At 62.5% G+C, this 129,134-nt stretch overlaps 5 protein-coding genes across 8 annotated transcripts; 2 read left to right on the forward strand and 3 right to left on the reverse strand.

The window, feature by feature from the left end:
- Positions 1-250: 250 nt before the first annotated feature.
- On the reverse strand, positions 251-12,588 carry SUMO3 (small ubiquitin like modifier 3). Its single transcript, XM_055313346.1, has 4 exons — positions 12,442-12,588; positions 6,700-6,828; positions 3,225-3,296; positions 251-1,455 (listed from the first exon to the last, which is right to left on the reverse strand). Exons 1-4 carry the CDS (start codon positions 12,460-12,462, stop codon positions 1,378-1,380), a joined length of 300 nt encoding a protein of 99 aa, XP_055169321.1. The 5' UTR covers positions 12,463-12,588; the 3' UTR covers positions 251-1,377.
- A 12,220-nt stretch (positions 12,589-24,808) lies between these two features.
- Positions 24,809-43,938, reverse strand: PTTG1IP (PTTG1 interacting protein). The gene is made up of 6 exons (XM_055313614.1): positions 43,744-43,938; positions 36,705-36,757; positions 33,479-33,587; positions 29,141-29,315; positions 28,477-28,523; positions 24,809-26,512 (listed from the first exon to the last, which is right to left on the reverse strand). Exons 1-6 carry the CDS (start codon positions 43,856-43,858, stop codon positions 26,466-26,468), a joined length of 546 nt encoding a protein of 181 aa, XP_055169589.1. The 5' UTR covers positions 43,859-43,938; the 3' UTR covers positions 24,809-26,465.
- On the forward strand, positions 43,857-44,564 carry LOC129502071 (translation initiation factor IF-2-like). Its single transcript, XM_055313482.1, has one exon. It carries the CDS (start codon positions 43,857-43,859, stop codon positions 44,562-44,564), a length of 708 nt encoding a protein of 235 aa, XP_055169457.1.
- Positions 44,565-49,345: 4,781 nt separating this feature from the next.
- ITGB2 (integrin subunit beta 2) lies at positions 49,346-74,767 on the reverse strand. Of its 3 annotated transcripts, none has more exons than XM_055313794.1 (17): positions 74,609-74,767; positions 70,984-71,062; positions 64,933-64,993; positions 64,606-64,694; positions 61,952-62,132; positions 60,931-61,101; positions 59,928-60,169; positions 58,585-58,740; positions 58,215-58,310; positions 56,372-56,461; positions 55,221-55,361; positions 53,599-53,786; positions 53,250-53,494; positions 52,415-52,634; positions 52,027-52,232; positions 49,951-50,117; positions 49,346-49,806 (listed from the first exon to the last, which is right to left on the reverse strand). In XM_055313794.1, the coding sequence occupies exons 3-17, from the start codon at positions 64,988-64,990 to the stop codon at positions 49,744-49,746; spliced, it is 2,313 nt and encodes a 770-aa protein (XP_055169769.1). In that variant the 5' UTR covers positions 64,991-64,993; positions 70,984-71,062; positions 74,609-74,767; the 3' UTR covers positions 49,346-49,743. The 3 variants fall into 3 exon arrangements, with proteins under 3 accessions (XP_055169769.1, XP_055169768.1, XP_055169767.1); XM_055313793.1 differs by having other exon boundaries at positions 70,984-71,065; XM_055313792.1 differs by lacking the exon at positions 74,609-74,767 and having other exon boundaries at positions 70,984-71,130.
- Positions 74,768-87,297: 12,530 nt separating this feature from the next.
- SLX9 (SLX9 ribosome biogenesis factor) lies at positions 87,298-121,024 on the forward strand. 2 transcript variants are annotated; one of them, XM_055313667.1, is made up of 6 exons: positions 87,298-87,468; positions 89,676-89,784; positions 105,350-105,418; positions 113,993-114,143; positions 118,415-118,483; positions 119,658-121,024. In XM_055313667.1, exons 1-6 carry the CDS (start codon positions 87,331-87,333, stop codon positions 119,779-119,781), a joined length of 660 nt encoding a protein of 219 aa, XP_055169642.1. In that variant the 5' UTR covers positions 87,298-87,330; the 3' UTR covers positions 119,782-121,024. The 2 variants fall into 2 exon arrangements, with proteins under 2 accessions (XP_055169642.1, XP_055169643.1); XM_055313668.1 differs by having other exon boundaries at positions 118,418-118,483.
- Positions 121,025-129,134: the final 8,110 nt, after the last annotated feature.

Genomic DNA, 129,134 nt, shown 5'->3' on the forward strand with positions numbered 1-129,134 from the left:
GACCCCAGGAGAGGCGAGGTCGTGATGCCCGGTGGGCACAGCCAAGGCCAGGGCACTGCAGCGGATGCGGCCGTGGGCAGGAAACCCAGGCCTGGCACGGGTGGCCTGCGGCATGCAGAGGGTCCAGGGACATACCTACTCCTCCCCACCCGGGCTCAGGATGCCAGTGGCCGCCCCAGTGGCTGGCCCGGACGCGGAACGGGGACGGTCCGCCCCCTCGGCCACACGCAGCGTGTAATCCAAGCCCAGAGACAGAATAGCAAACTATATTTACTGTTTACAGTAGCAAAGGACAACAAATCGTGTACAAATTGGTGAATACACAGAACAGAGCCAGCCGACCTCCCACCCTCGCCCGGACAGCAGAACACAAAGGAAACGCAAAGGCCTTCGGCAAGATTTCAGGCAGGTGAGGGACGCTGTCGCGGTCCGCTCGGGGACTAGGACCGGCGGCAGTGGGCGTGCACGCAGCAGCAGGAGAAGCAGCTGTGTAACTGGTAGAGAACGAAACCCCGTCCTAAAGCGTACACCCCACACCTACTGGGAAAGCAGCGCAGCCCACGTCCACGAGGGCAACGCCAAGTCACCGCTGCAGGGGCTCCACCGCCAACACACTCTGAGGCAGGTCTTCCACGCAAAAACAGCTGCAAACTCAGCAGTGCTGAATCCGGATTTTGTATAGAGGCCTTAACTGCCCAGAGGAGAAACGGGCGGCCACGGCCCCAGGGCCCAGTGAGACGCGTGGGGGTGGCTTCCTTCTCCGTCGGGGCCAAGGGTCTGAAAGACCTGCTTATTTTCCTTTTCACCTTTTAAAAGGCCTTCCAGTATTTTCCCTCTGACTTTACTCTTTCCTGAAATGCAGTATTTACCATTTCAAATACCTGTGCCTGTATGACATCGTGAAAGATTGTTTCCCATCCCCAAACCGGCCCCAAAACTCATCCAACGGAAGCAGCCCCACGCTGTGGTGCCGTGAGGTCTCCACTGGAATAAACAGTGGGGTGGGGGTGGGGGTGGGGGGTCAACACCTGGGGTCAGATCCCCATCTAGACTAAAAGTGGACATTCACACCACACATTTGGGGGCAAAAGTTAGAGGGACGAAAAAACAAAAATGAAAGCAAACGAACCCCAAAACCCTCACCACTCCTTTCCCCCCAACAAAGACAAGTGTGACTGGCCTGACTTCAGCTGTGGGCGCCCTCCCCCCGCAGAGTTCTGAGTTGCCCTTGCAAAACGTCAGAGAGGAAAGCAATTCTGGTGACTGTCCTCGGGTTTGCGCAGACTCCTCTGTGATTGGCATGGTCACGGGTTCACTATTCCACAGCAGGTGCGAGCACGAGGACACGTGGGGACGGTCCCTGCAGAGGCGGCACCCTTAGGGCCAGCCGCTCTCCCGTGCGCCTCCCGTCTGCTGCTGGAACACATCGATGGTGTCCTCGTCCTCCATCTCCAGCTGGCGGGGGTGCGGCGGCGAGAGAGGGAGAGCAGTTAGTTTCCTGGGATCCCAGAAGGCGCGATGCTCACCTGGACGACTCCGAAGGTTCACTGCGCTGTTCCCCGCCCCCCCCCCCCGCCACCCCGGGAACGCCATCCCCACCACACCTGTCCTCAGGTGCACCGTGCCGGGACAGCGCTCGGCTCGGATTTCCAACAAGCCCGTTCACCCACCAAGATGCCCCTCACAGAACTCACAAAAGGATATTCGGAGCCAAGGACTCGGATAGGAAAGCAGCCTCTGGGGCGCCTGCCTGGCTCAGTCTTAAAGAATGAGACTCGTGAGCTCAGGGTCATGAGTTCAAGCCCCACACTAGGTATACAGATGACTTAAAGAATAATAAAACCTTTACAAAGAAAAAATGAGTCTCATTAAAAAACAAGGATCGAAAATTTTTACCAAACTTTACACAGAATCGTGTTCCACTGAGGAGCACGTAACGGATGGCGGGGACTCTTCGTGACAAGTGCAGGGGTCGTGCCCGTGGACTCCAAAGCGAGCCCTGTCACACAAGGAGGATGTGCTAAAGCGAGGGACACGCTGGCTCTGCCCACTGCACCCCTTCCTGCCCTTCACGCCCACGGCAGGGATGGTGCAAACAGCTTTCTCTTTCTGGCACAGGGAGCACACGTCTACCCTGATCTCTGTCCATCCTCTGAACAAAAGAAAGCTTCTCTGCCGATTCAGACTAGAGGCTGGAAGCAGTCCCGGGTCCCAGGGACGTTCTCAGAGGGGACAGGAGTAGGGCTGGGAGGGCAGGGCCCCTCCCCGGCTCAGACACCCTGGGCAGCAGCCAGATGACGGGCAGGAGGGGGAGCCTGGGTGCCCCTCCACCCCCCCAGCCCCCAGGAAACCCCTGCAGCCCAGCGCCCACGTGAGCAGGGTGAGGGTCCCCAGGGCGGCACACACGCCCTCCCCCCGCAGCCCAGAGTCCATGTGAGCTGGGTGAGAGTCACCAGAGCAACACACACAGCCTGCCCCCTCCCCCCTGCAGCCCAGAGCCTGCGTGAGCAGGGTGAGGGTCCCCAGGGTGGCACACCCTGCCTCTTGCTGCGTGGTGCTGTCACGTGAAGTGATCAGACTGATGCTCACAGCTCCGTGCAGGACAGAAACAGGCGTCCCCCCCACTTTACCGACCGAGAAGACGGAGGCTCGAGGGTGGGTGGCTCTGGATCACGAGGCCACCCGGCCGACAACGGCCGCAGCCCCACTGAACTCGGCCTCCTGCTCCAGGCCCGAAGCCCCGTCGCCCCAGCGTGAAGCGCAGCAACGGGGCGGGCGTGTGGTGGGCAGCAAGCAAACACCGCGGGACTGAGGATGACGGCCCGTCCCTTCCGCCCACAGCCCTCGTGCGTAAATCCTGAAGGGCACAAGATCGGGCCAGCGATGTGGCTGCAATCCGGTGTCCAGATCCGAGGGGTGGGCGCCGGGAGGGGCGGCAGGAGCGAGGGACCTGGCCAGGCCTGGTAGTGACCCCGGGCCCCCTGCTCGGCCCCCGGGCCTCCGCCCCACCCCCCAGCACGGAGCAGGATGTCTGACCAAGCGCATTTTTCTCATTTGAAAAACTGAACTCCAACATTTAAAAATGCAATAGCATAATAGTTGAAGACCATGAAGACACGTAAAGCTTCCCACAGGAGCCCCGTGAGCAGCGTTCGAGCAGCGCAGCCGAGGGCAGGGGCCCCGCGCGGACCGCAGGAGCCGCTCGGCAGCGCCGCCTTTCGTACCTGCGCGGGGGTGTCCGTCTCGTTAATCGGCTGCCCGTCAAACCTGAACCTAATCTGTCTCATCGACAAGCCCTGAAAAGAAAGACCGATTATCATTAGAAATCTCCAGGTGACACGTTCATTCCAGAAAATAAAACACGTATCTCAAAATATTAGGATTCTGAACGAACTTTCGACCCACCCCGTTATTAAAACTCGTCGGTGGCCTACGGGCGTCTCCTGCGCGGCCCAGCAGCCAGCCCAGGCCCGGGCCCGCGTCCTGCCCGCCGCACCCTCACCTCCCTCCAGGGACAGGCTCCGTGTGGCCGGCACCACCCCCCAGAACCTCTGGGCGACAAGCCTTCGGGGACCGGCGAGCCCGGGGTCCCAGCACGGCCTGCGAGCGGGAGGCGGCCCGGGCCGCTGGGCCCAGGGAGGCCGCGGCGGAGCGTCTTCCGTCCAGGCCGGGCTGTGAGCCGCGGGTCCCGGGGCAGGCGGACGTGGCCCGGAAGCCGAGCTTCTCCTTTAGACAGCAATGACGGGGCGCCCGGGGGGCTCAGCGGTGGAGCATCTGCCCTGGGCTCAGGGCGTGACCCCGGGGTCCCGGGATCGAGTCCCACATCGGGCTCCCCGCAGGGAGCCTGCTTCTCCCTCTGCCTGTGTCTCTGCCTCTCTCTCCCTGTGTCTCGTGAATAAATAAAATCTTTAAAAAATAAAATAGAAAGCAATCCCGATTTTACTTAAACAGAACAGGCAGCGTTGAGACTGGCATCTCCGCTCCGCTCCCTCCTGAAAAGATACTTAAACATTCAGGCACGAACGACGAGGATGAAGGGAGCAGGACAGGACTGGCCCTGGGGGAGCCGCAGGGCGGTGGGGACGACCCCGAGGTCGGGGCGGGGCAACACGCGGGGCCCCACAGCCCAGGGGCCCACCCATGGCGTCTGTGCCGCACAGATGAGCACCGACCGACCGCGGAGGCCCCTGGAAGCTGACACGATAGGCCCCACCGGACCCCGACTCGGGCCCCCAGCCGCACGGGCCATGCACTGTCCCCACCACAGGGAAGGTTGGCTTGGAGCCCTGGGCTCAGGACACCAGGGACCAGCCTGGACGCCGGCTGCCCGCCGAGCCCCGTTGCCCCGTCCGGCCGCACCCCCAGGGCAGACGGGCCTGGCAGGTCGGCTCCTGGGAAACCTAGTGACTCACAGGCTGCAACACCTGCGACCCCCCAACCCACCCACCCTGGCAGGCCGCCCCCGCGGGGCAGGGCTCTGTGCCTGCAGCTCTTCGCCAGCTTGCTGGGCGTGGTTCTCGGGCGCGAGCACTTCAGCACGGACGTGGGACCGTGAAGACTCGGATGTGTGAACCGTCCAGCCGGTGAGGAGGAAAGGAAGGGTAGGCGCGGAGGACGGGGCACGGAGGCCACACAGGCACCTGCAACCCTCGGGAACACGGAACACAAGAGGTGGGTGCGGGTGGGAGAGAAAAACCCTCGAAGAACGTGTGGAAACGAGAAGTCACGACAGAAGCAAGACTCTCCACGCAACGTGGGAACCAAGGCTGAAGGGCCCTCCCAGAAACAAGCCCAAGAGCAACCGCAAAGCCCGATGCCGGGTGGGCGGAAACGATCCCGAGCGTCAGCTCCAGGAGGGGTGACAGCAGGGTACACGGCATTCCCAACACGGCGCACGGGACGACAGAGGGCCCGGCATCCCAGGACCGCCCGCCGCGGCCACGTGTCCTCAACAAAAACAAGGGGCGCCTGGTCTGTGACCCTTGACCTCGGAGTTGTGAGTTCAAGCCCCAAGACGGGTGCAGAGATGGATGGATGGATGGATGGATCGGAGGAGGAGAGGAAGGAAGGAAAGAAGGGAAGAAAAGAGAAAAGAAAGAAAAAAAGAAAAAAAGAGAAAAAAGTACCAGGAAAGTGACCGGTACAATCATGCGCCTCCAAGCCCCTGAGAGTGAGGTATTGGGGCCCAAGAACAGATCCCGAAAGCTCCCAGAGAAGAGCAAAGTGACCTCACAGGACAGAGAACCAGAATGTCACTGAACGTCCGCACCAACGCTGCAACAAGAAAAGGACGTGAAGGGCCCAAAAGACAAAAACGAATTTCAACCTGGAAATGGTCGTGCAGCCAACAGTGAAGCGCAAAGGTTTGTGATGGGGAAGTCGCCTGCAGCCCCACGCACCCCAAGGACGCTGCAGAGCAAGACGCTGGAAGACACGCTCCGCGAAACAGGACGAAGCCGGACTAACCCAGAAAATACGTAGGATGGCGCCCAGAGAAGTCTCCGGAAAGACTCGGAGGTGGCTCTGCAAGGACAGTCACACCAGAGGTGCGGCGGGATGGCTTGAAGCACGGGGACACGCCCCCCGCACGGTGCGTGGAGATACGAGCAGTGACTTCACAGGACCTCCCAGAAGACCACGCACGACGGCCAGCAGACCAGCTGGGCCCATGAGACACAAGCCAGACACGAGCTGTCGCCGCGAGCCCACTGCACCGCCCAGCGGACGGCGCCTCCCCGGCAGGACCCGCGCGGCCCAGAGCCATGTCCTGCAGGAACCGGGCAGGGATGCGCGCGGAGGGCTCGTCCCAGAGCAGAGTTTCCACCTCCCGTGGGGAAAATCACCTCGGAAGCCAAACACACGGAGACCCAGGAACAGAGACACCCCGGCCCGGGAAGAACGAGGGAGGTGGCTGCAAGGCTGGCAGGCTCAGCCCGGGGGGAGCAGGGGTGGGGGGGACGGGGACTGGGACGCGGCTCACCCACCACATCGACCACAATACAGCGCCAGGCCTGACAAAGCGTCCACGCAGAGGAACAGGGCGCCCCGGAGCCCACGCCCCCACCACACAGAGACATGTGACGGGCCACCGTGCGGGGGACGCGGGTGGCGCGGAGAGGCCTGGTGTGCGAATGAGGACAAAGGACAGCGAGGTTGGAAGCACCGATGCGTGTGAGCCACATGTCTGTCCAGACGCCGATAACGACAACAAGGACCTGCGGGGACCCGGCCACGGCCGCGATGCTCGTGAGCAAGGGGAAGAATCAAGCCCCCCGTGAGCCCCCAAGGCCGTGTCTCAGTCGTGGCCCAGCTGCGGCACGCAGGAGCGGGGAGACCCACGGCTACTGCGCTGCACCTGCAGGGACGGACTGAGCCACCGCGCTCCCAGCAGCCGCCGGAGGGCACGCCCCACGCTCCCCGCTCGGGGAAGAGCCGGCGGCCTGGCCCGTCCGCGGACACAGGGCTGATGCTCTGACGGCAGAAGGAAACGGCCACCACGGATGAGCACGCACACGCAGGCACACACACACATGCACACACCGAGGGACGAGTACACACATGCAGGCACACACACACGCACAGGGACGAGCACACGCACAGGGACGAGCACACACGCAGGCACACGCACACAGGAGCACCCCGCGCACACGCGCCCCCGGGCAGCCCCGTGGCCCGCAGGCCCCCAGGGCACAGGCGCACCTGCCTCTCGCAGTAGGCCTTCATCAGCTTGCTCAGCGGCGTGTGCCTCTTGATCTTGAACTGGACCACGGAGCCGTCCTGCCCGGCCACCTTCAGGTTGATGTGGTCGTTCTCCGTCTTCACCCCCTCCTGCAAGGACACGGACACCGGGTCTCAGCCACCGGCCGCCGCGCTCCAGGCGGCGGGGTGGGAGTCCCAGCGATGACCCCTCCCGACTCCCCCGCAGCCCGGGGTCGCGCACACGAGGGCTTCACGTCCATGCAGAATGAACCCCTCTGGTGGGCGGGCGCGTGCAGGGGCACAGCATACACCTACGGAGGCTTCGGAGGGAAAAACCCACTTAGGGACTCTCGAGAAACCCCAAAGCCCTCCTTGTTAGGAGAGGACGGTGCACACACACGCCCGCAGGCAGGCACACGCCGGGCGAGGATGGGGGGGGCAGGCCCCATGGAGGATGGGCAGGCCAGGGGCGCCTCCCCCCGCCCCCTGCAGCGGTCCCACCCCGGTGGCATCTCTGACACTTGTGATGCTGTCCGAGCCCCAAAACATCGTGACTTGGGCGGCACAGGGCCCGGAAGCACAGCTGGAATGAAGCAAGGAGCTGGGGTTCAGGACGGTGGGCCCCCCGGGGCGCCCGGGTCCCAAAGCCGGATTCTGGGAGGTGCGGGAGGGGCACCCAGGGCGGCTCCTGCGGGCTCGGCCACCTCGCTTAGCTGGCGCCGCCAGGGAAGGCGGGAGGCTGTACTCTGAGCGGACGATCCAGCTGGCCCGAGTCCTTTTGGACATAGAGTGCGCCTGTCCCCGTCACACGTGCCCACCTCTCTGGGCCACGCCCTTGGGGTGGGGAGCCCGTGGGGGGAGCCGACCCGAGAAGCGGCCCCGGGAGGCAGGACCCCAGCAGGACCCCCGCCATGAGACAAGATCGCCCTCCACGGCCGTGCAGGCACCAGCGGGCCCCCCCACCGTGACTCCGCCGTGGGCAACGCGCGGGGACCGGGGCAGCACCCCCTTGCTCCCCGGAGATGAGGTGTCCATACTTGCCGTGCCTTTTTTTCAAATAAAGGCTTCATTTTGTACATTTAGAGAAGTGTACGTTAAGAGAAAACGCGCAGCCATCGGGGCCGGGGGTGCGCACGGCCCTGGGCCAACACCCCGCGCCACACGCCACACTGCCCCTGCCGCCCAGGCCAGCGCCGCTGCAACACCGGCAGTGGGACTCCGAGCCTCCCTGACGTGTCGCCAAGTTTTCCACTATCGTCCTGTTCCTGTTCCAGGATCCAAACCAGGCGACCGCCTTTATATCTACTTAGAGATATTATTTTTTTCCCAACGTTTCTGTGTTAACGTGAACCTAGCGTAAAAGCCACCACTTCACCCCCTTTGGCTGGTCTGAACGTCCTACAACCTTCACCAAGTCCATCTCCAGAACCCCGTTCACCCTGCAGGACTGAACCTCTGTGCCGTTGAACCCAACCACGTCTCCCCAGCACCCCCCCCCATTCCTTGTCTCTGTGATAGTGACTCCTCTACAGATCCCATAAAAGTGGATCACACAGGGATCCCTGGGTGGCTCAGAGGTTCAGCGCCGCCTTCAGCCCAGGGCGTGATCCTGGAGACCCGGGATTGAGTCCCACAGCGGGTTCTCTGCATGGAGCCTGCTTCTCCCTCTGCCTGGGTCTCTTATGAATAAATGAGTAAATCTTAAAAAAAAAAAAAGTGGATCACACAGTATTTGTCCTTTTGGGACTGGCTTATCTCACGCAGCATGACGTCCTCAAGGTTTGACCGTGGCATGGCTGGGGTCAGGGTTCACTGCCCTGCCGGGGCCGAGTACCACGCACGGCGTGGGTGGGCTGTGTCGCCATCTGTCCACGGACACGGGGTGACTTCCACAGTAATGCTGCGGTGAGCCTGGGTGGACAAGTATCTCCTGGAGATCCCACTTTCTGATCTCGGGGGCAAATACCGGGAAGCAGGACTGCAGGTCCATATGCTACTTCTAGTTTTTAGGAACACCGGCACTAACTCTGCGCTGACCGCCCGCTTTGCCTCCCCGCCCAGCGTGAGTGTGTCCGGTGTGGGAAAGCACCACCCCGTGGGTGGGAGCTGGTGTTTTACCGCACTTTGATCTGCGATTCTCTGCTCAGTGGTGGGCGAGCGCGTTCCGTGCGCGTGTGGCCACGTGTGCACCTCCTCTGGAGAGGCGCCCGTTCGAGAGCGTGTCCGGTTGTGAACACAGTTCTTGTTGGCTCGGAGTGTGAGCGGCGCTCTAGGCTCTCTGGGCAGCAGCCCGTGATCAGAGACGGAGTCGCAAACCCCCCTCCCTCTGGGCGGTGGCTGCTGCCCCCGTGATGGAGCCTCGGGCTGCACAAGCTCCAGGTCCGCTGTGCTCTGGTGGCCTGGCCTCTGCTGTCACATCCAGGGTCAGGAAGGCCCGTCCTACGTTGTGTCCTAAGAGCTTCACTGCTCTAGTCTCAACACTTAGGCCCCTGAGCCCCTCTGACTTGCCTCTTGTATACGGTGTAAGGTAAAGGTCCAGCTTCATTCTTCTGCACGTGGGTAGAGACACTATCTGCTTTTTCAACAAAAAGATACGAGTGTGCCAAAACGCACGGATACGGGGCTGGAACGCAGAACGGGCACACGGGGCAGTGGCCACAGGGCAGCGGGAGGCGGCAGGCAAAGACCACCACGAGCCCCTCTCCCTAGGGAAGGACACTGGGAATGGCCTGTCCCGGGCCCCCAGAGGGCAGGAGTAAAGGAAAAGCAACACTGACCACAAATCACTAGGGTCCCCCTGCATCAGCTACCCAGAGGCGGCAAGGGCTGTCCCCAACTGCCCCCCAGGTTTTCCTCCCACCAGCAGGACGGCCTGGGATGCCTGCTGCCCTCCTGTCCAGCTCCCCGAGCTCGGGAGGCGCAGCCTGTGCTCGGCTTCCCCGACGGCTGGCATGTGGCAGGCGGCCCCGCAGTTCAGGGCAAGCGCGCTCAAGACGTCACGCTGCTCCATTTCCTGCAGTTAAGCCTCCGCAAAAGGAAGCCCCCAGAAACCCGCACAGGCACCTGCACAGGCACCCGCACAGGCACCAGTACGTGCCCTGGATGAACAGCAACCCGAGAGAAGAACGGGCACAGGCTGAGCGGAGGAGGGCAGGGCAGCTGCAATCGCATCCGCAGTGAGGACACGGTCCTGGAGCGTGACCTGAGATCGCAGCAAGCCCCGCGCCAGGTCCCGAGGGTCCACCCCACCCCGCTCGACCCCCGTGTGTCCCCAGGGCCCCGAGGCTCCAGGCTCAGTGCCCAGGGGGCACAAGCTCCACTATCACAAGAAACCCATGTCCGAAGTACTCGACTCCGCTGAGTTGCCGCTTGGCAAAATGTAAGCGCCCAAGACGTAGACCCAAAGCTTCAAATACCTGTTTTTAATAAGAGCAGTTAACGTAACGTCAGACCTTGCTAAGAACGGCCTGGCCTGCGAACGGCCTCCGTGAGGAGCACACCCCAGAGGGCCCAGAAAGGAGGGATGAGCTCAAGTCCAGAAGACAGCAGGGGAAGGTGACAGGCGGGGGGCGCACGGGGGGGGGGGGGGGGGGGGGACGGGCAGGGGGCGCACGGGGAGGACGGCGGGGAGGGGACGGGCAGGGGGCGCACGGGGGGACGGCGGGGAGGGGACGGGCAGGGGGCGCACGGGGGGGGGGGGGGACGGCGGGGAGGGGACGGGCAGGGGGCGCACGGGGGAGACGGCGGGGAGGGGACGGGCAGGGGGCGCACGGGGGGGACGGCGGGGAGGGGACGGGCAGGGGGCGCACGGGGGGACGGCGGGGAGGGGACCGGCAGGGGGCGCACGCGGAGGACGGCGGGGGGCGCACGGGGAGGGGACGGGCAGGGGGCGCACGGGGGGGACGGCGGGGAGGGGACGGGCAGGGGGCGCACGGGGGGGACGGCGGGGAGGGGACGGGCAGGGGGCGCACGCGGAGGACGGCGGGGGGCGCACGGGGAGGGGACGGGCAGGGGGCGCACGGGGGGGACGGCGGGGAGGGGACGGGCAGGGGGCGCACGGGGGGGACGGCGGGGAGGGGACGGGCAGGGGGCGCACGGGGGGACGGCGGGGAGGGGACGGGCAGGGGGCGCACGGGGGGGGGACGGCGGGGAGGGGACGGGCAGGGGGCGCACGGGGGAGACGGCGGGGAGGGGACGGGCAGGGGGCGCACGGGGGGGACGGCGGGGAGGGGACGGGCAGGGGGCGCACGGGGGGACGGCGGGGAGGGGACGGGCAGGGGGCGCACGGGGGGGGGACGGCGGGGAGGGGACGGGCAGGGGGCGCACGGGGGAGACGGCGGGGAGGGGACGGGCAGGGGGCGCACGGGGGGGACGGCGGGGAGGGGACGGGCAGGGGGCGCACGGGGGGACGGCGGGGAGGGGACGGGCAGGGGGCGCACGCGGAGGACGGCGGGGGGCGCACGGGGAGGACGGCGGGGAGGGGACGGGCAGGGGGCGCACGCGGAGGACGGCGGGGGGCGCACGGGGAGGACGGCGGGGAGGGGACGGGCAGGGGGCGCACGGGGGGGACGGCGGGGAGGGGACGGGCAGGGGGCGCACGGGGGGGACGGCGGGGGGGGACGGCGGGGGGCGCACGGGGAGGACGGCGGGGAGGGGACGGGCAGGGGGCGCACGGGGGGGACGGCGGGGAGGGGACGGGCAGGGGGCGCACGGGGGGGACGGCGGGGGGGGACGGCGGGGGGCGCACGGGGGGGACGGCGGGGAGGGGACGGGCAGGGGGCGCACGGGGGGGACGGCGGGGGGGGACGGCGGGGGGCGCACGGGGAGGACGGCGGGGAGGGGACGGGCAGGGGGCGCACGGGGGGGACGGCGGGGGGGGACGGCGGGGGGCGCACGGGGGGGACGGCGGGGGGGGACGGGCAGGGGGCGCACGGGGGGGACGGCGGGGAGGGGACGGGCAGGGGGCGCACGGGGGGGACGTGATGGAGAGGCGGACGCACCCTCGGAGAACCGCGACAGCGACGCGACCAATAAGGGAGGGGAGCGCACACGGGAGGCCCGACGGGAAGCTGGGAGCCCCCGCGGCCGCAGCGCAGCGGGACCCGCGGGGAGGACGGCGGGGGCGGGGCGGGGGCTCCGGGGGGGGGGCGGGGGCGGGCAGCAGCGCCGCAAGGGCTCCGCGGAGAGGCGGGGAGCGGCGCGGCGCTGGGAGCCAGGGGTGCTGGGGTGCACGGCGGGGCCGCGGAGAGGACCCGGACCCGGTCGCGGAGGGGGGAGGGGAGCGGGGAAGCGAGCGGGAGGCGGTCGGGGCCCCGGGACGGCGGCCCCGCCCCCGCCCCCCCCCACGGCTGCTTCATAGGCCCGCCCGGCCGGGCTCCCGGGAGGGGCGGGGCGGGGCCTGGGAGGGGCGGGGCCTAGCCGCGGGGCGGGGCCTGGGCGGGACGCGGGGCGGGGCCGGGAGAGGGGCGGGGTCTAGCCGCGGGGCGGGGCCGGGGTGGGACGCGGGGCGGGGCCGGGGCGGGGCGCGCCGCGGGGCGGAGCCGGGCCGGAGGGGGAGGGGAGCGGCGCGCGGGGGGAGGGGCGGGAGGCCCGGGGCGCGGGGCAGCCCCGCAGACGCCGCCTGCGCCCGGCTCCAGCACCCCGAGGTCGCGGAGGGCGCCGGGCGCGGGCCGGGGGCGGCGGGGGCGGCGGGGGCGGCACGGGCGGGGGTGGCCGGGGTCCCGGCCGGCGCCGCGCCCTTACCTTGGGCTTCTCTTCGGACATGGCTGCGCGGCGGCGGGAGCGGCGGGGAGGCGGGCGGCGCGGGAGCGGGCGATCAGGCTCTGGGCCGCCGCTCTCCCGCCGCAACTGCTCGCGGGGCCGCGCTTTGCCCCCGAATCCCTGCGCGCCGGTTGGCTGCCGAGGGGTCACGTGGCGGCCGCGCGTGCACGAGGCGCGTGCCCAGGGCGTCGGGCGCGCGCCCGGCCGGGCCGAGGTTCCCGGGGTCGGGAGTGCGTCACGCGCGGGCCCGACGGCGGGGAGCTGGGGCGCGGGGCGGGGGCGCGGGCGGGGGCGCGGGCGGGGGCGGGGGCGAATGCAGGACCAGGGCGCGCTCAGGGCACCGAAAGGATGAGGAGGGGAAGGGGTTGTTGGCGCTCAGGACCCCGGAGCCCGGGGGCCGCCCATGGGGGGCCAGCGACAAGGACGAGCGATCCTGCCCCTCCCCGTGTCCTGGCCCTGGCCCTGCTCCCTCCCCTGCTCTGCGCGGCCAAACCCAGGGGCACCCACTCGTTTCCCAGGTGAGGGGCATCGTTCAGAGGAAAAGGAAGCTGGAGACCCGTGTGCTGGACCAGCCGGTGGTCGCGGTGGTCACCGGGGACCTGGGAAGGCAGCCCCGCTACGGATGAGGTGCCGCTGGCCCTGGGGGAGCCACGTGTCCAGTTGGAGGACCCGCGGGGGGAGGAAGGTGCTCCAAGGCCGCCCACCTACCCGCTGGGGGGCCTGTGCTGGTTTAGCAAGGTGCCCCGGGACCTCCCAGGCCTGGCCCTTCCCCGGAGCTCCAGGTGGACAGAGGCCTGGGGAAGGCCTTCCCCCTGGGGCCACTGGTCTCAGGGTGGTGCCAGCTTCACCCCGAGCCGGTTCCCCGTGTCCCCTGGCCAGTCCCGATCGTGGCCTGAGGCTGGCAAGCAGAAGCCGTGCACCTGCCGGGGGGCCGCTGTGGGCGCACGAGGCTGTGCTGTGACCGCCTTCCTGATGTTTCTGGAATACACGCTACGCAGCAGAAACTAAGCACACAGAGAGTCTGAGTAAGACTGTTAATTACATATTAGGTCTCTAAGAGAACGTCATGGACGTGTAACCAGTCGTCCAGGGGGCAGGGTCCTGCCGAGGAGCACGAGGCTCGAACAATCATTCTCCCAGTCTGCAAACGAGATGCTGGACAACCTGTAAAGCCACAGCTTTTCTGAAACCATCAGGGAGCCGGGCCGGCTGCACCCCGTGTTTATGTCCCGAACCCCCCCCCCACCGGCCTGCTTCCACTGAGGCTGAGTCCCCGCACAGCTGCCCTCCTCCGCGCCAGTGCCTGACGCCCCTCCTGCGGTTTGGGAAGATGTTGAAGGTGTCCCTGGAGAGGACACGGATCCCTGTAAAAGTCCCACCCAGACCCAAGGACATGAGGCCTGCATAATGGTGGGACTGGACCAGGGCAACAGAGTCCCAACCCCCCCCCCACGCACACACACGTGTGTACACTCACACACCCCGCGCCAGGACAGCCAGCACCAAGGAACACGCTGAGTGCTCTGTGACCAGTCCCAGGGAGAGACGTCGCCAAGCTAGGGGTGCACAGGGGAGCCCGAGAGCCGAAGGTGGGGCAGGAACATGGAGAAGCTGCCTCCGGCAGACCATCTTCCAGCCTCAGCACGTGATGCCAGAGGAATGTGTGTCAGCGGACGCGAGAGAAGCCACAACCACAGAACCCGGAGCCCCGACGCAGCCCCTCCGCCGGCAGCCACGCAGGAGGACTGCCCTTTGCCGGAGAGGAATGCCGGGACCTCCGCGTCTGCCGTCCTCCAGATGACATCTGTCTTTCAGGAAACAATTACAAGGACACACACAAAAAGAGGGGAAAAAAACCCGCAATCAAGACAGGAAGATCAAAACCAGAATCAGACAGGACCTGGAAGCTAGATTGTCTGGCAGGATTCGTGTTCAGGCTCCTGCGGGGAAGGTCAGCGACACGAAGGGAGGGGCTGGGAGCAAGGGCCCCGGGAAGCGCCCGCCCGCAGACACGCGGAGGAAGCATGCCTTCCATGGCTCGTTCCACGGCCCGTGGACACAGGAGGGAATCTGGACTTCCCACTAAGTCCAGGAATCTGCCGAGTAGAACAAAGAGGAGAAACGCGAGGGAGCCGGGGAAACGGAGCCAACAGAAGCCCTGCCACCAACCCTCTCCGAGGGTCTAAGGCACCGTTGGAGCGATAGAGGACAGAAGGGGCAGGACAAACGTTTGCTAAGGGCCTTCTGCGAATAAGACATCACAGCCCAGATCCAGGCTCAGAAAACCCACCCAGGGTTTCCACATCTACGAGGCGCCAGGGCACAGCCTGGTGGAAGCTGGTGCAAACCACACCTGACATCCGCAGGCCGGCCGGGCCCAGCCGCCGGGGAGCCAGAACCAGAAGGACCTCACGTGTTGCAGGACCGGTGAGCCCGAGGACAGCGAGGACGGTGAAGGGACGGACCCCCGCAGGACTTGTGCTCACGTGCCTAGGCCCTAGGCCCTAGACACGCACCTTCCCGAACCGAAGCCGAGGCGCCAGGCGCGGGCGAGGTGGGGCAGGCAGCTGTCGAGGCCCCGGGAGTCTGTGGGCGCGGGCCGCAAGGGGAGCCCGGACTTCAAGACGTTCAAGGATTCCTCCTCTTGCGCCTGTCAGCTCAGGCCTGGGGACGACCCAGCGTGGCGGGGCTCACCACCTGCAGAACCTTCGAGGGAGATCCTGTCCCCCCAGCTGGGGAAGAAGACCCTGCACCCCGAGGCACGGGGTCGAGTGCCAGGGCCCGGCTCTGGTTGTCTGCTTCTTTGCTCACCCCGTCCTCTCCCAGAGCCCCCCGTCAGGGGGCTGCACCCAGCAGCAGGAAGGCCAGTGAGGCCTCATGGGAACCCCATCTTTCTGGCCCCACAAACCGGGGCACGGGGACCTGTGGTCCAGAGAGTGGGCGGCGCGGCGGCTGCGCGTCCCCCCTGCTGAGCCCCCGGGGCAGCCACTGGCAAAAGCTCCCCGGAGAGCCCACCTTTGTACCTGAGGACCTGCAGAAGGGGCCCCCGGGGGCTTGCGAGCGTGTGTCACCCGCAGGCCGCGGGGGGCTGGGGCCGCGTCCCCTCACTGTGCGGACGGACGCACCAGCAGTCCCAGGCCCGCACCGAGCAGGGTGTGTGCAGGCGGACCCAGCGCGCCCCACCCGGGGTCTCCGCAGCGTGTCTGTCCCTGCCCGCGGACACCAGCACCCAGACTCCACGGCTTCTCGGGCCAAGGGACTCCGAGCTGCAGCGGCCACAGCAGTCCGACAGGGAAACAAAGTGAAGTGAGTCCCCGTGCCTGCTTCTCACTTCGCGGGAATCCCCCCTCCTCAAAGGGCAGAATGAGGGAGGCGAGCGAGCACCAGAACAGACCCACGGGGGCGCCTGGGGGGCTCAGGGCGTGGTCCCGGGTCTTGGGATGGGGTCCCGCATCAGGGCCCCGCTCAGTGGGAGTCGCTGCTCCCCCTCCCTCACCCCTCCCCCATCGCATGTGCGTGGGCTCACGTGCTCGCGTGCTCCCTTTCTCTCTCACATAAATACATAAAGTATTAAAAAGAGGGGGGCAGGGAGAAGCCCCGGGAGCTGCACCACCCGCCCCGCTAACGGGACGGTAACCAGAGACAGCACACCTCTAGGAGCGCGGCTGGGACGCGTGCACCAGCCAGGGCGTGGAAGACGGGGGTCCCCCGGCGCCGTGAACTGAAGTGTGACCCCCCAGGAGTCACAGGTGGAAGCCCGAGCACCGACACCTCAGAGCGTGGCCTTATGTGGAGACAGGGCCTTTGACGAGGTGATAGGTGAAAAGGCGCGGGTGCCCGGGGGCTCCGGGGGGTGAGTTCCCTACTCTTCCTTTCAGCTCAGGTCATGACCTCGGGGTCGGGAGATCGAGCCGTCAGGCTCCGTGCTCAGCACAGGCCGCTTGTCCCTCTCTCTCTGCTCCTCTAATGAATACATGAAATCTTCAAAAAATAAAAAGGATGGGTGGGCCCTACCCCAGGGTGAGAGGGGTCCTCCAAGAAGAGGACACGTGCCCGTCTCCCTGACCCGCCCTGCCCCGTCCTGGGGGCCGTCGGCCGCCAGCACCCGGAGCAGCGCACGTCTGACGTTCAGATCACCCGGGGGGGGGGGGGTGGCAGCCGAAGCACACGGATGCGCCCACGAGCCTTGGCGTCGGGTGCCCCAAGCCCCGCTGTGGGCCACCCGACACCCATTAGGCGGCGATGCCGAGGGCAGTGAGGCTCGGTGGCCGTGGCCCTGGCCCCACACAGGCTGCGCCCGGGTCTCCCAGTCCTGGCGGCAAACGGCCTCACGGTGGGGACTTGCCCACTGTTACTGGAGGTGACGGTGACATCAGCCTGAGCTCACAAGGCCTGATGGGGACAGAAGGCTGGATGCTTCGTCAGCGCCTGTGTGGCCCAGGGCAGGCGCCGAACCCTTCCCCCCTTGGGGCCGTGCCAGCAGGTGCCCTCCCGGGGGGCTGGCCGCCCGGGGCGTGTGGGAAGGTCCCCCAGAGGGACGGTCACTGCGCAGTGCCCTGAGCGCCGTGGACGCTGGGCTGCCACACTTGGGGGCCTCTTTGGATTGCGGGGGTGACCCGGTCCACATGTGGGCGTGCTGCTCTGACCCACACACGGGGTCACCCTTAGGCCGCCACTCCTGGGCGGGGCCCGGAGCGCACGGAAGCTGGAGCTGCCTGCCCGGGGCGCCCTGTAACCCCGCGGACCTCGGGGTTTGGGAAGCGTGTGCGCCTTCGGGCAGGTCCCCGGAGGAGAACCACACGGAGACCATCCCCCGGGGGTAAGGCTTCGCCCTCTCCCCTTGAAACGCGGCTCCTCGCTTGCTAGCAGGCACTGGGGGCTCCCGCCCTGCCTCCCAGCCCAGGCAGGGGTCACGTCCCTCCGGCTGTCAGATGCCTGGGGCATTGTGGTCGATGCACTGGCACGGAGCTCTAACCTCGGGTGCTCCCCGAGTCACTCCACGGCCCACCCACGGGAAACACGGTCCTGGGGAGGAGCGCAGGAGCACAGACCCCAAGAGGACCACTCTTCCCCCCACCCTCTCTGAGATTTCCTGGGGGAGCCTTTGCCTCTCCCCACCAGCCAGCCCGGCAGAAGCACAGTCGGGAGCTGCCTGCTGGATGTGAGGCTAACCCCACCGTCACAAAGCCAACCGGCTGTTGGCAGGCCCGCGGGACAGCGAAGGGCAGCCCTGCTGGGCTCAGGGTGTGGCCAGTGCCACCCGCCGGCCTGGCCCCTGCACCTCTAGGTCCAGCTGTCCAGCAGCTCATCATCACGGCAACATCTGCCCAGAAGCTGTGCTGGGGGAAAGGGGGGCCACAGCTCACGCCCACGCACGGACCTCCCTTGAGAGGCTGGACCAGGGGACCCAAGCAGGTGACATGGCTGTGGGCATCCACTGCATCCAGCTGGTGCTGATGTCATTCTAGAGGCATGGCCAGGTCGCTTGCCCAAAGCCCAGTGGTTCTCACTGGAGTGGTTGGTCCTCAAACCCTCAGCTGGGCCACAGGGCCCCGTGTGTCCACCCTGGGGCACTGCCCACTGTCCCTCGCTGCCCAGTTGGCAGGTCGTGCCAGTGCCAGGAGAAGCACCTCAGGACGGCCACCCCCTGGACGCTCACACCCAGGTCCCTGCTCATGGGCTCCGGCCCAGCCCCACTCCGGAGCTCCTTTTCTCTGGTGTGCTGCCCTAGAAATGGGACGGGAGAGAGAGTGGCTGCCACACTGGTTCTGTGGGAGACCCGAGGTGGCCATCCTGACAGGCCTCGTCCTCTCCCCCGCCCACTCCTCCCCAGTACATCCCTACTTGCCTGGACGCCTGGAATTCCCCAGCCAGGTTCTTTGTCTCTGTTCCCAGCCAGGCCTGGAAGTCCTGCAGACGCTCCACCTGCTTGCAGTGCCCAACACAAGCACCAGGCCACGCGCCCCAGCCCGAGCAGGTTCCATGGTGGTGACTGGGGGGTGAGGGTCACAGGCAGAGCCGTTACCTCCCACCAGGCTCCTGTGGGCAGATGGTGGCAGGCCCCGCGATGGAGGGGTGCTCATGCCCAGGCCTGTCCCCACACCAGGCAGCACACACACCCCCCTCCCCTCTGCTAGGGATCTTGGGGCACATCTGAAGGGTGGATGCACATCTCCAGAAGAAGCGAGTCCAAGGGGGGCATCTCCGGGACTCCTCACTGAGCCCTGCTGAGAGACTGGGGAGCCACCTGGAAAAACACACAACTGGATTCGTATTTCACACCTACGCCAGTGAAAATTTCAGAGAGATAAAAAAACTTAGATGAAAAATCAAAATTGAAAAGGCACTAGGGGCGCCTGGGTGGCTCCAACACTTAAGATTCCGACTCTCAATTGCAGCCCAGACCTTGATCTCAGAGTTGCGACCTCAAGCCCCTCACTGGGCTCCACACTGGGCATGGAGACCACTTTTTTTTAAGGGCCCTGGAAAAAACAGGCAATGTATGTTCATAATTTCGGAATGAAGAAAGGCCAAATAGAACCACCCAAAGAGCCATAAGGGAAGACTGGTGTTTGATAAATAAAAATACAGAATTTCTTCATGATAAAAGCATTTGTGAAATGAATGGATAGAGGGGTGCAGGTGGGTTGATGGATGCACGGGTGGGTGAATAGGTAACTGAGTGAGTGGGTGGATGAGTAGACGGAGGGATGAGTGCATGGATGGGCAGACTGGATAGTGGATCGACAGGTGGGTGGATGAGTAGATGAATGAATGGATGGGAGGTAGTAGGGGTACACGGGTACATGGCAGTGGGTGGGTGGATGAGTAGGTGGGTGAGTAGATGGGTATGTGGGTGGTTGAGTGGGTGCATGGATGGAGGGATGGATGAGTGGGTGAACTGGATGGGTGAGTGGTCGGACAGATGGATGATGGATAGACAGATGAATGGATGGGTGGGGGTGGGTAGGTGGAGGATGACAAGTGGACCGCTGGATGGCTGGGAGACGATGGAGGACGGGATAGAGAGAGCCTCCCGGTCCCACTTCTCTAGTCAAACCCTGAGGCCGGGATCCCTGGGTGGCCCAGCGGTTTGGCGCCTGCCTTTGGCCCAGGGCGCGATCCTGGAGACCCGGGATCGAATCCCACGTCGGGCTCCCAGTGCATGGAGCCTGCTTCTCCCTCTGCCTGTGTCTCTGCCTCTGTCTCTCTCTCTGTGTGTGACTATCATAAATAAATTTTAAAAAAATAAAAAAATAATAAAGAGTTTAAAAAAAAAAAAAACCCTGAGGCCCTAGGTGGCCAAAAGAACAGGACAGTAGCTCTGAGTCAGGGGACAGACTGCAGCACAGGACGGGTCTTCAGGTAGGTGGCCAGGGAAAGCACGCACACCGGAATGCAGGGCGGGAATGGGGGCGGGAGCTGAGGGAGCACAGCAGGGCTGAGGCGAGCGGGCTTTGGCCTGTTACAGGCACCAAGGGGGCCCGTGCGCCGACGGCGGGTGGGGGAGATCCCAAGAGCTCCAGCCTTGTTCTAAGTGTGGTGGGCGCCGTGGGAGGTTGGGGTGGGTCCCCCACCAGGTCCGCGGAGCAGAGAGCAGAGGTGTCCCTCAGGCCAGGGTGGCTCGGGGGCTGCAGGGAGAGCAGAGGCGTGGATGGGGGCCGGGGACGCCGCCGCACTCCGCACGCTGCAGGGCCGGCTGTGGCGACGGGCCGCGGACACGGGGCCGGGCACCGTGCGGCGGCGCAGGGAGGCAGAGCTGGGGTCCCAGCCCCGGAAGGCCGCCGGCTCTGATCGCCAGCTCCCGGGGCACCGCGCCCTCGGGACACAGGAGGACCCTCTGAAACAGCCTGTCCTAATTTTGGTGCCTGGCCCCCTGAACTCGGGGCCTCCCCATCCCAGCCCTGTGGCTGGCTCCTCAGCGGCCGGCCCAGGCTTCCCAGCTGCGTCCGGGAGGCCGGGCCGGGGGCACCCCGGGAACCTTCCTGGGGGACGGGCCGGGTCTCCTGAGCAAGTCACCCAAGCTCACACTCCCCACACTCCCCCGTGTCTGGGTTCCCGAGGAGCCGTGATCGGGGGTAAAGGGCCCACCCCGAGGGCAAGCCCCCCCCAGCCTGGGCCCTGCACACCACCCCGCCCGTCAGCCCCCTATGCTGAGCAGGTTAGCTCTTCTTTATGCCGGGTTAACGACTCTTTTTTTTTTTTTTTTTTTAAGATTTTATTTATTTACTCACGAGAGACCCACAGAGAGAGGCAGAGACACCGGCAGAGGGAGAAGCAGGGTCCCTGCGGGAATCTGGATGCAGGACTCGGTCCCAGGACCCCGGGGTCACGCCCCGAGCCGAAGGCAGACGCTCCACCGCTGGGCACAAGGTTTAACTATTCTTTACACCGACTTAACCACACCTCATGCCTCGGTAACGACTCCTTATGCCGAGTCACCCGCTCCTCCGGCCAGGTGCCCTGGGCCCCCTGCCCCCGGGCTGCAACCCCACGGGCAGCCCCCCTTCCCCCCCCCCGCCGCCCTCTAAGACCGTCTGAGTCACTAGCCGTGGCCCTCAGGCTTCTGTACAGCAGCTGGAAACAGGAGAAGCGGCAGTGCAGTTATTGGGGCTCCGGGGTCGGCAATCAGGAGGCCCATGGAACGCCCCAGGCTCTGCCCTCAGTGAGATCCTCATGACCTCATTTCGCCAAATGTGGATCATTTATAACAAGAGTAACAACGACTTATAAAATTGAGAATGCAGGTTCCATGGGGGGGGGGGCCTGGAGACCCAGGGAGGACTCTGAAACTAGGGGCGGAGCACCCACGGTGCAGGCGGGCGGGGCGGGGGCGCGGTGGGGGGCAGGCCCCCAGGGCGCGGCAGGGACGGGCTCACGAGGGGACCCCGATCCTGATCCCGGGCGGGCAGGTAAACAATTTCCTCTTGGAAAAATTCAATGAAAAAAAAAAAAAGGAAAAATTCAATGAACATGCCTCCAGCCTGGCCAGCACCTCAACCTCACCCCACGTGACTGCAAACCCCTCTGCGAGGCCCACTCCCCGAGAAAATTCATTTTATTTCGTGGACTCATTGCCAGTGCCCGTGAGCTTAGGGAACTAAAATGTGTGAAATGACTGAAGAATGCAGTACTCTGGGGCGCCCGAGGGGGCTCCGTCGGTGACGCATCTGCCTTGGGTTCAGGTCATGATCTTGGGATCCTGGGATCGAGTCCCACGTCGGGCTCCTGCCTCTCCCTCTCCCCCCCCACTCAAATCTTTAAAAAAGAAGTGATTTGTCTGTAGTGAGGAACTGCTGTTGGCATTCAGGGTTAAAACGAGACACCTGCTCCGAGGCTGGGTGAGACATTCCTTAGCACTGGGGAGAAGAAAACCCACCAAATCCAGTAGGTGTGGCCGAGCTGGCACCCCTGGCGCGCTTCCGTGGGGTCGGCATCTCCTCCTTGAGGCGGGAGCCCCACGAGAGCTCCTCAGCAGCTTTCTGGGGGAAGTGGGATGGACTCGGCCCCCCTGCACGCAGCCCCCGACCCTGGCCGGGCCAGAGGTGGCCCCTGGGGAGGGAGGAGCGTGCTCCCAGGCCCGGGCGGTGACTGGCTCCTGCCAGTGGCATCGGTAGGGGTGACACTGTCACGGCCCCGCGGGGCGGGCTGCAGGATGGAGGCTCCGAGAGCCCAGGGGACGCACAGCCACCAGACCCTGGGGAGGAAGGCGCTGCCAGCTGGGAAACGTCTCCGGGCTTTGAGCCCCAGACACGCGGCAATCCACCCAATGGAGCAGCTGGGGGCGACCAGAAGTCCACGCAGCTCGGGCCACTTCTACCCTCGGGGAGACCCTGTGGACTCAAAGGCCATCTGGGGGACGGCGTCCCCAGCGGAAGGCATGGGACTGGGGGTGAGGGGCAGCAGCCAACCCGTGCCCTCACCGTCCTGGGGGTCTGTGCTCCTGCCCCGTTGGGTTTGGCCAGACACCATGTACCAGGGTAACCCGTAAGGTCTCCACCCCACAAGCATGTGGCTGCCACCAGCCCCCTGGCTCCTCGAAGTGGACACGTGGCCAAGGTCGGCTGTCCAGCGACAGCAGTGACCATGAGACCTGCTGGTTGTCCAGGTGGAGCACCCGGGGCCGCCACCGAGTCAGCCAAGGACGGACAGGGGATGTGGTCCCAGGGTCTGTGACCCACAACCACACAGGACCGAGAGCAGAAAGGGGGATGCGGGGGTGGGAGGGGGCAGGGAACCTCGGACCACCTGTAGCAGCAGGACCGGGGCTTGTCCCGCCTCTGGAATCGTGACAGCCACCCCCCTACGGGAACCCCAACACGTGGCCTCCCTGGCCTCGTGCCTGCGCCTCCTGCCTCTGTGTCCCCAGGCGGGCTCACCCTGCAGCCGCGTCGGGCTCTGTGCCCGGCCCCAGCGCACCACGCACCAGCACGCAGGGCCCGCCGCCTCCGCCGAGGGGCCCAAGAGCCGTGCACTCAGTAACCTGCTTCCACGAGGCCCTGGCGACCCCCCGCGGGGCCGCTTACCTGCACGCGGTTGGCACAGCGTCCCCGGTGGCTGCGCACAGGGAGTCCTCTGTCTGGAGGGTGATCCCGCGGATCCTACTGTTCAATAACCATCACAGACACTCTGATCCGCGATTCTACTTCTAGAAACGGACTCAGCTCACACCAAGCAGCACGGACAGACGTGAGTGGAAGCAGCCGCGCCTCCCAGCAGGACGGTGGGACGAGGGCCCCGAGGCCCCGGGGAGGGGGAAGGCAGTGGTGGTGGCCACGTGCACAGATCCGGGTGCCGGGGGAGCAGACCAGGAGCCACACGGACGGGCTCTGGAAGGACACCAAGAACGAGCTGGTGCGACGCGGCCACTGACGACCCAGCTGGTCCCGTGCCTGCTAAACCCCAACGAGGGGATCTTTTGTCAAGAGCAGACGTCGTAACGGAAGGACTTCATTCACCAACCCCGTCCTTTCAAAGCACCAGTCCTGCCGTCATCAGACTGAACTTCAAGCAGTCCAAGGCAAGTTCCCTTGAGTTTCCCACGATCGGATCCCCAAGGACGCCCCACGACTGCCCCTGGACCTCTCACTCCCCTGCTCTCGACTTCCCAGAGGAAGAGCCCAGAGCCCGTCCCCGGCCTGTAACCTGGAAGTGCCCGAGTGCACCGGCCTGGGTCACACGGGGCAGGCTCACGCTTCCCATGGGGACCATGGCACCATGGCAACGACAGGCGGATTATCTGCCCAACGTGGATGGACTTCAGACTTTGCAGCACAGAGGGAGTCCCGGAGATCCCACGACTGTGGTGACGGTGACATGGGCTCAGCTGGAGCTCAGAGGACAGGCGCTGCCCAGCAGCCCGGGGGTGGGGGTCTGCCGAAGGTTACAGCCCAGGACACGAAGCTAAAGGCTTCATGAACGGCTTTCTCTGTTTTTTGGTATCTGATTCCAGGTAATCAGAAGGACAGCAGGGCTGGGAGATGGGGTGCAGAAAACCAGCCCGAGTCCCCGGCTGGGCAGCAACTGCTGGGGCTGGGGGAGGGCCGGACAACGTGAGGACACGGCATAGTTGCCCCCTCGGCCCCGGTACTGAAGCCGGGATTGCTCACATCTGGACGTGTCAGAAAGGCCACGCACAGGTGCCTGGCTGGCTCCAGCGGTTGAACATCCGACTCTTGGCTTCAGCAAGCCTCACGGCGGGCTCCGTGCTGGGCAAGTCTGCTTTGGATTCTCTCTCTCTGCCCCCGCCCATGCCCCATGCATGCACACTCTCTCTAGAATAAATAAATCTTTTTCTTTTTCCTTTTTTTAAGATCTTATTTATTCACGATTTTTTGAATTTATTTTTATTTATTACGAGAGACAGTGGCTGAGACACGGGCTGAGGGAGAAGAAGGCTCCATGCAGGGAGCCCGATGTGGGACTCGATCCTGGGACCCCAGGATCATGGCCTGAGCCAAAGGCAGATGCTCAACCACTGAGCCACCAAGGGATCCCTAATCTTTTTTTATTTTATTTATTTATTTTAAATTTATTTTATTTTATTTATTTATGATAGGCACAGTGAGAGAGAGAGAGAGAGAGGGAGAGAGAGAGAGAGAGAGAGGCAGAGACACAGGGAGAGGGAGAAGCAGGCTCCATGCACCGGGAGCCTGACGTGGGATTCGATCTGGGGTCTCCAGGATCGCGCCCTGGGCCAAAGGCAGGCGCCAAACCGCGGCGCCACCCAGGGATCCCTCTTAATCTTTTTTAAAAAAAGTCTCTGTAGAAAGTCTATGTGCCGCTCCCCAGCTAACACCACCACCACCACCACCACCACCACAGAGAAAGGAGATGTGAGCACACAAAGTGTATTCAACAAAGTGTGTATTAAACCATTTTCTGAAAACTGGTTAAAATTAAGGCACTCTGAGCTTCACGGTTTCCTTGAGGTTATAATATATCAGCTGCTCTTAGGGCTATATCAGAAAAAAGCGTGGGGACCGAGACAGCCCTCCAGGTCCCTGGCGTGGGCTCAGTACCCCAGAAGGGATCAGATACACAGTGTGGAGGTCGGGAGCTCAGCAACCTACACTCAAGGCAGGAGTGATCTTACACGGTGGGACTGTATGGATGCAAAGGCCGCTAAAGCCTGTTACAAAGTTCCTCAGGAATAAACGGTAGAAAGACAACCGCGCGGCTGGCGTCCGAGAGCAGGAAGGCTGCACAGTACTTTAAACTGCTATCAAATGCCCGAGAAGTCAGAAAGATAACGGGAGTCTGTGGAGGTCGGGCTCTAGCCCGCGGGACCGCAGGGCAGCACGCCCGGCGCGGTGCAGGCGGAGTTCCGATCACCTGGGCCTGCGCGGGGACTTCACTGGACGCTTCGGGCAGCGGGCGAAAGCAGCACACGTCGTGTTCTCGTGTGCCTGTCGACCCACGTACCCAAAGCTAAACGTCTTCCTAATCCATGCAGGGCAGCAGCCGGGTCTATCCTCAGGTCTGAGGAAGGCTGTTCACGGTCACGTCCCGGTCTGCGGCCGTGCCCGACACCAAGCGCTTGGTCCTAGATCTTGATGGGAGAAACGGAACCGCCACAGACGGCACCACAGGCTGTGCCTGGAGGCCCCGGCCACCCCCGGGAGCTGCCTCTGCTGGAGCTCTCACAACACCCCTACGGGGCACAGTCCCAGGACCATCATCAGTGTGTCTGCGCAGCCCGTGGGAGTCCCTCCCGCCACCCTGGACACCCTGGCTCCCCCGTGGACGGAGCCCTGCAGAGGGGCCCGCAGCATGTGGTCCCACCCCCTTAGGGGACAACCCATGGTCCCTAGGTGACCAGAGCGCAGGCAGCCTGACGTGCACCTCTGCACACAGCACCAGACACCTGCCACCAGCAGGGCAGAGGGTGAGCACGGCCCGCGGCCACCCCATGGCACCACCAGCTGCCGCCCCGGAGAGGCGGCCTTAAAGCGTCACGTGGTACCCAGTCTGCACCGCGAAACAAGCTTGAGGTTCTGGTACAGATACAAATTAAAATCTACAAACTATCCAATATGTGGTCTGAATTTTGACAGAGTGTTTTGGTGAAGTATTTTAGGTGGAGGAGTAAAACCTAAGACTTATTTAAGACGAAACAGAACATAGGCCCGAGGCCTCAGTGCTGCTCCAAGTGGCTGGGGTCGGGGAGCGCACCCCGAGTCAGCACGCAGAGGAGCCGAGGGACAGGTGCGCCCCAGACTGAGCAGCAGGCCGCCGGGACGGAAGGCAGGGCAGGCGACCCCGTCCGCAGGGGGCTGGCCCACCGGGAGGAGTGCGTTCTGAACGTGTGCCTTTCCTCCTGAGACTAACAACAGAACCCACACCAACCCCCGCCCCCCGACAGGCTCCGTGTCTCGAGTGACTAAGTGCAGAGAGAAAGAAGGGCAGAAGCTCGCAGGTGTGTGGGCAGCCGCGCTGTGCCCCAGCGGGGACAGGAGGGTCGGCCGGGGCTCCGCTGACCCGCAACACGTCCCGCACCGGCGTGCTCAGTTGTTCTCAAACCTGGCATATGGGTTTTCTTCTTTAAACAAACCTGCAACGAGAGAGTCCTGGTCATAAGTGCGCTCAGACGACAACAAAGATGATGCACGAACACGGGACAGCTAAGTTCCCCGTGAAGAGAAACGGCTGTCCTGAGCAGGTTCGAGCACCACGCGTCACCGTTTTCAAAGTCACGTCACGTCACGAAGCCTTATACTGTTGACTCGGAACGAGGTGACCGTCGATCTCACCGTCCAGGGTTCAGATGCAACTAACACGATGGACGTGGTCGTGAAATCCTCGCTGCTAAACACCCAAAGACAAGTCGTCTCTGCAGAAACACACACTCCCTCCCCTCTCTAGAAACCTGGACCACACCCCAAGCCCTCCTGCAGCCACTGCAACAGATCTACTTGCCGCAGCGTCTGGGGGAGCGGGGTGCTGCTCCGCCTGAGGGGAGGAAGCCCGCGGTGATGCTGGTAAAGGGCACGCAGATGCCAAATGCCAGACACGCAGTCATGTTGGAAAAAGACAAAGCAGAACAGCTCCTAGTCCTAGCTCTAGTCCAAGGGGGAGAAAGTTCTGTGCTTCGGAAATCAAACGCCTGCTGAAACCCGGAGAAGGCTCCACGCGCACTGGCATCCCGTGTGTTAGCCGGCGTGTGCCCCTCCCCTGCCCGCACGGGCCCTGCGAGTCCTTCCACCTGCTGCGCCTTTCCAAAGCCCAGTCCGCTCTCGGGTCTCTATGTAAACAGGCACCAGTTCGCTTTCTCAGCGCAGTTAGGGCCCAACCGAACCATCATCAGAACGGGAGGAAGACGTGGCCTTGGTGCAGTTAGGGACAGCAGCCCTGCCCCGGGAGCCGCGGCCTGACCCCCAGGCCCCGCACACGCCGGCGAGGGGGACGACTGTCAGGCTACTTGTGCTTGGCAGTAAATGGACTTTGGTGAGTGCGCGCGTGCACACGGCTCGTCTTGTATTTACGTTAATGTTGCTCAGGTGCCCACACACTCCTGCCACCCTTTTCAATCTTGTGGAAAACCAGGGCGCCCCCACTGAGGGGCGCGGATCCTTGGGGGGCACCACACCAAGACGGCCGGGTGGGGAATTTCACCCACATGGAGTGTGTCACCACCTGCCCTGGGAATACCACGTGACACCAGGCTGAGCGCCGAGGGCAGCAAGAGGGACAGGCCAGGCTGGCCAGGGGAGCAGCAGCACCGGAGGGGGGGGGGCAGCACACAAGAGGCAGCTCTCTAGGCTGCCGGACATCGCTCCTTGGCACGAGGACCTGACCGAGGCGGCCTGCGTGGGTGCGGGCAGCAGCTAGCCAGCAGCCCTGCCAGGGAACTGAGCCTTCGGGACTCACGGTTTTACTGGTCAGGGTCGTAAACACCACTGAACGTGGTGTCCCCTCTTCAGAGAACTGCTAAGTGACCACCTTGTTGGAAAGGACTTTGCAATTTTCCTCATCACGTAGCCTTCAGCCCAGACGCCCGGTCCAACCAGCAAGCAGCACGCGCTCCTCAGGTCGGAGGTCAGGGAAGCACCGGGCCCTGGGCTGGAGGCACCGCGGCGGTCCTCGGTGAAGGCCCAGTGAGGCCACTTCTCCCAACCCCCACCCCCAGCTCAACACAGCAGACTGAATACTCTGTCATGTCACGCACCCCCCACCTCCCCCAACAAAACACAACACAGCACGTGGACAGGATGGGGAGCTGTGTGAAGTCCTTCAAAAGGGGCGCAGCCCACACACCCCAGCAGGGACAGGCTGGGGCCGAGGTCCACCCCGTGAGCACGCGGTACTCAGGAGGCCTGGCTGACAGAAAAATACACCAAGGCTTCATCTTTCACAACACTCGCAGCTCAGTTCATTCCAGTCCCCGCGGAGGGGAGCCGGAGGAGAGCCAGAGCGCGGGAGGGAGCGCGGGAGGGCAGCAGGGCCCAGGGCCTGCGCTCACATCGCGTGGGGCGGCATCAGCCCAACCACACGGAGCGGACACCCCCCGATGCTTACCGTATTTCTTTCTGATTTCGTCATGTCTTGACTTCATCTCTGCTCTCCTAAAAAGCAAAGAGATCTCGTTTAGCATCTGAATGTGACGTGATGTTGAGAGACGCACCCTTGGCTTCCTTCAGCAGAGAGGCTGGGGACAGGCGCGGCCACTCGGCCGGCAGGGGACGGCCAGCTCTTCTGCAGCCGCTGCGGCGTCCTCCTACCTATTCAAATGTCCAGTATTGTGATTTCTTAAAATATTTTTCATATGAAGAAAACATACCGATCAACGAGAATCTCACACCAGGTTCTGAGGAAGGTCAGGAACGTGCACGTTAGGTTTTATTTGGGGGCAATGGCTCTGCAGGGACCTCTCTGAACCACAGCCCACCTCCCTCAGGCGGGCCCAGTGACCCTCCGCTGCACCTGCCACCAAGGCCTGGCCTGTGGCAACAGACGTGCTCCCCAAAGTGCTCCGTAAGCAGGAGGGGACAGTGTCTCGGCGTGCTGGCCAAGGAGGCCTGCCCCAGGCAGCAACGAACCCCTGCGTGCTGCTCACTCCTGCCCCCAAGCTCGGCACAGGACGGTCCGTCCTAAGCTGGAGACAGCTCGTGCCCCGGTCACTGTCCCGGGCTCGGTGGCCAGATGCCCGGGGACCCCCCCACCCCCAGGAACGGGACCTCACCGCTCCTCCTGCCGGATCCTGCGCTCCTCGCGCTCCCGCGCCGCCTTCTCCTCACTTTTATCGGGCTTCCGGCTCTTCTTCCTCCGGCAGCAGCAGCAGCAGCAGCACACGGCCACGGCCAGGAGCACGGCTCCCCCCACCACCGACAGGGTGATGATCAGCGCCTCAAAGTTCACTGCAAGTGCACCGGGCGTCGGGGAGTCAGGACAGGGAGCGGAGACCCCAAAGCAGCACCCCCTGGGGGCAGAGAGCAGCCCCAGAACCACAGAACCAGCCCCCCCGGTCTGCTCTCAGCACGTGTGTGTGTCTGTGTGTGTGTGAGAGACAGAGACAGTGAGACAGAGAGACACTTGGAACTTGGAATTTTTCAATCAACCACCAGGGTCCCAGCGCCAGGGCAGCTGTCCTCACCTCCTGCCGCTGAGAAGAGGCTGCAGGCCTGAGGACAGGAAGGAGAATCCCCCGCGGGGCACGTACACTGACGGAACACATCCTTAGACTCTCTGTGGGACCCCCGGAAACAGAGGCACGGCCTGGTGCGGCGCTTCCGATCCTCAAGCCAGGCCCACAGCCCTACACCGCTGGCCCCCACACACGGTCTGGGCCTCGCGTGTCCGCTAACACGTGCAGTCTGTTCCCACAAATACAGGGCGGTACAAAGTGCACCGCCTCGTCCTGAGGACTCTCTTACTAACGCTTCCCTTTCTCGGGCCCGCTTGGCCGCAGGAGCACGGCACCCAGCACACGCGGGCACACAAACACGGGCTGTTCCAATGCCCTGTCGCCAGTGGGCCCTCCATCCACGGCAATTTCCGGGGAATCAAAAGTCACATGCAGATTTTTGAGTGTGTGGGGAGTCAGCACCCCTGACCCTATGCTGTCCCAGGGTCACCTGCATTTCCTGCCCCCCCCCCCCAGGACCACTGCTGACCCCAGCAGGCAGACAGCGACTACGCAGCTGCAATGCAGCTGGCCAGGCTGCGAAAGATTTTAAGATTTTCTGTCAAAACCCAACTCCTAGGACAAATCAAGTAGTTGAAACAAGTTTTACGATTCTCTCCAACTTCCCTGAAGGATTTATAAGCCCAACTGTGGATATTTTCCTATTTAACATGAACCAGAGCCAACCAAACAGCTCTGATGCTGCGTTTGCCAACGTGTCTGTTCATCCCGTTAAGACAACCACCGCGGAGGCTTCGACAGCGAGATCTGCCCCGGGCGGCGGGATCGGAGTCTGCTCCGTCTCCCGGGTCTCCGCGTTGTGGCTGGGGTGGGCCTCCCAGCTGGGGACACGGACACCACTGCTGAGGGGGACACTCCACAAGGGCCGGCCACGAGCCTCACACACTCAAGTGTATTCGCCTACTCCGCCAATCAGATACGGCTACGTCTGGTGAAACGACTTCCTAGCTGTCATCATGTGCTCTTTCCTCCTTCCACCTATTCTGGAAGAGCCCACACAGCAAGCGGTAATGGCCGTAACACAATCAGGGAAGACCTTCCTTCACGAGCAGATACAGCACGTTTTGACTACAGAACTTTATTTTTTTTTTTTAAAGATTTTATTTACTCATGAGAGAGAGAGAGGCAGAGACCCAGGCAGAGGGAGAAGCAGGCTCCATGCAGGGAGCCCGATGTGGGACTTGATCCCAGGACCCCGGGGTCACGCCCTGAGCCAAAGGCAGCCGCTGAACCACTGAGCCCCCCAGGCGACCCTGACTACAGAACTTTAAAACAATCACTTCCTTTCTTTCCCCTTTCCCTTCCCCTTTCTTTTCCCTTCCCTTTCCTTCCCCTTTCTTTCCTTCCTTCCTTTCCTTTCCTTTTCTTTCTCTCTCTTTTTCTCCTTCCTTCCTTCCTTCCTTCCTTCCTTCCTTCCTTCCTTCCTTCCTTCCTTCTTAGATTTTATTTACTCATGAGAGACACAGAGACACAGGTAGAAGGAGAAGCAGGCTCCCCGCAAAGAGCCCAATACGGAACTCAATCCCGGATCCCAGGATCACACCCTAAGCCAAAGGCAGATGCCTGACCGCTGACACCCAGGCGTCCCTATTTTGAGAGAGAGAGGTAGAGACACAGGCAGAGGGAGAAGCAGGCTCCATGCAGGGAGCCCAACGTGGGACTCGATCCCGGGTCTCCAGGATCAGGCCCTGGGCCAAAGGCGGCGCTAAACCACTGAGCCACTAGGCTGCCCTATTTTTTTTTTTTTAATATTTTATTTATGGGGCGCTGAGGTGGCTCAGTGGTCAAGCATCTGCCTTTGGTTCAGGTCATGGTCTCAGGGTCCAGGGATCCAGACCCACATTGGGTTCCCCACAGGGAGCCTGCTTCTGCTTCTGTGTCTCTCATGAATAATTAAATAAATCTTAAAAAACAAGAAAAAGACTTTACTTATTTATTTTACAAAGAAAGCATGCACACAAGAAGGGAGATCAGCAGAGAAAGGGAGAAGCAGGCTCCCTGCAGGGAGCCCAATGTGGGACTTGAACCCAGGACCCCGGGGGTTACGACCTGAACCGAAGGCAGACACTCAACCAACTGAGCCACCCGGGCACCCAATAGTCAACTTTAAAAACCAATCACATCAGCAAGACAGCTGGCTTGGAAATAGGCTCCCCCCCCCCCCGCCCGCCCACAAAACAGCTCTCTGACTAGCTGCTAAAACAAGCTATAAAATACAGAAATCCCGATCACAACGGGAAGTCGCTGCGGGCTGCCCTCCCCGCGAGCCTCCCATGAAAGAACTATGTCAGGGTGACCTGAGTGGGGCAGGGACACCTGCCTATGCATGATAGGGCGACCTCCTGAAGACCTCAAGTTTCTCCAAATGAGCATGATTGCAGGTCATTACAGTGAAAACCCCAGAACAGTTTTGCCCAAAACTGGGTAAGAAGATTCTGAAGTTCTGTGAGATCAAAGAGCGCCCTGCACGCATGAGGTCTGGGATTAGAGTCACGTGCCACCCTGATGTCTGGGGGGCTCCCACGGAGAAGGTCCCCGGCCCGACACGTCCGCCCAGCCCTCCGGGTGCACACCCGCAGCCCCGCTGCTCAGGACACCACCCGTGCCTTCTCCAGGAAGCAGGGGCAGCATGCCTCCCACCGCCCCACTGCCCCCGGCCCCCAGGCTGTGGGTCTCACTGGCCCACGTCAGGTGTTCAGCCAGCCTCCTGGCCCAAAGGCAGGGACTTCATTTCACAGGAGAATTATCAAAAATGCCCCCACTTGAAGGGTGTTTAGCATCATCAGCCAGAGAAATGCCAATTCAAACCACAATGAGATTCCACTTCACACACTCGATGAACTAAAATGAAGACGACTGATCGTCCCAAGTGTTGGCAGGGACGTGGGGCAAGGGGAGCACCACCACCCCCTGGCCCGCTGGGAGGTGCGTAACTGGCACAGCCGCTCTGTGCAGGGACTCAGGGCCCGTGCTCCTCAGTGCACGACCACGGGAGGGAGTGTGGGCAGCGGTGCACACGAGCACAGCTGCGGCAGCACCAGCACGCCCGGGCATCCACCAGCAGCACAACACATGAACAGCTGCAGGGCACTGAGCAGGGCACTAAGTGGCTGCGACAAGGGCCACGGGAGTCTCAGCCACACGACCAAAGGACTCGGAGAGACCAGCGCGTGACTCCCCCACAGGGAAGGGCCGCAGGCAGCACACTCACTACGGGGAGCAGAGGTCAGTCCAGGGACTGCCCACAGGGTCCTCCATGGTCAGGCTGCGAGTCTGAGGGGAGATGACCTGCCTGCCCGTGGAAGGCTTCACTCAACTCCCTGAACTGTGTACATACACGTGTGTGTCTCTGCTAAACACTACCGTCCACACAGAGAGGAAGAATTAACGTGTACGCTTAGCAGAAGCTGAAGCTCAGGATGCCCCGGGCTCCCCGGTCAGGGCGCTCTCTGGGGGGTCTCACAAGGGTTAACCCCCCAGAGAGCCTGCCCGTGACACCAACCACACGCAGAGGGGGGACACATGACGAGAGGCGGGCCCAACCACGCTGAGCGGCAGTCCCAGCGCACAGATGCCGCCACACACCATGTGCCGACCCGCCCGGCAAACAGTCCCCGAACAAACCCCCCCGCCCCGTGCCCTCCGCCGCCGTCGTGGGCCATGGAAACCCAGGGCAGGGCTGAGGTGGACGGGCTTGCACACGGGCCTCCGGCCCCCCGGGGACCTCCAGCTGCCCCCCCAGAAAGCACACACTCTCACTGGCTTCCTGACTTCCTGCAGCGAACATGCGTTCTGACAGCTTGTGTCCACTGAGCACAAGCAGATTCTCCAGGACAGCATTGCTTTTGCAAGAACTCCATGAAAACGAAGACTCACCCCAGCAAACGCCCCAGCGGGCGGAGCTCAGCTTACAGAGGGAGCTGGGTGGCAGGATCCTGCTCACCGGGTAGTCCAAGCACGCCTTATTTGTGTGGCACCAAAGACACTGAAAGAGATAAAAGTTTGACAAACATGAGAAATGCAACGTATGCCCCGAAGAATCAAACTGTCCAGGACACGCACCCCCAACACACCTCTGCTCCCCCAGGTGACTGGCAGGCCTCGGCCCCTAGCCCCCATCAGCTCTACCTGGCCTGGCCCACCAGGGCCGAGGTTCCTCCAACCCTCCTGCACCAGGCACCCTGCCCAGCCTCTTGGCCTTCATGCAGGTCCCGAGAGCTGCCAGGTGGCTCCCTGCCTGGAGTCTCTGCACAGCTATTCCTCCTGCCCGGAACATTCTTGTCTCAGCTCCCCGACGAGGCCCACCCTGAGCCGCCTCCCCACCCACACCCTGCCTCCCTGGTCCCCTCCCCTCAGAAGCACCCAGACTCGCTCAGCTGGGGTGCCCCCTCCCATTCGTCTGCAGGAGGGCAGGCACTTGTGTGCTTCACGGAAGGATCCTTGGCAGGGGGCCGGAGATGGGCCCACGGGGGGAGCGCAGGAAGTACCGGTCAGCGGACTTCTGCAACCTTGGAAAACACTGTGGCCTCTCCAACCGCGCGGGCTCTGCCGTCGTACACACCCTGCACTGGGGTGCGCCTGGGTGGGTGAAGCGTCCGCTCTAGGTTCAGGTCAAGATCCCGGGGCCTTGGGACCTGCCAGCATCCAGTGCTCTGCTCTAGGGAGTCTGTGTCCCCTCCCTCTGCCCCTCCCTCCTGCTTGTGTTCCCACACTCTCTCCCTCAAGGGCATAAATAAAATCTTTAAGGAAAAACAAAGCACATCTAAGGCTCAGAAGCAGCCGCCCAGAAGCTCAGAGCTGGAGTGCACCTCACAGATGCTGTCTGGGGTCCCTAAAAACAGGAGGGGCAATGCAGGCGCAGAGACAGCACCACCCCAGTGCTTGGCCGATGCCGGGTGGCCCAGGCCGGAGCCACACTCCACAACCCGAGGCGAGCTGTATCTAGACCTCACGGGCCAGCCGGTCGGGCCTTTGCTCAGCACTTTGAATCCTGAATGTCGCCATCCTGCAGGCTCGCCCAGGGCGCCCGTATGCAAGACGCTCCGAGCACGCAGGGAACATGGTAACCCTCTTGGTCCTGGCTGTCTGAGAGCATCCTGCGCAGCAGCGGCTTGGTCCTGGCTGAACCATTTTCGGTAAATCCTCCATTTTCAAGTAATGCAAGTCTCAAATGTCTGTTTCCCATTTTTATAACCATTTTACCAAAAGCCACAGGAGCTCCCTGGGAGGCCAAGTTCTCTGCTGTGGTGGCATCACAGGGTTCTATTTGCTCTTTAGATTAACGAAGTGACACACACGTGGTGAGTGACTTAGGTGGCACCTAAGGGGGACCAGCGCGCCCTCCGCCTCCCTTCTGGCCCCTTGGCCCCGGACTGTCCTTCCAGAAACTGGCGTGCGCCCAAGGATCCATGTGGGCGGGTCTGCGACAGCCCTGGCTTGGGGGGGGGTGCTGTGTCCTGGACTCCACAGGTCAGGTGGAAGGCCCATCTGCTGGGAGCCCCCTGTGATGGGGGCCGTCCCTCGGTCCTGCGCCGCACAATCTCCTCCAACAGAGGGAAGGGTTGGACTGGACGCAGCAAAAGCGCCCCCGCAGGGAAGCGGGTGAGGCAAACACTGGGCGGCTCTCCAGCCAGGCCAGGATGACTCCCCGTAGCCACACCCTGCCCCCTGGCAGCCGAGCCAAGAAAACACCCCTGAGGGGCCGAGGCCACTGAACAAGCCTAGCGTCATCAACAGTGAGGGCTGAGGCTGCAGTAACTACCTCCCTGGGTTTATAACCAGCCAAGGTGGGGGTCCCCTGAGTCCCACGACCCCACAGGCCTCAAACTATGACACCGCCCCGCAGCCAGCAAATTCTTTTGAAAATGTGACCATCTTAGAGCAGAAATTGTCTGATGAGGTCTCTCCTGACCCGTCCCAGAGTGAAACTCACCGCTGGGGAAGGGAAACAGGGCAATGCGCTAAGATACCCTCGTAAAACCCGACTGGAGGGAGGGGAGACAGCTTTGCCCCTGGCCCCCAGGCGAAGGCCGCCCATCTCTCCCAGCCCCCCCTCCCCACATGGCCCTCAGGGCTCTAACGCTGAGCACACAGTGCTGCGCTGAAAGGAGCCAGAGAACCGAAGGCCTGGGGCTCTTGAGTCCCACTGCTCAGGAAGCTGGTGCCGCCCAGGAGGGCAGAAGGATCCTAACAAAGTGGTACGGTTGCCCCAAGACCCTAGTGGGCTCTACACGGTGGGTGTCTTTCGCCAGCGTTCCTACTTGCCCTGATGGTCAGCTGCACACGTGCCTGCGTGTCAGAACCCAGCTGGCCCCCCTGGAGGTGATCACACCACGCGCACCAGGCCTGCTCCAGAACAGGGACAACCCATGAGCGTCCTGGGTCCAAGTGTCCCCTGTAACTCTGGGGAGCTAGTCTAGACCAGGTCCTGTGTGATCCGATGGCTGCGTGTGTCTCCTCGCCCTCACCCTTCCCTGTTCCCAGGCGGAGAGCCAAAGGGGAAGCATCTACCCCAAGCCTGGAGAACTCGGGACACGCAGTCTGAAGACTTTGGTTCAAGGTTCATGGACAGCCCTCACTCCTCTTGGCAGCAGATGAGGCCTCTCCACACTCAGGACACCCCCTGTCACGTCCCCGGGGCCCATCGGCAAAACAAAGTACAGCCCCTGTCCCCACCAGGGCTCTGCATTCCAATGACACCACCATGAAAAGCCCTGGTCAAGAGCTAACAGTTGCACACCAGATACTCAATGAGCCCCCAGCCCAGCGCTCCTCCTGTCCCCCTCGCCCTCCACAACCCCTCACCTGACCCCAAGCCCACCAGCCTCGGTGAGGCCTGATGCTTCCCACGCAGCTCACACACGCTCCCAGCCAGGGGGCCTAGCGCATGTTTCATAACCCTCGATACCCGTTTCAGGAGGTAAAGAAAGCATGTCAGTGATGCACAGGCGGGACGTGCAGTTTTCCTGAGATGGTTTAATACGCCCAAGAAACACTAAAATGATGTTCCGTACGCATCACACAAGACACCTCCACGGACCCCCAGGCGCAGAGCCCTTCACACACGAGACCCCGGGGCTGAGGAAGGGGGTGTGCTACTTACAGAGACGTTTCGCAGGCACTCCTCACAGGTTCTGTTTGTGTTCTGAGAGCAAGCTGCGGGGAAGAACACACACACCGGTGAGAGTCAGGCAATGTGCACGTGCACTCGGGGGCAGGGGGCCCGGGCGCCACTCCCAGCCTCGGAGACCCACAGCCAGCACCCAGAGTTCAAGGGACATCAGCAAGAGCTACTGAGCCTTGCTGCCAGCAGGGCCCCAGGGAGGACAGACAGGACAGACCTTTACACCTGCAAAGGTGTAAAGGTCCGTGCATGAAAACAGGCCCTGGCACACGGAGGGAGGGCCTTCAGCGAAGAGGAGACGAGCACCCGGCCGTGTCCCACGGACCCCAGCCGGCCTAGGCCCACTGGCTTGTCAGCACACATAGCAGTGCCAGGCCCAAGAGACAAAGGTCAGGCCTCAGCCCCACCGGCCCCCCCACCCTGACGTGACGTGAGTGCGGGGAAGGCTCCCTGAATCAGCTGACGCCAACAACCCCACAGGGCACCCCGCGGCTCTGGCCCCTCCTCACAGCACAAGGAGCTCAAACTCCGCACAGCTAAGAGCTCTGGAACTCAAGCTAGTCAGAAGTAAAGAACTAGAGTATGACTACAGCATTCCCATCCCCTATCAAGCTGCTAGTACCACACCCCACTGCTAAAACACACACACTGAAAAGAGCTCTGTGTGCAAGCTCGTGAGTCACCAGGAATTGCAACCTCACGTCATCACGAGATGCCGCTGTACTCCCACCAGGATGACTAAAGTTAAAAAGGCTGACACCACCAAGTGCTGGTGAAGAGGGAGCAGTGGGGAACTCCCACAAAGCGTTGGTGGGAGAGCAGGACAGTTCCAACGGCGAAAAGATCTGGCGTTTGCTCATAAAACCAACCCCTGCTCCCCCGTGAGTCAGCAACCCCACTCGACTATGTTACTCAAGAAAAGCAGAACGTACGCCTCCAGGGAGGCTTATGTAGAAATGTTTACAGCATTTTTTTTTTAAGATTTTATGTATTTGAGAGCGCGAGAGAGAGCACACAAGTGAGCAGCGTGGGGGGAGGCAGAGGGAGAAGCAGGCCTCTTGCAGAACGGGGGAGCTCGATCCCAGCACCCCGGGACCACGACCTAAGCTGAAGGGAGACGCTTCACCCACGGAGCCGAGGTGCCACCAGCGACTTTATAACAACAGCAAACAACTGGAAAGAACCCAGATGCCCAGGCACAGGAGGATGGGCAGACCAGTGGAGCTGCACAGCGGAACAGTACTCAGCCAGCAGACGTACCCCGTACACACGAAACATGGATTATCTTAGAAACGTCACACAGGCCCACAGATATCTGACACGAAAGGCCATCCTGTCGGCTCCCTGGACAGGCCGCTCTGGAGCAGGGCATCCTCTACATCGGGAAAAGGCCAGGCACCTGAACCTTCCAGAGACAGGTGCATCCAGGAGCCTGATGGGGGCCAGGGCGCACAGGTGTGACTCACCACCAGCACACTTAAGACTCCTGCACTTCATCGCACTCAAACCTTCCTGCACAAGAGAAAGGAGGACGAACGTTAACCTCCGGCCCACGACACGTGCCAGGAGGTCCCAGGCAGCGGACCTCACAGAGCTCAGCGGGGGGGAAAGGGGAAGATCCCTAGCGCCACGGAGGGACCGCAAAACTCCATGCAGTGTGAAAATCCCGAGTGCGCGTGCCTACTGCTCAGTTCGGCCTCCTCCCCCGTGTGAGGGCAGGGGCACCCACCGCGGCCGCCGAGCAGGACCAGCACAGTGACCCACAGCACATCTGCCTCTCCGCGCACCCTATACAGCCCTGCCTGACTCAGGGTGAGCCGGGCCCGCTGGCCCCAGCTTGCTCCCCAGCACCCCAACAGCACTCCTCCCAGAGCCTCTGGCAGGTGCCGCTCCCTCAAGGACTCCTCCTGCAGCAACAGCCCTACCTTAGCTCCAGGAGGGTAAACAAAGTGGATGACCCGCCATCACCTTGATTTCTGCCGGTACCTCACCAGCCCAGGTCCTGGCATCCACCAAAGGGCCCAGAGGACGACACCCGGAGCACAGGGACCTTAGTGTGCAGACACCGTCCCCGCGGAGAGGAGCCAGGGCTCAGGGAGGAACACCTGATCGCAGAACTGGGACAGAGGAAGGACAGGACCGGCCTGGGACAGACTGCTGTGCCATGGTGGCACAGATGTAGGGGGTCAATGACTGAAGGATCCAGAAGCCAGCTTGAAGGGGCAGGGGTCCTCCTTGCCAAACAGGGACAATGACAAATCAAGGTGGCTGACAACAATGGCCGCTAACGTCTCGAACGGTCCAGGATGTCCCATGGACAGGGAAGGCCGACTGGCCAAGGCGAAGCAGCGGGTTGAAAACCTGCCATTTGCAGTCATCTTGGTAAATCTGGACGCTGAGGCCACAGTGTGTACCCGTGAGGTGACAGGCCCTTGCGGCCTCCAAGCGCCCCGCGGTTGAATTACTTATGAAGACAAGATGATACCTTAGAAGTGACCGAGGTATCGCCTCGATAAGGACAGGACGAGGGAACGAAATGACAGCAAGTGGCCTCTGGGGGTGCAGGGTGAAGGACCCAGCCACAGGGGATTGAATCCTGGCCAAACGGGAGTCCAAGTAGAGGCCAGCAGACAGGACCAACGGAGGGCCTTCTACAATGCCGTCCTCTGAGACCGAGGAGGCGAGGGGAGCTTGGGAGACCTCCTGGCCAGATGCCCCTCGTGTCCAGGAGGGGGAAGGGACAGGACGGCCCTGGGGCAACTGGTGGACCGTGTCTGTAAGCCCCGGGCCCTATCACGGAGTTCAGGGATCATGGCGATGCCGGCTGTCCCGGTTGTCCCCACCGAGCATGCCCCTGGCGCCCCCAGGCCTCGGGAGGGCCGCCCGGCTGCTGCGGGGGAAGGGCCGGCCAGCTCCCCGCGGGGCTGGTTAAAAGGGCAGCGAGCACACGGGGCGCCGCAAAGCAAACCCGGAAACGCTGAGAACACAAAGGCGTTTGGAAGTTAACTAAACTGTTTATTCCTTCAACTTTTCTGCAGCTTTGACGTTTTTCTGAACAAAGAGTTAGGCAGGAAGCCGCTGTGAAAATCTGCAGGACTGCTGACACACCCACTCTTAAGTCCTTCTGGAAAGATTCTACAAGAAAAGTCCTACTTCTCATCAGTCTTGACTGAGCAGCCACAGGGGGCAGGGGAGGCTAGAGGAACTCTGTCATGGGGACTTTTCATGTTTGACAGTTGGCTTTGTGTGAACTCAGCTCCCGGACACACGATCCGACCCCACCCCATGGCCTCTGGACCAGCGAGCAGGGGTCGGTGGCGACCACCCTGCTCCTCCCCGCCCTGGCCGGGCAGAGGGCTCTGTGTCCAGCGCTCCAGGACGCGGGCGCCGGGGAGAGGCCGCCCACTATCCCCCTCGGATCACCTGACCGTCCTGCACGGCTGGCCAGGCAAACACGTTCACCGCGTGCTAGGGCTTCAGAGGCCCACCTCTCTGGTCACGGGACGTGGAAAACCAGGCGCCGACAGCCAGCGAGAAGCAGGCGCTGCCCTTGTTTCCTAAGTTGAGCGCTAAGACCCAACGCCCCGGCTCCGCGAGACCTGGGCCTGAAGATCCTCCACCCAGAGTCCACTCCCCAACGATCAGAAAACGTCACACATCATTCACTTTGCAAATTAAACAAAAAGACCAAAGCAAGAAAACAAAAGTTCACTGTGTTGAGATACACTGGCCCAAGGCCCCACATCGCACTGGAGCTGCAGGGGAGCCTGTTAAGTACAGAGGACACACACCCTCGTCGTGAAGAAATGGTTCATAAAAATAAAAAAAACGAGTGAGGACATTCCCACACGTGCGTCACACCACAGGCCAGGGGCCGGGGCCGGCAGACCAAGCCCCTCCTTGGACACTGCATCTGCTCCACTGGGTGACAGACGCACAGGAAGCACCCACATCACAAGCTCCCACGAGAAATAAGGGTAAAAAGTTCACGCAGACAAAAAGCCCCACGTGTCTTCCTAGCTCAGTAGGAACAAGAGAGCTTGAGGGTGGCACGGCTCTTCCCCAACCGAGGATGGCTTACATCCCAAGAAACCCACTGTAAGTGGAAGATGTTCTAACAAAAATACACCTGGCCGATCTTCGACGTGCTGAGCACACGCAGGGGGCGGCGGGCGGGCGAAGCCCTCAGGCAGGGCCTACCCCGTGAGAGTCGAGCAGCTCATGTGATGACCGAATGCCCGCCGTGACCAACGGGACGGCCGTGACCAATGGGACAACCGTGACCGCACAGCGCTGGCCTGGCAAAGACCCACATCTGAAGTGCCAAGCACTGCTCCTACTGTGTGCACATCACTTCTGTGCCACCACGACATTAGAACGTCCCAGGTCGGACCCGTGTAGGCGGGGGCTGTCTGTGCATACAAATAACGGGTACCGTGTATGGGTTGGCTGTAACACCCTTACAACCGGGTTAGAAAGCCCTGGTCTCGGGATCCCTGGGTGGCGCAGCGGTTTGGCGCCTGCCTTTGGCCCAGGGCGCGATCCTGGAGACCCGGGATCGAATCCCACATCGGGCTCCCTGTGTGGAGCCTGCTTCTCCCTCTGCCTATGTCTCTGCCCCTCTCTCTATCATAAATAAATAAAAAATAAATAAAATAAATTAAAAAAAAAAAAGAAAGCCCTGGTCTCACCAGCAGACGGGCAGGACAGGAATGGCAAGTCCCCTCCAAATCCAGCACCCGTCCTAAGGAGCAGTGAGGGTGGGCTCCCCACCCCGCCCACCTGCAGAGGCCACAACGGAGCTCTTCTGCATCCCCCGGGCCACTGGTGCTCGGGGTCATCTCCCCTCCACTATGACAGACACTTGCAGGTGTTTCAGGAGCTCAGCGTTCGCCCCGGTAGACAGAGTCGGGAAGACTGTCCTCACCATGCGAGCAGGCATCACCCAATCCACAGGGGCCCCAAGAGAACAAAAAAGGCAGAGAAGCAGGGCAGCCCTGGTGGCGCAGCGGTTTAGCGCCGCCTGCAGCCTGGGGTGTGATCCTGGGGACCCGGGATCGAGTCCCACGTCAGGCTCCCTGCATGGAGCCTGCTTCTTCCTCCGCCTGTGTCTCTGCCTCTCTCTTCATAAATAAATAAATAAATCTTAAAAAAAAAAAAAAAAAAAAGGCAGAGGAGCAGAGAACTGACTCTGCTGAGGCCGGGCCACTGTCTTCTCCTGCCTTGGGCACTGGTGCACCTGGTTCCCACAGCTCCACCTGCAGACGCAGGTCGTGGGGCTTCCCAGCCCCCACCATCACGCCCGCCAGCCCTTCGTGATCCGTCTCTACAGCCACAGACACCCTGCCGGTGGTTTCTCTTAAGAACGCTAATGCCCTGGCAAGGCTGTGAACGGCAGTCCTGCTCCTCCAGCACAAGCAGCAAATGCCTTGGAAGGGGGGCCTCGGGGCTCTCACAGTCCCCCCGACCCTGAGGAAGGGCAACAGGGGACCGGCTGGCAAGCACCCACCCAGCACACCACTCCCCCATGAGGAGGTGCTGCTGACAGGGGAAACAAGAGCACCCCGCCACCCACCGAGGACCTGGGGTGTATCCCAACCAGACAGGTGATCCCTAGGAGCCGAGGCTGGTGATGGGCAGCTGCCCCCTGAGCTGACGGCGAGCGAACACCGTGCGGCTGAAGGCGCTGTGGCATACGGAACCGCAGCTCTGGTCTAAGCCCCTATGGAAAACACGAAGTCACCAGGGCCACCCCCGGTCACCTGACGGAGGGGGGGCAGTATAACAGGCAGAGCGGTCACACAGGTCGCTGCCGGCGCCCCCTGACACGCGCACTGCAGTCACGCACACGCCCGCTGGCCGTGGAGAAAGACTTCCCGCAGCTTATCCACCTACTCGGGTACACGATCCCCCTCCACGTTCACGCTTATGGCTCAGTCTAGACCAAAAGTTCCCTACGCACTGCCATCCCGCTGCACATAAAAACGTCCAGGTAGCTGCCTGGACAAGGTCGCGTGTACGTGTGAAGTGGACTGGCACGACAGTCCCCTGAGCAAACACTCTGTAAGTCACAGAAGAAAGGTGCTCTGCTGTGCTCAACGGAGCGACAAGGCCTAGGCTGCCGGGAGGGAAGGAAAACCCTGGCCCCGAGGGGGTCCTGCTCATAAAGCCCCGGGCGGAGGTCAGGGGGCCTGCCTGTGGCGATCTCGCCGGGCTCCAGACACGCCGGCCGGCACGACAGTCCTGCAACAGGCCAACGGCGACACTGCCCAGCTTCTCGGACTCCCCCGGGGCCCAGAGGCCGAGGACCCGGGTCCCCCTCCACTGGCCCTCGGGAGGCGGCGCTCCAGCAGCGCTCCAGCAGCACTCCGTCTCTGGAACTTTCTGAAACGTCAGCCTGGGCCCAGGTGACCCGCCTCGCGTGTGGGCACTCTCTTGGCCAGGCCGGCAGGGACTCTGCCTGCTGACCTCCGGGCCCAGGACCGCGCAGCACCGGGCGGGCTGAGAACAGGTGGGAGGACCCGGGGCGCACAGGCCTGGGGCGCGCTCAGGGCAGCCGCGGAATCCACCACGGCCCCAGCTTTCCTGCCTCCCCCGAGGCTTGCCCCGACCGAGGTCCGCTCCTGCAGTGCACAGGCGCCTGCTACCCGCCGGCTCTGGGGCTCCAGCAGGCAGCGGGCTCCGCTTCCAGCTCGGAACCGAGCACCGCGGGCTCCCCGGAGAGGCTCAGCCGGGACGACCCCGCAGGCCCGCACACCGCCGCCCGCTCCGCCGAGACGAGGGCCCGGCTGCCCCTTCCCAAGGGGCCCGGGGCGTGGGCGGGGGCGTGGGCCGGGCGGAGGCCCCGGGGCGCGGGGGCGGCCCCGCCACCTCCCCGGCTCCGACCGGGACCCAGAGCCCCCGCTCCGGACCCCGCGACCCCTTCACCGCCCCGCCCGCGACCCCGCCCGCGACCCCTTCACCGCCCCGCCCCCCGCCCCTCCCCCCGCGCCGTCTCTAACCGCCCCGGGGCCCTCACCCGCGCCGGGCGGCTCCGGAGTCGCGGCCGCCGACAGCAGCAGCAGGAACAAGGCGACGGCGCCGCGGGGCAGCTCCCAGCGCGGCCCGAGCCCGCGGGCGCCGCCGAACGCCATGGCGGCCGAGCCCTCGGGGCGGACGTCGGCCGGACGCGGTCCCCTCCGCCGAGCTCCGCGGCCTCCCCGCCCCCGGAAGAGCCGCGCGCCGGAAGTGGGCGGGGCGAGCGGCAGGCCGACTGCGCAGCCGCGGGTCCCGGTTCGCCCCGCCCCCCCCGCCCCCGGCCGCTGGCCCCACCCCCCCGCCTCCCGGCGCGACGAGGGCGCGGCTCAGTGCGCGTGCGCGGGGGGCAGGGGGCGGGCTGCGGGCGGCGCTCACGGCGGCTCGGTGCGCCTGCGCGGCGGCGGGGGCGCGTCCTGCCTGGGGCGCGGGGCGCGGGGCGCTGGGCGCGGGGACCCCGAGCGTAGGGCGCTGAGCGGGTCGGGCGGGGTGCCCCGGGGCCGGGTGGCGGTGCCGCCGCCGGAGAACGGCTCGCAGTGCAGCGGCCACCGGAGTCGGAGAGGCCGGGCGGGGGGGGCTCGCCCCGAGGGCTCGCAGGGGCGCCCCGGGGTCCGCGGCTCCGAGCGCGCCGGGAGGCTGCTGGGGGAACCCAAGCCCGTGCCAGTCGCCCCCAGGCTTTCTCACTTCTCACCGGGCTCGTTTTATTTGCGGTCCGCGGTGCCATCAGAGTCTGCCGCCACCCGGAGCACATCCCTCTGGGCAGGTTCAGGCGTCACTCCCAGAAAGGCCACGCGGAAAAGGGGCAGAGCTGCTCCCGGCGGGTAGCCCCGGTCTGATCGCTGTCCTGGGAGAGCTCATCTGCAGCTCAGCTGAGGCCTGGGAACGCTGGAGGGCCTGGACCTTGGACAGCCTCGGAGGGATCTGTAGGGGCCCCCAGAGGAGCCAGGGGGGGCCAGGGGGGACCAGGGGGGACCAGAGGGCCTCAGTGGGGGAGGGAGGGAGGGAGGGAGGGAGGGGGACAGAGGCCACGGTTGGGTCAAGGGCTGCTACAGACCCTGCCCGGATGTGTGGGATGGCTCCGTGGGAGCTGCAAGGGGCTGTTAGCCGCCTGGGTTCGGAGCTGGTCCTGGTCCCTGGTCCCAGGGATTTGCTCTGGCCTGAGACGCAGATGGGGGGAGCCCTCAGGAACAGGCGGGAAGGGCTCTAGTGGCCCCTGCTCCCGTCCTTTGACAAGACAGAAAACGTTTTCAGGGTCACACAGCCAGTGAGATGCAGGGCCAGACTTGGAGCCAGGGCTTCACCAGAGTCTCAGCTCCCCTCCATCCCACGGGGACGTGGTGGGAAGGTTTCTTGAGAATCATTTAAAAGTTAGTGGGACTGTGTCGCAAAAACAGGAAATGGACCTGGAGTGACGCTGGTTCATATTTGTTTCCCTCCGGGGAAGGGGGAGAGAATCAAGCTGGCTCCAGGCTCAGCGCAGAGCCCAACGTGGGGCTCAGTCTCACCATCAAGAGTCAGATGCTGGGATCCCTGGGTGGCGCAGCGGTTTGGCGCCTGCCTTTGGCCCAGGGCGCGATCCTGGAGACCCGGGATCGAATCCCACGTCGGGCTCCCAGTGCATGGAGCCTGCTTCTCTCTCTGCCTCTCTCTCTCTCTCTGCGACTATCATAAATTAAAAAAAAAAAAAAGAGTCAGATGCTTGGGTACCTGGGGGGCTCAGCGGTGGAGCATCTACCTTCGGCTCAGGGGTTGACCCCCCCCCAGGTCCTGGGATCGAGTCCCGCATCGGGTTCCCTGCATGGGGCCTGCTTCTCCCCCTGCCTCTCTTTCTCTCTCTCTCTCTCTCTCTCTCTCTCTCTCTCTCTCTGTCTCTCATGAGTAAATAAATAAAATGCCTAAAAAAAATAAATCCCTTTTTCCACTGAAGACGTCCCAAAAATTCTTTCTTGGCCGTCGGCTCCAGACCTCACTCACCAACATTCCAGGCGGGATATACGATATAATAAGACATAGATGCTTGGTCTTCCTGATTCTGGCTCAAAGCTCCTAAGACCCTTGGACTTTCCTGAGTCCAAGTAAGAGTGATCCAAGTATCCTTTGTTATTTACAGCAGCCCCCCTTCGAGTGCCTCTGAGTTTCTGTTTGAGGGGTGACGTTTGGAAAGCTCCTCGGCTTGGGTGCTGGTGGCCGGGGAAACCAACCCTGTGAGAGGAGAGGAGCTGGAGGTCGCGTCAATCACCAGTGAGTTCAACAGTCTGCGTGATGGGGCGTCCCTGAAAGCCCAAAGCGACGGGTTCAGGGAGCTCCTGGGGGCGGGGGGAGACATAGAGGTGTGGGTGATGTGGGGCACAGAGGGCCAGGAAATGCAGGGAAAGTAAAATGTCCTTGTAACCTGCCTCCCCCACCCCCCTCCCGGTTGACAAGCACTTGAGGTGAGCCGGGTGCAGGTTCCTCCCGGGGGCTCCCAACTGTCCTCAATGCCTCAATGCCTCACCGGAGGGGAAGACACCCCGAGCCTGCCTGACAGCCAGGCCTCGGGCTGTCCTGAGTCTTGAGCCTATGAAAGTCCTTCTGGGAACTTCCCTTTGTCTTTACTTCCCCCAAAGGCCTCAGGCCTAAATTGCTCCTCCCAATCCCAGGGACCCAGGCTTCCTGCCCACAGGTCCTGTCCCTGTGCTTTACTGAAACCACCTGTTTGCACCAAAGACGTCTCAAGAATTCTTTCTTGGCCGTCGGCTCAGGTCCCAAGACTCCAAACGGCCCCTGGGGGCGAGCGGGCCCCTGGCACGAAGCTCTGCACCCCTTCCCCAACCTCGCCCTCCTCATCTCTGTTCCTTCGGGTCCTTTGTAATCAGCGGGCAGCTGCCAGGTGGCTGCTCTCCTGAGTCCGCGGGCCGCTCCCGCGCGTCAGCTGAATCTCGGATGGGCAGCTCGTTATCAGAAGCACAGGCGACAGCCTGGCATGGCAACTGGCATCTGAAGGAGGAGCCCCCGTGGGACCGAGCCCCTAAGCTGTGGGACCCGCCACCACCTCCAGATTGGGTTGAATTTGCGGGACGCACGGTCGCGTCCTCAGAGAACCGAGGTAACCGCTTGGTGGCCCACCACCCGCCTTGGCCCAGGCGTCTCGCATTCCCGGGACTGAGGACCTTCGGGGTTAAGGCCGGGACACCCCGGGCAAACCGGCGGAATTGGTGTTTACAAAAAAATGAAGAAACCTGTAGGATCGCTATAAGAGAGAAAAGAGCCCAAGCACGCTCTTCACGGGACACAGGGAAGGAAGGGCTCTGGAGCGCGGACAGTGTTCACGGGGCCGCGTGCTCCTTACATCCTGTGAAAGGACTAAGGTGACAGCCACGCGGACAGACGGGGGGAGTCACAGTTGTGCAGCGAAGGAACGCGGGAGCAGGAGCACGCGATCCCCTCGGCTGGGGGCCCGGAGCAGGGGCCCCAGGGGGACGGGCCGCAGTCGGGCTCCGGGTCCCGCGAGGGTCGCGGACAGTCACGCCGACTTGGAAATCTGATCGGGCTCCCCTCGTGTATGAGCCTTTACAGAGGTTTGCTCGCATTGCCGGTCGCTGGGCCTGGCTGTGGACGCACGCCCAGGTCACCCTGACACCCCCCGGCCCCCCTTTAGAGAGTGCAGAGGCCCCGGCTGGAGGCTCGAGACGGAGCGGGGACAGGGCCGTGGGGGAGAACCCCAGCCCTGTGCAGGAGAAGGAAACAGTTACCTCCCCCCCAAGCGTGTGTAGACGGCCGTGTAGGGAAGGGGCCCTGGGGCAGGAGAGCCCGTCGGTGGAAAGATGCCAGACTTCCCTGGGACGTGACCGGGTGTCTGCAGGGCCTTGGGGTCCAGAGTAGGGACCTGGGGTCACAGGCCATGTGCAAGACGGGCTCACCTCACACGGGGGCGTTCCTGGGGGGGTCACAGCTGACGGGGCAGCGTCACCAACGTTGGTGCGGCAGGAGTTGTGGGGTGATTCCAGTTTGCTCAGTTGGGTTTCAACATCCTGGGTGGAGAAAATACAGCCTGGGGCTCCCGGGGGCTCTGTCGGTGACGCATCTGCCTTCTGCTCGGGTGGTGATCTCCGGGTCCTGGGATCGAGTCCCGCATCTCCCCTGCCCCTCCCCTGCTCATGTGCACCCTCCTCTCTCTCTCTCTCTCTCTCTCTCTGTCTCTCTCTCAAATTGATAAAATCATCAACAAAGGCTGCCTCGGGTGGGATGAGGTCACAGGGAGGCCTCCGGGCACAAAGGAGCAGGGGAGGCCGATGCCCACGCCCCGGGGTGGGCCAGGCGCTTCCTCCCGCGGAAGGAACGGCCAGCGGCGTGGACTCGGAGCAGCAGCGGCCGGTCCTCGGGTTTCTGTCTGGAACCTTTGCTCTACGTCCTGCATCACACACTTCCCGAGCCCGGCACACGCTTGTAGTCGGGTCCCGGCTGCGTGGGGACTTCTGCGTGTCTGCTCCGCCTGGCTCCGCCGGGACCGGCTGCGGCACCGCCCCGTCAGTGCTTTTGGAATGAGCAGCTGGGTTGCTTCGTTTGTTTAAATATTTTGTTTATTTATTTTGGGGGAGGGTAGCGTGCTCGGAGGAGGGGAGGAGAGGGAGGGAGAAAGGATGTGAAGCAGACTCTGATGAGCGTGGAGCCCCACCTGGGGCTCGATCCCACAACCCCGAGGTCATGACCTGAGCCGAAACCCAGAGTTGGATGCTTAACCCGCGGAGCCAGCCAGGGGGCCCGCTGAGTTAAGCTGGGATCTTAATAAAGAATTTTATACGTAGAAAACTTTTTTTTTTTTAAAGGAAATAGCAGGGCAGCCTGGGTGGCTCAGTGGCTTAGTGCCACCTGCAGCCCAGGGTGTGACCCCGGGGTCCCGGGATCCAGTCCCGTGTCAGGCTCCCTGCAGGGAGCCTGCTTCTCCCTCTGCCCGTGTCTCTGCCTCTCTCTGTGTCTTTCTTTTTTTTTTTTCTCTGCGAGTCTTTCATGAATAAATAAAATCTAAAAAAAAAAAAAAGGAAATAGCATCTGCGTACACATCATCTGAAAGCACGTTTCTGTGGTGACTGCAGATCCACACGTCGGCTGCCCTGCGTCTGTGCCCCCCCTGTGCACCCCCTGCCGCTCCTGGACCCGGAGATCCGGAGCTGAGACACGGCCCGAGCACTGGTGAGGCTGCACAGGACAGGAACGTGGCCCTGCCCCGGGGGACCGCGGGCCCTCCCCAGCCTGCCGGGCTCCCCCTGGCCCCGGCCCACACCGAGCCCACGGCCCCGGGCCTGCTGCGGGCACTCATGTGTCCTGGTCGTCACCGCCGGGCGCCAACGTGGACCGGAACGCCTAGGGCGGGCTGTCACCCAGCTCACCGGCGACAAACTAACTTTAGAACCCTGCCAGATGCCCGTCCCCGCGCTCCGCAGACGGCCCCTTCGGGGACGCTGCCTCGCGTGACTTCTGAAAGCTGCTTAGGACGAGGGGCAGGGATGGGGGCAGGGAGCGCTGTGGACGTCGGGCCAACAGGGCAGGAAGGACAAACGCAAGAGGAGGCGCTCGTGCCCCAGCCCGCGGTCCGCAGGGACCCTCGAGGGAGCAGAGACAGCCGCCACTGAAATTTTATTAATTTATTTGATACACGTCATGGGGGAAACAATATAACCAATGGGATGTGATTTAGTACCCCGAAAAGTTCAAATATAAATAAATTTGTGCCACTTCAATGAGATTGCCACTCTAAGTTTTATAGAAAAACGCGCCTACCCTCGTAAGACCCAAGCAGCCCCTCCAGGTCTCGCCCACGAGGTGGGACACGCCCGCAGCGGGAGGCTGTCCCTCTGACGGGCCGTGTCGCCACCTGACCGTATCTATTACTTGAGCACATGTATTAATCCGTTGGTGGGTGACATCGAGGAGCGCGGTAAGCCCCGTCCCTGGAGGAGCCTGACGGGGAGACGTGGTTCGGGGGCTTCCACCCGACGCTCAGCCAGCGCCGTCTCCGCCGAGCGCCCTAACTCTCAGCAAACTTGGGGTTCATGACTGTGGTGGTGGCGCTCTTGAAAAGGGGGTTGTCCTGGTGGGAAAGGCAGTGCGGCTCGTCAGCGGGGGGAGAAGCATCCAGGAGCAGGGGTGGCCTTCCCGGGGGCCCGAGGATGAACGACGGGGGCAAACGGCCGGACAGTCCCCCCCCCGCCCTCCCCCGGGGACAGCCACTCACGTTGTTCCACTGGGACCTGAGCTTCTCCTTCTCGAATCGCTTGAACTCGCGGAGGTCACTCAGGTGGGTCAGAGCCTTCCAGATGGCCAGCAGGAGGATGCCGATGAGCACAACTCCCGTCACGGTGCCGCCCACGATGGGGGCGATTTGGGGGCCCCCCACACACTCTGGAGCGAGGAGGAAGCACACACAAGAGTGTCAGGCTGCCCCCCACCCCACCCCCGCTCACCTGGCCCCAGGTGTGCTCTGCCCCAGGTCACGGCCCAGCGCCCAGGTGCACAGGGCTGTCCCACCTCTGTGCTCACCATCCGGGCAACGGGGCCGTGGGGGAGCCCCCAGCCCAGCCAGGGAGGGCCGGACCCGGTGAGGCATAGAGGCCCCTGGTTCACGTGGAGAGCAACGGGCGCCCCAGATGCCGGGAGCCGCGGCACAGCCAGGACCAGCCCCGAGCCTCCCGATGCGGCTGCCACAGCTGGGACGGCAGCGGCCCGCTCACCAGAGCTCCTGGGCACGGAGGTAACCCTCGGTAGGACGGGGTGCCCGACGCCCCAACATCACCTTGGGCCCAGTTTGGGGATGACGACCCACCAGTGACGCCCGAGTGGGGTCCTCATGCCCCCGCCTCCTCCTCCTCCTTCAGGGCCGTGGGCAGCGATGTGCCACCCCTCAGCCCCTGACCGGGGGACAGGGCCCTCACTCACCTGCCCCTGGACACCTGCCCCTGCCTCCTTGCCCCTACCCCCGTCCCTGCCTCCCCGCCCCTGCCCCCTGTCCTTGCCCCTCTGCCCCTGCCCCTGCCCCACTGCCCCCTGTCCCTGCCTCCCCACCCCTGCCTCCTGCCCCTGCCCCCTGCCGCTGCCCTCCGGCACCTGCCCCCCTGCCCCCTGTCCCTGCCTCCCTGCCCCTGCCTCCTGCCCCTGCCCCCTGCACCTGCCCTCCTGCACCTGCCCCCCTGCACCTAGACACCCTGTCCCCCTGCACCCCTGCACCCCTAGCCTTGGACCCCCTGCCCCTGCCCTCTGCCCCTGACCTCCTGCCCCTTGACCCCCTGCCCCTGAGCCCCCACCCCTGCCCCCTGCCCCTGGACTCCCTGCCCCTAACTCCCTGCCCCTGACCCCCTGTCCCTGCCCTCTGTCCCTGCCACCCCCGCCCCTGCCTCCGGCCCCTGCCCCCTTGACCCTGCCCTCCTGCATCTGCCTCTTGTCCCTATCTCCCTGACCCTGCCCTCCTACACCTGCCCCCCTGCACCTAAACACCCTGCCCCCTGCCCTCAGACACCCTGCCCCTGAACCCCTGCCCCTGACGCCCTGCCCCTGGACACCTGCCCCTGGACCCCCTGACCCTAACCCCCTGCCCCTGGACACCCCGCTTCTGGACACCCTGTCCCTGACTCCCTGCCCCTGGACATTCCATCATCCTGGCCTTTCTGGAGGACCTTTGTGCCCTACAGAGGTTGAGCGACGTGGCCAAGGCTGCACAAACTCAGACGTAATCCCAAGCTGCCATCGAAGGAGCCCCACAAAGGCCACCTCCCCCCCAAACCCCTGCCCCCTGCCAGGCCACGATCTGCAGCCCCAGACACAGGCTGTGAGCTCCAGGCCACACAGGGCCTGAGACCCCCGGCTTCCCGGTTCCCCCGTGGGGAGGGGAGCTGGGAGCAGGTCCCAGGGCTGCAGGGCCAGGGGACGGCTTGCCTGCACCTGGTGCCCTCCCCCGGGGGCTGGGCCTCCTGGGCTGCCAGGCCCTCGGCTCTCTGAGCGGGAAAGGGGAGTGCTGAGAGTCTGTGTGCCCTGCGTGCCCCTGGGTGCTGCTTGTCCAGAGCCCCGAAACCCATCCCACCATGCATCCGTGCCCCCGAAGCCCCCGAAGCCCCAGTCCCCGGGTGTGTCACTGTCACCGACCCAGCATTCTCCTCAACACCGACTGACCCCACACAGCACCTGCCGGGGCCCGTGGGTCTCCCCTGGTCCTCCTGGTCCCATCCCGGGGTTCCATCCAAGGGCAGGCTGCGCCCGCGCCACCCCACGCCCCCGCCACGTCGCGCATCGATCTCCACGCCTGCGTCCCCGGGCTCACCCCGGCTGTCGTCCACGTGGATTTCATAGCTGTCCCAGCCGGCCCGCTGCCGCAGCGTGTAGGTGATCCAGCAGCCCTCCAGATCCCGCTCCTTGCACCTGCGCCCCTTCTCCGGGGGTTTGCTCAGCAAGCCCACGTTCCCACACTCCATGCTGCAGTTCCTCCCCGAGGGGCCCTGCTTGAACTTCAGGCACTGGGCGCAGGTGCTGCGGAGGGGCCGGTGCGGGGTGAGCACACGGGGACAGGCCTGCCGGGGACAGGCGGGGACAGGCCTGCCAGGCCAGGGGGGTCCATGGGGGGGCCGGGGCTCCGTGGCGAGGGCCATGAGGGGGGCAGAGGGGAGGTGCTCCTGGAGGAGGCGCGGGGGCAGGCGGGCGCAGGCACTCACATGTACCGGCCACAGGGCGACGGGCAGCCCAGGCAGTCCCCGCACAGCGGCGGCTGGTAGCCCCCGTCACACTCGCACACGTTACAGCGACAGCGGCCGCGCCCGTTGCACTCGATGCCCTCCGTGCTCAGGCAGCCCTGGGTGGACTTCACGCACTGGCACGCCGAGCCCTCGTAGTCCGACTCGCACTTGCACTTGCCGCAGTTGCAGGAGCCCCGAACTGCGGGCGACGGGCACGCTCAGCACCGCCCTCCGCCCGCGCCCAGTGCCACCGCTCTCCCCCGTCCGGCTGTCCACCTGACCCGTCTCCCTATCTGCCTGTCCCCGTCTCCCTGTCCCCCTGTCCACTTGTCCCCCATCCCCCTGTCTGCCTGTCCACATGACCCCTGTCCCCCTCCCCGCCTGACCTCCTACCGCCATCCGCCTGTGCACCTGTCCACCTGTCCCCTTGTCTGCCTAACCCCATCTCCCTGTCCCCCTGTCCCCCTGTCTGCCTGACCCCCTACCCCCATCTGCCTGTGCACCTGTGCACCTGTCCCCTTGTCTGCCTGACCCCCCTGTCTCCCTGTCCCCCTGTCCCCCGTCCGCCTGACCCCCTACCCCCATCTGCCTGTCCACCTGTCCCCCTGTCTGCCTGACCCCCCATCTCCCTGTTCGCCTGTCCCCCTGTCTCCCTGTCCCCCTATCTGCCTGACCCCTATCCCCACCCTTCTGTGTACCTGTCCACCTGTCCACCTGTCCCCCTGTCCGCCTGACCCCTATCTCCCTGTCCCCCTGTATGCCTGTCCATCTGCCCATCCTCACTCACCCGTCCCTCTGGCCACACCACGCTCACCTTTACCCCCGCACACCTGCCCGTCATAGCGCTCGCAGTTGACATTGTCACACTCGCAGTAGCGCCCGAAGATCTTCTTGTTGGGAACGTCGCTCCTGTGGCACACGCACTGCCCGCAGAGGCAGTCCCCCAGCCCCGAGCAGATGAGAGAGCTGTTGTCCCTCCGACAGCTGCCCTCCAGCTCCTGGCTGCTGCGGCCGTGCGTCAGGCACTCGCAGTTCTTCCCGATGTAGCCAGCCTCACACCTGCGGCGGGAGCAGCCAGGCTCAGGTTCCCACGGTGACGTGGGCTGGCTGCCCCTCTGTCCGGCTCCCCTGGCCGCGCGGCGCACCTGCCTGCACCACCTCACCTGCAGATGCCACACTCCAGGGAGCCCTTGCCGCTGCAGAGGCCGTGGTCCTGGCCCATGTCCCGGCACCGGCACTCACACTGGGGGATGACGTGCACGGTCACCGTGTCCGTGAAGCCCAGTGCCCGGATGATAAACGACTGCTCCTGGATGCACTCCGTGGCTGTGACCTTCACCTGGAAGGTGATCTGTCATGGAGAAGAGCCGGGCTCAGGCGAGGCTGGGCAGCAGGGCACCCTGCTCCCCTCTCCTGGCCCTGCGGCCTGGACCTGGGGGTTTGTCCAGGAGCCTGCCCTGGGCCCCGGGGGGGTGGGGCGTGGACGGAAGCATGGGGATGGGGAGAACACCAGACCCTGGGCATTAATCCGGGACCTGATGTGGGAACAGAGAGGAGGACGTCTGGACCCCCAGTTTGGGGCACAGGAGGTGGGGGTGGCAGGCCCTCCTGTGGGTGTGTGCTCCCCACACCCATCATCTCTGGCTCAGCCTTACGCTGGGGGCGGGGCGGGGGGGCCGCGTCAGGAATATTTTTAACAACCGTATGTCAGAAAGGAGATTTAGGGGCTGCTCCTTGCATGTGGTTCGTGAAGATGCCAGAAACACAGAGATTTCAACAAATTGCTACAGAGGACATTCGGGTAGGACAGAAATATTGGGAAAAACGTGGAGGACGCAGGGACCCCTGGGTGGCTCAGCGGTTTGGCACCGCCTTCAGCCCAGGGTGTGATCCTGGAGACCCTGTATCGAGTCCCACGTGGGGCTCCCTGCATGGAGCCTGCTTCTCCCTCTGCCTGTGTCTCTGCCTCTCTCTCGCTCTCTGTCTCTCATGAATAAATAAAATCTTAAAAAAAAAAAGTGGAGGACACAACCAGCCAGTCGTGAGACTGAATAAACTCCCGTGTGGGTCGCCCAGCGCGAGGGAGAGCTGTTTCAGTAAGAATTTACACGCAACATTTAGCAAGGAACATATTTGAAGGAATTCCAAGGTCGTATTTAAAAGTGCCACGCAAAGAACTAGTATTTTGCTGAATATTAGTTCACAGCCGTGAAAGGGAAAAATTTAATTTTTATGGTTATAATAAAATCAAAGTACGAAGGGGATAACTCCGCGCCTATGTCTCATCATCTGCGTGGGCCATGCTCTCATATGTTTGCCAAAAGAACAAAACGGGTGCGTGGCTGGCTCCGTCCGCGGAGCATCCGACTCTTGATCTCAGGGTCATGAGTTCCAGCCCCACCCTGGGTGTGGGGCCTACTTAAAAATAGATAAATAAAATAAAACACTTCTTAAAAAAGAAACAAAAAACCCCAAACACAAAAATCAGGAAACGAGACCAAAGCAGTTCTGCGGAGGGCTGGGAAGGACTCCCTTCCTCGTGGGGACGCGGCCCCAGCACCGCCTCCAGGGGGCGCCGCCTCCCCCTCGGCGCTCCGTCTACACCGCGGGAGCCAGCCCCGCACCTGCTTGGCTCCTGACGCCTGACCCACAACCTCACAGAGGCCGCGGCTGGCCGCCTTGGACGGAGTGGAAGACCGGGGCCTGGATGGGCGGCCGACGCTGGCCCCTGGCCCCGGCCCGTCCCCAGGAGAGAACCTTCTGGAAGGTCGGGACAGGGTCTCACCGGGACGTTGATCTGGACACCGTCGCAGTCCCCTCTGGGCTGGTCCACCTGCGACACCCCGTTACTGCAGAAGGAGTCATAGGTGACCTTGATGGTGCTGGGGGCCAGGCTGTGGTCCAGGAAGACCCTGGAGGACAGTTTCTGCGGGCAGAGCGGCTCGGGTCAGGGCCTTCCTCCCGCCGTCCCCGCCCCTCCCGGCTGCCCCGGGGTGCCGGCCTCCCTCCCCCGGCCACCCGCCACGCAGAGTGGGGAGCCGGCAGGTCCTGTGCCCCCTGCGGGTGGCGGCACGGCCCCTGGGACAGGCCAGCGAAGGGACCGACGGGAGCCCGATCGTCCCACCCGCCACCACACGCCCAGTGCCTGGAGTGGGCCAGGGGCTGGAGAAACTGTGTGCGGGGATGAGAGAGGGACAGAGACAGAGAGGGAGAGACAGAGACAGAGAGGGAAAGACAGAGAGACAGAGACAGAGGGAGAGAGGGAGGGAGAGGTAGAGAGATAGAGAGGGAGAGAGCCAGAGGCAGAGCAAGAGAGGGAGAGACAGAGACAGAGGGAGAAAGGGAGGGAGAGATAGGGAGAGAGACAGAGGCAGAGAGAGGGAGAGACAGAGACAGAGAGACAGAGAGGGAGAGACAGAGAGGGAGAGACAGAGACAGAGGAAGAGACGGAGGGAGAGATAGAGAGGGAGAGATAAACAGAGGGAGAGACAGAGAGAGAGGGAGACACCAAGGCAGAGACCAAGACAGAAGGGGCGTGACCAAGTCACCAAGAGACCAAGTCTCTATTTAGACCAAGAGACCAAGTCAGAGGCGAACGGGCGTGCCAGTGTCGTGGCCGTGACAACAGACACCCAGGAGGGCCTGCCTCGGGGGTCTGGGGTGCACAGGACACCCTCCACGGGGCTCTAGGTGAATCCGAGGGCACCGGCCCGTCTCGGGCGCTCTCCGCGGTGCACGGGAGGCTGGTGCTCCTGCTCCGCGGGCGGCAGAGGTGAGCGTTGGGTGCGGCCCAGGCCCCGCCGCCCCAGGGGAGTGGCTGTCCTGCGGGGAGAGCCAGGCCCCGTGCGCAGGAGGCACACCAGAGAGCGGGGCCCCTCTCCGCAGACCAGCCCCTGTTGACCTGCGGGGGGACCCCGGCCGAGCCCCAGCACTCACGTTGTAGGCGTTCTTGATGAGCTGGACCACGTTGCTGGAATCGTCCGACAGCTCCCCGACCGCTGACTTGGGGATGACCTCGGTGAGCTTCTGTTGGGCGAGGAGACCAGACCCGTCTCAGCTGGCACCCGGGCCGCCACCGAAGCCGCAGCGTCCGCCGCTTCCCTAACAGCCCAGGGGGTTTCCTTCTTGCTCGGGAACCGGCCCAGGCCGCCCCGTGGCAGGTATCTCAGGGCCGCGTGTGGTCAGCGACTCAGGACTTCCTGCCGCACAGGCTCCTCCTCAGGCGACCCCAAGCCGCGGGCGCCCCTGGCCGTGAGCTGGGGGCTGGGGGGCGACATGCCTGGCCACCAGCATCCCCAGCATGTGGCTACGTCAGGTCCAGCCAAGGGCCCAGAGCCATAAGATGGGCCGATGCCGTCGGGGAGGGATGAGTTTTGAGCATTTTAATGTGCTGGTGTGACTTAATGTTCAGGACGGCTGCGTCAGGCAGGCAGGGGACAACTGGCTGGCGGGCGGCCAGTCCCACGGCCCCGTGTGTGGGCAGCCTGCGGCCAGCCTCCAGGACACCTTGGTGCCCCCGCGTTCCCCTCACTCGGTCTTTCACAGGACTGATGGCTGGGTCACTTCTCTGCCCCAAAGCGCCCCCCATGACTCCCCAGATGGAGTCCAGGTACCTCCACGGGGCCCCTAGGGACCGTCACAGCCCAGCTGCCAAGCCCCGTGGCCTCCACCGCCCTCTCCCCTCCACCCCGGGCGACGGACCACCATGGCTCTGGGAAGCTGGGCTCTTCTCCGCCCTGCCCCTCCGACCTGCTCTCCCCACCATGTGGGGACCCCAAGGATGGTCCCGCAAATGCTCTCCTTGCAGGCTCTGGGTCATCTCGATGCCCCTCACACAGGAGCCCCAGGAAGGAGGCTCAGGAAGGGCAGGGATCCGCCGAGGGAAGGTCCCTCTAGTGCGGGTTTAGGGTTCAAGGCTCCTGCTTCAGCTTCCCCTGCAGCAGTGCACTGTCCCGGGGACCCGCTGCGCCCCGGAGCACAGCTGCCAACCCTGACCTGCCCATGCTCGCAGCCAGAGCAGGTGGTGGCACTGGGTCATCAGCCCTGCACGGAGCCACCGGCCCCTGGTTCGGCAAGCTACCCACCCCCCCCCCCCGCTGGGGCCCCTCCCCTGTGCCTCCTGCAGGGTCCTGTCCTCTTTTGGAGTCTGGAAAACAGGGAGCAGGAGCCGCCCCGGGCATTGGCACCTGCAGAGCACCCCCCCTGCACCCCCCCCCAAGCGGCAGCAGGCCCCCCACGACGGAAAGCAGGACTGCGGGGGGGCCAGCAGGTGCCCCTGCAGCCTTCCGGGCCGGAGAGGCCGCCCCGCTCCACCCCAGCCCCGCTCACGAGGCAGTGCCCCACGGGGCAGGAAGCACGGCCGAAGCCGGGAGGATCCCCGCGCCCTGGGGGAAGGAACAGGAACAGCGATTCCGTGAAGTCAGGGCACACTCGGTTCCCGAAGCCGAGAAGGAAGCGCGGTCAGCGAGGGCGCGGGCTCCTGCGGGCAGGCGGGGCGCCTCGGGCGCTTGGCTGCGGGCACCTGACGCCCATGGAGAGCCTGGGTCCCCACGCGCGGGCCCGCAGGCCGAGAGCGGGGTGTGCGGGGCTTGGCCGCGTCGTCGCGCTCGGGGGAACACGGAGGCTAGCCACGGCTCCCCCGCGGGGACGTCCTTCCTCCTTCCCGTCAGAGCCCCCACCCGTGCCCGCCTCCGGAGCTTGGCCCATGTCCACCCCGCGGGTACGCGGCCACCGACCTGCCTGCGGCCCACCCAGCCGCTGGCACCCCGGCTCCACCCACCTCATAGGTCGTCACCATTCTCTTGGTCACCGCGAAGATGGGCTGGATGTTGCTTTCGGCCAGTTTGTGTGCCAGCTGGCCCACCGACGGGTAGTCCTGGGGGGGAGAGGCCCGGTCAGACGGCCGGGGTCAGGGACGGAGCCCAGGGCTGCTCCACCAGGGCCGCGGCGGTGGGCCACAGGCGGAGGCGAGCTCCTGTGCCAGGCGCTGACCCCTCCAGGCCCGAGGACACTGCCTGCCCCTGGACGGAGGGCCCCGGCCCCTGGGCTCCCTGGGCTGCCACCTCCCTGCTCCCCTGGGGCAGAGCCCCGGCCACCCCTCCCGGGGACCGCATGGTCTGCTCCCTCCCAGGATGCGGGGCACCACGCACAAATTCATTGCTCCTCTTGTACATGTTGTCCTCCAGGTGGCAGCGGCCGTCATTGGGGGTCAGGATGGCACCCAGCTTCCCGTCGCCTGCAAAGTGGAAGCCGTCGTCCGTGGCGAACACCAGCAGCCGAGTGACGTTGCGCCAGCCGATTTGCTCCTGAGAAGACGCCAGGTTAGGGGCCTTGGCGGGCAGGGCCTGGGGGGCCGCCCCAAGGCCCGGGCCATCCCCGTGCCCCTGGCTCCTCCAGGACCCTGGCCGGGACGCGGGGTCCACGCCGGGGCTGCTCGAGGGCCGCCCATGCACACGGGCCGGATGCTGGGGGCTTGAGATGAAGCGTAGACCCTCTGTGGCCATTTGGGCCAGGGACTGATCCTAAGGAAACGTCCCTGGGAACGGAAGGAGCCGACTCACAGGCATGGCCACTGCCATGTGGAAACCCGGAAGGCACAAAAGATGAGAGAAACCGAGGGGCTCGCAAGGGGACACGGGTGACCAGGGGACGCTAGCGACACGTGTGCCGTGGACAGAGAGGCGGTACGATGTGCCCGGGGACCCGCACATGCTGGGGGATTGGAACCTGGTCTCTGAAGGTTTAAAACACGGTGCCATAAAAAAATGAAAATAAATAATAATATAAAAAGGGGGGGCACCTGTGGGGCTCAGTCGGTTGAGCATCTGACTCTTGGCGTCAGCTCAGGTCGCGATCTCGGGGTCATGGGATGGAGCCCCCCATAGGGACCATGTTCTGCTTGAGATTCTCTCTCTACCTCTGAGCTCTCTCCCTCTCTCTCTACAATAAATAAATAAATCTTAAAAAACAAAAAACCTGGGCAGCCCGGGGGGCTCAGCAGTTTAGCACCGCCTTTGGCCCAGGGCGTGACCCCGGGGTCCCGGGATCGAGTCCCGCATCGGGCTCCCTGCATGGAGCCTGCTTCTCCCTCTGCCTGGGTCTCTGCCTCTCTCTGTATCTCTCAGGAATAAATAAATACAATCTTTAAAAAAAAAACAAAAACAAAAACCCAGGCTGTTGTCTGTAGCCTGACAGGCCATCAACGCAGCGGGTGGAGGGGACCCGCCAGCACCGCCAGGCCAGCGAGAGGGCAGGGGGCAGGCACAGGGACGCTCCCTGCCCTGGGGGCCCAGCGGTGGGGGGACGCCGTCCGGGAGCTGCGGGGGGTCACACCACTCGGTCGGCCCCCCCTAGGCTGTTCACATAGGTTGAGGCACCTCAGGGTTTGCCCGGTGCCGGCGGGGGGGGGGGGCCTGAGTGGCAGGCCCCACGGGGGGCAGGGGGCGGGGCGGAGCGGGCCAGCTCAGGGCCCCAGGGCCGGGGGGGACCTCACCGGGCACGCGGCGACCTGCATCATGGCATCCAGCCCGCCCTCGGGCGCGTCCAGGTTCCCCGAGATCAGCTGCTTCCCGACCTCCCTCTGGAACTGGTTGGAGTTGTTCGTGAGCTTCAGCACGTGTCTGAAGGCGAACGGCGCCTGGCACTCCTTCTCCTTGTTGGGGCACGGGTTCTTCAGCTTCTCGGGGTGCGTGTTGACGAAGGGGAGCACCGTCTTGTCCACAAAAGACCCGAAGCCTGAGGGGGGGCGGGATGAGCACGGGGGCGGGGGCACACGGCGACAAGCCTCGGTTTCCCTGCCGCCCACCGGGGCGGGTGTGGGGTCCGCACGCGCCCACGTGCATGAGTGTGACGGCACACATGTGTGTGTGAGCACGCACGTGTGCACATGCAGCGTGGGCCTGGGCGTGCGGCCCTGCACACGGACACAGCGGCCGGGCAGACACAGGGAGGAAAGGCAGGTGTCCCCTTGGCCTCACGCGCGGGCGCCGGGATGTGCGGGGGGGGGGGTGCGGAATGCGCCCGTGGGTGTCAGCGCCAAGGCCCCGCCGGCACTCGGGCCGTGCAGGTTTGCTGCACTTCGGGCAGACACCGTGCAGGTCACACACTGCGGGGGGGAGGGGCGGTTCTCTAATTTTTAATAAAGAGCAACGTACGGCTTTGTGTTTGAGACACGCTGGAAGGAGAAGGACGGAGCAGGGAGGAAGCGGAGGGCTGCATGGCAGTGTCGGGGGGTGGTGGCTGGGGAGGCTGGGGTGGCCTAGAGGGGCTGGGGGGGTTGGGGGTGGATGAGGGGTGGCTGGAGGTGGCCCAGGGGTGGCTGGGGGATGACCCAGTGGTGGCCGGGGGTGACCCAGGGGTGGCTGGCAGTGGCTGGGGGTGGCCAGGTATGGCTGGGGGGTGACCCAGGCAGCACCCCCCACCCCACCGCCCTGCCCTTCGTGGCTCTGGGAGGGGCATGAGCGGCAGGCCCGCCTGGGACCCAAGGGTCGCCTCACCAATGCGGCCGGACTCGGTGATTTCGTTGAGCGCCCGCAGCAGGTCGCCCCCCAGCTTCTTGACGTTGATGAGGTCGTCCAGCATGGAGTAGGACAGATCCATCAGGTAGTACAGGTCGATGGGGTAGCCCTTGGCCCGCCGGAAGGTCACGTTGAAGGCAGCTGCCTGACCTGCGGGCAGACGGGGCGAGTGTGAAGGCGTCTCCCGGGCCCCGACCTGCCCTCTGCGGGCCCCGAGGTCTCATCACCGTCCCCTCCTCCGAGGCCTATGGACACGACACCGGGCTCCCGGCTAGACTCGAACTTCTAGGAGAACCTTCCGGACCTACTCATCCCACCGAGTCCTCGTTCAAGGAGCACTGTTGCCATGCACGGGCACCTGGCTGCCCGGACCAGCCCTGCTCCATCCCCGGCACCCCCCAGCCGGACGCAGGCCCCTGTCCCAGCCTCAGCGTAGCAGGTGCTCAGCAAACACGTGACGGGAGGGTGAACGATGGAGGGAGGGGGTCTGGTCGTCTCTCCGTCTGTGCCGCCTGCCGGGCTGCACCAGGGGGGCAGTGCTCACCCAGCCCCGCCCTGGCCCGTCCGCCCCGTGGTCCTGGTCCTCCCACCAGGCCCGCCTCCCCCAAGGACTCCTCCCGGAGCACTGGCGGGGCTCTGCTGTCAAGTCAGTCTGAGCAGCAATGACTCCGACGTCGCTCAGGCTCCCTGGCTACAGGACTCATCAGGGCTTTTACTCTGCCAAGAGCCCCTGACGGGGATAGAAGAGTTCCTCCTCCCCTTTGGAAAGGACACAGAGCCGAAGCACAGAGCCGCCGATGGTGGGCGTGGGGGGTCCTCCCGCAGGCGGAGGGCAGGGGCCATGCTCCCTTGGCTGAGTGTCCAACAGTCTCTAGGTCTCCGGGGCTCGCCTGCCTTGCTGCCCAACCCGGCCACCAGACGCCTGGACCATCACCCAGCCCTGGCGCCCAGAGCCACCAACATGCTGGTGCCCCCTGACCCCGGCCGAGGCCAAGCCTACCTGGTCTCAGGTAGAGCGTCACTTTCTGCGGGGACAGCTGCTGCCGGCCGCCCTTCTTGTCCTCCTGGATCTCGGCCAGGCTCTGAGGGTCCATGATGTCGTCAGCCGCACATCCTTTCAGCAGCAGCTGCTCTCGGGTGTCACAGCGAATGGAGTCGGGCTCCCCTAGCCCAGTGAAGTTCTGGGGGGCGGGGGGGGTCAGGGGTCAAGAGGAGGGCAGAGGCAGGGTGGGGGCCGCACTGTGGGTGCTGCACAAGAGGTCGCTTGAGGAGGCGGCTCCTCCTCCATTGCACCTGGGATTGGAGACAGGTGTCCGGGTGCGGAGGGTTGGGGGTGGGAGGCCGGGCAGCTGGGTGGGAGGAGGACACCTGCCCTCTGACGGCCTCTCCCTGAGGCTGTGGGTCACCCCAGATGATGGAAGGACCAAGGTGTCCAGGCCCCAGCTGCCCTTGGGGTCGCTCAGCAGCTCCAGGCCCTGCCGGGGCACCTGGCCAGGAGTGGCCGGGGTGGCCGGGGCTTTAGTAGCAGAGGCGCCCTCCTGAGAGGAGGCAGGTGCCGCCCCGGGGGCTCCAGCACACAGGCCGGCCACTGGGCCAAGCCCCAGGCTGTTGGGAGAGGCGTGCGTGGTCCTGGATCAGGGCAGCGTCCTCATAGAGGCCCCTGGGCTCTGAGAGGACGGGGTGGGAGCAGGGGCCCCGTTCTGTGGGTCCTGACGCCAGGCCAAGGAAGGGCACGCTCAGGGACCCAGACACGTCTCTCTGCCCCCTTTCTCAGGGGGGCCCAGGAAGGGGCAGGGGGCCATGCCGGATGCTGGTTAGGTGCGGCCCACCGCGGCGCCCGGAGGGTGGGCACTTTCCGAGCCGCCAGTCTCCCTCGGGACCTCTGTCACTGCTCGCAGGACCCGAGGGACAAAGCGAGCCCCCCGGGAACAAAGGCCTACGCTGCAGTCCGCATTCGCGTGGAAGCTAACGAGCCTCACCCTATTTCCAAGGAATCTAACGAGCTCTGTCGCAGGGAATGGGGAACTCCAACCTGCCGGGGACGTTTCACCCCCGGAGCTGCGGCCACACCGTGTCCAAGGGGGGAGACCACACCCGGCACCCCACTTCCCTGTAGGCGCTTGTGGCCGGGGCGTGGGTCGGCCGCTCCGAAGCCCCTGCCGCGTCGGGCAGGGACGGAGAAAAGGAGGAAACGTGTTGCGGGGGCCGGAGCCCGGCTTCTCCTGAAAGGGAGGCAGGAGCCTGCGGAGAACCGCCAGATTCCCCGGCGGGGGCGAGGACGATTCTGGGCCTGGGGCATGTCACTACTCGATGGGATGAGCACTGGGTCTTATATCATATGTTGGCAAATTAAATTTAAATTTAAAAAATGTAAAAAAAAGAAAAGAAAAGAAAAAAAGTGCTCAGAAAATCGACGCGGAGGTGTGCCTGCTGGACGCTCTGATGGGACAGAGACGGGGGAGGTGGATGAAGTCCTCCTTACACCAGGAGCCACAGGGGAGTGCACGCGCTGGACGCCCCCACGGTGCAGCCCTCGCCGGACTGGTTGGGGTGCCCCCCCGCCCCCGGGCGCTAACGTCAGGGGGTGTAAGCTTCACAGGAAGTAGGCCTCCTGGCCATGTGCATCACCCCACAAGTCACGTATTAACCGCAAAGAGCTAATGGTGACATCGCGGTGGAGGCGACGCCCCTCGGCTGGGGGGCTCTCACCAGCATCACCAGTGTGGGGACAGAGGCACGTCGTGAGCCCCGTGCGGGGCACCTGCCCAAACACACTCCCTGGACCCAGGGAGAGCGAGCGCCGGGCCTCCTAGCGGCCGCTGCTCTGAGACCCTCGGAAGTGCCAGGCGGGGGGGGGGTGCGTGACCCAAAGCTGAGGGGCTCCCGGTTCCGGGGAACTGAAGGGCCAGGACACCTGCTGCCGTGTGTGATCCTGGGTCATCGCACAGCCCGGGGCAAGCGCGATCGAGGGCATCATGGGCGCAGCTGGGAACGTTTGCGTAGGGCGTGCAGACGTGAGCAGGTGCCGTGGCCACGGTCCAGTCCCGGGAGGAGCGTGTGGTGGGTGTGGGGGGGAGGTGCTCTGAGCTTAAGACAGATGCTTGAAGTAACGAGGGACAAAGGGGCTTCAGGTCTGCCGTCTACCCTCAGTGCGCGCATGCGTCTCCGGCCCGTCCTGCAGCGTCAGAACCTCAGGGACCCCCAGGACGGGAGGGCATGGTCGGGACAGGGGCGCAGGGGGAGTGGGCCGCGGGCAGGGCCTGGGGCTTCTCTCCAGGAGGTGGATGGGCCCAGGACAGGAGGGTCGCGCCGCCACGTGAGAAGCACAAAGGTCCCGTGCCGAGCCTCCCACACCTCGTCCCTGTGCTCTCACTTCCTGACAACCTCCTCACGTCCTATGGTCCCTGCTCAGGGCTCCTGCCTGGGCAGGGGGCACATGGCCGGGGTGGCCCCAGGCTGCCCTGGGGTGGGGCCGAGTCTGTCTGTCTATCCGTCTCTCAGCCCCCAGGCTGCTCGTGCCTCCCCGGAAACAGAGTGGTGGCCCCCCTGGTGCCCAGCTCCAGAGGCAAAGGGAGGGCGCGGGGACAGGAACGGGGACGGGAACGCGGGACGGGCAGGACGGTGCGAGGACCCTGGGGGGGGGGGGGCTCTTACCAGCTTCTGGCACCAGGCGCAGCCGGGCCCCGACTCCACACAGTCCCGGCACGTGCTCACTTTGTACTTGGTGCACTCCTGGCAGAACGCTGGCGGCAGGAGGAGGCGGCTCCGTGAGAGGTGGCCCGACGCGGGCCGACCCCACGCGGCGCTGCCGATGGATGGGGGCAGGGAAGCCCCACACACGGGGTGGTGGAGAAGGAGGGTCCCCAGGAGGCCCGGGTCGGGGCGGAGCTGCCCTGGGGGGCAGGACAGGGGGCAGGTCTGCTCTCCCCGCCCCGGGACGTGGTGGGCTGTGTCGTGCGGAGCTGCCCGCGAGGGACTCACCGGCCCAGAGGAAGAGCAGCCCCTCCAGGGTGAGCAGCAGGGAGCTGTGGCGCAGCATGTCCTGGGGAGGGAGGGGGGCTCAGGGACCGCCTTGGACCCTGGGCTGGCCGCCGGCAGGTGCAGAGCTGGGAGGCCCGGCCGCGCTGCGTGGGTGCAGGACACGCCCCCCACGGCCTTGCCGCAGGAGAGGAGGCCCGAGGGGTTAGGGCCCTGCCGGGGACCCCGGGGCCCCTGCCCAGCACACGCACAGCACGCGCACAGCACACGTAGGGTGCGCACGCTCTGGGTCAGGGCTGCGGCCGTCCCACGCCTGGGTCCCCAGTGAACCGGGCACGAGGACCGGAGCGCCTCCCGGGTGCCAGGCCTGAGCCGGCCGCCCGCTCAGACGCCCCCGCAGGAGCGAGCCAGCGCGCACAGCCCGTGTCGGCCTCGCCCAGGCCACAGCTCCAGGCCACCGTCACGTTATCTGGACACACCTGCTGTCCGTAGACACCTAGCACCTGAGGCAGGGCGTGGACCGGGCACGGTCACTCCTGGAGGCTGGGCGCTGGGGAGGCTGAGGCCTGGCGTTCAGGGCCTTGCTCTGGTTCCTCAGGGCAGACAGGGGCCCTCTGACCCACGGCACGCGGGGCTCGGGTTGCATGGGCAGCACCACCCCTGCTGGGGCCCCGGCCCCGCCCTCGGAACACGGGCCTCTGTGCCCCCGGGGGCCCTGGGAGAACCAGCCTGCAGCCTGGGGCTCCTGCGCCTGGAAGCCCCGCGCGGCCTCACTCTCCGTCTCTTTGGAGGTGACCCTGCTCCCTGGGCCCCACCAAGATCATAATCAGGACCCAGAAATGTCAAAACAGAACCCTCCATCCTTCCCGTTTGGGGTCAAAAGCAGAAGCCACATGGTGCCGTGGCTTCCTGGGTCAGAGCCGTGCCGGATGGGCCGGGGAGGCAGTTTGGGTGCAGTCCAGGCCCCGCACGTTTATTAGCCAAAGCCCCTTGTCGCCCGCTGTGGGCACGTGGGGCTCAGGCTAGGCCGGCTCCAGCCTTCCCCGCTGCATCCGGGCCCCTCCGAGGTTCCGCAGCCGATTGCTCACACTGCCTCGGGTGTGCCCACCAACCTGGTGCTGCCCCAGGCACCCTGGGCCCCCGGAGCTCCAGCAGGGCGAGCGGCTACCCCAGCCCCGCCTGGCTCTCCGGCGGCCACAGACCGGGCCCCCAGACAGTCACAGCAGCAGGCACGGAAGCTCCTCGGGCCGTCACGTGAGAGCCGAGGCCCAAGCCATGGCCAGGTGCGGGCCTGGGTGCCAAGGCCCCCACGAGAGGGGACAGCCGCGGTCACGGCGACACCGCCCAGGCCGAGATGGCCTGGCCCTGACCCTGGGTGGCTGGGCGGGGGCTGGTGGCGGCCTGTCCCCAAGCGCTCCTCGCCCCTGGAGCCCCCCAGCCCCGCGGGGGCAGGATGCCCGGACACACGGGGGCTCTGGGAGCTCAGAGGGAGGCCGGCCTCAGGGGGCGGGGGTCGCCATGTATAGGCCGCGGGAGACCCCGCCATGGGGGCCTCCCCTGGGTGGAGTCCTGCAACCCAGCCCCTCCAGCAGCACGGGGACTGCCCGCCAAGCCTGGGTCCCTCTGGGCGCAGCAGGGTGCATAGGCCTACCCGCTCCAGTGGTGGCCCGGCTTGGAGCACCGCAGCACCTGTCCCCGTGGGCACTGGACTTGGAAGGACCCTGGCACAAGAGCAGGAGGGCACGTGGGGCCCAGGCGGAGCTGAGCGAGGAGGAGGAGGAAGAGGAGCGAGGGCCACGGGTGCAGCCGGTGCCGCTCAGGCCCTCCTGCCGCCCTGCCACCGAGGTGGGGCACCCCACTCTACCAGCCCTTCCACCTTGTCTCCCCGGAGAGAAGGGTGGGCCCCTCACGGGGACCCGGGTGCTTGAGAAACCCAGGGTCCTCCCGGCCGAGAGGACTTTGCGACACAGCCACCCTTGCATGACCCTGCCTGCCAGGAGGATCCTGGCGCAACCTGAGTGTGACCGCGGGAAGTCGCGGGTCTGGGAGTCTCCTGTGGGGTGGCTTCCTGGAGCCCCGAGACCTGGGCCTGGTGCTCCTCTGCCCCTGGCCCGAGCAGCACCCGCAGCGTGAATGCGGAGGACCAAGGCCACCTTCGGGAGGATCAGCTCTTCACGGCCAGGCTCGGAGAGCCCAGCGAGTCACCCCCCGTCCCGCACCACACACACCATATTTGGTGAAAGACAAGAAAAAGAGGAAACCTTAGCAAGAAAACACTTTGGGCGGCCTGCAGAGTCAGGATGGCAAGGGTGTCACATCAGGCTTCCTGTCACCGATGAAGAGATGCTGATCAAAGGAACCCCTGAGGACCCGCTGGACGATCCCGCAGGAGCTCACAACTGCGGTAGCGCGAACGCTTCCCGGGAGGCCAGAAGCCACCTTAGCTTCCCATAGTGTGACCTCCAGGGTCCTGTGGCTTCAGCTACGAAAATCCCTTTAGGAATTTGATTTCTCTGGGGGCCCCTGAGGGGCTCAGTAGTTGAGCATCTGCCTTGGGCTCAGATCGTGACCCCGGGGTCCCGGGATCGAGTCCTGCACCAGGCTCCCTGCATGGAGCCTGCTTCTCCCTCTGCCTGGGTCTCTGCCTCTCTCTCTCTCTCTCTCTCTCTCTCTCTCATGGATAAATAAGTAAAATCTTTAAAAAAGAAAAAGAAAACAAAAGAAATTTCCTTTCTCTCTACTCTCCCAACGCTCCCACAATCCCCAGCAGCTCTTCCTGCCCACGGTCCCATCCCTGGGCTTTCATAAAACCACCTTTTTGCACCAAAGATGCCTCAAGAATTCTTTCTTCACCGTTGGCTCCCGACCCACCTTACAACAAAAGTCGGAGGTTTTGCAAAAGTGCAACCCCTGAGCTAGGCCACTGGAGAGCCCCACTGGAGACCCACTGTGCCTCCAGGCCGCTGGGTCTGAGAACCAGTCCATGCAGCTGACGGGGGCTCCCCGCATCGGGTGCCGGGGGTGGGGTGGGGGCGGGAGGTGCTGCCGGGAAAATTCACAGGTGGGAGGAGGTGGGGGTGGTGGGTGATGTGATGCACACCGGGTGTGACCTGCAACTGATGAATCACCGAATTTCAGAACCCCTGGAACAAACACAAAAGGGAGGCAGGGGACCCCCCACACACACCTGCATTCACCCCAGGAGCTTGGGGGATTCAAACGTGTTTGACGGAGAAAATAAGCAAATGTCTGCGACGGCTCTCAAACAGGCACCAGTCAGCCTCTTTGCACCAAAAGAGAGAACGTGGAGATGGGGTCACTTCTGTTTCCCACACGAGCCCCCAGACCTGGACAGAAGCCGCGGTCAGAGCAGGAGCTCAGAGGCCGCAGACGGGCCCAGAGGCCGGAGGAGGCGCTTGCCCCTGCAGCCCCCCAGCCCCGTGGGGGCAGGATGCCTGGACACACGGGGGCTCTGGGAGCTTGGCAGGAGGCTGGACAAGCCTCGGGGGGGGGGCTGCCATGCACAGGCCGCATGCGGCACGCGTGCCCTCAGGGCGCCAGCCCCACCACCGCGCCACTGTGGGAAGTCCAGGAGCAGAGGCCTCCCGAGGGCCGCAGCATCTGGCCACAGGAAAACGGTGACACGTCCTCCCACGTACTCATTAGAAGATGTGAAAGCTCTGCTGCTGGGCACGACTCAGGTCAGGGGGTCCACGGGGTACTTGCAGACAGCATCCTCGGCCCCGCGCTCAGCGGCCTCACAGGGTGTGAAGCCCACTGCCCTGTGTGCTCCCCTGAGACGAGGACGGAGGGGACCCCGCGGGCGCAGGGCCCGGTGCGGGAGGTGGGGACGCACCTGCGGGGCGCGTCGTGAGGCGGAAGATGAAACGGAAGCTAAAGCTGACACAGCAGAACCTGTCTCCCTGGCAGCAGCGGACGAGCCGTGTCGAAGGCCCAGCCGCTCTGTGGGACAGGTCACGACGGCAGCGGCGGGGAGCAGGCCGCGTGCCCGTGGGCGAGTCAGAGGCCCTGAGCGGGTGGCGCAGCAGCCTTGGAAGGCGACGGGCGGGTGGGGGGGCTCCCCAGGAAGGGGCCCCTTCCCACCAGAGGCCCACGCGCGCTCCGTGTGGGGAACAGCGTGGTGGAAGGACCGGGAGGATGTGCACCTGCAGGTCGGGAGAGCTTCTGAGCATAAAAAGGAAGGGAGAAAATATCACCAAGAAGCCACTGAGAATTGGTCCAAAAGAACACCTTCCGGGCGCCAGAGACGGCGTTTCAGGAGCCCATCCGGCGCAAGAGGGTGATGGTGGCCTCGTGGCCGAGGGTCCCGGAGTGGGAAACCGGGAGGTGGCACCCTGAGGAGGCAGTGGGTGCACGGGGTCCGGGGTACCAAGGGCCCCTGGGCCCAGATGTCGAGGCTCCGGTCCAGCATCAGCTGGAAAATGTGTCTCCCATGGGAGCACCTGCTCCGCCGTGGGTCCCACACAGTGGAGAGAGGGTGAGAGCGACCCACCGACCCCGGGACCCCCCTTCCTATCTGGGTTGCCCCCCTGGGGGTCCCGCCGAGGCCGGGTCTGCTGGCTGCCCGCTCCCCGAGCCCCAGAAGTGGTGCCGAACTACACGTGCGATTGTGGAGTCACTTGGTGCTTGAACCACCGGTCAGGCCCCGTCCCCCCAAGAGCACGCAGTCCCCCAGGGAGCGGGCTGCAGACGAGGCCCGGGCTGCGCTCAGCGCTCCTGGCCCCGGGACAGCTCAGCGGCACCCAGAGTTGACACCGGGCCTCCCCACGGTGGAGCAGGGAGCAATCCCGGAGGGCGGGGGGCGGAGGCCCAGCCTCCCCGAGATGCCCCCTCGGACCCCGCCCCGGCCTCTGCGCAGCCAGCTCCCCACCCGCTCGCGGATGCACTTGCCAGCTCCCCAGCGCGGTGACAGCCGGCAGAGTGGTCCCCGGTCACCTGGACGTCAGGCGTGCACACAGAGGCCTCGCGCCTGCACAGGATGTGGGACCGAGCCCAGGGCCCGGCCACTGCCGCCAGAACCTTCCTTGAGGACGTGGGGCAAGGGGGCCGCTCCTCCCTGCCCCCTCGGGGTCCCAGGCGTCCTCAAAGGAGCAGTGCTTCGGGCCCCAGTGGGTGTGCAGGGCTGGCTCCCAGCCCTGGGTGCGGGTAGGACAGGGCGCCAGGGGGAGGCGACCCTGGGGGACTGCGGGTGAGGTGCCGCCGGCTGGAATCCAGGCAGACCCAGGGTCCAGGCCCCCCGCTCCCCGGAGCCTAGGTGGGACACTGAGTCACACACCAGACACCTGCCCCTGAAACTCAGCTCCCAGGTGACACCTCCCCAGCCCCAGCTCACGACCCTCTGAAAGTCCAAGAGAAGAGGTGGACCCCGCTGGGAGAATGCACTCGCACGCCTACACAACCCCCACAACACTCACATGTGCACACGCGCAACACACGCTCGCGCACCCCAAATGCCGGTACGTACCTCACACACTCACAAACCTACACATCCCACATACTCAAATCTTCACGTAAACACACCTTTACATATTTGCACACATGTTCACATGCTCACACACAACACACACACGCACAGACTCCGTGGGAGGCTGGACCACTGCTGCCAACTTTGGAGGCCTCTTCGAGCAGGAAGAGAGGCAGGCTGGGGCCCCAGACTCCCCGCACAGCCCCGGTTCCACCTGCTGCGGCTCCTCTGGGGGTCTCGCCTGCCCCCAGCCGCCCTCTGGCTCACATCAGGGGCTCGCCAGGGACCTCAGGCCCAGCGGTCGAGGCTGAAGGTCTGGCCCGTCCTCCTGCCATGCTACCTCCTGCCCCTCATGACGGATGTTCCCAGTGTCCCGTGTGGCTCTGCCCGCGGTGGGCACAGCGCTCACCCCCCACCGGATCTCAGGAAGGGGGGCCTGGCATGGACCGGCCCCAGGCAGGTACCAGGGACCAGGCTACAGGGTCCTCTCCAGGGCTGGGCCGCTCCCCGGGGAAACCATTCCCCTCCAGGAGAAGAAGCTGGACACAGAGGAGCCCCTGTACACTCACCCCACTGATGCTGGTGACCTCGGTGGGTGTCCGGGCTGGGCAGGGAAGGGGCGACCGCTCCGCTCTTCACCAGGCTGGGCTGCTGCACGGTTGAGAAACAGGCCGGTGAGCCCTACTGGTGAGGGCACGGTGCTTCCTGTTCTGAAGAAGCTGCTCCAAAGCTGCTTCAGAGGAAGTAGTTACATGTGGCTGATTGCACACCACAAGTGTCCCGTCAGACCCCAGCCCTGCACTCTGCATTGGCTCCCGCCTTCGGGTGTCCAGGGAGGGCCACACAAGCAGACGAGGGGCTTGCCATTCGTCACACACCTTCGGCGAGCAGAACAGCACGAGGGAGGGATGAGCAGTGTGGCCCAGGTACTATGGTGGGCGCAAGGATTCACCCCCATGGGCGGAGGTGGCCGTGCCCTGCAGCACGGAGGACCACGGACTTGCACCCTGGGACAGGGGCCCGGCCTGCAGACTGCACACGCAGGAGAGGCAGGTGCCTCCATCAGGGGCCGGGAATTAGGATTTTGGTCACGGAGATGAAAAGCATGACAGGAACTGAGGAGCAGAATGGTGAGCAGGGCAGGAGCAGCCCCAGCACAGAGGTCGGAAGAGGCAAGACAGGTGCAGATGCATGATGCCCACACCCATCAGCCCGCCGGGCCTGGGAGCAAGACCTGTGCACAAGGAGGAGCAGACACCCGGTGCCAGGAGAAGCTGCAGGTCCCACAGAGGGGCTGGGGCAGCAGGCCACATGCCCTCGGGACGCTCCTGATGCCCTTGCAGGACAGAGCAGATAGCATGAGAGGGTGCCGCGAGGTGCGGGGGATTCAGGTGGGGGACGGGGATGGACAGAGGAGGCAGGATTGGTCAGGTCCACACAGAAACAAAACCGGGCATCTCCAGATGAACCAGGACGCAGACCCCTAGGTCCCTGCACTGTGCGCGAAGGATGCTCTCCAGCAGGAGGCAGGCAGACACACGGGCAGACGCACACATCCAACGGGGACACGAGGGTGCGTGACACAGAGGTGAGCAAGGATGTAAGCAGAAATGACCAAGCCTATGTAACTGTAGGTTTTAAAAATAGAGGTAAAAATATGAAGAATCTGAAACAAAAATAACAGGAGACCAGGGGAGCACACTGCTGTTCCTGACGCTCGTCAATGGACATTTTAAGAGGAGGTATTTGATATTATATGTAAGAACAGAGAGTCTTCTTAAGAATTTAAATAGGATATATGCATCTAAAAAAAAAGAAAATTTGACAAATCTTGTTTTAAAAAAAGGAAGAAGAAAAAAATAAGAATAAAAAAGGAAGAAGAAATAGAATGAATAAGAAAGGATTGTAAATTAAAAACATACAATAAGATATCAGGAATGATCGTATTTCTAAAGATTTTATTTATTTATGAGAAAGAGAGAGAGAGGGGGCACGAGTTGGGGCACGGGCAGGGGAGAGGGAGAGAGAACCCCAAGCAGACTCCCCCACTGAGTGCTGAGCCTGATGCAGGGCTCGATCTCATGACCCCAAGACCATGACCTGAGCCGAACACAAGAGTCAGACACTTAACCGACTGAACCACCCAGGTGCCCCAGGAATGATTTCAAATGTTCTAGAATATTCCAGAAGTTCAGGAATCACAACACCTAGGAGTGGGTTGCCATCTCCCTCTTCAAATAAACGATTCTCACATTGAGTTTTAAAAATAAAGAGACAGGACAAGATCCTTCGTGGGATCTTGCTCTCTTCATGGGAATCTGTTCATTACGGAATGATTCCAGAGAATAACGAAGAAAGGTAGACTGAGACTGTCCCCAAGTCACCCCCACTGGCGGCTCATGAGATAAAGCAGTGACTGTCACCGGCCCCGACACCACAGAGACAGATACCGCTTACTGTGCACATGCCTTTTATGGAGCTGTCTGGGTGAAACAGTATAAATTTAGACACTGATAAATTAAGTACAGCAATTGCTACTGCCGAACCCAACTCAGACCAAGACTTTAGATCTAACTAACAGGTTGTAGGAAGAACAGGGGACAGAGGGACCTGTTAATGACACCACAGGGATGCAAGCGCCAAGACCCCAAACTGCGAGAGATAGAAGAGGGAGGGAGAAGACATGGCCCAGGAACCCGCAGATTAAAGGATTTGGGAGAAAAATCAACCGATCACGATGCATGGATCTGCTATATTAAGAAATTACTGCTGGGGCGCCTGGGGATTCCCTCTCCCTCTGCCCCTCCACCCCCTGTGCTCGCTCACTCCCCCTCAAACAAATAAACAAATCTTTTTTTTAAATTACTGTTAATTTTTGTAGGCGTGATAAAGATTTTGTGATTATATGAAAGCGTTGTCGCCTTTGAGAGTGACGCGTTGAAGTATCTACAGATGACGTGATATGATGCGCTGGGTGTGCTGCCAAACGATGAGGAATGGGGTCGGCTGATGGAGGAAGGGTGGTGAAATAAAGGAGATGTTCACCTTCTCATGCACGGGGTGTGGGCTCCCAGGGGAGCCCTATCTTAACATCTACCCGAGGTCAAAATGACTCAGCAAAAGCTCAAAGCATGGACTCTACTTCTGCCCGGAGCACACACTGTACGTCTGCTTTGTTAAAAAAAAAAAAAAAAAAAAAAAAAAAACAGAAAGGAGCATTCCAAGTATAAAGGTAAGAAAAACAAAAAGCCCTCCCTGACTCCCATAAGATTAAAGTCACACAGCCTCGCCCACACCAAGAACATAAGATAAAGTCTGTGGCTTTCTGGAATGTCCTTCGTCGCCATGGTCGGTAATTCTATGAGAAACCATACGTAACTCTGCGCCGACCACCCCTTCCCCAAGCACAGTCTTCCCTGTGAGCTCTGCGGAGCCCGGGCAGTTGGCCTCATGGGGCTCCAGTAAAAACTCCCTTCTTTTCTCTTTCTTGGTTTTATTTTTTATTTTTTTTAATTTATTTATTTATGATAGTCAGAGAGAGAGAGAGAGAGAGAGGCAGAGACACAGGCAGAGGGAGAAGCAGGCTCCATGCACCGGGAGCCCGACGTGGGATTCGATCCCAGGTCTCCAGGATCACGCCCTGGGCCAAAGGCAGGCGCCAAACCGCTGCGCCACCCAGGTATCCCTCTTTCATAGTTTTAAAACATTTTTCTCATTTTGGGACAACAGTGGGTGAGAGCATAAATAAAACAAGAGCGGCCGGGAGCTGAAGATTGGTGAAGCAAATATTGAGGACGTATGGACCCACGGAACTGTTCTCTCCACGTTCGTGGCTGTGTACGATTTTCCGTAGCATAAAAGGTTTTTTGTTTTGTTTTGTTTTGTTTTTTTGTTTTTTTTCACTGCAAAGAGAAGTGTAAAGTTGCTTAAGGGGGATACTTTCAGTTTTACATGATGAGAAAGTTTTGGAAATTGTCTGCACACAATGTGGAAGTGACGTCTGAACCGGGCACTTAAAAATGGGAAGGGTGGTCAGAGTTAAATTGATGTTGTGTGGGTTTTTTGTTTGTTTGTTTGTTTGTTTACCACAATTAAAAAGAAAAAAGGGCAAAAAAAAAAAAAAGCTACCTGTTAGATAAACTGTTAAAATAGAGGACTAGAAGACAAACGTAGTATGTGCTGGGAAATACTCACAATTATGTAGAAATGATGATATCGAAAGGTCTGATTCAAGGAGCACCGGGCGGTTTAGTCAGTGACGCCTTCGACTCCTGATTTCAGCTCAGGTCATGATCTCAGGGAGCCTACAGAAGAGTCTCTCTCTCCCTCAGCCCCTCGTCCTCCTCTTCCTCCCTAAAAAAAAAAAAAAAAATGTAGAACTCAAGGCAAAAAACGCGTTAAATGCTTAAGGAACGATGGAGGTCAGAGAATTCATAATCCACCAGGAAAGCTGAGCTGTCGCAGATCTTTCTGTGCTGCACAAAACAGCTGCAAAAATACGTAGAACAAAAACTGACAGCCCCGTTAGCAGGTGGCCCCGGCCACCGTGGTCTCCACGGTGCTTCTCTCAGATGCGAACAGAAACGCCAGTGAGGCCTGTAGAGAATCTGAGGAATGTGACCCCTTCTCTCCAACCCACGAACGAACGGATCATCTATTAAGCCACCAGGGAAATCTCGACATGTTCTAAAGTACAAACGTCCTAAGGAGGCCAAATCCATGGGCACAGTAGGAGAAAAGGAGCTGCTAACCAAAGGGTGACGTTAAGGAAATACCCGGAGTCCCGAGAAACTGGCAGCAAACCGAATGCAGAGTCGGGAGACGCGCTGTGGGACGTTCACACGGTGGGATGAAAACCAGCAATTTAAGTGTTTTCTGCGGATCCGTGTGTATCTGCAAGTCACCTCCCAATGTCGACGCTGAGGTTCTCGAGCGCAGGGCTTGCAGAAGGACGTGTGGTGTGATAGCACGCGGTCCACGCGATGCAGGAGACAGCCATGCGCTCATGAGTCCCCAGCTCAGGACAGTGGTCACCTCTGAAGGCACAGGGGACAGAGGACTCCTCGGAGGGGAGCACAGAGGTCTTTAACTTTAAAATTTTAAGGGTGAAACATTCTGGGCAAAGTAAAAGGCAAAATGTTAAGATCGGACGGATGAGGATGGCGGGTATGTGGGTGTTGGTGATGCTGGTCTTCACACTTTCCTGTAGTCTTGAGCTATTTTATTTTAAAAAAGGAACAACAGGGAGTGACTACGAATGAGCAAGAGGACTGTGTGAGGTCATGGAAATGTGCTAAAGCTGGGCTGTGGTGAGGATTTCACAACTCTGTAAATTTGCTAAAATCATTCGATGCTGTACTTAAAATCCGTGAGTATTGGCATGTAAATTCTACCTTAATGAACTCGTAAGAAATGAAACAAAATGGAGACCATTTGGCAGGAAAAAGGAGCCACCAGCAGCTTCGAGCCCCTGCTGAGGCCAAGCAAGCACACTCCACTCCATCTCTACCAGATCCCAACTACAGATATCACACAGAGTGAAATAGAGCAATTTTCTGAAAGATCAGGGTGAGAAGTCAAAACCTGATGAAAGGTTGATATGGGGGGAATGTTCTGTTCCCCCCCAAGACCCCAGGCTTAGTTCAAGGTAGCCAGCACCCCAGATGAGCATGGTGCATGTGGCCAAGAGAAGCCCCCGCTTTCTGGACGTTGGGCTGGGAAGGGATGACCTGATGGGTGGAGACAAGGAGTGCTGGCAAAATCCTCGGTCAGGATGCCAGCTGATAAATTAAGATTTTATTTATTCATTCATTCATTCATTCATTCATTCATGAGAGACACACAGAGAGAGGCAGAGACCCAGGCAGAGGGAGAAGCAGGCTCCCTTTGGGGACCCCGATGTGGGACTTGATCCCAGGACTGCAGGGTCATGACCTGGGCCAAAGGCAGATGCTCCACTGCTGAGCCACCCAGGCATCCCCAGCTGATAAATTAAAATGCAGCGCTAAAAACACTTATGCGACCTGAAAGATCAAAACAAAAAACAACAGGGGAGGGAAATGAAAATGGAAAACAGAGAACAAACAAAACTTTAAACAACAGACCTAAATCCAACCATTTCAAATAATTACATTAGTTGTAAATGGTCTAAACCCGCTGGTTGCGAGGCAAATGTCTTCAGGTGACAAAATAGACCCGCAGACTGAAGTCCCACCGGACACATCCTGTAGCCTCGTGGAATTAAAACCAGGAAATAAGCAGCAGAGAGGCCTAGAGAAAGCTCCGGAGAGACACACTTCTGAATAATCCGTGGGTCAAATGGAGGCCTCCAGGCAAATCAGAAAATGTTGAAGGGGTGGGTTGAAGTGCTGCGAATCACATCTCCAGGAAGCCGAAGGTACAGCAGCGCCCTGAGCGGAGTCCGTGGCGTCACACGCGCGTACTAGAACGTCAGCACCAAGAGTGAGTCCCAAGCCTTATGCCAAGTGGAGGAAGCCCGGGGGCCGCACGAAAGCCAGCGGTGCGGAGACGGGGGCCGCCAGGAAGGCAGACACCCCAACCAAGTGAGAGAGCACTTGGCACAGGTGCAGGTTTGGAGGGGCCATGAGGTAAGGGGCGCTACGGGCACCACGCGTTTACCGGGGCACCGGGCACGTCCGTTCTTCCTCGCAGCACACCCCGACCGCCAGCGCCATGCGACGCTGGCGAACCACTTAAGTAGATTGCGAACAGGGAGACGGCTAGAGAGCCCACGGTGCACCCCACCTCCGAGGCCGTGGAACCAGGGCTCGGTGCCGCCGACTCGGGTGACAGACTGGGGTGCGCACCGAGGGGCTGTCCATTCGGAGGTGAGGGTGTGACGCAGAGGATAGGACGGTCCGAGCAGCGGCGCCTCCGGGGGCAGTGCCCATGAGGGAGGACGCTTGGGCTTTGAGAAAAGATGACAGAACAGAATTCTGAGGACAGCCTTTCCCTATAAGGTGGCCAATAGCTTCCATTTGCAGCCGCTTTCACCTAAGCGTCCAGGAGATCAGCTGCACGTCGTCGGGCGGTCAGTGAGGCCTTGGCACCTGGCCCGGCAGTTAGTGCCCTCTGCAAGGCCAGGGCCCAGCTCGGGGACCGGCATGCCACGGTGATGCAAGGCGGAATGAGAAGGGCTCCCCCAAAGTGTTCAGGGCACAGGGGTGGGGGGCTGGCGCCAGCCAAGGCTGCAGAAAGGAGGAAGAGATGTGGGAGGCAGGCTGTTTCCATGCCCTGGCTGCCCCGAGTGCTGGCCTGGGCACGCCCAGCGCCCCTTCCCTCCCAGCCGCATCCCCACAGTACACGGCGCCGAGAGGATTACGGGGGACTCCGTTGTGAGATTTTGAAGATGATAATTTTTTAAATTTTATTTATTTATTCATGAGACACACACACACACACACACAGAGAGAGAGAGAGAGAGAGAGAGAGAGAGAGAGAGAGAGAGGCAGAAACACAGGCAGAGGGAGAAGCAGGCTCCATGCAGGGAGCCCGACGTGGGACTCGAGCCCGGGGCTCCAGGATCAGGCCCTGGGCTGAAGGCGGCGCTAAACTGCTGGGCCACCCGGGCTGCCCCATGATAAAATATTTTAATGATGGAGAAAATGAGGCTCCTTTCATAGAGAATCCCAGGCAGGGCTTCGGTATCTTGGCCGATGCTGGGGAAAGGTTGGAGAGTCAGGCACGCAGCCCACGACGCTGTGTGGGTATGATGAGCAGGGCATGACCCCTGGGGGCCCACTCATCAGAGGAGGCACTGAAGAAACAACCACTCAGCACTCAAAAGGCAGAGCACGGGGGCGCCGGGGGCGGCTCAGACAGTGGAGTGTCTGACGCTTGGTTTCCACTCAGGTCGTGATCTCAGGGTCATGGGATCCACCCCCAAGTCAGGCTCTGTGCTCAGCCAGGAGTGGGCTTGGGGGTCTCTCTCCCCCCGCCCCTCTCCCTACTTGAGTCCACACACTGCGTGCACGCTCTCTCTCTCAAATAAGTACATATATCTTTAAAAAAAAAAAAGGCAGAAAACAAGCTTGACCCTTGAAAGGATGCTGTGATGTGATGGCACTTAGGTCAACAGCAAGGCTGTGACAGCACTTTCCCGGCTCACACCCTCCTATCTTGCATTCCTTTGCCAACTTCCTTCTGCCCCAACTCTTTGTCTTTTCCTGACCCTTCCCCCATCTTTGCTTTTATTTTCTTTTCGATTTTTTTTTTCCTACCAGTAACTTCCTTTTGTGATGTTGATTCAGCTGTGGCTCCCTTTGTGGGGGAGGAAGGGAGCGCAGGAGCTGGCAGAGGCAGCTGCAGAGGCAGGAGGCAAGCACTACTGGGGGGTGGGCAGGTGGCGGAACAGAGCAGAAAACAGTGGCTGCCCTGGTAAGTGCTCCAAACAGTTGTCTCACCGGATCCCCCACAGATCCATACAAACAGGCAGAAAGTCACCGTGCCAGGGCAATGGACAGCTCTACTGTCAGCCAGGCCACATGGGTGTCAGGGCTGCCAGGTGAGCATAGAAAGTGGGGAAGATATTGGAGAGGTTGGGGCCATTTCTAGCCACCTACTCTCCTGGATGCTGGCCTGGGTATCCTCATCCCCACCTACATGTCAAGCAGAGGGCCTTGTCTCCTAGTCTTCCTCTTTCTGGCTTCCTCCCTCCAGCTCCTCTAAAGGAAGGACACCCCGAGGAGGAGGCTGGGGTGGGGGCTGACTGACAGCCTGAGCAGAGACCGCCCAGCCCTCATCAGAACACAAAGATTAGCCAACGGGCTTGACCATGTGCAGGATCACACTGAGACCCTGTTAGAGGGCAGAAGACTTGGCTCTGGATTCAGAGGAGATTGAGCCAGAAAAAGTTAAGCAATGATCAACTCTGGGGGAAAACCAGAAGTTGTACAAGGAAGAAACGATAATTATAGAATGTCCACTTGGCTCAGTCGTGCACATTTACATGATCAGAATAACAACAGCCCTGAGCCCAGATTAGAAATGAAGCTGTTCGGGGCACCTGGGTGGCTTAGTTGGTTGAGCATCTGACTCCTGATCTCAGCTCAGGTCTTGATCTCACGGTCATAAGTTCAAGCCGCATGTTGGGCTTCACGGTGGACATGGAGCCTACTTAAAAAAAAAAAAAAACAACATAATTTAAAAATGAAACTGTTTATAGTTCTACAGAGATGTGAGGGATGGGCGGGGGTGTGAGAAGCTAACATCCTCATTACCACAAATGGAAGGTCATCATGCCTTCCCTGCCCCCTGGAATCTAATTTCTCCTTTCAGTATGAAAACCAGGTTGAAAAAAAAAAAGAAAGAAAAGAAAAGAAAACCAGGTTGACCTGTGGGGTGCCAGCAGGTCAGGGAGTCACCCAACCCTAACCCAGGTCCCAGGTCCCAGGTCCCTTCCTCTCCTTATCAAACTGCCATTTCCTGTTCAATTTGTCATTTCTACCAATGCCAAATAGAGCCACTTGTGGACATCGTTAGGGATGTGTGCCCACTGAAAGTCTGCGCTGCCTTCGTTGACACAACTTTGTACCTTCCAACCCTGGATTAAAGGACTCTGTTTCCATGATTGCTCCAGAGGCCTGGTTTGGGGGCAAGACTGCTGAGCCTGGTTTGGGGGCATGACTGCTGAGCTTGTGCTTGGGGTCCCACAGATCGGCCCACTGCTGGTGGTAGTTGCCTCTACACACTCGATCCCTTTCCTTCCCTGGGCCCTGGTTTCCCCCGCCGTCCTTCCATTGTGAGGACAAATGAAGACCTATGAAAGGGTCCCGCAGAGGGCTTGGCACACACAGCAGGTGCTCAATAAATGTAAAGTTGCAAACCATAAAAAAAGGTGATGGAGACAAGGTCCCAGAGATCATGGAGCTTTCAACAAAACTACTGCAGATTTTTTTGTTTTTTTTTTAATTTTTTTTTTAATTTATGATAGTCACAGAGAGAGGGGGGGGGCAGAGACATAGGCAGAGGGAGAAACAGGCTCCATGCACCGGGAGCCCGATGTGGGATTCGATCCCGGGTCTCCAGGATCGCGCCCTGGGCCAAAGGCAGGCACCAAACCGCTGCGCCACCCAGGGATCCCAGATTTTTTTTTTTTTTGTTTTGTTTTAAGGGAGTATCTATTCCTAGATTTGTAGAGAAATTTCTTTTTGGGCACCTGGTAGCTCAGTTGGTTAAGCATCCGACTCTTGACTTCAGCTCAGGTCATGATCTCAGGGTCGTGAGATCGAGCCCCACGTCAGGCTCCGTGCTCACTGTAGGGTCTGCTTGAGATTCTCTCTCCCTCTCCCGCTGATCCTCCCCCCTCCTCCCTCTCTAAGAAAATAAAAAGAACTCTCTTCTCGTTGAGTTTTCTGCTTCCACCCTTCAACTTTTGGACCTGGGGGAACAATGTACTTTTTCTGCATTTGTTTCTTTGCATGGAATGGACAGTAATGAAGTTCTCAGCCCAACACTTTCTTCTCTCCCGTCCCGGAAGCACGGTGCCAGTGAGGGCCCAGCTTCCCCGAATGCTGACAGCACGAGGGAAGGAGGACGCAGGGGAGGCATGGCATCTGAGGCCTTCGGGCATCGGTGCGGGTGGCGGCACCTGCCCAGCCCATCCCCAGAAGACGGTGGGTTTCAGGGCAGGTTGACATTTGGGAGGCATGTGTAAGGAGCTTTCTGACCCCTCTTCCCACCAGGAGCCATCCCTGGGAAGCTCTACAGAAAGCCCACTTTCATTTTCCTCCGCCAGCCGGGAGCCCTCGCTTCCGCCAAATCTGCCTGCCTGCCCCATGCCCGGGGCCCATCTGTGTCGTCTCATCCGCAGGGCCATCCGAAGCCCTCCGCCCCCCGCCCTGCCTGGGCATTCCCTGTCATGCAGGGTCCACCCAAACGCCGCTCCCAGGGCTCTCCCTGCTGTGTCTGTGCTTAGTAAGGGGCCATCCTTTCTTGTGGCCCTGGGGGGGGGGCACTCAATACACAAACCTGTCATGTCAGCTCCGTGGAGGGGAAGGACAAGGACCGGGCTGCTCCCTCCTGGCTTCTGCCCCCGCCCCTCCCCCTCTGCCAGTGAGGACGCTGAGCACTGGCCTACATAGGAGGGTGTGAGGCTCTGGGCCAATGGGGACCAGAACAGCGCCTGGCACAGAGTGCACCCAGGGCAGGCTCTGCAGGTCACGGGTCACGGGGCTGCTGCTGCGGAAACTGCTGGGCTCTGCCCCTGGGGCACCGGCAGCCACAGAGCAGCCGTAGGCAAATGAGCTTCGCGCTCCCCACGGCGAGCGGGCTCCGGAGCAGCAGATCTGGGGGCAGGACCGCGTGGGAGAGGAGGAAGGGTTAGGAGGAAGGGCGGCGCACCTGGAAATCCCGGCTGAGCGCTCGGCCGGGTGCCTGCGAGGAATGCGGACCCGCTGGTCCCGGCGGGCCCCCTGGATCCCGTCCCCGAGGCGGTGTAGGGCTGGAGCAAGGGCTTCACACACCCGGGGGGTCTGATCCTCAGCAGGGGCCAGAGCCCAGGCCCCACTGAGCCTGCACCAAGGCGGCACACAGTGCTGGGGAGGAGCTGGGGACATCGGAGCCCAGGACAGAACCGGGATCACCTGAGGCTGAAGGTGACCCTAGGGGCCTTTTCTCTCTCTTGAAAAACTTCTCTCTTGGCCTCTCGCACCAGTTTCAAGACTCTCTTTCCTCTTCAGAGGAGACTGAGGCATCTCACTGGGCTCCCCAGTTTCCCCCAGGCCCCAGAGGTGGGCGTCCCTGTGTCTACCCACCTGAGTCCACATCGCCCTTGCCAGCCAGCTCGCAGTCTCCCGTGAGCTGCTCCAACCCTGTCCACCTGCTTCCTGCCCCCACTCCCTCACCCGGCCTCGGTTCTGGGCCGCAGTTGAGAGCTGGCCTCTCGGTGCAGAGGGACCTATCCAGAAAGATCTCACCCTCCTTCACCTGGGAAGGCCTTGCAGGCCGGGAGGCGGTCTTCTCTGTCTCCTCCTCGTCCTCTCTCAAGGAATAGCGGCACCTCTCCAGCACGGGGCAGCAGAGGAGCAGGGCAGGGCAGCAGTGGCGGCCCACAGCCTGGGCTCTGGGAAGCCTGGACTGCAGTCCCGCCCGCCCGCTGCACAGGTGGCTACACGGCTGTAGCCCAGTTCCTGAAAGGTGGGGGTGAAGGGTCCTCCTCTCAGGACGCTGAGCTGAAAACCCTGAAGCTCTCAACACAGCCTGCAAAGACGGAGGTGGGGCAGGGGTCTGGGCGAAGTGCCCAGGGCCCAGCCCACCAGGGCTGGTGAGTGTGACAGCACAGGGGTGGGAGAGGGGGGAAGATCCCATTCTGCGGGCAAAGCACCCTGGAGCTGGTTAAGCTGGGGTGACTAAGGTGGAGCGAGGGATGGAACATGTGCCCTGATCTGGGTGTGACCCCATCCGCATGAGGAATTGTGGGGGGGTCGGAAGAGGTTACACGGGTAGGTGGGGGGCTGGGCTGAGCCCCTGGTATGTGGTGCTGGGTGGGCACCAGGGAGACCTCACCCTTCTTACACCTGAGCAACATGAAAATTCCTAATTAAAAAAGCTGCAAGACCCAGTTTGGGGGGGTCGGGGGAAGGCGCTGAGAGGAACTGGCCGTCCATTGCCAGGCACCTCTGCGCAAGGGGAACAGAGGGATTTTAACGGTTTAAAGTAGTTTTCTCTATTTTCCAAATGGTTTACGACAGCCACGTATTATTTGTAATCAGAAAAGGATGCTAACCGGGGCCCCTGGGTGGCTCAGGGGTGGAGCGTCTGCCTTAGGGCGGGCTGTGATCCTGGGGTCCAGGGTCCAGTGGGCACCGGGCCCCCTGCAGGGAGCCTGCTTCTCCCTCTGCCTGGGTCTCTGCTCTCTTTCTCTCTGTGTCTCATGAATAAATAAATAAAATCTTTTTTAAAGAAAGGATGTTACCTAAAAGTTAATCTGACCGTGTATCAAACGTCAGAAGCGGCTCTCTGCCTGGCTGGGGGTGGGCTGGAGGGAGAGGCAAGAATCAAAGCTGGAAGTCTGGGGCCTGGGCTGTGGGGCCGCCCTGGGGGGCAGCCCGCGGCCCCACCGGGCACCTGCCGCAGCGCTTCCCCCGCACCCCCCCCCCGCCATCGCTTCCTCCAGTCGCCCCGGCATCCCGCAGTGGGTCGGGCACATTATGTTCACCCCAAAAGTCTCCAAATTTGGGAACTCTGCAGCCACTGATCGGTGGCCCCCAAGCTTCCTGCCCCATTCCTGGCGCGGACACTCGTGGACACACCACCTGTGGTTGCCCCGTGCCCAAGCGCACAGATTGGGGACCCGCCGCAAGGTCTGGGGTGTGCGCTCGAGGTCTGCCCGCGGAGATGTTCAGACGATAGATGGCCCCGCAGGGACTCAGACCCGCTGTAACCCCGCAAGTTCCTGGAGCAAAGCCCCGGGTCTCGGGGTGGAGGCGGCACGAAGCCAGCTCTGCACTCTCGGCCCAGCCCACCCTCCGGGGCCGTGTCTGGAGGGATCACAGGGAGGCACTGCGCCCAGGTGCCCAGGTGCCCAGGCGTGTACGCAGCACAGGTGACCCCATCCCCGCCGGCAGCTCGCCTGCTATGCCCTCTGGGTCGCGGGGAAGGCTCTGGGCATGGCCGCGGCGCCCCCCGCTGATAAACCAGGCTAAGGAGCACCGGCCTCCACACCTGCCTCAGTCTCCCAGCTTGTAGCCAGTGGGGCAGGTCTCAGCGCATGCCCCCCCCCCCACGAGGCAGGGCCTTCCCAGAGTCGCTGGAGGTGGAGGACAGCCTCCCCTCCCTCGCCCTCCAGCACCTGGGCCGGGCAGGATGGGCTGGGGTCCCGCTTGGGATGCCGCCCCTGCCGCCCCCACACCCCGACCCCGCATTTGAGGCCTACCTTTCTGGGGCCCCTGGAGTCTACTGTGCCTGCAGCCTCAAGAACCCCAAGGTGCCAACCCCTGTGGAGAGATGGGGAGACAGGTCCGGGTCAACCCCAAGCCCTGCCGTCTACCTGGGGGTGCGCGCACCGGCCTTCCTTCCCGGAGTGAGGCCCCGGGGAGTGAACCTGGACTCAGGCCAGGACTTGTGCAGGAAGAGGGGCCTAGATGGGCGGAGGACACGTTCCCAGGGCTGAGGGGCGCGGGGGTTGGGCGCTGCACCTGGGAAGCTGGTGGCCACCCCCCAACCCGTGGCCACCCTGGGAAGGAGGTCCTGACACCTGGCACTTGGCGAGGGCAGGGTTAGGGCACTGGCTGGGGGCACACAGGGTGGGGAGTCCAAATCCTAGGACCTGTGGGCGGCACCAGAGCTGCAGGGCGCTGCCCCCCTGACGGGAATCCGTGGGCAGGTGCTGGCACACGCAGTGTGGAAAGGTCAGTGGCCCCAGGCGCTTCACGACAAAGCCCCTCGCGGAGGGCCCGGGGGACAGGGAGGGGCCGCGGGGCAGCGGGCACCAGGCACCACCTGGAGGCCATCCCTCCCCGGCTGCGAGGGACCCCAGGCCTCGACGCACACAGGTGCACAGACGGCTTGTGCGCCCAGCGCAGGGGCAGGAGGCCTCCAGGGTCCCGGCGCAGGGGGAGCAGATTCTCCCGCAGCCCCGCTCCCAGCCCGGAGGCCCAGGGTGGGACCACGGCGGGCCGCGAGCGCCCTCGGGCGACGAAGGAATGAGCCAGAGAGAAAGCAAAGAATCCGGGTCCTGCAGGGAGGGGATCAGTGGAGACTTGGCGGTGGAGTGCTGGGAGGCGCCGAGCAGCTGGGGCGGGACCTCCCGAGGAGGGCAGGGCCTGGGCAGCCCCTCCAGGGCTCTCCTCCAGGGAGCTGGGGGGCGGGTAAGCAGAGAGGGACTCCAGGGGTCCCCGGGTGCAGCTAGAGGGCACGGAGCCCAGAGAGGGGGCCAGAGCAGGAGCCCCCGGGTTGGGGGGGAGTTTGGGGGGGAGAGATTAGGGGCCTGCCGGGTTGGCAGGGAGAGGGGGAGCCAGCAAAAAACGACACCTCGGGTTTCCGCTTGGGCAGCCACCTGGGTAAGGCGGTGGAACAGGTTGGGATCAGAACCAAGAATTCAGTTTTGCGGTTTTCACTACATTTTCAGGTGGAGATGGAGAGATCCAGCTGCAGATGGAAATGTCAGGATAACAGGGTAGGGCATGGAAGCATGGACGGGAGGAGGTCACTCAGGGGGACCAGGGGACAGATGGACAGGAGAGACCCCAGGACTTTCAAACCTCCTAGCTGGTCCCTTTTGTTGGACGCTGTTTTCCCTTTTTTTTTTTTTAAGATTTTATTTATTTATTTATTTATTTATTTATTTATTTATTTATTTATTTATTTATAAAGTGGGGGCAGAGACACAGGCAGAGGGAGAAGCAGGCTCAACGCAGGGGGCCCAATGTGGGACTCGATCCCAGGTCTCCAGGATCACGTCCTGGGCTGAAGGCAGATGCTTAACCGCCAAGCCTCCCAGGGGCCCTGAACACAGGTTGTTATAGCAGGGATTATGGATGATTTTTCCTTTGTAAATATTTTTGTCATTCAGGTTATTTTTATTTTTTTTAGGATTTTGTTTATTTATTCATGAGAGACACACACACACACACAGAGAGAGAGAGGCAGAGACACAGGCAGAGGGGTAAGCAGGCTCCATGCAGGGAGCCCGACGTGGGACTCGATCCCGGGTCTCCAGGGTCACGCCCTGGGTTGCAGGTGGTGCTAAACCTCTGAGCCCCCCGGGGGCTGCCACTGTTTTCCCCTTTACTGAGCAAACCTGTGCTGCCCGGAAGAGGCAAAGAGCAAGCCCTGAAGCTGGCGGGGCCCAGCAGGCCTGGAGCCCACCTGGTGGGGCTCCCGCCGGGCAGGAGGTTGTAGCCCCAGCAAGCCGCTCTCCTTTGACCACCTGGTCTGGCAGGTGCTGGCCCAGGCCCACGTTGGCCCCCGGCAGCCCTTACGGAGCAGGGGGGCGGGGGGGTGTCAAGCCTCAGATGGGCTGCTGGGAGGTCTCCCAGGGACATTTGTCTGTGCCTTCAGCCCCGATGTTCGCTGTGACGTCACCCGTGTCGGATCCGGCCCAGGTCTCCGCGGTGCCTTCTTCACCTGCAAGCGGCCTCGCTCCCTGCTGGCACGTTGTGGCCCGGGACAAGCCGGCTCCTGCGCAGCCTGGGGAAGACGCCCGCGCACACCTGCTGTCTACCTGGTACCCTGCGTGGCCTCGCCTTTTCTAGAATGTCATGCGCTCAGTAAGGCCTCGAATGTGTAGGTGGACATGCATCCCAGCCTGCTCTGTGGCCTCGGGCAAATCACGGATGCCATCACCTCGGCCCCGTGGCTGTGGTCATCGGTGTCGCGTCCACTGGCCAGCACCTGTGTCCCCCCGGCAGGTGCCACCCCGCTTTGCGGGCGGCTGGCGAGTCCCCCCCCCCATTCCTCTTGGCGGGTGGGCTTCCACGGGCTCCGGGGGGCTGAGTCCCAGGGCCGGGGTGCAGGGGAGGGGGCCCGGGCACAGACGGCCGCGGCCCGCCCGCCTCCGCGGTCACGGGAGTCCGTGGAGCAGCGGACGCGTGTGGTCGGTCCTCGGAAGCGGGGCACTGCGGGGCCGGCGGCGAGCCAGTGCCCAACACACCCGCACCCCAACGTGCAGGACCCGTCCCCCCCCCCACGCCCACCCCCCGCAGGTGGCCCGACCGGCCGCCTGCAGCGCCGCGGTCTCCGACACCTGCCGGGGGCGGGGCCGCGCGTCCTGGCCCCGCCCCCTCCCGCCCGGGCGCCTGCGCGGCGGGCGGCGCGGGGGGAGCGCGGATCCCAGCCGCCCGGCCCCTGTTTGTTTCCGCCCGGCCCCTGTTTCCGCCCGGCCGCCGGCGCGCACGACCAGCTTCCGGCCGGCGGTGGGACGCACGCCGCGCGGCTTCCGGCGGGGCTCGCCGAGCATGGGGAAGGTGAGGGGGCTGCGCGCCCGCGTGCACCAGGCGGCGGTGAGGCCCGCGGGGCAGGCGGCGTCGGGACCCGCGCCCCCGGATCCGGAGGCGGCCCCGGCTCGGGAGGCGGCCGGCGGGCTCGGCGCGAAGGTGAGCGGCGGGGCGGCGGGCGGGCGGCCCGGGGTCGGAGTGTGTGTCTGTGTCCCCGGGACGCCCCGGGGCCGCGCTCAGCCTGCTGCTGCTCTCGGGGTCCCTGGGGCGGCGGCGGGCGCCTCAGCCGTCCTCGGGGACCGGCCCCGCCGTGCGTGTGGCCCCGGGGCTGACCCTCGGCTGACCCTCGGGCTGCGACCCCGGCTGCGACCCCCGGCTGTTCCCCGGGCTGTGACCCTCGGCTGACCCCCCGAGCTGTGACCCCCCGGCTGACCCCTGGGCTGTGACCCCCGGCTGACCCCCCGGGCTGTGTCCCTCGGCTGACCCCCCCCCCCGGGCTGCAACCCCCGGCTGACCCCTGGGCTGTGACCCCCGGCTGACCCCCCCCCCCGGGCTGCAACCCCCGGCTGACCCCTGGGCTGTGACCCTTGGCTGACCCCTGGGCTGTGTCCCTCGGCTGACCCCCCGGGCTGTGTCCCTCGGCTGACCCCCGGGCTGTGACCCTCGGCTGACCCCTGGGCTGTGACCCTTGGCTGACCCCCAGCTGACCCGGGGCTGTGACCCCCGGGCTGCAACCCTCGGGCTGTGACCCTTGGGCTGTGACCCTCCGCTGACCCCCCGGGCTGCGACCCCCCGGGCTGCGACCACGGGCTGACACCCACCCCACCCCACCCCCCTGCCCCTGTGCCTCCTTCGGGCTGCAAACCCCTGCTGCGACCCTTGCACTGACCCCTGGGCTGCCTGAGGGCATTGATGCTGCCCCCGTGGCCAGGCACAGGCGCGGGGCCGCGGACAGGACAGCACTCCACACCACGGCTGCGCCCCCAGTCTTCATAACTTCCCAACCGCCCTCTCTCTGTTTGCCGCGGAGAAGTCCAAGTTCGGTCCGAGTTCCGTTATCAGGGACGTGCAGGGTGAGGAAGGAGCTCGGTGCGCTGGCTCTGCTAAGAGCTCTGGCAGTAGTGGCTCGTTTGGCGCGTACACGTCTACCGGCGTCGTTAGTGTATCCGGAGTCGTGCAGCCGTCACTACAGACTTCAGACCCTGCCTATCACCCCAGAAAGAGACCCCGGCCTGTAGGGCGCGGCCCCCAGTCGTCCTGGCCCTTCAGGACCTCTGCCTGCGGGGGAAGCTGGGCCAGCGGGGAGAACCACTTTGTCGGCCTTCCCGCCTGCGGTGGGGGTGGAGGAGGAAGTTCCATGGACGGACCACCGGGGTCTGGTCACGTGATGACATCGCAGTCCTCGAGGGACACCAGTGGCGCAGCATCAACCCCTCATGTGTGAGGGTCCAGAAATGTGAAGCTGTAAAGCACCACCGTGGACGGTGTCCGAATGGGCACGTGACGCGAAGTGAGGACTGGCTGTGTGCACGCACCCGGGGGCAGCGCTGCCCCTCACCCCCTGCGGCTCCTCCTTGGGAGGGCTCCGCTGGGGTGGCCTTCGCTGCGTGGTCCTCGCAGCCGCCTCCCAGGCTCCAGCACTGGCCCCTGTGATTTTCCTCGTGTGTCTTGTTTATCTTGTTTACGGACTTTCCCTCCCACCCTGGGAGCTCCTGAGGAGCGTGGGCTTCTCGTTGAGGTGCCCTGTGCGGGCTCTGGGTGCAGGCCAGCCCCTCACCTGGGCCCTCAGGCTAGTTCCCGCTCGCCCCAGTCCTGGAGCTTGGACCTGGAATGAGCCAGGTGGGCCTGGGGGCCTGGGAGGTGGGCTCTGGCTCAGCACAGTGTGATCGGCAGTGACGGGGGCGGGGGGGGGGGTTGAAGTCTCCCTGTGGGGTGAGCGCAGGTCGGAAGCCTGGGGAGGGATTGCTGAGGTCCAGCAGTGGTCGTGAAACAGAGAGTGCTGTGGGAAGGATGAGATGGCGCGGGGTCGGGAGGAAACCTGGTTCCTGTCACAGTGCGCCGGGGGCTGACCTCTCAGCTCACGATCGCTGCCGATCCCGTCTGCTCTGAGATGGTCCCCGCGCCAGGAACGAAGCCCGTCCGGTGTTCTGAGGCAGGCGGGAAGTAGTGCCTTAGGTTCCCAGCTGCGAGCTCCCAGTGGGCTCAACCCGGGGGGCGGGGGGGGGCGAGGGTTACCTCCCCCAGGCTCTCCGGGAGGAGCTGGCCTGCTCACCTGGACGCCCCGCCAAGGGCTCCCCCGCCCCGGGACCGGCCTGGCCTTGTGCTCTGGAGCCGCAGGGAAGTCTTCCGTCTTCTTTCCTTCTTAGGAATGGGCTTTCGTGAACAGTGATGTTTTTGCCGGGACCAAGATAGACCCCAGTGCCTTGGTGCAGAAGCTGGACCCAGACACGAGGAGCGTTGCTTCCGTCAGGAGAGGTGAGAACGTGCGGCCAAGGGCCGGGTGTTTACAGCTCTGGCACCAGGCTGGTCTAACACACTCGTGCGTGCCAGGCAAGCTGCAAGTTAGCCTGTACGTTCCTGAAAGGCTTTTTTATTAATGGAAAAGTTTTAAGGTGCGTTCAAGTACAACGGTGTGAGGATACCCTACGTACCCGTCACCCTCTTTCGACACATACGGGGTTATTTTGACACAAACAGCGTTTTACTCATAAATTCTTTTAATATATATTTCCAGGGGCGCCTGGGGGGCTCCGTCTGTTAAGCGTCTGCCTGCGGCTCGGGTCATGATCTCAGGGTCCTGGCATCAAGTGCCGCGTTGGGCTCCCTGCTCAGCGGGGCGTCTGCTTCTCCCTCTCCATGGCTCCGCCTGCCTGTCTCTCTGTCAAATAAATAAAATCTTAATGTGTATTTTGAGGGATCTTAAAATATAAACGTGCAATACTGCTGTTACACGTGAACCTATTAGTGTTTCCTTGTCAGGTAAGTGCTGCAGAGCGCTCACATTGTGGCTTCCAACGGCAGACGAGAAGGCCATCCTAAGGGGGAAACCTAGCGGAGTAGGGCCTGTGTGCGCAGGTGCCTCCGGGTGCTGATTTCTCATCTTCACGGCCGTGAGACGTCCCGTGGCGAGGAGAGGGACCCGTGGCGGTCAGTTTCGGGATTTTCTGCTGTTAGTCAGCTAAGGGCAGCGCGGGGAGGGCTGCCTTCCGCATCTGTCGATCCCATTTGCCTCCGGCTCAGGGGAATCCTCACGGCGGCCAAAGCGGCACGTTCCGAGGTGGCTTGTTCTTGTCCCTCACAGACCCTCCTGCTGACTGTGTCTCAAGACGAATGCCGCCTAGCAGGTGGCAGCTCGGGCTGCGTCCCGCCCTGGTGTGAGCCCTGTGCTCCTGCGTACCTGGGGCCAGGGCAGGCCTGTACCTGAGGCCGCGGGCACGTAGACTCTCCGCGTGTTCAGCGTCCTCTTCTGGTCTGTCTACACATTGGGACGGTTTTTATCGCTTTTCCTAGACGTGGGTGAGCGCAGTGTGTATTGTTCAGGTTAGCCCTTCTGGGGTGTTTACACGGCCCAGGAAGTTACTCCTCCAGGTTGCCGACAGATGCTGTCTTCCCGCGGTGTGGGTGGGCCGCCAGCGGGAGATGGGCCCCCTGGGCTGGTGCTCTCGCCTTCTCGTCCTTCTGAGTGAGCGGCACGTTTGTGGGCGCTCAGCCTGCAGTGACGGCCCACCCACACCCGTTGCCTGATGCTGAGCGCTGGGCTCTTGCCACCTCCATCCAGGGGCCTGGTGGACGTAGCTGCAGAGCGCGTGGCTCTTGTTTCTGGGCCGCTGACAAAGCTCTCTCAGGAGGAGCCGTGACTGCTGAAGGGCAGGCGCACACCTGAGTAGGTGGGCTCTCCACGGGCGCCGGGCCCACTGCCTGCAGTGGGGTCTCCATGAGGGGCTGGCTCCAGTGAGGGCCCAGGGCAGGGTGGGAGAAGCCGTCTGTGCCGCAGTGTCCCCGACAGCTTGGAGGGACAGAGGGGACAGGGCCTTAGTGTTTGGTTCTGGGTCCTGCACTGGAGCCCTGGTGCTACACACCGTTGGCTGCTGGATTTTGGAGCATCTGGTTACCTGCATCTGCTGGGCAGGCGTGCCACGTGGCCGCCTGGAAGCTGTCTCGGGCCCCTTTAGCATTCGGTAGCACTCCCATGTCTGTGAGGGGCTGGCGTCCTTTGTCCCCCTTCACAGAGGACGCGGCACAGGACGAGGTGAAGTGGCAGTAGAGGGGCCCAGTTGGCTGATGTAGGACAGCAGGGCCTCCCTCTGGCACCGCTCCCTGCAGGGCATGGTCACAGTCCTCCCACGCCCCTCCCCTCCCCACCTCCCCTGTGCAGAGAAAGCAGCTGAGGCTGTGTGCCCACCTTAGGGTGGTCCCCAGCCAGCTCCAGCGTCACTGGGACCCCGTCCCGACCTGCCTGACCTTGTTTCCACCACCCTCCTGTGTCTGTGACGCCGCCACATCAGGGTACTGGCCAGTAGCCTCACGGGTCCTGCTTGGCTGCTAGAGGAGCACAGAAGCGCCTCCATCTTTTCCCATCTCCTCTTGACGATCCTGGACCCCAGCCCTGTCCTCTCGGTTCTTCGGTTCTTTGCTATGCATGACCCAGTCCTTCCTGATCTGATTGGGTCCTAGCAGCCGCTGCAGTCCTGTGGGAGTCCCCATGGTCACCACAGATCTGGGACCTTGTGCTCATATCTCTGCTCAGTGGGCGAAACTCAGTTACCTCTTGGCTTTGTACGGAGTCTGAGGGCTCTTTAGAAGATTCTGGACCACCACAGAAAGCATGGACACTCAGAAAAAGCAGGACGTTACTTCCCAGCAAAGGGAACATTAGAAGTCTAGGTGGTGTAAGCCTGAAAACCACAGGGGTTGGGGCGGAGGGGAGGCGGAAGGAAGGGAGGTGCTTGGCTTTCTGTCCGGGACGGGCAGTCAGGTGTGCTCACAAGGAGACACGAGGAGCTCAGGAGAACAGTGTGCTATGCTCTCAGGTCCTCGAGACAGGAGCAAGCACACGGGGCCACGGGGCCACGGGGCGGGAGCACCAGGGAGGTTAGCAGGCCGAGCACGGGGATTGGCTAGCCCGGAGCAGGGCGTCTCCCCAGCCAGGAAGGTGTATTTTTAGGACGTCAGGATACCATCACACGCAGAAAACTAAACTGCTTACAGAAGGAGAGGGCCTGGCGACGGGCTGTTAGCTCTGTGGTCTTGCAGTCAGCAGAGCTCAGAAGGCCTCGGGTGCAGGTTTGGGTCCCGGGGACCCTCAAGTGGGCGTAGCCTGGGGCCGAGCTGCCGACGGGTAGGAGTGTGCGCTCGGGAGCCCACGAGCTGCAGTCCAGGCAGGGCACTGGCTCTGCTCTGGGCCGTGTTCCTCGTCTGGGAAAGGGCGGTAATGACGCTGCTCGCCTCCTAGGTTTGGCCTGTTTTGGTGAAGACGGGTTCGCAGACGGGATGTGTTTGACATGGTGCTTGATTCTAGCCCAGCTGATGCTGCGGAAGCCACGGCCCCTCCCCTGCTCGCTGGAGGTGCCCAGACAGCTCAGGCGGCCGTGCTTCAGCCTCCCCCTGCACCTCGTCTCCTTCTTTGCCCGCAGCTCTTCCATCTTGGCCTGCGTCACCTTGTCTCCCAACTGGCCAGGGCCCTGGAGCCTACAGGGAGATGACAGATGAGCTGGGGCTGGTGGCCTGGGGCAGGCGCAGGGCCTGTGGAAGGTGGCATCTGCTGCCCGGCCACCTGCTGGGCCGTGAGAGCGAGCGTGCCTGTCAGCCTGCATTAGCGCAGACGTGTCCCTCCTGGAGTCCTTGCCCTGGGATGAGTCACAGAAGGAACTGTGCCACGGGTATGGTCTGGAGGAGGCCGAGCCCGCGGGGGGAGCCCTGGCCTGGTTGTGGGGCCATCCCCTGGCCCATTGTACATCCCCACCCTGTGTACCTGTGCGGCTCCCCTTCCCCAGCATGTGTGCACATGCTCCTCCCGCGTGCGGCCCTGTGCTCACCCACGGGGCCCGTTTGACCCTGTGGGTGCTTTGCAGGTGCCATCTTTCCTGAGTTTGTGCAGTGAGCCTTTGGGAGCCCTGCCAGCCTAGGAGCCAGGTCTGTCCCTCCTTGGGCCCACCTTCTGATCCCAGGCAGGGACACTGAGCTCCCAGCGAGGTGCTCTGGGGGGCTTCATCTCCCACCCTGGGGGCAGGAGGCTGTGGTGTGGAGCCGAAGGTCACCCCCAGTTCCTGCGGCAGATGGCGCCACCAGCAGCGGCAGCAGAACTCAGCTTTGCCGAGGGTCAGGCTCTGTGGGCTCATGGACCTGTGTGTGAAGGGGCTTTGAAGCTCCTCTGCACCTGCCTTTGGGGGCACCCGGGGGTCCAGGGTGAGCATCGGGCTCCTGTACCCTTCCCCTGCACAGGACACCGCTCTGCTGTTTTTTTTTTTTTTTTTTTTAAGATTTACTTATTTATTTATTCAGAGAGAGCGAAAGACCCAGGCAGAGGGGTAAGCAGGCTCCATGCAGGGAGCCCGACGTGGGACTCGATCCCGGGTCTCCAGGATCACACCCCGGGCTGCAGGCGGCGCTAAACCGCTGCGCCACCGGGGCTGCCCCGCTCTGCTGGTTCTCTTTCTACTTCTGTATTCCTCTGTCTGGAAAGTTGCAGAAAACCAGCTCCGTTGTTCTCACATGGGAGGCGGGCTGTTGGGCCAGTGCTCAGCCCTGTGGCCTGGGCTGGGCAGTGCTGGCCCGGGACCTGAGCCAGCGAGGCCGGCACGCGAGGACAGGCCTGGTTAGGGAATGTGGGAGGGAGGCAGGGAAGCACGTGGGGCGGCCGCATGCTGGTGGTGCGGAGGCTGCTGACAGGTGCTCTGGGGGCCGAGTGGACTGGGCCAGCCTCCGGGCTGAGCCTTGGGCCTGCCCTCTGGGGCTCCGGGCTCCGGGCTCCGGGCTGCAGGCCTGTGACCTTTGCTCCCGCCCGAGCAGGTGCAGGCCTGGAGAGTGCTCGGCAGAGGGCGGCAGAGCTGCGTCTCCCGTGAGGCCGCCGGGGCTTGGAGAGGCTGGCCCTGCCTGGGGAGCCGAGCTCCTGCGCACGACGCGGGGCCTTGGGGGATTTTGTAAAGCTCCCCCTTCAAAGACTTTTCGTACTAATTCCTCCAGCCCTGAAGCAGGGGCGGGACAAAGTCCCCCGGCAGGTTTTCCCTCCTTGTCCCCACGCCACCCTGAATGTGAGAGGAGCGAGGAGAGGGGATTGTTGCTCTCCGGACCAGCCCAGGCAAGAGCGCGGCGGCCTTGCTGGTAGTGGTCTGGGGACCGCCTGGCCGAGGGGCGGTGTGAGCCCCGTGGCTTCTGGTCCTCCTGAAGACCGTTGCAAGGGGTCCCCGAGGTCTGCAGCGGGCGGGGCCATTGTCAGGTTCGGGAGCCAGAGAGCCTTCCTGTGTCCTTGCTGCCGCGTGTGGCGCCCGCGTCTCCTGTGACTGCTGGCTGCTGGCTGTGGGCTCCTCTGCTCTCACCAGGGTATTGGTTCCTTGCTGTGGGTGTCGGCCCCGGGGGGGAGCGGCCCTGCCCTGCCCCTGGGAGGGGCACCCACTGCCTCTGGGGGCGTCCTGACTTGCGGGCCCTAAGTCTGCGCCCCTGACCAGGTGGAGGATGGGAAGGCAGGGTCTTCTGCTCTGGGCCTGCTGGCAGCTGCCGGGCCGCTGTGCTGGAATGCGGATGGCATCTGGCCCTGCGGTCACGCGGTGCCGGGGCAGGAAGCAGCCCGCCATCGGGCTGCTGGTGCCTTGGTCTGCCTCCAGCCCGTTGGTTGTTAACAACAGGAAGCAGGGAAGGGCAAGGTCAAGGGCGCAGCCCAGAGGAGCCCTGCTTGGGTGGTTTTGAGAGGGTATGGGTGTGAGGCTGCGGGGCATGGGGCCTGCTTCCCGCCCCTCTGTCATCCGGGCTTTGGGGGGAGGAACGTGGGAGTGCTTGGTCCTGTGCATGGATCCCCTTCCTCCCCAGTGTGGGACAAGCCAAAGTCACTTCATCTCCAGGACCTTCTTCCAGTTTCTAGACGGGCTCATTGCGGGAGGTAAAGCACGGGAAGACCTGGCTGAAGCCCACGGCCCTGCGGCAGCCATGTGAGGACTTGTGTGCACAGCGTGTGCTGAGGCAGATGCGCTGAGGATGTGGCCTGAGGTGCCAAGGGGCCGGGAGCACCCGGCATCCCCGAGGCTGCAGCTTGCCTCCGGCCCTCGAGCCCGCGGGAGTCTCTGCCCATCCCGGCAGCCCCGAGGGCAGTGAGGGGGCTCACTCTGTGCTGGAGGAGGGCTGCTGGCTTTTAGGTGTCTGTGTGGGCTTGGGACCCAGATGCCAGCAGAGCTACACAGCCCACCTGGGGGTGGGGAGGAGATGGGACACGCCAGCACGCCGGGCTCCTGGAGGTGGTGTGAGCCCCAGCAGGGTGGAGGCCCCACAGGTCGTGATTCACCAGGTCCAGGGCCTCAGGGACAGTCACAGCGCCTTTGAGCAATGGACCCCTCCTCCTCCCATCAGGGGTCCCTGGCTTGGCTCAGGGTACACCCAGGTGAGTCATCCTCTGGAGACTGGAGGGAGACCATCAGGGGAGCTGGGCAGTCACCTCGCAGGACTAAGGCCCAGGGTCGTGCCTGTCTGTGGGGAAGGACGAGGATGGGACAGGGAGGACCATGCCCCACTCTACAGGCCGGCCGCTGGGGTGCCACGCTGCAGGGCCGTGGTGTGCCTGTTGGCCGAGGCCCCAGGTCGAGGTCTGGATCGGGCTCAAACCCTGGGGGTGCTCGAGCCTGCCTGTGCTCCTGGACAGCTCTGGGCGTCCGTCCCACCCTGACCTGCGCCCAGGCCGCCTCCTGGGCCAGTGGGCAGTGCTGGTGTGAGGAGGCGTCCGTGGCCGGGTGTGCCTTTCACCCCCCCGGGACCTGGGAGGCCAGCTCTTCTCAGGAAGCAGTGAGTGGCTGTCCCATTAGCCTGTTCCTGTGAGGGACGTGCCGTGGGGACACTGGAGCGGCTCCCGGGCCAGCCTGCCCAGGAGCGTTTCCGCGCGGCTCCTGCTGCTGGTGGGGGCTGCCTTCAGCCCGCCAGCCATCTGTACGCTGCTGCATTTGTCCCAGGAGGTGACCTCTGCTGTCTCGGGGGGCAGTCAGGAGCCCGCCTGTTTGGCCATGTCCTGCCCATCGTTTCCTCGTTGGCGGCCTGAGGCTTTCTGTGGTTGGCCCCCTCATGTGCAGGAGGGTTGCTGGGGGCCCTGGGCGTGCATCCTTGCAGAGCTCTGACTGCAGAGCGTGGCCCGAGCAGGTGACGGGGCAGCTCCTGGTGACCCCGTCCTCCGTCCTAGAGCGTGTGGTGCTGGCACACCGGCAGCACGGCCAGCTGCGTGTCCGTCAGACTGAGGTCACTTGTTGGATTTACCTGTCCTAGAAGGGGTTTAGCGTGCATGGTGGGGGAACACATGGCCTCCAGAGGGGCCATGCCAGGGGCCAGCATCTTGCCGCAGCAGACCCCTCCATGCATGGGGTGGGGGGTGTTGCACATCGGTGGGAGGGAGCAGATCTGGGCTTGCTCTGGAAGCTGGGGTTGGGGGGGGGGGGCGGGGGCCGGACTGGCAGAAGCACCTCACTGTTTTGCTCGAGGTCCTGGCCCCCTGAAGCGGAGCTGGTGCGTGAGTGGGCGCCTGAGGCCTCAGCCCAGCATGACTGGCTGAGCCCTGGCAGAGGCATGGAAGTTCGAGACTGGCCTCCCCCTAAAACCACTTTTGTGAAAGGTAACACTTCACAGTGGAGAAGGGTGTGCATCCAGAAAAGACAGCGCCTCCTTCCCCCCCAGAGACCGCTGCGCCTGTGTCCCCGTGTGGGATTCTGGGTCCGTGACCCTCTGCACCCACACACTGACAGGTGAGCGCTCACGCCGCCTGCCCTTCTCGTGAGCCGGCCTCACAGCCCTTGGTGCCTGGGGCTGCACCCCATGCTGGCCCCGTCTGGGGGTCCGACTGGGATAGCCCTGGGTGCCTCCTGCAGGGCTCACGGTGCACTGGCCCGCCTCTCTGCAGCCTGGAGGAGACGCGGCGGGCGGGGGGGTGGGGGGGTGGGGGGCTGCGCTGGCACAGAGCTCCTCCGGCCGTGGAGCTGGGCCTGGTTGTGGCGGGCCGGAGGGTGGGGGGGGCTCCGTCATCACCTGATACTCCCCGAGCGTCTCTGCTCCTCTCTACCTCTCCAGAACCTTCCTTCTACGGGGGGATGCTGTCTTCACAGTGCTGTCCCCCGGCATCGTTCTTCGGACCCCGTGGGGCTGTGTGGCCACTGGGGGTCACTCCCGCGTGAGAGGTACTGCTCTGTGGCGCGGCTGTCGCACGTGCTGCAGGAGGTGCGGTGGGGAGATGCTCTCCGAGTGCGGGTGCTGTTTCTAAACCTGGCTCCCTGGACCTGGCGGCAAGGAGCTATTTCAGGTTCTCGACACATTTCTGCTGCTCGTGGAGCCTGGCAGCAGCACCCCGCCGGGCCGCCTGCTGCCGCTCGTGTCACCGGTGCCCGAGAGGAGGTCTGTGCGTGGCCTCTGCTCGCCCGCGCGGCCCACCTTATGGGGGCTTCGTGCCCAGGCGCCTGGCAGCCGCTGCCCGCTGCCTGTCTGCCAAAGCCTACCTCAGGGTGCTCAGGCGGAGTCCGGGAGGTTGGGGCCCTCCTGCGCGCCCCCTGCCCTTGCCCGTGACTTCCCCGCTCGCTGTGCACGCTCGGTGCTGGCCGCGCTCGGGGAGGCTGTGTGGGGCCTGTCTGGCCAGGAGTCTTGAGCAGGGCCTGTCCTGGCCCTGTGGGATCATCCCGGGTGCCAGAAGGTTGTGGGGAGGGGCGAGGAGGGGAGTACACCTCGCCCAGGGTCCCCTTGGCTTGGGGGAGGCTGTCCTTGGCTTGCGTGTCCCAGGGTGGGGGTGCCGCCTGATGGCCCTGTTGGGGGCCTGGCTGTGACGCGGCTGTAGAGGTGGTGTCTGAGACAAGGGAGCCTGAGACGGTGGGCTGTTGGCCTCTGTCGTCGGAACGTGTCTGTGCTGCTCGCTGTCCCTCTGGCCCCCTCTGGAGGGTTCCCCCACCTGGTCTCCTGACAGCGGCCTGCGGAAGGCCGTGGACATGGGCCAGGTTGGCGCAGGTAGGATGGGGCGCCGAGGGGGAGCAGGCGGGGTCCTGCAAGGACGGGGGCCCAGGCACTGGAGGACAGTCTGCCTCGAGGGGAGCACAGCAGGTTGGCAGAGCCCCCCCGGAGCCCCTGGGTACTGCCCGTGGGTGCTGCTCCTCGTTCCTCCCGTCAGTCTGTTGGCCGGCAGGGCCACCTCGGAGGAGGACAGCTCTGAGGCCGCAGAACCGAAGCCGCTGGTGGCCCTGTCGGCCTTCCGCTCTGAAAGCCGCGCCGATGGCCGCCTCACCATGGTCTTTGTGTTAGAAGTTGGCCCTAAGGCTTTTGAATCGATGTGCGCTACAATTTGGGGTGTCTGGGAGTTCCATCCTGGGAGAGGTTTTCATCAACCAAAGGGTGCTTTAGCAGTAAAACTTGGGTGTGTTTTTGAGAATATGTTGATGTGGTCTCTTCGGTTAATAATCTTGTCACTTTTCTTCCCAGACGCTGTCTCAAGTTAGGGAAATTAGTCCCTAGTTTTTTTACATCTTTGCTTTAAAAAAGAATTTTTTTTTTTAATGGTTTCTGTCTAGAAAACAGGGAGAATGAAGGGAACAAAATGTAGCTGCACCGTCTGCAGGTGACTGCCTTCTCAGGCTTGCCGTGGTGGGGGCCAGGCCCTCCTTGTTCAGGCTGCATCTCCGGCCACTGGGTGCCGGGCCCGTCCTGTCCCTCCTGGGGAGGCTACGGCACTCGCTCACCCTGGCTGGGAGGGATAGCTGCTCTCCTCGGGCTGGTGTCAGGCCACTGCCCACTGTTCCAGCTTGGGGACTGCATGCGGGGACTCTGGTGCAGCCCCCCCCCCCCCCCCGCAGGCTTCTGTGTTTCCCCCGTCTGCCACGTGGCTGGCCCTGGCCCCTCGCTTCCCTGAGTGCTGGGCACGGTTGGCCATCAGCACACGCTGACCTCGCTCCTCTGCAAGGCTGCTGGGGTTGGTGTATGATGGCAGCCACGCTGCAGAGCACGTCCTGGTCCTGTCCACCCGTGTTGGTGGATGCTAGTACATCCCTCTGTAGATAGAAACGTAGCAGCGGAACTGCTGACTCAGATATGCAGACGTTTAAAAAGTCCGTGGATGGTTTTAGGAGCTAGATGGTCCCTTGGCCCCTGGTTTGCATCACAAGTCCCCACGTGTGGCCCAGGGTATTGGTACATGCCTCTGACTGGGGACCGAGGATGAGAAGCCCATAAAACAACAGCAGGCCCCGCCCACCGGACTGCTGAAGACGCGGCCCCTGGGGAGCTCCTGCTCCGGGTGCGAGTCTGCCTCTGCCTGTGGTCCGACTGGCCGCTGTACGCTTGGGTCTCTGCCGATGTCGGGTGAACGGGGGGCTGGCCTGTAAACCGTGCCCTTCCTCAGCAGCTGTTAGCCCTGTTTCTCTGTAAGCAGCCCAGTGCTGCTCCTTCCCGTTCTTTTATTTATTTATTTATTTGTTTATTTATTTATTTATTTATTTATTTATTTATTTATTTCCTTCCCGTTCTTTTATGCGGTTTCTCTTTCCTGTTGATTCAGAAAAGCTGTTTAGGAAGCCGCCTGCTTCGCTCCCTGTTGGTGTCCCCATCAGTGACGCCTTTTGAGTTTCTTCCCGTAACTTTTTCACTCCAGAAGTTCTTGACCTGAACGTAGCCAAATTGATACTTCCTTCGTGTTTGGTGACTCATTCGTGTTTTTCTGTTGTACTTTTATGGTTTTGTTGCTTATACATTTCACACATTGGGACCTTATTTTGATGCTAAAGGGACGAGAAGGATTCCCTCTTTATTTCCCCCAAATCTGTGTCTTGGTTGCACTTACTGAGAAGTTGTGATGCAAGTGTCTGTGTCTGGGGCTGCCTTTGCCCAAGGTTTCAGTCACGCCATCCTGCTCCTGAAGCGGCTCTGAAACCTGCGCTGCCTCCTCCTGTTACCTGTGCCTGTTTTTTTGCACAGTTTTGTTGTGACACAACAGGTTCTTGACATTTACTGGAAAGCTAACTACGTATTGATTTTTCTTCAGGTCCATGAGCACATCCGTCCTGCCCAGCAGCAGACCGCATGGGAGGTGGGCTGCTGGGGCGCAGGCCGTCTTGGGTTGCAATCCAAGGGTCTCCCCTGGACCCTCACAGACACGTCCCATGGCGACTCTCCCCTTACCCAGATGAGAAGGTTGCTGTGTGCCTGCTGCTAGAGATCGAGCTCGGTGTCCTGCTGTAGGAAGCTGTGTCTCTTGTCAGAGCACCTGGTACCTGAGTTTGTGCCCATCCTTCCCCGGGCTGCCCGAGCCATTTTGGTCTATAGCTGAGGTTACTGCCCAGGGCTGTGGAGGTGCCTTAGGCCCAGTGGAGGGTGGGGACTGGAGGGGGCCCTGAAGGTGGGTGGGTGGGGCACAGGCACAGCGTGTGGGAGGCCACCCGTCTTCCCGTGCTCAGCATGGTCAGTGGGTTGTTTTTAGGTTCTGGAGACTTTCTCTGAACCCTATGGGAGAACACACGCTCACTGGGTCACATAGGGTAGGCCAGACCTGCCCTAGAGTTGACATGCCCTGAGCTGGGGTTGGGCACTCCGGCTGGGATGACCCACCCCAGAGTGTGCAGTCACGTTGTCACTTGTCGGAGATGCTGCTGGACACCTCTCCTTTCCCTCCCCTAGGGTGGTGGGACTGTAGTGTAGACTCTAGGGGATCTGGATGTGAGGCACACCCAGGACAGTGACCCTGGCAGGGACTGCGGCCCAGGTTTGCCTGCCATGCTTACACACCTCCCACCTGCGACCAGAGAGCCCAGCGTAATCCCAGCCACCCCCGTTTCTCCAAGGCTGGTGTTCTGCTGTCCCGGGTCACATAGAGCTGACTGCATGGAGAAGGTGACTGGAGATTTGATTTGCTCACTCTCTTGTAAGAACTGGGACAGTGCACGGTGACTCCACACATGGGTCTGTCGGCCTTGGCATGGGAGATGCTCGTTGTGCTCTCTTTGCACGGTTCTGGGCAGGGTCTCCTTCTGGGCCTCAGTGGTTCCCTTTGTGAAATGGCCCAGCTGTCTACAGGGTGTCAGGAGGAATAGGATGTGTGGGACCAGCACTCTGTAACCACAGTGACCATGAGAGGGAAGCCAACAAGGTGGGGTGGGAGTAATCGAGAGCCAGAGCAGAATTCGAGGGATGCTCTGGGGCTGGATCTGGGGTGGTGGTTCCTGGGTAAGATGTGAACTAGTACCCCCTGGTTGCTGGCCCCTGTGGCGGAGGCCCCACTGGCCTGCTGTTGTGTAGAAACGAGTCAGGCCATGCTGCGGGGCAGTGGTTGGCCTGTCCAGGGCTGGGCCCAGGGAGAGGGGCGATGTGGGGTCATGGTCAGGTCTTGGCACCAGGACTGGACAGACCACCACTGTGGCCCTCTGAGCATGTCCTGATCCATCTCAGCCCATGGTCATGGGGTGCATCCCCTTTCACAGGTGTCTGCTACGACACCGAGGGTGCTGTGGTGAACAGGTGCCAGCCCGGCCAGGGGCCTGGGGGCGGGAGCCAGAGCAGCTGCTAGGCATGTGAGGGTGCCTCCGAGCTGAGCTGTAAGCGAGCAGGTCAGAGGACACAGCTGGAGGCACTCGGGCTTCCTTACTCTCCCCTCTCCCCTGTGTGTGTGTGTGTGTGTGTGAAAAACTCCAGGAAGGAGGCCGCCCCGGGCCAGGCCCCCTCTCCCCTGCCAGGATCTGCGGATCTCTTTCTGCGGCCCTGAGATGGCCTCCAAGGATGCCTCTGCTCCGGGTCTGACCATCCAGGGACAGTGAGGGGCACCTGGGCGACTGCCTTGCCACGCCGAGCCTCAGCCTCAGGCTCTGGCTGCCCAGACCCCGACACCCCCACTACCACCTCTGTGAAGCCTGTCCTCTGGCCCACTGCCCAGCACGCCCCTCCTGCCCTCTTGTCTGTCTCGTTCGAGACTGTAGCCTCTGTGCATAGTTAGGACTTTGCCCCGCCCTTGGGGGTTTGGGCTTTTGGAACCCTCCAGATGCCCTGGGGGCCCGCGGCAGGACACAGGTGAGCAGGGCTTGTGGCGCCCATCCCCATCCTAGCCGCCTGGCGCCTGTGGGGCCTTCTTGCCGGTGCTTCCAGGAGCTCCTAGGGCCTCACTCTCCAGCCGCCAGCTGTGTACAGGGACATCAGGTTTGGTTCCCGTGTCCCCTGTGCTGCGTGGCCAGGCTCCTGGGCAGAGGCCCTGGGGTGGGGTCGGGGCACAGGCATCCCTGGGCTCGTGCTCAGCCTGTTTTTTGTTCAGGTGCAGCAGGGCTGGGAGTCCGTCGGTCTTTCCTGCTCATAGACTCGTTTTTGTTTTGAACTTATTTCAAAATTACAGGAAGTTGTAGGAGTGTTGAGAAAGCATCTCCCAGGACCTTTGAGAGAGCAAGCTGCCTCACGTCCCGGTGTCCGATGCTTCCCTGGGGGGCCACCCTCCTGCTTCAGCCCGTTGGGCGTGCGGGTCAGCTCTGCTCCTGTCACTGGCCTCGCTGCCCAGGCCCGCAGGCGGCACTGTTGTCACCCCATGTATGACTTGACACGGCCCTGCGACCCGTGGACTGTCGCCCCCACCCACAGAGGCCCCTGACGCCTGCACAAGCCCGCAGAGATGCCCTCCCTGCCCTGCATCAGGCCGCACTCCCTGGTGGCGGCGGGGGGCGGGGGTGCAGCAGGAGGAGCAGCGGTGCCTGGGTCCCCCAGAGCAGCCCCGGGCACCTTCTCACACCCGCCCCCATCCTGAGTGGCTGAGGCTGACTGGGAGTCCCAACACCTCCGCTTTCCGGTGGGGCCGGGAGAAAAGTAGGTCAGCCCCAGTGTGCCTGGAAGTTTCAGCACAAGGCCGCGGCGCCAGGCCTCACTCCCGCCGAGGGGATTCAGTCCTCGCGGAGCACCGGCTCTCACGGGCTCTCACGCACGCTCGGAGCTGGAAAGTCCTGCCTGACAGGCGCGCCGCTGCCTCTTGCTGGAAACCATCCGCCCTGGGTTGCTCCGGCATTGGGGGTCAGGGGGTGTCGGGGCCGCCGGCAGGGGTGGGTGTGAGGTGGAGCTGGAGGGAGGTGCGCACCAGAGCCTGCCTGTGCCCCAGCCCGGCCGAGGCCGTAGAGCCCACCGGAGGCCCGGAGGCCGTCTGCTGGCCTGGCGCCCCCCGACCCCCGGTCGGCCTTCCTGCGTTCCTGCGGCTGTGATGTGAGGCAGGCAGCGGGCACCCCGGAGCCTCACACCGTGCTGGAGCCCCGTCCTGCCCGGCCGCAGGGTGGGTGCACGGTGGGCTCGGATCCCAGCTTGCACCTGATGCCAGAGTCACTCTGTGCCCTTCACCCTAGAACACAGAGGCTCCGAAGCCCCGAACCCACGAGAGCTCCCCACCGCCCTCACAGAGGCAGGCTGGCCCAGCGCCACCGGAGGCCACCGAGCATCCTTGGAGCTGGACGCAGGCCGCTGGGCTCGCCCAGCAGGGAGGCAGAGCCCTGGGACGTCTGGCACCGCACCCCCCTCGGGCCTGGGCCCTGGGCCGGCCCGTGTGAGATTTCTCAGCGTTGGAGAGGCTGCATCCGGGCCGTGGCTCTGGGTTTACCTGTGGTGTGTGTGTCCCCCTGGGACCAAGGTCCCAGGGGAGCTGGAGCAGCTTCGGAGGGCCCAGCTCGGGGCCCCGCGCCATGGAGGCCCGCCGCGCTCAGCTGCCCTGCTTCTCTCCGGGCCGGTCCATGGCGGGTCCCCTGACCCCGGGGGCGGGTATGGCCCCTCCGACACAAACGTGCCCAGTGCTCGTAAAGGTCCACAGGCTCCTCCAGGTGGTTAGCGAACGAGTGTGACCCTGTGCCCCTGCCTCCGCGGGCAGTGAGGACACCGCCTCAGCACCTGGTAACTGCCGTCCACGCGGGCACTTGGCAGGCGGGGCTGGTGGCCTGGTGCCCGGCTGGTGGTGCAGGTGCAGGGCCTCCCTGCTCCTGAGGAGTTGGGTGCGGGCGGGCAGCCCGGGCGGCCGGAACGAGCACCACACCCGGGCAGCCCAGGCAGTGGGCAGCTGAGGTCAGGGTGCTGCTGGGGTTGGCTCCCCCGTGGCCTCTCTCCCGGCTGTGTAGACAGCCGTCGTCCCCGTGTCCTCACTCGTCGTCCCCGCACATCTGTGTTCTGATCTCTTCTCAGGGGGACACCAGTCTTGTTGGATCGGGGCCACCCTGGTGACGTCGTTAACAGCCTTGTGTTCAAACACAGGTGCACGTGGAGGTTCTGGCGATGACTTGAGTGTATGCGTTTGGGGACCAGCTTAACCCGTAGAGGGGATGTGCAGGCACCCGGGGTGAGGGCAGGCCCCCCAGTGAGGGCAGCTGAGGGGAGCGGGAGGTTGGCGGGAGGGCAGCCGGCAGCCTGCGTTCTGGTGAGGGAGGTGTCCTAGGAACAGAGGGCGTGTTCTGCTGGGCGGGCGAGGCCGGGGACACGCTGAGGACACCTTCCACGCTGGCCTCCAGAGAAGCTCCGTGTGAAGAGAAGTGGACTTTTCTTGCTACCCGAGGGGAATCAGCGACAAGGTCTGGGACCATCTCTTGCTTAGATTGTGCCGAGAAATTACAGACGGGGTGACCGGGAGCCTCTGCTCTGGGGGCCGGGTCCCCGGAGCCACCGGGCTTCTCTGCCCAGCCGGAGAGCACCTGCTTCCTCCTTGTGAGCTGTGTGGCCTCTCTAGCTGCCTGGTCACCTGCATCCCGTCCAGAGGTCCTCCTGGCGCAGCCCCGCAGGAAGCGCTCAGGGATCCGTCCTGACATGGGGCCGCCGCCTGGCCTGGGGGCCCAGTTCCGGGTCCTCCCTGTGGGAACGGAGCACCGCACTCACCCCTGTGTGTCTCTGTCCTCAGGTGCGGAGGCGAGGACTGTTTTGCCAAAGAAGGAGAAACTGAAGCTGCGGCGTGAGAGGTGGCTGCAAAGTAAGTTTGTCCCCATGCCCCCCGCCCCGCACGGCAGCGCCCTGACTCCCTCCTCCCCAAGCACATGGCTCTGGGCTCCTGGTGCTCCGGGCTGGCTCATCAGCACGCAGATGACTGCTGTCCCGAGGGTTTTACAGGACATCCGTCCCAGGGCGTGGGCCCGCCACCTTCCTGTGAGATTGTGCCTTGCAGACCTTTCTCCGGCCGAGGCAGCCCGGGGTGCTCTGGGTGTGACGGGGCATCTGGCCCTTCCTTCCCAGGGCCTGTCTGAGGGGCTTCGTCACGCGGCTCTAGCAGACGCCTCCCCGTGCTGGGTGCCTCGCTCCCACCAAGTGTCTTTGGAAAAGAGAGTTATTTTTCATGATCCTGAATATTCACTGATGGTTTTCTAAGCGTTTTCTTAGGAGGCTTGCTTTGCAGTTTTTTCTTGCTGTTCTCATTTTATTTTATTTTTGTTTTGTTTTTTTAAGATTTTATTTATTTATTCACGAGAGACACAGACACACACACACACAGGCAGAGGGAGAAGCAGGCTCCCTGTGGGGAACCCGATGCGGGACTCGATCCTGGGTCTCCAGGATCACACCCTTGGCTGAAGGCAGGTGCTCCACCGCTGAGTCACCTGGGGATCCCCTGCTGTTCTCATTTTAGTATGATTCTGCTGACTTTTTTTTTGTTCATTTATTTATGTTTTTGAATTTTTGATTTTGCTGATTTTTAAAATTAATTTGTAGTATCCCTGTATGTCCTCTCCTGGTTATTAATTAGTTTTTTTCTTGAAGGTTTTATTTATTTATTTATTTATTTATTTATTTATTTATTTATATTTATTTATTTTATGGTAGTCACACACACACACACACACACAGAGACATAGGCAGAGACATAGGCGGAGAGAGAAGCAGGCTCCATGCACCGGGAGCCTGACGTGGGATTTGATCCGGAGTCTCCAGATCTCGCCCTGGGCCAAAGGCAGGCGCCAAACCGCTGCGCCACCCAGGGATCCCTCCTTGAAGGTTTTAAAGAAAACCTATGTTTTTTATCTTCTAGAGAAATCTGTCAACTTCTTCCAACAATTATTTTATATTTTGTCACTTTATGGGCTGTTTGTTACAGAAGTGACTCATTTGTGCATTTTCTTTCCCACAGTCCCCGCATGGGGTTGTGCGGAGTATTCTCTGTCAATCTAGACTCGGAGCAGACAGACTGGCCGTGGGCCCTGCGTGCCTCTGCCCTCCAGCGTGCCGTGATATTGGAAACTCTCTCCATGCTGCTCGGTCTTTTGTTGTCACTCCTCGAGCCGGGCATGGCCACTTCTCTTTTCCCCTCTTAGCATCTGCTCTAATCAGATCCCCACTGTCACTGGCAAGGGGCCCCTGGCCTCTCATCGTCCCAGGTCCTGTTTGTTTCCCGTATTTGCGTCCCTTTCTTGACCTTCTCGTTACTTTATCTCTCCCATTGCAAGAGTTAAGTCTTGTATTTACTAGTCAATTCTACTTTCTTGTGCCCTAAATTATTAGTTTCTGGTTTTCTAATACCCTGTTCTTACTTTCTTTAGGTCTGAGTTACTTGGCTCGTTGTTCTTAGTTGTGTCGAGGGTGGAGGGCTGGGTGAGCTGTCCCGCCCAGCACGGGCTTACCTGGTTTTATTGTGAAAATTTCATACAGAAAAGCAGGGAGAACTTGACAGTGAACACGCTGCTGATTCCCACCACCTAGATGTGCCGTGGACCCTGTTCCTTACCACATCTGCCCATTCCCGTCCGTCTGTCCACCACCCCGTCTGCTGGCCCCGCATTCCTGAGTGAGCGGCTGTCAGGACACTTCCTCCCGGGTGATTCTGCTACAGCTCAGTATCTGCTGATGGTTCTTTTCCATCTTTATTTTGAGTGGAACTGTCATGCGATGAGGTGCAAACCTGAGGACCACTCAGTGACCTGTGAGCAGGGCACACGCTGGTGCAGCCAGAGTCCCTGCAGGATGCAGGCCAGCCCCCTGCCAGGAAGCCTCCTGTGCCTTCCCACTCAGCGCCCATTATCGACCGCCCCGGAGGTGACCACGGTCTCGTCTTTTGAGTCACAGTTTTAGATTTTATTGCTCTCGACATCCTATAAGTGGAATCTTGCAGGGTGTGTCGTCTGTGTCTGGATGTCTGCTTCGCGTGGGAGGCCTCTGCTGCGTGCGGCTGTAGCCTGTGCCCTTCTCTTGAAGGAAGGGTTTGTCTGGCTGCACTGTTTGCTCCCAGTTTCCTATTGATGGATACCTCGTTTTCTCTTTTTAGCTACTATGAAAAAGGCTGCTACGAACATTCTTTGTAGGTCTCCTCGTGGAGTATGTTCTCATTTCTCTTGGATGAATCCTTGGGAATGGAACGCCGGGTTGGAGGGCAGATGTATGCTTAGTTTTATAAGCAACTGCCAGACGTTTCTCTAGAGTGGTGCTATGTTTACACTTCCACCGCGGAGGGGCATCCCGGCTGGGCCACAGGGTGTCTGGCTCCCCGCGGGCAGGGCGCGGCCGCTCCTTGCCTTCTGCTCTCAGGCCAGCCGAGCATTGCTTGAGCGCTCCAGTCAGGTGTGGTTTTGTGGGGCCCTTTGCCGCCTGTTATCATGCTCCAGGAATTGTTCTGACGTCCCGAAGGACAGCCCTGCGTCACACGCGTGGCTGTAGATTTTCCTCCAGACTGCAGCTTGCCTGTTCGTTTTCTTTCTTTCTTTCCTTTTTTTTTTTTTAAGCTTCAGTTAGACAACGTAAAGTTCATACTTGGTTTCAGAGGTATGTCTGATTTTGACAAAGAGAAGTTTAATTTTGAGGCATCTGATTTAGAAACCTTGCCCAGTCTGAAGTCTTAAAGATGCTGTTCTGCTTTTCTAAAATCTTCACAATAGTTAGGTTAGTTAGGTTTCTGATCCATCTTGAGTTAGTGTTCGTGGCCTGAGGGCCGGCTGAGGCTCTTTCCCCCTCCGCGTGGATGCTCAGTTATCCTGGCGCTATTTGCGATCAAGACTTTTCTTCCCTTGTGATTGCTTTGGTTGCTTTGCAGAACATTACGTGGCCTCCTGAGTGTGGTTCTGTTTGACGCCTTCACAAGTACCGGGCAGCCTTGGGGAGGTTGTGGCCTCACATAGCAGACGCCCTCCTTCTTGGCTCTTCTGTGTGTCCAGGTCCTCAGCGTTTCTGTGTAAATTTACCGTAGGCGCGTTGACGTCTTAAACCCGCTACCACCACCAACCTTGGTAGCCTTGTGACCGCGGTTGCTTTGAGTGTGTAGATCGGTTTGGGGGAAGTTGCCGTGTCAGCAATACTGAGTCTGCAAGTCCACGAACATAGTATATTTCCCTATTTACGTGGATCTTCTTTAACGTCTGTTCTCGGTGCCGTAGAATTTTCAGGGTAGAGGTCTGACGTGGTTTTGGTTTTGGTTTTATTAAGCTGATTACTGATAGCTTCATGTTTTCTGAAGTTATCATTGATGGGATTCTCAAAAATTTCGTTTTCTAGTTTTGTACTAGCATATAGAAGATGGATTTTTAAAAGTACCGTATCTTTGACAGTGGTAAAATCAGGTATGCTGATAATTATTTTGTAGATTCCTTACAACTTTCTACGTAAAAAAATCATGTTGCCTAAAAAGGATAGAGTTTTGCATCCTCCTCTACAAACGTGTTTTCGTGTCCTCTCTTCATCATCCAACAGGGCCTTGAACCTTTGGTGCACTGAAGGAAGGGGTGCGAATTGTGCCCAGCCCGGGGCCAGGGCTTGGGACTGGCCACACAGGTGCGCACAGCAAGGTGCCGTCAAGTGCTCTCTGCGTCAGGCCTGTTTCTAAGGAACTTCCCCCAGCTTCTAGTCGATGAGCAGGTGTGGGCAGGGATGTGAGGAGAGTGACGGGGCATGTGCTTGCCTCCTCCTCCTCCTGAACTCTGTTGGCGGGAGAGCCCAGCCCATACAACTCTCCCACGGTCAGCATCCGCCTAGCCGGTGAAGGTGTTTTTGGAGGCTCAGCATGTGGAATGCTTTCTTGATTACACCTCAAGCCACGTAGAATGAAGAGGTGTTGGTCCCTGGCAGCCTTCCAGAGCCAGTGGAGGGGGAGTGGTAGGGGCAGGAGGAGCCCCTGACCCCCAAAATGCTCAGAATCTGCTGCTCTAGACCACGCAGTTGGTAGAATGGGCCTTTCCTTGCCATTCTGCTTACCAGTGGGCTGGGCGTGAGATTCTCCCCACAGGGAGAAACCAGCACCCCCAGAGGGGTTTACCTGGAGAGAAGTCAGTGAAGGGGCTGTTTGCAGCCTAGGTTCAGAGAGGTGGGCAGGAGGCCCCTTCCCACCTGGCCTGGACCGTGGAAGGGAGGCTTCGGTGCCAGAAGAGGGTGTAGCAGGGTCCAGGCCTCAGAGGACGCTCCAGGCACGCCTCTCCCTCCCCCTGCACCCCTGGCTCTGGCTCTGGGGCAGACGGGGGAGTGGGCTGGGCTGGGCAGGGCCCCGTTGTCCTCTGCAGCGTGCTGTCGGCCAGGGTCCCCGTGCCAAGCCCACAGCACAGAACTGACACCCCTTTAAGTTCACTGTTGCACCTCCTGGAGCCCCCAGGCTGGAATGAAAGGCACCCAAATCTGAGGGACACAGTAATATTTCAGTCCCACATAAAAAGTTATAAAACTGTTTAGGAGATACGGATGGAGCTGAAGACCCCATTCACTAGCACGCTGTGCACGGGAGAGCCTCGGTTAGTTGTGCAGGATTAAACACGCAGGCCTTGGGATCCCTGGGTGGCGCAGCGGTTTAGCGCCTGCCTTTGGCCCAGGGCGCGATCCTGGAAACCCGGGATCGAATCCCACGTCGGGCTCCCGGTGCATGGAGCCTGCTTCTCCCTCTGCCTGTGTCTCTGCCTCTCTCTCTCTCTCTCTCTCTCAACTGTGTGCCTATCATAAATAAATAAAAATTAAAAAAAAAAAACACGCAGGCCTTGCTCTTCTCCTGGGGGTGGAGCTCTAGAAATGTGTGGTGTGCACGTGCGTGTGTGCGCTGGTGTTTTGAGGTTTTTGATTTCTATTATATTTGTGTTTAATCCTTAGTTTTTAGGGTAGGCGGTTTCCCCAGAAGCCCCGGGACGCTGCTCTGTTAGGATTTCTGTCACTTTGTGATTTGCCTCAGCCTCCAGTAGGCCCACTTCCTTGTTGCTTGTTCTTGTAAGAAAATGTTTCTGTTATTCACACATTTAGTCTTTTTTTTTTTTTAAGATTGTATTTATTCATGAGAGACACACAGAGAGAGGCAGAGACCCAGGCAGAGGGAGAAGCAGGCTCCCAATGGGGAGCCCAGTGCAGGACTCGATCCCAGGACCCCACGGTCACACCCTGGGCCAGAGGCAGACGCTCTACTGCTGAGCCCCCCAGGTGTCCCTAGGTCTTTTTTTTTTTTTTCTTCTTTAGGGTAAGATTGGAATTAGCTTCACAGGTTCAGTTGAAAGTCCTGTTGAAGTTTGAGGCTGTGTCAGCTTTGCAGGTTGGTTGTGTGCGGCAGCCGAGCCCCGTCCTGTGGGTTCTCATGGTCGCCAGCCCCGCACCACCACCACCACCCGCCCTGGGTGTGGAGCCGGCCACGAGGGGTTGGTGGGGGGGGGGGTTTCTGATGTTTCGCTAGAGAGTGTTATTTCTGGCACATAACCTCTTGTCACATTAAGGAATTTGCTTCCGTTTGTGTTTTTTTTTGTAATTTTCATGGTGAGTGGATAGTGAGTTCTCTCATGTTCCTTTGACACTTCCTTTTTTTTTTTTAATTTTAAAGACTTTATTCATTTATTCCTGAGAGACACAGAGAGAGGCGGAGACACGGGGAGGGAGAAGCAGGCTCCCTGCGGGAAGCCCAATGTGGAACTCGATCCCAGGACCCTGGGGTCATGCCCTGGGCCGAAGGCAGATGCTCAACAGCTGAGCCACCCGGGCATCCCTCCTTTGGCACTTCTGTGGCGATGATGGCCTTCCTGTTTAAACGGACCCCAGTGGACCTCCTGGCAGATGTCCCCGTGTGCAGCTGTCCTTGTGTGCCTCAGTTACACTCCAGTAGGGAGCATGTGTCACACACTTAAAGCGCTTCCAGCTGGGATTTGTGAACATTTGTGTAGCTGTGTGCATGTGTCTTCCCAGGAACCGCGGGCCTGTGCTTGGCTGCCCTTGGGCCCTGGGCCGGTCTGTCAGCCGCTGAAGGGGCTGCGGTCTCAGAGTGCCCACCCTGGCCTTTGCAGCCTTCCCAGGATGCTTGGCTCACGGGGAAGAGGCCACCTGGCTTGATGAGATGCTCAGTGAATTGGGCCTCTTCCTGCAGGAGAGAAAGTACTGAATGGTCATCTTGTGAGTCCTAATAATCGGGAGCATTGCGGGCTTGCTCCGTGCTTGAGGGGCTGACGAGCTGAGCCATCCATGCTCCCTTGAGCTCAGCTCTTCAGGGCGAGGTGAGCAGCCTTACTCCCTGGGGGCCCCAGGACTCTCTTAGGGCCCGTGGTTGGGGGCAGCATGTGTGTCCTTGACTTTGGACCAGGCAGGGTGGGCTCTTCAGAGCTTGCGGGGCCTTGGGGGGTGGGTGGTGGCACTGCCCTAGCACCACAGGCTTGCTGAGCTGGCTCTTACCTCGGGGAGGCCCTCCTTGGTGCTTCTCCCTGGCAGGTGTGTCTGCAAACTGGTCTCTTGAAGATGCCTGTTGGGGTCACCCCTCACCACTTGCCTTTCACGTAGGCTCCCTGGGGCTCTGTGTGGACCTGATCCGTTGGTACCGGGCGGCGCGCTGTCCACAGTCTGTCCTCCGTGCTGGGGTTCCCGTCCGGGCCTGCCCAGCGCCCTGTGGTCACTGCTTCTCTGGATGCTGTGGCCGACGTGCCCTTAGGGGCTGTCGGACCTAGTCCTACAACAGCAGCAGCTCACGGGGCAGCAGCCCCATACCTGGCCTGTGCGGGCTAGTGGCTGGTGGTCTCTGGGCTGCGACTCCGCCTGGCTGTTTGTCAGGAAGGTGGCTTTTCACGGCCTTTTTAAGTGTGATCCTGTGTACGGCTGGCTGTTCAGCAGGGTAACGGGGCTCAGGCTCAGGTCTGGTCATCCCACAGCAGCTCTCCTGTCTCAGCTTTTCTTAAAGATTTTTTTTTTAATTTTTATTTATTTATGATAGTCACACAGGGAGAGAGAGAGAGAGGCAGAGACACAGGCAGAGGGAGAAGCAGGCTCCATGCACCGGGAGCCCGACGCGGGATTCGATCCTGGGTCTCCAGGATCGCGCCCTGGGCCAAAGGCAGGCGCCAAACCGCTGCGCCACCCAGGGATCCCTGTCTCAGCTTTTCAAGAAGAGAGCTGATGCAGAACAAATTAACATCCGCCAGTGCAGAGCTTGTGCATCTTTCATGTAGAACAGCCTCTGGCTCTTTCTTCAGTGGTGTTTGAACCCTGGCCCTGCCCGCTGTCTCCCTGGGGTGAGAGCTGTACACAAACCAGTGAGCGGGCATTTCCCACCAGCCACACTGGAAATAATGCATTAGAATATGTATTTTACTAGCAATTTTGAAACAAAAATTTTTTAGATGATTGATTCCTGAGAGACATGGGGGGGGGGTAGGCAGAGACACAGGCAGAGGGAGAAGCAGGCTCCATGCAGGGAGCTCGATGTGGGACTTGATCCCGGGTCTCCAGGATCAGGCCCTGGGCTGAAGGCAGATGCTCAACTGCTGAGCCACCTGGGGATCCGCTTAACGAAGCAGGGTGGGGGGCAAAGGGAGAAGCACACTCCCTGCTGAGCAGGGGGCCCGAGGGGCTTGATCCCAGGACCCCAGGATCATGACCTGAGCCGGAGGCAGACGCCTCACCCACTGACACCTGGGTGCCATGAAATAAAAGCATCACTAAGTGAAAATCAAAAGCCAAGGCCTTGGGGCACCCAGGTGGCTAGTTGAGCGTCTGACTCTTGGTTTCGGCTCAAGTCATGCTCTCAGGGTTTTGGGATCGAGTCCTACATCCTGTCGGGCTCGGTGCTTGTGCTCAGCGGGGAGCCTGCTGAGACTTTCTCTCCCTCTACCCCCTCCCCCACATGCGATGTCTCTCAAATGAATAAATCTGAAAAAAAATCCCGAAACTGTGTCCCCAGTGCAGGCCCTGCCCATGTCCCTTCTCCAGTGCAGAGGCCCTGTCCTGTGGTCAGCGGCAGCCACCGCTCCAGCGCCCCTGGCCTGCCTTGCTGCCTCCTTCCTCGGGCCTCAGTGGTGCTCCTTGGAGGCTCCGGGCCACTATGTCACCTCCCTAGATGTGGGGACCCGCTTCCTTCCTCCTGGTGTGTCTCAGGACAGACTTGGGGGGCACAGGAGAGCATGACCCCACCACCCAGGGACTCTTTGTTCACCCTGTCCTCCCCTCGCCCGCCTGCCCAGAGCATGGGGCCTCAAGAGAAGAGAAGGCCTCAGCGCCTGCAGCTCAGGCTCAGCACCCGCCCTCAGGACGGGCCTGCCTCCCCGCTTCCCAGGGCCCTGTAGGTGCCGCCAGGAGAGAACCGGGCCTGCTGGTCACTAACCCATTGCCCCTCCCGCCCCCTGCCCCACCTCAGAAATCGAAGCCATAAAGCTGGCTGAGCAGAAGCGCAAGGCGGAGCGGAGACGGAGGGCCACGGTGGTGGTGGGGGACCTGCAGCCCCTGAGAGACGCGCTCCCTGAGCTGCTGGAGCTGGAGGCTGCTGGCTGGCAGCCACGGACCAGAGGGTGAGTGTCCGTCTGGGGCTGCCTGGGGAGTGCAGGCCAGGGAGCCCGAGAAGCAGCAGCTGGGGCAGGTGTAGGGGGGAGGCAGAGGCCACAGAGGTGCCTCACCTGCGTGTCGATGCTTCTGTGGGCAGGCACTGTGGTGACGGCGTCCTGGGGCTGGAGCCCTGGGGCCTGGCCGGCATGTTGGTGAGGGGCGCCTGTCGGCCTTCTCCGGTGGGGGCCTCGGAGCAGCGTAGCCGGGGGTGGAGGTGGGGGACCTTGCAGGGGCGCCGTCCAGCACTGCTGCTGGGCTTCATTCCCTCGGCCCCACTGCTTCACTCCCAGGGGCACAGCCCGCACCGTGCCTGCTAGCTGTGGCCCCCCCACCCAGAAGCACGCATTCCTGTGGCGCTTCCTGCCTCCCCGGACATGCGTGCTGGAGAAGAGCCAGTCCTTCTGCTGTCCCTCCCGTGTCTCGTCGCAGGCTGGGGGGTGGGGGTGTCAGGCGAACTGCTCAGGGCCACGTGGCCCTGGAGCCAGAAGACCCCAGGCCAGCTCCCGGGATGGAAGCACCCAGAACCATTGGTCTGGACAAGGAGTCCAGGAGTGGCCGTCACAGTGCAGATTGGTGATGGAGCAGAGCCTGAGATGCAAATTCCCCTCGGTGCTTGATAAAACATGTGACCCCGGTCAAGTGTCTTTCCCCAGTTTTCAGTTTTCTCATCTGAAAAATGTGCTCGGGGCTCCCAGAGGGGAGAAGCGCTGTGTAAGCACCCGGCCCGCAGCCCGAGCAGGAATGTGGGTGTCCTCGAGGAGCCGGGCGGCTGGGCTGGGCTGTGCTGGAGGTCGCTCCCGCTCCCCGGGTACGTGAAGGTCCCCGGCTGGTCTCCTGCTCACTGTCCCTCCTCAAGTGTGTCTTGGCACTGGGGAGCTGTTGGTTTGAATAAATATTATTTTAGAACAGCTTTAGATTTACAGAGAAATGGTAAGAGAGGACACTGAGCGTTCCCACGTCCCTGACGCCCAGCTTAAGGAACTGGTGTTGGTACGTAAGTAACGGTGAGGGGATAACGCCCATAGGTTGTTCACGTTTCCTCAGTGACCCCTAATGTCCCTCTTCTGTCCAGCATCCCTCCAGGACACCACGGGACATTGGCCACGACCCTTTACATCCCCTCTGGGCCCTGACAGCTCTTCTGATGACCCTGAGTTTTGAGGGGCACCTGTGGGGCATTTGGGGAGCTGCCCCTCGGTGGGATTAGCACGATGGTTTCTCTGATGGGACTGGGTCCTGGGTGGTTGGGGGGGACGACCCCGGAGGGGGATTGCCCGGCCCATCCCACCCGGCCCAGGTGCGTGCCGTCCACACGACCTGTCGCTGATGTTGGCTGTGGTCACCTGGCGGAGGTGTGTCTGCCAGGCGTCCCCACTCCATGGTGCTCCCTCCCCTGCCCGCGCTGTCCCCTGGGGAAGGGCGTCACCGCGCACAGCCCACACCTGGGGAGTGGGGAGGTGGGCGCCGCTCCCCGGGGACGGAGCCGCTGTGCCCACATGGTGGGATCCTCCTCGGGAGGAGGAGGGTCAGTACTGTTTCTGCATCAGGCGGGACTGAGTCCCGTGTGGACGTCCATAGGGACGCGTGGATATTTATTCACTACCATGGGCTGTGATCCAGCACGCCTTCCCTCTGTGGCCAGGGCTGACCCCGCTCTGGCCCCCGGGAGCTCCTTCAGGCAGGCGCCGTGTCCCTCTGATGTGCCCACCGAGATGGGTGCTGGGTTTTGTTTTTGAGCACGTCCTTCCGTTCCAGCTCTCCAGGGGCTCCAGGCTCACCTTGGCCACTTCCTGCCCAGCCTAGAGTCAATGTGTCTGCAGGGAGCCCTGGTCCCTCCTGCTGCCAGAGGGAGGAAATCTGTGCGTGCGTGCACCCTGTGTGTTCCTGCAAAGTTACCAGAACAGTTTACAAGACCCTTCTCACTTTTTTTTAATATTAAGCATTAGCCACACCCACCGTGGGGCTCAAACCCACAACCCCGCTACCAGGAGTCCCATGCTTTGCCGACTGAGCCAGCCAGCCAGCCACGTGCATTTCTAACGCTGGCTCCAAATCTGGGGTCCCCAGGACCACTCTGAGTTTCAGTAATTGCCTAGGACTCAACACCCCCGGCTGAAGGGCCTGGGCTAACGTCAGCTGAGGGGGAGGCCTGTGGGGCAGGGAGCAGGAGGGTTCCAGATGCAGAGCTTCCAGCTGTCCTCTCCCCGTGGGTGCACCGTGACAATATGCAGGGACTGTTGCCAACCAGCAGTGCGCGCCAGCCCCTGTGTCTCCCGCCCCCGGTAGCTGGTAAAAGCATTGCCTTCGGTCCCTTTACTCCATTCCTGTGCCGCATCTCCCCGAGCTAACTGGAGCCCAACAGGGAGCCCTCAGCCCCATTTCTTAGAGCGGGGCCCCCATGCCATCACCTCTCACCCTTCAGCCCTGAGAGCAGGCCGGGCCTTCAGTGTTGTCACAGGAGGTGTTGGGTCCCCTTGGTGGCCTTCACCAGGGCAGGGTCCTTGGAGCCAGGGAGAAGCTTCTGTGCTTGAGGGTGCTTCACAGCAGAGGCTGACTGCAAAGCACACAGATTACAGAAGGCTCTGCTGACTGGGGTGTGTTGCCACCACTCCTCCAGGCAAGTCCTGGACTCAGGGTTGGACAGGAGCCACCTTGTGGCTCTGGATACCCAGACCTGAGTGCAGGGGTCACCAGTTACCTACTGGGACACGCTGACCAAGGCCGGGGGCCGCTCCAAGCCCGTTCCAAATCCATGAGGTGGCCTCACAGGGCAGTGGCTGCAGGGAGCCTGAGGCTCTGAGCCGTTAGAGCACGCCTTGGCACGGTGTGTCCCAGACCACTGGGTGGGCGCCGCACAGCACAGGTTGCATGCAGGGCTCCCGAGACCAGCCAACATGCAGGCACTGACGCTGCTCATCAGTGGAAGATTAGGTTCTCTAGGAAATCAGCCCTCTGAGCAGAAGAGCGTCAGGCGAAGGTCATCATGAGATCATGAGTTGGGGTGGGGAGCTTTGTGTAGCTGAGCCACTAGGCCGGCCACCCACTGGACCTCATATGGTCCTGGTGGCCTTAGCTGTGTCTCGAGGCTGCTGCCACTGATAAATAAAAATTGAAAAATCGAAAAACAAACAAACAAAAAGACTGCACTTGGCCCATTGGCACCGAGAGGATTCCCAGATGTGTCTACACTGATGCTCTGCTATCAGAGCTAGAGGGCCGTGGGGGGCTCAGTGGATTTTACCTTTTTATTTTTTAAAGATTTTTATTTATTTACTCATGAGAGACACAGAGAGAGGCAGAAACATAGGCAGAAGGAAAAGCAGGCTCCCCACAGCGAGGCCGACGCAGGACTCGATCCTGGGACCCTGGGGTCACGCCCTGGGCTGAGGGCAGATGCTCAGCCACTGAGCCACCCAGGTGCCCCTTACCTTTTTATTTTCTTTCTTTCTTTCTTCCTTTCTTCCTTTTCTTCCTTTTCTTCCTTTTCTTCCTTTCTTCCTTTTTTTCTTCCTTTCTTTCTTCCTTTTCTTCCTTTTCTTTTTTTAAGGGAGGAGGGGAGAGAGGGAGAGAGAATCCCAAGCAGACTCCCTGCTGAGCACAAAGCCCAACGTGGGGCTCGATCTCACAACCCTGAGATGACCTGAGCTAAAATCAAGAGTTAGACACTGAACTGACTGAGCCACCCAGATGCCCTGATTTTACTTTTTTCATAGGTTAGGGTGCAGAAGGGCGGATCCAAGGCCTGGGCTCCCTGACCTCCCGCAGTGTCCTGGGGATGCCAGCCGCTTCTGCCAGGGGCCTGCCGCAGGGTGGACACGGGGAGGGCAGCAGTGAGAGGAGCAGACCGGTGTGGCCTGGGGCTCAGGGTGACTCGGGAAAGGCCAGCTGCAGGCGGGGCATCTGAGGCGGGCCCCAGGATGCACGTGGCTCTGAGCGCAGAGGGCCGTCTGGGCAGGCCCGCGCTGAGCATGGGTGCCCAAGTCCGCGGGAGCAGTGGGGGCACGTGCGGGCTGTCTTGGGCCCACGAGACAGGTCTTTCATTCATATTTCAACAGAAACCATGAATAAAGGATGAGGGCTCCTGGTCTGGAGGCTAAATTTAGGTGTTGGCCTGGGGCTCTGGTTTTCTCGCCCTGGCAGCACGGACACGTGTGTGCCTCGGGGTGACGGCTCCGTGGGGAGGCAGGCTGCGCCGACTCCAGGGCGCCTGTGCCGACTTGCTTGTCTGTGTCCCCAGCAGGGTGAGCCGCAGGCCCCGGCCCGCCGAGTTCAGCCGCATGAGCGCTGCACAGAGGCTTCAGCTCCTGTGAGTAGCCCCCTCCCCCGTCCTCCCACCTCACCCCGGTGCTCTCTGGCCTCTGTCCCAAGTGCTTGGTCCACTCGGGCACCGTGGGCAGTGTGGCCAATGGCTCCTCTTGCTGGTGTGAGGCAGCCTGTTCATAGCTGGGCCAGGGAGCAGATGCTACCAGAACGAGCTGCCGGCTGTTGGGGATCACCCTTGGAGCCCAGAGCCCCCTGCATCCCGGGCGTTCCGGGTGTGGACCCCTGGCTCGGGCGGTCAGTCCAGTGGGCTCATTGTCCCTGCCAGCGGCCGAGGGCACGGGCCCCTGGAGGTCTGGCCTGGCCCCCCATCAAGTGCACACGGGTGCAGCACCGGCTTGGCTGCTCCCCACGCGCCCACGCCAGGGCCGTCCCTGCCTGTGCTTGTTCTGAAGCTGCCCCCCTGACGTTTCAGTGTGGAGGTCTCCTCCTGCAGGGCATCTGGCCAGGCTCCTGCAAACCTCGGGCTGGCTCCAGTGCTTCTGAGAGGTGGCCTGACTGTGGCGCCACCTGGGAGCTGGCTGGGCTTAGAGACCCGGGGGAGACGGGCAGCCAGCACTGCGGGCTCGGGGCGCAGGAGGAAGCCTCCAGGCCCCACGCGGGGCAGCCACTGCAGTGTCTGTCGGCACCCTTGGTGACAAGGGCCGGGTCGGTCCCGTGGGCTGCAGGGCTCCTGCCCTCCATTCCCGCAGCACCCCTGGTCTGGCAGCACTGCGGGTCCGCCTCCCCACGTCGATCAGGGGCCTCCTCTCTGAGTAGCAGCTCCACATCAAGGTGGGGCAGGGGGCGGAGGCCGAGAGCCCACCTCCTGGGGAGGCAGGGGTGCCAGTCCCCCCAGACCCACGGGTGGGCACGGTGGCTCCTGAGCCTGTGTGTGATCGGAGGAGGCCCCAGGGCGGCTGCTCTCTTCCTGCCCAGAGCGCTTGCTCAGCCCCCTGGGCCTGACCAGCAAGGCCGCTCCTGAGCCCTCTTCCTGCCTTGCCGCCTTCCTCACCCTCCCGCACCCCACCCCACCCCACCCCCGTGGTCAGCCCTGGCCTGGGCTGCCCGCCCTGAGGTCCTCAGGGGTGGGTTGGCCGAGGCGGGGCTGATGCTCATCCCCACCCACCCCCACGAGGGCTGTGGGGTTTGCTGACCTGCTCTGATCTCCGTTCTTTCAGTGAGGAAGAAAGTGCCCGTTTTCGGGAGCTGCTGGCCAATCCGACCTACAGGGCCAGCCCCCTGCTGGCCATCGGGCAGCGGCTGGCTCAGCAGATACAGCTGGACAGCGGCAGCCAGCTCTGAGTGGCTGTGACCCCGCCGGGAGGCGTGCCGTGAGCCCCAAGATCGCCCCTCGCAGGCCTTGCACCGAACCTGGTGCAACGAATAAAGGTGTGATCTCAGGCATCGGGGTGGGGGCAGTTCTCTGTGCCCCCCGCAGGCCCCTGCGCTTCCAGACTGCTCTGAGGCTTCTCCAGGTTGGCCAGCCAGGATGGCTGCCCGCGGTCCCCGGGCCCCCACAGCATCCAGCACCCAGCACTCGGGGCTGTGAGGACCCCCGCTGCTCCGCAGCCCTGAGATGCCGTCGTGTCGGGTTCTGTGGGAACCTGCTGCCCTCCCACTTCCCAGGGGCTCAAATGGGACACCTCGTGCTGTCCTGTCCTGCCCCGTGCCACCCTGGCCCTTCCCTCGCCGGGTCCCCTTTAGCTCCAAGCCTGTGTTGTTCCCCGCCTGTTCCTCTGACTCAAGTGGACAGGGCCCGGTTGTCCACAGTCCGAGGCTGGGAGCCAGCCTGGTCCCACCTGGGGCCACATGGCTGACCTGCAAGCGAGATGACTGTGTGCTAGAAGCCTGGGCTTTGGAGGCCAGACTGCAGGAACACTGACGGAAAGCCTCAGTTTGAGGATGTGGAGGGGGCTCCTTCTCCCGGCCCCACAGGCCGAGGCTTGTCCAGGGGGTGGGAGCTGGGAGTGCTGCGTGGGGACTCCTTGCCCGCATCCTGCAGGGTTGGTGGTGGTGGTGTGTGGCCCAGGGGTCTGGGCACCCCTACGCGGCTGTGGGGGGTGGGCTCCAGCCTTGGGTGCTGTGTCTGTGCGTTCAGGCGCCAGGCACTAGGCTTTGTGGCTCAGCGGCGTGGGCCCAGGTATGTCCTCCCCCTCCGTGGCCAGCGTGCTCACGATTCACGGACACCTGAGCAGCGCCCTCCTCCAAGGCCGTTTGGGAACCGGCGGCTGAACGGAATCCAAGCCCGTGCCCCACCCCTCCTTGGGCATCCCGGGCCCCTTCTCTGCACAAGAGCACACAATGTGGGCACTTTCCAGGCACGGGACGCAGACAGGGACAGATGTGACCGTGAGGCTGCAGGTGGGAGCCTGAATCCCCTCGGCCAGAGGGCAGCACGGCCCTCCAGCCAGGACCGCCAGCCCCTAAGCGACGGGTCGTTCTTGTTCTCCGCACAGAACTCGGTTCTCTAGACGGGAGATCAGCTGCTTACAAAATGATATTTGTGACGAACTGATTTTTGCAATAAAATAAGTGCTGGGAGAAACAGTGGGGTGCGGGCGCCGTGGCGTTTCTCCATCACGCTTGTCTGTCTGAGTTTGGGGATGATGACTGAGGCCGTATGTGGTGTCCTGAGGGGCCTCCAGCAGCTCCAGTGTGACGACGGCCGGCGTGCTCCCCTCACTGTGCTCTCGGCTGCCCAGGAGCGCGTGTGCTGTGGGAAGGGGAGAGGCCGGCCCAGGGTGGGCGGGTTCCCCGCGAGGAGGTAACGCACGCGCCGCCCCGACCACTGAGCTCAGAACGCACCCCAAGATGACCTAGAAGCCTCGAACGTGCAGGGACCTCGCCCGCAGAGCAGAGTGCGGGGCCCTGATGACAGCTGCTGCTCAGATGAGCGGGGCTCGTGGGGTGGGAAAGGCCGCCCCTGTGCGTCCCCTGCAGCCGAGCAGGAAGGGAAGCGGCGTGCGTGCGTGAGGTGGACCTCGCCAACTTGGTAAGTTCAGGTGGTGGAGCGGAGCAGTCGGGCGGTGGTGGTGCATTTTAAACCCTGTGCACTCCTGCCGTGGCGCGCCCACCCCGCACCAGGCTTACCTCTCAGGGCTCCTGGTGAGGAGGCCAAGGGATCTACCCAGCCAGAAATTTTCAAGACCCCCTTTTGCACTCCAGTGACCCACCCAGATCCTCCTTCCCCATACAGCCCTCCCCTGGTCCCTTCTGGAGCTCTGGCTGCGGCGTCTGCTGCCCCACTCTGCCGGACGTGGGCCTCCGTTGTCCTGTGCCGTGATCTCCCCGTGTGACAGACCCCCCCCAAAGCATGGAGCCACGTGCTTTCCCCGCACGTCTGGGCCAGGCCGGGCTCGCCTGAGGCTGCCACTGGACTTGTTTGTTGGGCACCCCATTACCACACGGGGTGGCTTTGGACACCGGAAACGTATTATCTCGGGGAGTCAGGGCGACGCCACCTGCCCTGCAGCGGCCTCCGACAGAGGTGTCCCTTCCCTTTCCAGTGTGCTGTCTGCCAGCGGCTCTGGGGTCCCTCCTGGGTGTCCCTGGCCCTCCCTCTGCCTTCTCATGAGTCGCTGGGTCGGGGCCCACCCTCCTGCAGTGTGACCCCACCTCCACTTCTATCCCCTAGTACAGTTCCGCTCTGAGGTCCCTGGCAGACGGGAAGCTTTAGAGATCAGCGAGGCCTGGGGGGAGGTCCCGGGCCGACAGGATGCACATCTGCACATCCAGAGTGGACTACCTGTCGCCAAGTGGGGCGGGAAATCCCTGCACCGCCAAGCGCTGGGCGTTGGGAGGCCTGGTGGGTCGGGGTCTGACGCGGGCCAGGGCACTGGGGCGTGGGGCAGCGGAGGACCGCAGAGCGCTGCGCTGGGGCTTCGGGCGGTGGGCTGGGGCCCCCTCGTGGTGGCGGGGCCTCTTCACCCCACCCGCCCTCCCGAGAGCTCGGCGCCCGGCGCTTCTCTCCGGCTCGGCTGCTCCTGTCCCTCCAGCCTTCCCTTACGTTCTCCGTGCTGGCTTTTTTTCCCCAAAGACGGAAATGCTTGAGGGCCGGGTTGGCTTGGCGCTGCTTGGGTCGGCCGCCCCGGAACTGCGCCAACAGCTGGCAGGGCATTGCGCGGATGACTGAGGCGGGAAACTGGGCTGTGGGGCCCAGGTGACCAGGCCCGGGGTCCAGGCGAGCCCAGCCTTGCGTCTACACACTGTGCAGCAGGGAGAGGGTTATTCGAGGCGCTGACTCGGAAGTGCCTGGAGAGGAGGGGGGAGTCGGGTGTGAACACACAGCCCTCAAGGTCTGCTCCGCGGGACCACGGTGGCTGGTTCTGGACGTGCCTGCAAGCCACAGGGCCCTGAGGCTGGCCATCGGGCTGGCTCCTGTCTGGGTGTCTGGCTCGTTGGGCGGGTGATGGCTGTACCCCGTCCGCATGTAGCTTCAAGAGGAGCCCGGGTCGGGTGCCGGGCGGGTGGTGACCCGTGAGCCCGATGCAGCCCGACCTCTGCGTGCCGGCCTGCGCGTGGACTCAGGCTCTCTCGGTCTCGGGCAAAGAAGGGCATCAGTGCCGGTCGCCCCAGGAGGGCGGTGAGTCAAGCCCAGGCAGCCGTGCCTGTCAGGGTCCTGTGTTGCTTGGAAGTCAAGCGTCGTGCAAACTGCTGGAACGTTCTTCGTGCAGTGATAACCGCCACAATAGGCACTTGGGCTGGCAGCGTTGTGGAGATGCCGGGGCCCAGCCCCTGCATGGCCCCAGTGGGTTCTTGGCCCTCACCCCATGACCAGGGTTCCAGGGGGCTGCTATCAGTGCATGTTTCCAAGATACCGGGAGAGCCAGCCGGCTCCTACAGATAGCAAGACGCCAGCCTTCCGGGCCTTTCTCTAATGTCGCGTTCCCAGGCCAGCTAGTCCCCTGCTTCTGGGCCTGAGACCCTTGGCCTGTGTGGACAACCTCCTTATTTTGAAGTCAAACAGACTCAGTTGACTGCATTTTCTTCTAAAGGTGTTAAAATAACATAGGTTGCAGCGATAATTACAGACGTGTTCCTGACATTGGTTTGTGTTTCTTAAGGTTTGGTTAAGATTGGGAAATGTTATTTTTCAGATTCTAGGGAGAAAAATCAGTGAGTGCTTGTATCTTTGAATTCACATGTCTCCTGGTGCCACAGAGGCTGCTGGGCATCCTGCCAGCACGAAGCCTTGTCCCTTCTCCTTCTGGTTCCTGCTGGCGGAAGATGGGGCCCTGGGGGCCGCCGGGCCAGCTCAGTCCTGGCCGGAACCTTCTCTTCGGGGGCAAGTGCTCCCCCACCTAGGACCTTCTCTGCAGGAGGAGTGCTCCCCTGGCTGGAACCTTCTCTGCGGGGGCAAGCGCTTCCCCACCTAGGACCTTCTCTGTGGAGGGAGTGCTCCCCTGGCTGGGACTTTCTCTGTGGGGGCAAGCGCTCCCCTACCTAGGACCTTCTTTGCTGGGGGAGTGCTCCCCTGGCTGGGACTGGGACCGGAGCTAGGTGATCAGGTGCTTTTCCTGCTGATCCTGAGGTCCTCAGGAGTTTGAGCTTCCAGCCACCCCGCCCTTGACCCCCGCCCCCAGGTCAGGCTCCGGCCAGTGCCTGGCAAGCCACAGCCCGGGGCTCAGGCGCCCCGCTCCCTGCTCCGGTGCGCGGGCTTCTCTCGCAGCGGTGATTACTCGCACCCCCAGTCTCCGAGGCTGGGAGCCGGTTCTCATTCCATCGCTGTGTAATTAGAGACTGTGGCCTGGTCAGTGCCCCAGGCTCTGGGCGCCTGTGTGAGCACCTCCCCCTGCTAGTGGACCTGTGTTCTCCTTCCCAGCCAGCCTGTCTGCCCCGGTCTGGGCCGACCCTCACGCCACAGCCAGCGCACAGCTGTCTGCCACCTGCAGCTCCAGGGGCCTGCCTGGCCCCGCTGGGAGGGCTCCAGGGGAGGGGCCCGTGGCGAGTGTGAGGGAGGGAGACGGCAGCCCCTGCCAGCTGAACTCAAGTCCCAAACATGGGCTGGTGGTGGAGGCCCCACGTGGGTGGGGGACACAGGGGAGCCTGGCTTGGGGCCCACCCAGCATCACGGCAGAGCAGGGTGGGGATGCCACCTAGTGGGGGACCCGGGAGGAGAGGGGTGCGTTGGTCACCTGCTAGTTCCGGCTATGCTGTGTGGCAGCTGATTATGTTGAGGTGGGCTGCCCCTCCAGGGTGCTACCAGCAGCTGCTAGTCCTTTATTCCTCCTGTTGCTATAGCAGCTGCTAGTGCACCAGCCACCGTTCCAGGCAGGAAAAGGGGGACGGCCGAGAGTGGACAGCGGTCTCCGTTTCGGTAGTGTAGGGCAAGGCCTGGGCTCCTCAGCCGAGCCTTTGACCCCACCGTGGTTGCGCCAGGTGTGTGTTGGCGTATCTGAGCATCGCATGCGCAGCGAGTCCCGTCACCAGGCCTCACGGTGCTGATCCTGCTGCCAGGGGCTGAGCTGCGCTCTGGCCTCCAGCCACGGGGCGCGGCTCCTGGTGGCTCGGCTGGGCACACCGCCTGCAGGGGAAGGGCCGCAGGGGTGGTGGTGGCCGCAGGGTGGTCAGATGCCTTGGGCGCTGGACACAGGGCAGACCTCCGGAGGCAGGACAAGGTGGCCAGAGGAGGTGCTGTGGCTCAGTCCTGAGCGTGTCCCCCTGGCCTTGCAGATGGGCCCTGGGGTACTGGGGCTGGGGGGCCAGCGGGAGGGCAGCAGCTGAGACCCCAGCTGCACCCAGGCCCACTTGGGGCAGCGGGACCATCTGGCCCATGGCACACTCGGCCTCTGCCTGTGTCTTGTGTGCAAACGAGGCCCGTTGGGGCCCAAGAGTGACTCCTGGGGGAGAAGGTGGCCTTGGGGACCCGGGCGGGTGGACCAGGTGCTTGTGACCAGCAGGGGTTGTCCAGAGGGACACACGGCTGGGCCTCCGACCGACCGTCCGGTCCTGCCCCTCAAACACGTGTGTGCACATGGCCGCACGGTGCCGAGGCTGTTGGTGCACGCGCAGGGGTGCACGCGCAGGGGACAGGCCTCCGGCATCCCGGTCAGGCTGCCCGCTAGCCTGGCAGCCCCCCGGTGTGCTCAGAGGGATTACAGGGGGTCGTCCTCCCCTGGGAACGCCGCGGGGAGGGGAGGCTGTGTGGAGCCCCCTCTGAGTTGCCGGTCTCCTGTCTGTCCTGTGGGCTTGAGGCTCCCCCCACCCTCGTGTCCCTGGACCTGGAGGCCCCGCTGTCGTGGGGGCCCTGACCTGGGCGGGCTGCTATGTGGCTCCGGCACACCTGGGACGCTGGCCTTGCCGGCCCCCATGCAGCGGGAGGACCTGGGACACGGGAGAACTCCTGAAGGGGGAGTGGGGGCGGGCGGGCCGCAGCCCTGGGTCATTGTCACCTGGCCCCGTCCCTTGCCCTTCCCAGCAGCGCTGAGCTCGGTGAGGCCCTTCTCGGCACTAGGGGCACGGCCCCCGGGGAGGACCCCATTCAGGGGCTGCCTGGGGACAGCCCAGCTGCAAGGCCCGCAGCCTAGGGGCCCTCAGAGTACCCGGGGCTGGCCCTACTCGGATGACAGTCCTGACAAGCGCGTGACGTTGGCTGCAAGGGCCGGGCGGTCGCGGCGCTGACCCGGGCTGCTCCTGCTCTGGGCCAGGTGCCCCCAGCGCCTTGGTCACCTTCCCCCGAGGGGTGGAGAGCCCTGATCTGGACACGAGGCAGCACTGGGACCAGGAGATCCTGCTGCCTGGCTGGGGTCACGTCCCGCGGGGGAGCGGGGGGGGTAGACGGCACGGATCGGGGACCCCGGGAGCTCCTCACCCTCGCCCACCCAGCGGCCCGGCCCCACTTTTGAGGACATAGCTGCCGTGGGGCCCAGGTGTGGGACTGGGAGCGCCGTGTGCACGTGCACAGCGTCTTATGTGCATGCCCTTGTGTGCGCACGTCGTATGCGTGTGCACGTGTGTTGCATCTGCACGTGTGCACGCTCAGTATACGTGCTTCCGGGCACGCACGTGTTCTCGGTGGGCGTTTGCTCCTCCGTGCCTACCTTCCTATCAGACGAGGGGCGACAGCGAGGTTCCTAATTGGGGCGCGCCCGTACTGGGCAGAGATGAATTTTACTGAATTCCTTCTTGGCTCCTGTTGAGAAGTCATGTGTTTTGTTATTTTGTTATTATTTTTCCTGCTGGGGGCCCAGTGGTGCGATTACCTTTCCTCCTGCCGCCCGGCTTTGCATTCCTGGGGTCACGTGCTTGGCTGGGTTGTGTTTTGTTGCTGGGGTTTCCCGGCCGGGGCAGCAGCTGGGGGTGCCCACACCCACACCGCTCTCCACGCCGCGCCTCGGAGCTCCCGCCCTGGAGGGGGCAGGGGTGGCGGGGGGAGGCGGTTGTGCCCTGGCTCTGCCCTGCTCCCCGCTCCCACTCCCACTCCCACTGGCCCACGCCCAGCGCCCAGGTGCAGGTCAGGCCGGGTGGCGGTGGGGGTGACCCAGAGCAGCCCCCAGCCCCACCCTGACCTCCTCCTTGCGGGGGAGTCCCGAGGTCCCACAGAGGCCACAGCAGACCCAGCAGGACCCTGGCCGGGCCTGCCCCTCAGATGCCCTGCTCCCAACGTTCCGGAAGGTCCCTGTGCTGTGGCTACCCCCATCTCTGGGGTCCTGCCGGGGGCCTTTCCTCACCGCCCCTAACCGGAGAGCCCTGGCCTCCTCCCTCATCCATGAGGCCTGCTGGGGTCTCCTTGTCACCTCCCGGCCAGCACGCAGAGGGCCGACACCAGGCACCGCTGTCCCTCCCCGCCAGGTCAGCCCTGAGTCAGTGAGCTCTGAGCCTCAGGGCCCGCCTGCGCTCAGGACCAGGAGCCACGGCCAGCACCGCGCGGGGCGCAGCCCAGCTCCTTGCCGCCCCCCACGCTTCCCTCAGGCTGGACCCTAACAGGGACGCAAAAGTAAGGTGTCCGCTAAAGAGTGGACTGGAGGGCCTGACCTTGGGAGAGGTTGACCCTGAGGGTCGTGGGCCATGGGCAGCCCTGGGAGGGGAGCCCCGAGGGACCCAGAGGACAGTGTGCCCACGGCCGCCTCCAGGGGAGGCTCCGGGACCCGGTGAGCGATTCTCGGCAGGAAGCCTGGGTGCACACTCTGGCCGTGCTGGCTCTGCCGGGTGGGTCAGGGTGCCCGATGTCAAGGACGCTGTGGTGGGGAGACCCCGTCTTGACCTCTCCCCCCACGCAGTGCATGCTGGGCCTGCACCCCTGGCCCTGGATCTGGCCTCGAGAGTGAGTGACACGTGCCGCCCTGGGGGATGCTTGGAGTCCGCACACGGTACAGCGTTGTGATGTGGTGGCCTGGCCGGCAGCCTGGGCTCCCGGGGTGCAGACCGCAGGGACCAGGCCCCAGCCCACCCACAGGGGCAGGGGAAGCCCCTCCTGGCTGGTGGGACATCGGGAAATGGAACTGACGCTCCGCAGCTGACCCTGGAGTCCCAGAGGAGGTGACGGAGTGGGACTGCTGCGGACTGCTACATGCAGAAGACCCTGCCCCGGGAAGCTTCTAGAAGGCAGCCAAAAATGCACTCGGAGGAAAGCTTACCATCTTTAAGGGCCTCAGTGTAATAGGGGCGCCACAGTGGCTCCGTCGGGTGAGCGTCCCACTTTTGATCTCGGCTCAGGTCGCGAGTTCAGCCCCCACCTTGGGCTCCGTGCTGGGTGTGCGGCCTACTTGAAAGAGTGAGAGAGAAAGAACTAAAATAATATGTGAATTCAACATTCAATCCCAGACCTAGGAAAGAAAAATGAGGTAAAGGCCAAGGAAGCGAGGAACACGTGGACAAAAGTGACAGGACTGGCTGGTCTGGCTGACGGCAAACAGGACCAGGTCGGTGATCGTCCCTGGAATCGGGCCCAAGCTTTGTGAGGTGGGCGGCTGTCGGGAAAGTGCTCCCCCGGGCTGTTGGGGCTCCCATCTGCCCCTGGCCTGAGCCTGCCCCACTCCCCTCACCCCGCCCGATGGCGGCGACAGGCCCTGCGGATGCCTTCCCCATGACGTGAGGCAGCTGTCACCTCTGCGGGATGGCGGGATGGCGTCAGGAACACAGGCCTGGCCTCCCCTCCCCTCCCCCTCCCGTCCTTCCCTCTGCCCCATCACCCCTCCACCCCTGCCCCTCCCCTCCTCTCCTGTCCCCTCTGCCCTCCCCCCACTCCCTTCCCCAAACCCGGCCCTAGAGCCCTAGCCGGGAGCTCTGTGCTCCGCTCTCAGGCTGGTGGGGACACGGTGGAAAGATGCCCGAGCCAACGAGGAGCAGGAGCCTGAGCCACGGGGCACTGGGCTGCCTTGATGGTGCAGGGGGTCATGGCTCTGGCGGCCCCAAGGGGTCATTTCTCATGGCATTCTGGGAGGACAGCCAGAGCCCTGCTCTCCGAGTGCCTCAGTGCTTGCCCTGACACCTGTCCGTCCCCTACACTGCCCATCCCCACACTCCTGTCCCCCAACCACACCCCATCCCCCACACTTCCGTGCCCCACATCGTCCACCCCTCCACCCACGCCCGCCCATCCCCACACCCGTCTAGTCCTACACACCTGTCCTACCCCAGGGAACGTGTCAGATGCCTACCTCAGTAGCTACCATTCGGGTTACAAAACCATCATCAGGCAGGCAGGGTGGCAGGTG

This window comes from Nyctereutes procyonoides, unplaced genomic scaffold, assembly GCF_905146905.1.
Source record: "Nyctereutes procyonoides isolate TBG_1078 unplaced genomic scaffold, NYPRO_anot_genome, whole genome shotgun sequence".
Lineage (NCBI taxonomy): Eukaryota > Metazoa > Chordata > Mammalia > Carnivora > Canidae > Nyctereutes > Nyctereutes procyonoides.

Bases quoted from the DNA above. Each gene is read 5' to 3' on its own strand.
- PTTG1IP (XM_055313614.1), bottom strand. From the start codon at position 43,858: ATGGCGTTCGGCGGCGCCCGCGGGCTCGGGCCGCGCTGGGAGCTGCCC. The intron at 29,316-33,478 runs GTGAGTCTTCGT...GTGCACTTGCAG, and splicing joins CCGCTGGGGCGTTTGCTGGG to TGAACTTTGAGGCGCTGATC. The intron at 28,524-29,140 runs GTGAGGTCCCGT...TTTGCTTTTTAG, and splicing joins AGGATCCGGCAGGAGGAGCG to GAGAGCAGAGATGAAGTCAA.
- LOC129502071 (XM_055313482.1), top strand. From the start codon at position 43,857: ATGGCGGCCGAGCCCTCGGGGCGGACGTCGGCCGGACGCGGTCCCCTC.
- ITGB2 (XM_055313794.1), bottom strand. From the start codon at position 64,990: ATGCTGCGCCACAGCTCCCTGCTGCTCACCCTGGAGGGGCTGCTCTTC. The intron at 61,102-61,951 runs GTAGGCTTGGCC...GTCTGCCCGCAG, and splicing joins GACGCTCTACCTGAGACCAG to GTCAGGCAGCTGCCTTCAAC. The intron at 60,170-60,930 runs GTGAGGCGACCC...GCCCCCCCTCAG, and splicing joins CACCGAGTCCGGCCGCATTG to GCTTCGGGTCTTTTGTGGAC.
- SLX9 (XM_055313667.1), top strand. From the start codon at position 87,331: ATGGGGAAGGTGAGGGGGCTGCGCGCCCGCGTGCACCAGGCGGCGGTG. The intron at 87,469-89,675 runs GTGAGCGGCGGG...TTTCCTTCTTAG, and splicing joins CCGGCGGGCTCGGCGCGAAG to GAATGGGCTTTCGTGAACAG. The intron at 118,484-119,657 runs GTGAGTAGCCCC...CCGTTCTTTCAG, and splicing joins GCACAGAGGCTTCAGCTCCT to TGAGGAAGAAAGTGCCCGTT.
- SUMO3 (XM_055313346.1), bottom strand. From the start codon at position 12,462: ATGTCCGAAGAGAAGCCCAAG. The intron at 6,829-12,441 runs GTAAGGGCGCGG...GTGTCCTTGCAG, and splicing joins TGTCCGAAGAGAAGCCCAAG to GAGGGGGTGAAGACGGAGAA. The intron at 3,297-6,699 runs GTGCGCCTGTGC...CTTTCTTTTCAG, and splicing joins AGGCCTACTGCGAGAGGCAG to GGCTTGTCGATGAGACAGAT.